Raw genomic sequence first — 144,179 nt, 5'->3', positions numbered from 1 at the left:
CGGTGATGAGATGCATTGATTGTGTGGACAGTCAGAGGCTTTTTTAGGAATGAAATAGTTGTCATAAGAGAACATAGGGTTAAGGTGCTGGGGAGTAGGACAGCTTACTCAGAGAGTGTTGAGTGTGTGAAATGGGCTGCCGGCAACGGTGGTGGAGGGTTATACGATAGGGTCTTTTAAGAGACTTTTGGATAGGTATATGGAGCTTAGAAAAATAGAGGGCTATGTGCAAGTTTAGTACTTTCTAAGTTGGAGACATGTTTGGCACAATTTTATGGGCCGAAGGGCCTGTATTGTGCTGTAGGTTATCTATGTTTCTACTCAGTTAACTATTCACAGTAACAGAAATTTTGACGAGGGTTGCCCAAAGTTTTGCATGCCACTGTATTCCAAAAAGAGGCTGATCCCACATTGTATTACACTTTCGCACCAGTCATCCCGTCGCATCAGATGGTAACACCACCATTCTCACAATAGTTGATCGTTTCTCCAAGTCTGTACACATCATTCCTTTACATAAACTCCCTTCTACCAAAGAATCAGAGAAATTACGAGTACTGCATTTTTTAAAATTCCATAGTTTATCTGTAGTTGTTGTGTCAGATATGGAATCTCAATTCGCATTCAATTTTTTGAGGTGATTCTGTAATCTTCCGGGTGCCAATGGGAGTCTGTCTTCAGGATTCCACCCAGAGACAAATGGCCATACCGAGCTGGCCAACCAACAGCTAGAGGCAGTAGTACGAAGTCTGGTCTCCCAGAACCCGTCTGTGTGGAGTCAACAGCTACCCTGGACCACGTACGCCATGAACTCTCATTCGTCATGATTCACCGGTCTGTCCCCTTTCGAGTGCTGCCTTGGTTACCAATCTCCAGTGTTCCCTGCCCAGGAGGAGAAGGTCGGCTTTCCATCTGCCGAGGCATTCATCCGCCGTTGTCAGCGTACGTGGAGGAGAGCTCGCTCCGCCCTTCTCCGTGCCTCTACTAACATCAAGCGTCAAGCTGAGAACCATCGTTTCCAAGCCCCACGTTTTCACCACGGACAGCGTATGTGGCTTTCAATGCGAGACGTCTCACTCAAGGTAGCTTCCCGCAAGCACAGCTTCCGCTTCGTCGGCCCCTTTCTCACTGCAAAAGTCATCGGTCCTGCTGCTGTCCGAGAGGGGGGGAGAGTGAGCGAGGGAGAGAGATTGAGAGAGGAGCAGAAGAGGGAGAGAGAGAGACGTAGAGAGAGGGACAGAGAGAGAGACGGAGAGACAGCAAGAGGGAGATGGAGAGAGGGAGAGAAACAGGGAAAGACTCTTATGCCTGGCCATCGCAAATGAAATTCAGATCTGATAAATTCACAAGGAAAATGTCAGTCTACATCATACCTTTCTGAAAAAGAGGCAGTGTGACGGATATATTTTTCTCCTGATTGCATTGTTCCCCATATTGACATTACATAACATAAATTAACATACATCACAATCCAAGTTCGTGACAAAGAAAAAAAATAAACGAGTTGCTGGCGAAGCCCAATGGGTCAGACAATATTTGCAGAGAGAAGCACAGATTCGATATTTTGTGCAACAGTGTGCAATAGACAAAGCGGTAAGGTAACTCAGCATCGCTGGAGGGAATTGCAGTCAACGTTTCGAATCCCAGGTACTGGAGTAAAAAAGAATCATATAGTTATTGATCAGAAAAGACAAAGGGTTGTGCAGGGCTGGTCAGCGATGGGCGTATCCAGTTGCAGGACAGGAGGTGATGGGAAAATCGACTCTGGCAGGAAAAAAACGCTGAAGTTAGCCACAAATGTTTGGCGGTATAAATAGTGGTAGAAACGTGGTAGAATATGGTGTGGAAGTAAGATGAAAAATAATGAATAAAGACGGATCCAGTAGGAATGAGAGCAGAGCGGGAAAAGCACTATTTTTAAAATCTTGTAAGTAATGGGCAGGTGTAGTATGCGTCAGCGCGTGTGGTCGGGGGATGGAGATTATTCGCTGGAGAGACTGGAAAGCAGGACATATCTGACAGGGCCGATGTAGGTCAGATGGATAGAACTGAGGATGGAATGGAGAAGGTGTGAAGTTACAAGGTAATTGAGAAGTCAAAATCCGGACAATCGTTTTTTTTTATTTGTATTGTTATCGATTTATATTGTTGAATGTAAAAGGTACAAAGAAAAAGGTTGTCTTGCATTCTCTTGGTAGAGATTGATTGATTGCATTGTGCTCCGAGCTAGAATAAGTTAAATATAATAACAACATTGAATGAAGTATAAAAGCTACAGAGAAAATGCAGTACAGATAAATAATAAAGTGGAAGATCATAATGATGTAGTTTGTGAGGTCAACTGACTATTTTACATGTCAAGTGATCCCATCAAGCATCTGATAATAGCGGAATACATGCCGCACTTGATCCTAGTCGTACGTGCTTCTACGAAAATGGAGAGGGGAGACGATAGTACTTACACAGATGCTTGTGTCTTTGATTATGCTTGTTGCTTCACCGATGAAACAATAAGATTGGGTACAGCCAATAGAGGGAAGGATGGCTTCGCTAATAGATCGAACTTTGCCTAAATCATTCCTGTTTCTTGCGGTCACTTGGAGATAATTTCTATATGAACAGATAAATATAGTGGTACATATTGGTATCAATGACAGAGGTAGGAAAAGAGAAAAGGTCCTGAATACAGACTACAGGGAGTTAGAAAGAAAGTTGAGAAGCAGGACGTCAAAGTTAGTAACCTCCAGACTACTGCATGTGACGGACGACAGGGATTATAGGAATAGGGTGAGGTGGAGGATAAATGAGTGGCTCAGGGATTTGAGAGGGGGGGATATTCAGATTTCTGGATCATTGGAAAAACGTTTGGGGCAGGTATGACCTGTACAAAAAGGACGGGTTGAATATCCTGGTGGGGAGGTTTGCTAAGGCTATTGGGGAGAGCTTAATCTAGAACTACTGGGGGGGGGAGGTGGAGGGTGGAAACCGAACTGAAGAGAAGGAGGAAGATGAATTTGGCTCACAAGTAGAGAAAGCTTGGAGACAGTGCGAGATGGAGGATGGGCAATAGATAGAAAAGAGAAACGCACCGAACGATGGATTGAGATGTGTTTACTTTAATGCTAGGAGTATAATGAACAAAGTGGATCAGCTTCGAGCGTGGATCAGTACTTGGAGCTATGATGTTGTGGACATTACAGAGACTTGGATGGCTCAGGGGCAGGAATCGTGACTGAGCGTGCCAGGCTTTAGATATTTCAGAAAGGAGAGGAAGGGAGGCAAATGACTTGGGTGGGTGAGACTGTTGATCAGAGATAGCGTCACGGCTGCATAAAAGGAGGAAGTCATGAAGAGATCGTCTACTGGACTCTGTGGGTGCAAGTTCGAAACAGGAATGTGTCAATAACTCTACTGGGTGTTTTTATTTACCATCCAATAGTTAAAGGAGAAAATAAGGGGGCAGCTTCTGGAAAGTTGCAACAATGACAGTGTTATAATGGTGGGAGATTTTAATTTCCCAAATATTGATTGGCATCTCTACAGATCAAGCGGTTTAGATGGTGTCGAGGTAGTTAGGAGTCTTCAGGGAGGTATTCCTGACACAGTATTTAGATGAGCTTACAAGAGTAGAGGTTGTACTTGTTCTCGTATTGTGAAATTAACCTGGTCAGGTCTCAGGTTTCTCAATGGGAGAGCAGTTAAGAGATAGTGATAACAATTCTGTTTCTTTCACCAGAGAATTGGAGGGGAAAAGATACAGACAAGTTAGGAGAATTTTTAATTGGAGTAAGGGAAAATATGATGCTATCAGGCAGGAACTTGGCAGCATAAATTCGGAACAGATGTTCTCAGGGAAATATACGGAAGAAGTGTTGCAAATGTTCACAGGATATTTCAGTGGCGTTTTGCAGAGGTACTTTGCAATGAGTCAGGGGAAGGATGGTAGGGTTCAGGAACAGTGGTGGACAAAGGGTGTTGAAAATCTGTCAAGCAGAAAAGAGAAGCTTACGAAAGATTTAAAAAAAAACTAAGTAAAGATAGGGATCTAGAATTATAAGGCTAGCGGAAAGGAGCTTAAGAATGAAATTACGATAGCCAGAATGGGTCAGGAGAAGGCTTTGGCGAGCAGGATTAAAGAGAATCCGAAGGCATTCGAAAAGTATGTGAAGAATAAAGCGATAACCATATAACATATAACCATATAACAATCACAGCACGGAAACAGGCCATCTCGGCCCTCCTAGTCCGTGCCGAACTCTTAATCTCAGCTAGTCCCACCTACCCGCACTCAGCCCATAACCCTCCACTCCTTTCCTGTCCATATACCTATCCAATTTTACCTTAAATAACACAACTGAACTGGCCTCTGCTACTTCTACAGGAAGCTCATTCCACACAGCTATCACTCTCTGAGTAAAGAAATACCCCCTAGTGTTTCCCTTAAACTTATGCCCCCTAACTCTCAAATCATGTCCTCTCGATGTTGTTATAAGACATAGGAAAATAGGACCAAACAAGTGTGGCATTGGAAATGTGTGTGAGGAACCGGAGGAGATAGCAGAGGTAATTAATCAAAACTTTGCTTCAGTATTCACGATGGAAAAGGATTTCGGCGATTGTAGCTATGTCTTACAGCGGATTAAAAAACTTAAACATATAGATATTGAAAAAGAGGAATTGCTGGAGCTTTTGCAAAGCATCAAGTTGGAAAAATCTCCGCGACCGGAGGAGATGTGCCCCAGGCTGCTATGGTAGGCGAGGGAGGAGATTGCTGAGGGTCTTCTGATGATCTTTGCATTATCAATGGAGACGGGAGAGGTTCCGATGGATTGTAGGGCTTCAGATGTTGTTCCCTTATTCAAGACAATAACTTGAGATATCCCAGGAATTTACATACCTGCGAGTCTGACTTCAGCGTTTAGTATATTGATGGAAAGGAACTTGAGAGGCTGGATTTATAATCACTTTAAAAGCATAATATGAATAGAAATAGTCAGCATGGCTTTGTCAAAGGCCTTACGAGCCTGTATGTTGTTTTTTTTTTGAGAATGTGACTAAACGGGTTAATGAAGTTAGAGCAGTAGATGTAGTCTATATGTATTTCAGCACGGCATTTGGTACCATACAAATTGTATTGAGAAAGTCAGGAGGCATAGGATCCGGAGGCAAATTTCTTTGTAGATCCAGAATTGTCTTGCCCACAGCAGGTAAAGTGTGGTTGCAGACGGGTTACATTCTGCCTGGAAGTCGGTATACCAGTGGTACGCCTCAGGGATCTGTTCTGGGACCCCTTCTTTTGGTGATTCTTATATATGACCTGAATGACGAAGTCGAGAGATGTGTTAGTAAACATGCCAATGACATAAAGGTTGAGGGTGTTGTGAATAGTGTGGGGGACTGTCCGAGGTTACAGAGGGACAACGATAGGATACAAAACTGTGTTGAGAATTGACAAATGGATTTCAACCCAGAGTAGTGTGAGGTGGTTCATTTCGGTAGGTTATATATGATGTCAGAATATAGTATTAATGGTCAGACCCTTGAGAATGTGGAGGAGCCGAGAGATCTTGGGTTCTGAGTCCATAGGACACTCAAAGCTGCTGCGCAGTTTGTCTCTGTTGTTAAGGAGCCATACGGTGCATTGGCCTTCATCAACCATGGGATTGAGTTTAAGAGCCAAGAGGTAATGTTATAGCTATGTAGGAGCCTACTCAGACCCCACTTGGACTATTGTGCTCGATTCTCGGCACCTCACTACAGGAAGGATGTGGAGACCATAGAAAGGGTGCAGAGGAGATTTACAAGGATGTTGCCTGGATTGGAGAACATGCCTTATGAGAATAGGTTCAGGAAACTCGGTCTTTTCCCCTTAGAGCGACGGAGGATGAGAGGTGACCTGATAGAATGTAGAAGATGATGAGAGACATTGATCGTGTGGATAGTCAGAGGTTTTTATTTTAACAAGGCTGTAACGGCTATCACGAGTGGGCACAGTTTTAAGGTGCATGGAAGTAGGTACAGAGGAGATGTCAGGAATAAGTTTTTTTTACGCAGAGAATGCTGAGTGCGTGAAATAGGCTGCCAGGGATGGTGGAGACAGCGGATGTGATAGGCTCTTTTGAGACTGCTGGATGGATCGACGGAACTTATGAAAATGAGGAACAATGGGTAACCCGAGATAATACCTAGGGCCTGTATTCCGCTGTAGATTTTCTATGTTTCTATATCAAGCTGTGATACATCCATATAGAACGCTTTCTATCGGGGAATAATTAAAACAAAAACACGATGTTTATTCTGTCGTTAAATTGGTAAGCATCCGACTCGTAAAAGTTTGACCTGGGCCCAGGAAAGATGCTGAGACATGTTGACAAACAGGAGCATCTAACTGCTTACCACTACTGACACATCGATGAGAACCGGTGTGTTTGTTTTCTCATCTACATTTCAACGTCTTGGTCTTGCCGACGTATAAAAAAAACAGATGGTTGCGTTATCAGTCAACCAGGAAATGTACAGTATCCTATTGATTAAATCCGATGTTAGTAGAACTGACAAATTGCTGAATTTCCATCATACACCAACAACCTATTTCCAATAACATGATTAATCATTTTCCGTCAATATTCTCCAGGTCCAAAGCCGAGATTGTCGTTGACTCCAGACTATGACGTTTTTGAAAAAGGGGAGTCCGTCACATTCAAATGTACAATACAGAAACATAATACAAGCAAAAGATTGGAATTTTTAAGGAACAGCGTTTACCTATCCCACGTGCAACTGACTCCCGAGGAAGTCTCTGCGACGTTTCATATCGAAGAGATTGGAGAGGATAATGAAGGATTCTATTCGTGTCGATATACATACTTAACGGGAGACCAGTGGATAGTGTCATCAGCAAGTGACCCATTGAAACTAACATTATCAGGTGAGATTGGCAGTTCTGCTGAAAAAAACATCTTGACGATATCTCCGTACGTGACTATGATATCACGTCTACCGTGACTTTAACTCTTTCCTTCCTATCACTTGAAAAGTCGCATTCCTTTTTCCCTCCAGAATATTCTCAAGGGAAAACTTTATTAAATACCTGTCCTCTCTACCCCTTCTTGATCGCACTGTGGACATGCTTGGTAACATACTGTCTACTTACATACTTTATAAACCTACTGATTCTCACTGCTATCTTGACCACAATTCTTCCCAACTTATTAATTGTAAAAATGTCATTCACTTTTTCAGTTTCTCCGTCTCCGCCTCACCTGTTCCCAGAGTTAGTTTTTCCTTTTCTGAACTTCTGAGATATCCTCGTTCATCAAATAACTTGTTTTCCCTTCCTTAACCATTAACTCTGCAATTATTAGGATCTCCTTCTTTCCTCTGAAATCGGCCCTCATCCAAACGTCCCGCCGCCTTAGCGATAAAGCTCCTCTTGACGTTCACTACCACCACATGAGCGCCAGGCTGTATAGAAGTCATAATTCTTAGTAACTTCCGCCACCTTCGGGGGATTCCATCACCGAACGCATCGTTACTCCAAACGCCGCCACCACTCCTCGCATTCTGCATGTATTGCACTCTCTGTGATCTCCTTGTAATCCGTTACTCTTCACTGATATCCCTCCTGGCTCTTAACTCTGCAAGCGGTACGTTCACGTTCACTTCCTCCCTAACTATCTAGAAGTGGCAATATTTTATGGCTGCTCACGCCCACACTTTTTTCCTCTTGGACGTGCAATATTGCCTGTAGACTATTTAGTCATCTTTGTGGTAGCGGGTTCACTTGTGTTAATCTGGTTTTTGAACCACAACTAACTAAGACCATTGGTCTTAAATGAACTAATCGTTGTTTTGTTTTCTAAATGCAACACATGACTAAACACACCTGACAATAATTTTTCTCCCAGTTAACGATATGTTTTACTGACGATTAATAAACAAGAATCAAAAGGATTCACGACATAGTTTCAAACAAGGCACTCATTACCTGTTTTGTTGAACAACTGCTATATCATACGACTTGCAATTACTTCATCCAGCGAGTTCAAACAGTGAATCATTTTGTTCCGTTGTGCTTACATATTGCCTGCTCTGTATAAACCTGGGTCAAAGGATCTTCAGTCCCTAACTCGCGGTCCTCTATATTAGTTGCTATCCAGAGATATTGCTCTTCGTCATCCTATGATTGGGATTTTAATCCATGTTTTCTTTTCGTCTCTCTATTCCCCAATTGCTTGCCACACAAGACCAAAGTCATAGTTAAAACATATAAGACCTGAAACATTGTTCTTCCAGTCAAGTCTTCCTCTCAAACAAATTCCTCGTTACATTGGAATTGATACACATCAGACACAGTCTATACCTTCCCACCAGTTCATCCAACTGCTCGCATTTTCTGGGCCTACAGCATACAATGCCAATTTAGCGTTCCCGGCTGGCACAACCTAATTGGAATAATGCAGTGGACAATTTCCACCTCTCTGCAGCCACAACGTAGGACTATGTGACCATCATCAGAATGGTCTGGATAACAGGTTGTAGAAGCACTGCCCCCCAGCGTCAGAGGGCAAGTATAAATCTTGGTCTCTCTCTGCTACTGACGATGTAGTTTACACATTTTCTCGATGTCATTGTGGAGTTCCTCCGGTAGCTCCAGGTACTAACTAGGAACATAGGCCGAATAATAAAAAAAAAGACTATCGTGAATGATTAGTGATAGGCGGCTCGAACTCAATGAGTTGAGAAAACCGCATCTGCGACAAATTTCCCTTAGACAGTCGACATTTGAAATCGAACCCCTTCATCTCCAGAGTGAAGTACACGATCAGCTTTAATAAAACAGTGCATGAATCCTACTATGCCACGTATCTGAATGGCATGGAGAAATGCCAGAATAACCAGTCCCAGCCAATCATTAACACTGTGAAAATGTGAACATGACTTAAATTTCCACGCACGTAATGTCATCCAAGATGTTGTTTGCAGAACTACAAACAGTCAACTCACCACGTCTCTCTTCTTTCTCCAGATACACCTTTACCCAGAAGACGAAATTCGGCAGGTACTCATTCAATTTTTAAATATAAGGCCAGTTATTCAATTTCGTATTATTTTGTATACTAGTACTCTGTTAGGATGTCTGTTTGATAGGTTCTGAATAAAAAAAAAGGCATGTACCTCACAAATATAAATTGTCCATTCCACTGTGGCTTCACAACGTTAATTTCAAATTATACGAAACCAAATCTTCCATCTGGAATTTTCGAAAGGGATGCTCTTTGCATACGTTGCTTTTATCATAGATTTGAGTTGGTTTTAAATGGTTCATTGATCTTCTGCAATGCCAGTATTTATTCTCGATCCTTGAGTACTTATGCGAAGGTGTTCTTCAGCTGCCTAGTTGAATGCTGTTGAGTGGTTGTACGGTAGAATATTCTGCTCAGTGCTGTTGTGGAGGGAATACCAGCAATTAAATGCAGCGAGGGAAAAGGACTGGCAATACAGTTTCAAGTCAAGCTCAGTTGTCTCTTATGTGGTCTCTTATGGTTCGACGTCAGAGCTTCATGAGGTGTTGGATGAATCTTGGCAATGAATTGCAGTACATTTTGTGAAAGGCGCATAATGACCTCTAGTGGAGGGAAACACACATTTGTTTTTTAAGCGCAGTACAGAGGGATAACTAAAGTGTGCTGCCATATTCTAAGTGAAGTCAAGTTTACAGACTCTTCTGGGTCCGCGATGTTCAGTCGTTTGGAGAGTGTACCCATTGCATGGAAAGGCGGAGTTCATTGTCGCAAGAACAAGTGCACTGTTGCCATTAATAACTAACTTGCAGCAGCAACATCGGCACGCACCATATGATACACAACGTTCACAGAATATAAGGTTTAAATTATATACATTTTATATAGAAAATAAATTAATTATGAGAAAAAGAAAAAGAAGTTCGTGGAACATGATCAGAACAGTCAGATTGTTGTTATCCAGGAGTAATAAATTGGGTTGTGCATATTAGTTTAAGTACCGAATTGTTGATGGAAGTAATTGTTCCTAAACCTAATAGTTTGCGATCAGGCTTATGAATCTACTGGCCAATGGTAGAAGTGAGAAGATAACATGTCCAAGATGGTGGGGATATTTGACCATAGGGTGTTGTCTTTTTAATGCAGCAACTCTTGACGTTGGGGAGGGATGCTCTGGGAAGAACCTATTTTTCTCCCCGGTTTATTAAGTTCCTGCACAATTGGATCGCCGTGGCAGAGGAGAATACGTCCAGAATTGAAGGCCGGATACAGAAATACAGCTGTTAAACAATCGTCGCTGCGAGCACCGGGGAAACATCTTACGAGCCGCGATCCAGAGAAAGCAACCAGAATGTGGGCAGTGGGCGTGGCCAAAAACAGGATTTTGACTATGGATAGCATACAGTTATTGATTACCATTTGAACTGTAGGGGCCGTGACACTCACTGAGGGACATATTTCTTTTTATTACAAACCACTTTATTAAGTTGTTCTGTTAAGAAATGTCAAATGTAAACACCAAGACGTCAATGTTCAGATAGCTGTGAGATAGTCATGTTATTCACCAGATAGTAATGGTGATCCGACACCTTCGTGCGAAAAATTACCAACGCTCAGCATTGATGGGGCTCGGATGTTACTTGTCACTGATCAGACAGTATTTTGAATATTGCTTGGTGTTCTTGATATTTCATTCTGCATTGAGTGTGCATATGGTTCCCCATATTCATCGAACGACAAGCATCCATGATTCTGTTCAATCATCTACACATCCATTAATCGATGCATCTATCCGTTAATTCGTGTTGCATCCTTCCAAAATCAATCCTTTCATCCGGAAGTTCACGTGTTCGTAGCTCAATTCCCCATCCATCCCATCCATCCACCATCATCCATCTCTCCACCCATCCATGCAACACACTGGTACGAGCATTTACAGACACTTCCATTCACTCGTCCATCCTTCCACCTGTTCATTTATGCACCCGTCCAAACGTCCACGTACTTCCATATCGACTGTTTTATATATCAATTCATTGTCACTATCCATCCACTAATGCAATTTCCCAACCATCCACACAACCACGCATTAATGCATCGATCTATTTTTCCTTCATTGTGTACGATTATATACTGCAAACCTTGCTTACCCTTTCAGTCCTGATAGAATATCTTGAACCGAAACGAGACTCAACACTTTTTTCCTCCAGATGTGCTTAAGTGAGAATGCAGCGGGTAGAGAGTGGGAGGCAGACAAATGTAGAAGTTAGCCTATACGAATCTCACAAATATAGCATCCAATATTCAATATTCATTGGAAGTTTTTATTGGTTTTTTAATCGTAAATTTTCATTGTTTTTTTATAGGTTCCTCTGGTCGGAAAGGAATCATTGGTTTCTCTGTAGCCGTGATAATTTCAATTGTGATTGGAGTATTTGTAGTAAATCGTTATAGAAGAGCTGGATATATATGGGATAGAAAAGGTAAGAATTGCGAATTTCCTGAATACATAATGTTCAAATGAGAGGTGTCTTTTTCTCCTTAAATTCAAACGGAAGATTCAAGATTGTTTAATATCACTTCCAGCACACAAGTTTGAAAAGGGAACAAAGTGTTGGCATGGTGACGACGTACGATCCTATTACAAATCGGGGCGTCGGAATACTGAGTCAATTCCGACGTTACCTGTAAGGGTTCTGTACGTGATCCCCGTGGAATGCGAGTGTTCTTCCTGTGTGCTCCCAATGTTCAAATACGGAGCTCTTAGTAGGTCAATCGGTTATTGCAATTTGTCCCGTGATTAGGTCAGAGTTAAATCAGCGATCGGGGTTGTCAGGGCCTTTTCCGAGCAGTATCTATAAATGAATCAAAATAAAAGTAACTTTACAGGATCCTTTGCAGCAGAATAAAATAGCACAATAATATAAAGAACGCTTGGATATAAACACACACAACAAAATATAAATGCACACGAGAGCTCATATCGCTTGCATGGTCTTATTGAAAAAAGATTATTCTGACATGAAATGATAAAGTAGTGGTGGGGTGGGTAAAAGTGTTAATCAAACATTGTGCAGTCAATAAAGTAAAAGACAGGTTACATTCCCAGATAACAAGGAGCAATGCGTTTAGTTTATCCTTTAAATAAAAAAAAACAATCAGAAAACAAGACTTTAAGTAGAAGGTCACGCGCTATTATTGAGTTACGTATCGTATTACTGTAGAATTATTTCAGGACAACAGGGTTTAACTCTGCTCGAGAGATCAGGTTACTGTGATTTAGGATAGAAACATAGAGATACAGAAAACCTACAGCACAATACAAACCATTCGACCCACAAAGCTGTGCCGAACGTGTCATTACCTGTTAAATTACACAGAGTTACCCATAGCCCTCTACCTTTCGAATCCCCATGTACCAATCCAGCAATCTCATAAAATACCCTATCGTTTCCGCGTTTACCACTGTCGCCGGCAGTCCATTCCATGCACGCACCACTCTCACCGTAAAAAACAAAAAAAAAATAACTACCCCTAACATCTCTTGTGTACCTACTTCCAAGCACATTTAACCTGTGCGCTCTCGTGGTAGCTATTTCAGCTCTGGGAAAAAAAGATTCTAACTATCCACACGATCAATGCCTCTCAAACACCTCTATCAAGTCATGTCTCATCCTGCCTTACTCCAAGAACAAAAGGCCGAATTCACTCAAACTATTCTCATAAGGCAATCCCCTCAATACAGGCAACATTCTTATAAATCTCCTCTGCACTTTTTTTTGTGGTTTACAAATCCTTTCTGTCGTGAGTCGATCACAGCTGAGCATAGTACTCCAAGTCGGGTCTGACCTATATAGCTGCAACATTACCTCTCGGCTCTTAAACTCAATACCATGACTGATGAATGCCATTGAAGGTGATGAAGGCACCGTATGCCTTCTCAACTATAGAGCCAACCTGCGTAGCAGCTTTGAGTGTCCTATGGACTCGGACCACAATGTCCCTCTGATCCTTCACACTGCCAAGAATCTTACTAATAACACTACATTCTGCCATAATATTTGACCTACCAAAATGAAACATCTCTCAGTAATCTGTATGGAACTCCATCTGCCCCTTCTCAGCCCAGTTTTGCATCCTATCAATGCCCCGCTGTAACCTCTGACAGTAAATTTATTAACCCATCCATGTTCTTCCTCATCCAGGCCATTCGTAAAAATTACGAAGAGTAGGGTTCCCAGAACAGTTCCCTAAGGCACACGGCTGGTCACTGACCACCATGCAGAATGTGACCACTCTACAAACACTCTTTACCTTCTGTGGGTAAGCCCATTTTCGAACCACAAAGCAATGTCCCCATGGATCCTATGCCTCTTTACTTTCGCAAAAAGCCTTGCCAGGGATACCTTAACCAATGCCTTCCTGAAATCCATTTACACCATATTTACTGCACTACCTCCATCAATGTGTTTAGTAACATCTGCAGAAAATTCTGCATTTGACAAATCCATGCTGACTATTGCTAATCATATCATGCCTGTCCAAGTGTTCATAAAGCCTGTCTCTCAGGAACTTTTCCATCAACATACCAACCAATGTGAGTAAGACTCACGGGTCTATCATTTCTCGGGCTATCTCTACAGACTATCCTGAACAAGCGAACAACATCTGCAACCCTTCAAACCTCCGGAACTTCTTCCGTCCCCATTGGTGATGCAAAGATCATCTCCGGAGGCTCAGCAATTTCCTTCTTCGCTGCCCACAGTAGCTTGCGGTATATCTCGTCCGGTCCTGGAGCCTTATCTAGCTTGATGCTTTCCATAGCTTACTATCTATATATTACTATATATATGTCCCCTCTAAGTAATACCTACAATCGCCAAGATTGTTTTCCATAGTGAAAACAAAGTACTCGTTAAGTACCCCGGTTCCATGCACATTTTCCCACTGTTATATTTGATTGGTCCTATGTTCTCACGTTTTACCCTCTTGCTCTTCACATACTTGTAGAATGGGTTGGGACTGTCCTTAATTCTGTCCATCCAGGCCTTCTCATGACCCCTTTTGGCTCTCCTAATTTCCTTCTAAGCTCCTTCCTTCTAGACTTATAACCTTCTGGATCTCTATCATTACCACGTTTTTTGAACCTTTCGTAAATTTTTCTTTTCTTTCCATCCATTCTTTGTCTGATTGCAACGTACCTATGCAGAACTCATGCAAATATCCCTGAACATTTGTCATATTTCTTCCGTATATTCCCTTGAGAACCTCTGTTCCCAGTTGATGTATCCAAATTCCTGCCTGATAGCCTCATATTTCCCCTTACTCCTGTTAAACATTTCCCTAGCTTCTGTTCCTATCCCTCTTCAATGCAAAGGAGATAGAATTGCGATCACTATCTCCAAAATGCTCTTCTACTGAGAGTCCTGACACATGACCAGGTTCATTTCCTAATTCTAGATCGAGTGCAGCCGCTCCTCAAATCGGCTTGTCTAAATATTTTGTCAAGAAGCCTTCCTGACCACACTTAACAAAATCCACCCCATCTAACCCCTTGCTCTAGACAGATGCCAATCAGTATCTGGGAATTTATAATCTCCCACCACGACAACCCTGTTATTATTACACCTTTCCATAATCTGACTCCGGATCCGCTCCTCGAGTCGCTGCTACTACTGGGACGTCTATAAAAAGCACCCAGTAGAGATAGTGACCCCGCCCTGTTCCTAATTTCCACCGATAGAGACTCCGTGGACAGCCCCTCCATGACTGCCTCCTTTTCTGCGGCCGTGACGCTATATCTGATCAATAGTGCCATTACCCCACTCCTTTTGCTGAATCCCGGTTCTGAAACATCTAAAGCCCGGCAATCAATGTAACCATTTGGACCCCTGAGCCATCTAATTCTCTGTAATGGCCATAACACCATAACTCCAACTACTGATCCACCCTGGTAGCACATCACCTTGTTCATAATATGCCTTGCTTTAAAATAGACACATCTCAAACCATTAGTTTGATTGCGTCCATTCTCTATCACCTGCCTATCCTCCATCTTGCACTGTCTCCAAGGATGTTAATTCTTTTGCATTTTGCCTTTCGGTTATGTCATCTCATTGAATAAGTGAATACTAGTGCTTTTAAAATGTTATGCTAAAATCGGTCACCCTTCTCATCGATCATGTGAAAGCTAAAGGATCATCATTGGCCATTGCACGTCTTTTTTTTCCTCACTGGCTTTCTAACGAGGAGCTCCCTCTTCTACACCTTGTTACTCGATAACTTAACATGCCATGGCTCTTTCAGCAAACAAAGTTCCAACATGCCGAGATGTTCATCTACCTATGCCTGTTTTCGGAACTGTTTTTATTACTTCATATTGCAAAAGGAAGAACAGTTGATAGACAATCTGTCTGCCGCTAAAACAGGAAAAGAAAGGGAAATTGACTCACGCGTACAGATAATGCAGGTGCATGTTTCTAGAGTATAATCAAATGTGAAAACAAATATATCGAAATGTATATTTATAAATATATAGCATCTCATTCTTCCGCACAACAGAGTAACAGTTTGTATTCTCTTGAATTCTATGGTATTTCACATCTCAGTGCATCACGCTGGCAATTTTGGATCGTTCGCGAGATGACACCATGTAAAACAGGCGGAACGCAGAAACCTCACACAAAATGTTGAGACAGAATGCGTTCTGGTGATACTGAAAGACAACAGAATATCAAGTGCTCCGATTACCCAAAGTTAAACCTGAGTCGTCCAGTTTCTATGTATTTATTTTGACATAATCTGACAAGGTTGCTCAGTCAGAAATACAGTGGCATGCAAACATTTGGATACCCCGGTGAACATTTCTGTTACTGTGAATAGTTAAGTGAGTAGAAGATGAACTGATCTCCAAAAGTCATAAAGTTAAAGATGAAACATTCTTTCAAACATTTTAAGCAAGAATAGTGTATTATTTTGTTCTGTAAAATTTTAAAGTGAAAGAAAAAGAAAGGAGCACCATGCAAAAGTTTGAGACCCTCAAGAAATAACCCTCAGATAACTTTTACCAAGATCTCAGACCTTAATTAGCTTATTAGGGCTATGGCTTGTTCATAGTCATCGTTAGGAAAGGCCAAGTGATGTAAATTTAAAGCTTCATAAATACCCTGACTCCTCAAACCTTGTCCCAACAATCAGCAGCAATGGGTGCCTCCAAGCAGCTACCTAGCACTCTGAAAATTAAAATAAATAATGCCCACAATGTAGGAGAAGTCTAACAGAAGATAGTAAAAAAGTTTTGAAGTAGCCGTTTCCTCAGTTCGCAATGTAATTACGAAATGGCAGTTTACAGGAATGGTGGAGGTCAAGTTCAGGTCTGGAAGACCAAGAAAACTTTTCGAGAGAAATGCTCATAGGATTGCTAGAAATGAAAATCAAAACCCCTGTTTCACTTCAAAAACGCCTTCAGGAAGATTTAGCCAGCTCTGGAGCGGTGGTGCAACACCTGCATAAATATGACCTTCATAGAAGAGTCATCCGAAGAAAACCTTTCCTACGTCCTCCCCACAAAACTGAGCGTCAGAAGTTTGCAAAGGAACATCTAAATAAGCCTGATGAATTTTGGAGATTAGTCTTGTGGACTGATTAAGTTAAAATAGAAGTTTCTGACCGCAATGAGCAAGGTATGTTTGGAGGGAAAAAAGGTGCAGAGCTAGGAGCCTTTTGCAAGGAAGAATTTACGAAAATCCCACAAACAAAAATTCGTAGACTTTTAGCTGGCTACTGAAAGCGTTTACAAGCTCCTATACTTGCCAAAGGGGATGTTACTAAGTACTGACCATGCAGGATGCCCAAACGTTTGCTTCGGGCCGTTTTCCTTTTTTTTTTGCTATTTTGAAACTGTAAAAGATGGAAATACAAACGTAACCTTGCTTAGGCTATTAAGGAAACTTGTCATCTTTAACTTTATGCCTTTTGGAAATCTTTTACTGGCTTAGCTATTCACGCTAACAGAATTTTTGACCAGGGGTGCCCAAACTTTTGCATAACACTGTATATACTTTAAAATATAAAATGAAAGCATTGAGTTTCGCAATACTATGAAATGCACATTATAAAGTAATACTGCAAAATGCAGGTGTGCAATGAAACTAGGTATTTATATTCTTAACGAGGAGTTTTAGTATCTTAAAGATACGGGGATAAAGTGTTCAGTGGTGCACTGCAATAGAATCAGTTTGTTAATAAGGGTGCTTCTCTGCTTGTCTACTATGTTATGAAGGGGGTGATGGGGTTGCTCATAATGCTCCGTACGTTCTGCAGCATCTTCCTCTCTAATGCTACTCCACGAATCCAGTTCCACCCCCAGAACAGAACCTGCGTTCCTGGAGAGCTTATCCATTTTCTTAGCGTAGCTGCTCACACTCTGCTGCGGCAGAAAACTATAGTGTAGTAGAGAATGTTGGCCACCACGGAGTTGTAGAACATTGTAGTGCAGACGTTGAATGAACGGAGCTTCCTCAGGTAGTACAGTCGGCTCTGTCATTCATTCATTTCCATTCAGTTACATATTCTACGTTTATGTTTGGGTTCATCTTCTGTTCATTTCTGTTCATAGAGAGACAAATTATTTGTCAATAGTTCTTGCTTTTGCAGAAAGTAAGGTTTCGTTAACAAAGCGAGCGTATTGTCGCCAATGTTTGATATGTCCGGTGTCGTTTTAAAATCATATTGATCGTAAGGATGTGTTCTACAACGACTTTGCTTTTGTTTTCTTACATCGAATGTGTCCATTTTCCGCCTCCGTCTAATCCGTCGAATCGTAGATAAAAGATGCTCTAGATGTCCAGAGGCGTGTTGTAAGAAAATGATTGTCTATATGTTTAACTCCATTACAACTAATAGAACAACTTGTACAATTTGTACTTCCTCATTGTACAAATTATATACCCAGTGGCCATGCCTCGGTACCCTGCCGTCCATTGTGAAAGTCCGTAACTTACTAGACAACAGTGTGCACGTAATGCTTTTACTGAAAATAAAAAAAGTACCAATGTTTGTTAGATAGGGCATTGAAGATAAAATATCAGAAATTTCTACGCAGAAGTCACACGAACTACTGAGTCAATGCCAGCCAGCAAAGTTCTATATCGCTATCGACTGCCTGTTTCCTTTTCCGCTATTCTCCTTTTTCCTCAGCCATTCACCTTATTCTGCTTAGTACTGAACTAATTTACTAGTCGACAGAAGAACATCGCAAATGTCGTACTAGGCAGCTGCATACCCGCAAATGTTGTTCTGTAATCTGAAATGTTACTTCACACGCGGGATTTAATTTAAAATACAAACCTAATTTTCGGAAAGTTATAAAAGACATGAAAGATTACATAAAAGCCCATTAAATTATTCACGAATATTAAAATATAAGAAGTAAACATTCGTGTCAATTTTCAGTAGGTTGCAATGCTAGTTAAAATAAAAATTCGATAAAAATTCTACTTTACCATCTAACTGTATTGTATTTCCATTTGACAGAAAGCCGGGTACATAACTTACAGCCATTACTTACCAACCAAGAGGAACAAGACCGTGGGGACGACGTAGATGAAGATAGTTCCATATGAGTAATCTGGAAAATATTTGCATCACACAAGGGTGGATTCACTATCCAGATGCTCAGATATATTTGTATAGTATTTCATTTTAAATAAACCAATTTGCCTTTCCAGTACGAAACATGGTGGTACTCCTGAAAACTGTTTCTATAGGTCGTAAAATATTTCAGATAATCACCGAATTTACTATCTGTTAGTTATAAATGAGGATAAGATAAAGGAGTTACTTGTTCAGGGCCTCCTCGAATCACCACTGTTTTATTACCGAAATACCTACTATAACTTGAGAGTTGTTTTCTTACATGCATTTACCAAAGAAGAGCTATACAAAGGAATTTTAGGAAAGATCGCACACACACAAAGTCCGACATCAACCAATGTGCAAAAAAAAAAAAAAAAATAAAAAAAAAGAAATATATATATATACAGTTGGTAGGGACTAGAATGCTTTCAGAGTTTTGTTAAATAAAATTGACCATGTTGGTTCAAGAATCTGTTTATTATAGGGCAATAACTTTGTCTAAATCTTGCTTATTTCGGTCGTAATGTTTGTGCCTGATAGTAGTAGCGAGAAAAGTGCATGCCCTGAATGGTAGGAGTATTTGACGATTGATGCTGCTTTCTTTTGACGACGATCCATCTAAACGTACTCAATATTGTGCCGGGCTTTGCTTGTAATGGATTGGGCTGTATCTACAAATTTCTGTGGAAAGACACAGACACAGATAGACAGACAGACAGACACACACACACACACTTGGGATTTTTTCCCAAGTGCATTTGACAAACTCTATCCTATCAAGTCATTTTACAGTATGGGTGTCCCAGTCAATATACTGAAAGTTAAATTACGTACTATAACGATTATATGTTTCTTGCAACAATCTGCGATATCTCTACTAATTTGTTTCTCTAAATCTGTCGGATTGTTGGGTGTTCTGCAATATATCCTATTTAACGCCTCACAAGACAGGTTCTCCAGTCTGTCCTGACCGAGATCCGTCGTGATATTTTCCCCGATTAGTACCATCACATCTCCTCCTTTAATCCCGCCCACCGAGTCCCGACTGAGTTAATGAAACCCCGGAATACTGAACTGCAAGTCCCATCACTGCTATAGCCAAGTCTCACTAATGGCTACAATATCATGATTCTATGTTGATCCATGGACTGACCTCATCTGCCTTTCCTACGAGAACTCTGGCATTGAAATCCTTCTAGTAGAACACATTAGAGGATCAGCTATTCTGGATTTGGTTTTGTGCAATGAATGGGAATGGATCAGAGAAATACTTGTCAATGAAGCCTTAGAAGTCAGTAATCATATTATGACAGAAGACACACTGCAATCTGAGATGGGAAACTAAAGTCAGATGAATCAGTATTACAGTGGAGCAAATGGAAGTACAGAAGCCTGAGAGAGGAGTTGGCCAGAATTGGAAAGGTACACTTGTATAGGAGTCCTAGTTTGTATTTCTTGAATGATTCCAACATTAAGCAAGGAAGCGAACACTATCTGATAGAAATATAAGTTTCATTTCAAGAACATCCTGGCAATTTCGGTGACATCAGTTGGAAACAAAATGATAGGGAAAAACCAAAGAGGTGGGTTGGTGTTTGGAAGACAGTAATGATAGGATTTTTCTCATAACCTGACATATTTTCTACTGCCAAGTGTATTAAAACTGATATACTCGAGTCTACAGAGGTTTGATACTTCCATACTGACTAGAGAATAGTCGCCAGTATCTACAGATTTTCTTTTTAAAAACACAGCCTCCAGTGTACATATTCCCTGGGTTTTCCTACTTTATTTTTTCATACTTTAGTTCGACATACATATATCCTACAGTCTAATCAAATTCCTCTTGAATTCTAACATTCCCGTCCTCATGTATTGCTGAATATTTTGAAATTATTTCCAGATACCAAATGCAATCTCATAGATATATGTTAAGAAAAATATTCTACACTACTGTTTAAGTATATGGTGTATGTTCCTATACCGAGAAAGGAGCACATTCTCCACTGGACGTTGTTGCATATGTATAAAAACATTCATGTCTTAAAAAACGCCGCTGGATTTCGTTCAAGTATAGTGACATCTGCTCTTTGATTTGCATTCCAATTCGCATTGGCAGAAGGAAGATCCATTTGTTGTAGTCCTCGTAGGCACTAATGATGAACGAAGACTGTATTCCTGCTGAGTGATCGTGAGTGAATAGGGCTAAACATTGAAAGGCAGAACCATAGTAGTTTTAATGTTTGGTCTATTTTCTGAGTTTCAATCAAATTGGCGAAAGGTAATAGGGTTTGTGAAGTGTAGGCGGGGACTCTGAACATCATGAGACAACAACAGGCAAAAGTGCATGCAATGGAGTGAATTGCGTCTCTGGGTTGGGTTGGCAATCACCCAGATCATTCTGGGACCAATGCTCGAAGATTCATTTTTCCCCGGTGTGACCAGTTGTACGGAAGGTGAGTGGCAACAAACTTGTCTGGAATAATTTTGAATCATTACATTCAGCCGTGAAGTATTGATGCAGGCTGATGCGTTTTTAGCTTAAAACTGGTCACCACTACGTTATCGAAATAGACAATAGACGATAGACAATAGGTGCAGAATAGACCATTCGGCCCCTCGAGTCTGCACCGCCATTCTGAGATCATGGCTGATCATTCACTATCAATACCCAGTCCCTGCCTTGTCCCCATATCCCTTGATTCCCCTATCCATCAGATATCTATCCAGCTCCTTCTTGAAAGCATCCAGAGAATTGGCCTCCACCGTCTTCCGAGGCAGTGCATTCCACACCTCCACAACTCTCTGGGAGAAGAAGCTCTTCCTCAACTCTGTTTTAAATAACTGACCTCTTATTCTCAATCCATGCCCTCTGGTACTGGACTCTCCCAACATCTGGAACATATTACCTGCCTCAATCCTATCAAATCCTTTAATTATCTTAAACGTTTCAATCAGATCCCCTCTCAATCTCCTCAATTCCAGCGTGTACAAGCCCAATCTCTCCAATCTCTCTGCGTAAGACAGCCCTGCCATCCCAGGAATCAACCTAGTGAATCTACGCTGCACTTCCTCAATTGCCAGAATGTCCTTCCTTAAACCTGGAGACCAAAACTGTACACAATATTCCAGGTGTGGTCTCACCTGGGCCCTGTACAAATACAAAAGAACATCCTTGCTCTTGTATTCAATTCCCCTTGTAACAAAGGCCAACATTCCATTTGCCCTCTTCACTGCCTGTTGCACTTGCTCATTCACCTTCATTGACTGGTGAACTAGGACTCCTCGGTCTCTTTGCATTTCTCCCTTACCTAACTCGACACCGTTCAGACAATACTCTGCCCTCTTGTTCCTGCTTCCAAAGTGGATAACTTCACATTTATTCACATTGAATGACATCTGCCAAGTATCTGCCCAATCACTCAGCCTATCCAAGTCTCCCTGTATTCTCCTAACGTCCTCTTCGCATGTCACACTGCCACCCAGTTTAGTATCGTCAGCAAACTTGCTGATATAGTTTTCAATGCCCTCATCTAAATCATTGACATAAATCGTAAAGAGCTGTGGTCCCAATACAGAGCCCTGTCAGACCCCACTAGTCACCTCCAGCCAGTCTGAGAAACACCCATTCACTGCTACCCTTTGTTTTCTATCTGCCAACCAGTATTCTATCCATGTTGAAACCCTGCCCCCAATGCCATGAGCTCTGATTTTACTCACCAATCTCCTATGTGGCACCTTATCGACTGCCTTCTGAAAATCTAGGTACACAACATCTACTGGCTTACCCTCATCTAACATCCTTGTTACACCCTCAAAAAACTCCAACAGATTAGTCAAGCATGATTTGCCCTTGGTAAATCCATGCTGGCTCGGCCTAATCCTATTTCTGCCATCTAGATGTGCCACTATTTCGTCCTTAATAATGGACTCAAGCATCTTCCCCACGACTGACGTTAGGCTAACAGGGCGATAGCTCTCCGTTTTCTGCTTCCCTCCCTTCTTGAAAAGTGGGACAACATTAGCCGCTCTCCAATCTTCAGGAACTGATCCTGAATCTAAGGAACATTGGAAAATGATTACCAATGCATCCACAATTTCCTGAGCCACCTCTTTTAGAACCCTCGGATGCAGACCATCTGGACCCGGGGATTTATTAGCCTTCAGTCCTACCAGTCTACTCATCACAGTTTCTTTCCTAATGTCAATCTGTCTCAATTCCTCTGATATCTTATGACCCTGGCCCATCCATGCATCTGGGAGATGTCCTCCCTGGTGAAGACAGATCTAAAGTATGCATTAAATTCTGTTGCCATTTCCCTGTTTCCCATAACAATTTCTCCAAATTCATTCTTCAAGTGGCCAACATTGTTCTTAACTATCTTCTTTCTCTTCACATAGCTAAAAAAAAGCTTTTGCTATCCACTTTTATATTCCTGGCTAGACTGAGCTCATACCTGATTTTTTTCTCTCCGTATTGCTTTTTTAGTTAAGATCTGCTGTTCCTTAAAACTTTCCCAATCATCTGTATTCCCACTCATCTTAGCCCTGTCATACTTCTTTTTCTTTAATGCTATACAATCTCTGACTTCCTTTGTCAACCACTTTGGCCCCTTCCCCCTCTTTGAATCCTTCCTTCTCATTGGAATGAACTGCATTTGCATCTTTTGTATTATGCCCAAGAATATCTGCCACTGCTGATCCACTGTCTTTCCTGCCAGGGCATCCGCCCATTTAACTTTGGCCAGCTAATCCCTCATGGCTCCGTAGTCTCCTTTATTTAATTGCAACACTGACACCTCTGATCTGCCCCTATCCCTCACAAATTGTAGACAAAACTTATCATGTTTTGATCACTACTTCCTAATGGCTCCTTTACTTCAAGATCACTTATCAATTCCTGTTCATTACACATCACCAAGTCCAAAATAGCCTCGTTCCTGGTTGGCTCAAGCACAAGCTGTTCCAAAAATACATCCCTTAGACACTCCACAAACTCCCTATCCTGGGGTCCAGCACCTACCTGATTCTCCCAGTCCACCTGCATGTTGAAATCTCCCATAACGACTGCATTACCTTTAGCACATGCCAATGTTAACTCCCTAATCAACTTGTACCCAATATCCACGCTACTGTTTGGGGGCCTGTACACAACACCCATTAGGGTCTTTTTACCCTTACTGTTCCTCAGCTCAATCCTCACAGACTCTACTTCCCTGTTCCCAAGTCACCTCTTGCTAAGGACTGAATCTCATTCCTCACCAACAGGGCCACCCCACCCCCTCTTCCCATATTTCTGTCTCTACGAAAGCACGTATACCCTGGTACACTCAATTCCCAGGCCTGATCCCCTTGCAGCCATGTCTCCGTTATCCCAACAATATCGTAGTTCCCCATTTTCATCTGAGCTTCAAGCTCATCTGTCTTATTTCTGACACTACGCGCATTCAAGTATAGAATTCTTAGCCCATTCCTCCTCTCTTTGCTTAAAACACTGTCTACTGTACCTAATCCAGCTCCTTGAACTTCCATCGGGCAAATTGCACCCTGAATTTTGATGACCTTCTCAAGATCAGCCAAACCTTGTACACATTTAACCCCATGCACCTTCTGACCAACCCTCTGGATCCGGATCCCTGCCCCCTGCACATCTAGTTTAAACCCCCCCAAGCAGCACTGGCAAATACTCCTGCAAGAATGTTAGTACCCCTCCGGTTCAGATGTAGACCATCCTTTCGAAACAGATCCCAATGTCCCTGGAACAAAGACCAATTATCCAAAAACCTGAACCCTTCCTTCCTGCACCATGCTCTCAGCCTCGTATTAATGTGCATAATCATTCTATTCTTCGCCTCACTCGCACGTGGCACAGGTAGCAATCCCGAGATTGTCCCACTGGAGGTCCTGCCTTTCAGCTTCACTCCTCACTCCCTGAACTCTCTAAGCAGGACCCCCTCACTCACCTTACCTACATCATTGGTCCCTACATGGACCACTACATCTGGGTTCATGCCCTCACTCTCAAGAATAGCCTGCACCCGATCTGAGATGTCCCGGACCCTGACATCAGGGAGGCAACACACCATCCGAGACTCCCGATCTGCCCCACAAAATCTCCTATCTGCCCCACTAACTATAGAGTCCCCTAAAACTATCGCTCTCTTCTCTTCCCTCCTCCACTTTCTAGTTGAGGGTTCAACCTCTGTGCCAGAGGCAGGACCACTACAACTCATTCCTGGTAGGTCATCCCCATCAACAGTATCCAGTACGGTATACTTATTGTTAATGGGAACGGCCGCAGGGGTGCTCTGCTCTCTCTGCCTGCTCCCCCTGCCTCTCTGGACCGTCACCCATCTGCCTACTTCTTGGTTTTTTGGTGTGACTACCTCCTGCTAACTCCTATCTATCTCTGCCTCCACCTCCCGTATGATCCGTAGTTCATCCAGCTCCTGCTCCAACTCCCTAACTCGGTCTGATAGGAGCTGCAGCTGGACGCACCTTTTGCAGGTGTGGTCATCAGGGACAACTGTGTTGACCCTGACCTCCCACATACTGCATACGGAGCACACCACTGCTCTGACTGTCTCCCCCATACCTGAACTGGATTAATAGAATGTCTAAAAAGCACCTAGCGACCTTACCTTCTTCCCCTCAGCGAGCAATCACACAAGCTTACCGAAGTCCCCTTACACCGAAGCCCACTTAGCCAAAGCCCAGGACTCTGCTTCCACGGACTCCGCTGCCCGCTCTGAAAAGAAGTCCTGCCTTTTAAAGTGCGCGCTCGACGCTGACGGCACTCGCGCTGCGCAGTTCCCCCTCCTCCACAGATATTGACCAGGTAGGCTTAAATCCTACCTACACGGTCGAATTCTCTGAGCTCCCAGCTGAATCACAAGCTGTAACTTGCTCCCGATTCAAAATGCGTGGACAATTTACATTTCTCGGATTTAGAGTTTCCCACAAATGATTTGCTATTCCTGCGTTGCAAAATTTCCGACCTTTCCTCTAAGTCTCACAAAAAATATTTATCACTGGTGCTTGACCACTTAACATTTTCGAAACCAAAATTTAGATTTGGTTAAATAATTCATGCACTTTCTTGTAAGTAATCCTTCGATAATGCAATTTGCTCTTTTTTTACACGGGATCTCTTCCGATACTCCAGATGTGAAGGGTGTAATTTAATTTCATGTTGTCGTTTATTTTAAAGTTCTCTGATATTTGTCTGTGCCTTTTGTAGTTCTTTTAGCTTCTCCTTCACCAAAAGCAGATGCTGATTCCATTGTTTACCAATGCTCTTACATAGCATCCTACACCTTAATTTAACATCAGCTATTTAGCTGCTTAAGCTGAAAAAGAAGTTTCAGGAAATGGCATGATTTTCTTATCATAACATCACATGCTCTCCGAATATGTGGGATTTTCTGTCTGGGTTGACTTCAAAATACTAGGGCTGGTATCAAGATTCCAGTATAACAAATAACAGGCCCAAATGCTCGTTTTGTCATCCTTCTCTCTCTTCTGTCCCCTCAGCCTCACGCCAGTGTGAACAGTTTTCAGTGGTGAGACTCCAGCACATTCAACAAAGTACCAGCTTGTTTCAAACATTTCAGAAATTTTCTGTTTTTCTTTTAGCGTGCAACATCTCAATATTTCAAAACTGGTTTTCCTTCTTTATGAGAAGTGTTGCCGCACCTCTTGCGATCTTTCAAAGCTTGCGGCTTGAACACCAGGTCCACTGTTTTGCGGGATAACTGTCCATAAATTATTCAGTCAACCTTTAGAGATTAACTGCAAAACATAGCATAACAGCAGTCATAAATGAGATTCAGGGCAAAGTAATTGGAAATGCTTCACGGCTATACTGATACGTTAGCTTTGATGGGTGAATATCCGACGAATACAGAAGTAGTCTATTGCAATAATTGCATCACTAGTTGAAAATATTATGCATTCGTGTTGCAAACTGGAGGACAATTTATCTTTTATAAGTTCGTCACACTCACGTCGGTTTTACTTTCCAGCTGAGTTCATATATACTGGTTCATATTAAAACCTTCAGTTAAATTTGTAGTACCACAATTGGTATGAAAACAATTAGTGGTGTTCTCATGAGACATATATTTTAATCATTCAACGGATGTTGACTTCTGAATCTGAAGTAGCACAAATGCCGGTCCATAATTGTATCTGCGAAGATGATGACGATGATGACCTGTCTTCCAGCAGAAAGGTGGAATACTACGGTAATACTTAACACATGATTCCTTTCTTCTGGATATCCAAGTCTCTCACATATAATTATTAACCATGTATCTTTTATTGCATTGACAATCCGGTTTCTCAAATGAACAAAAAAGCGTAAACGCCTTCCACTGAACTAATAGATTCATTTATCTTGCCTTCTGCTCAATTCCAGCGAAGGTCTCCAGTCTGTAACTTTGACCATGTTTACCATGCCATAGCTACGCCTCTGCTGATGAATGTTCCACCATTTTCATTATTCATAGATTGCTTTTGTTTTGAGTATTCACTGCTTTACTTTCCATTCAAGTTGATCAACATTGGCTTTGAGTTCCTCCAGCACCCCGCGTCTTGCTCCACATTCCAGCATCTCAATGTCTAAAGCCTACCTTGCTTCCAATGATTTAGTACTTGCGGACAGAAATCACTTGCCTGCAGTGTTTGGCGTAGAGCCAATGAAACGAAAGTTATTAATATGTCCCTCACACTATTCTTTTTATATCAGGATAATTTCCTCCAGAATTTCTTTCAGAGCTATGAAGCAAAAGAAGAAGACAAATGAAAGCTGCACATACAGAACACAAGTCATGACCAACTCTGTTTCCAGTAATTTTCATCACGGGCTATGGTTTGCGGGAGCAGTCGCTTCTCCAAAGAGTGCAAGCTCCTTTCACAAAAGAATGGACAACGATTTGCCGAGATGTTTTGGAAAGTGCGGATGTTTCAGTTGTTTGCCGAAAACGATATTACAGTTCTGATGCGACTGCCAAGAATAAAAGGAAAAGTGCTGGCAGAATGTACTTCAAGCCCGTAAGACGATAATATACTGGGGCAGAAGTAGGCTACTGGCCTACCGAGTCGGCTGCTATTGAATCATGGGCTAATCCAAGTCTTCCAGTCATCCCCATTCCGTTTATTGCCCTGGGTAATCAAGAACCTACCTACCTCTGCCTTAAATGCAGTCAATGACTTGGCCTGCACAGCCGCTCGTGACAAGAAATTCCACAAATTTACCACACCCTTACTAAAGTAATTTCTCCGCATCTCTGTTCTAAATGGACGTCTTTCAATCCTGAAGTCGTGTCCTTTAGTCCTAGACTCTCCTAAGGGAAATAGCATTGCCATGTCTAATCTGTTCAGAACTTTTAACATTCGGAATGTTTCTATGACATCCTCCTCATTCTCTTGAGCTCCAGGGAATACAGCCCAAGTGCTGCCCGGCGTTCCTCATACGATAACACTTTCATTCCCGGAATCATTCTCCTGAATTTTCTCTGAGCCTTCTCCAATATCAGAATATCCTTTCTAAAATAGGAGCGCAAGATTGCACACGATACGTGGCCTCACGAGTGCCTCATAGAGCCTCAACATCGCATCCCTGCTCATATATTCTATACGTCTCGAAATGAAAGCCAGCATTGCCTGCGCCTTCACCAACGAGTCAACCTGGATGGTAACCCTTATGGTATCCTGCTCAAGGACTCCCAAGTCCCTTTGCATGTCTGCATTTTGTATTCTCTTCCCATCTAAATAATAATATTCTCGATTATCCCTTCGACCAAAGTGCATGACCATACACTTTCCAACATTGTATTTTAATTGCCACTTTTTTGTCCATTCTCAACTATCCATGTCTCACTGCAGGCTCTCTTTTTCCACAACACTATCCGCTTCTCCAACTATCTTTGTATCATCGGCAAATTTAGCCACAAATCTATTCATTCCATTGTCCAAATCATTGACATGCATCGTAAAAATCAGTGGTCCCAACACCGACTCCTATGGAACTGCACTGGTAAAAGGTAACCAGCCAGAATAGGATCCCTTTATTCCCACTCTCTGTCTTCTGCCGAGCACCCAAGGCTTCAACGTCCCTCTGATTCCATGGTCTCTTAACTTGGAAAGGGTAGAGAGGGGATTTACCAGGATGCTGTCTGATTTAGAGACTATGCATTATGATCAGAGATTAAGGTAGCTAGGGCTTTACTCTCTGGAGAGAAGGAGGATGAGAGGAGACATGATAGGGGTATAAAAGATAATAAGAGTAATGAATAGAGTGCACAGCCAGCGCCTCTTACCCAGAGCACCACTGCTCAATACAAGAAGACATGGCTTTAAGGTAATGGGTGGAAAGTTCAAGGGGGATATTAGCCGAAGGTTTTTTATTCAGAGTGTGGTTGGTGCGCGGAATACACTGTCAGAGTTAGTGGTGGAGACAGATACACTACTAATAATTAAGTGGCTACTAGACAGATATATGGAAGAATTTAAGTTGGTGGATTATATGGGAGGCAGGGTATAATGGTCGGCACAACATTGTGGGCCGACGGGCCTGTACTGTGCTGTATTGTTTTATGTTTCTATTAATAAACATGACTTATTTACCTTTATACACAAAATTAGACGCTTGAGGGGAAGTATACCACTCAACCTCTTTACCAAGCTATCTAGTCGTCTGCACTCTTTCAAGGAGCTATGCTCTTGGACCCCAGATACGTTTAAGGGTAACCGCACGGGAGTATCTCACATATATCCGGATTCAACTCATTCAGCATGCTTCTGTGGTGGATTGCAGATTAACCAATGCAACTACAGGAAACACAGAACAGCTACTTTTTTTTTTAGGTTAGGAAACATGTAAACTCCAACATGTAAATTTCATTAATATTTCTTACTTGACATTAACGTAGGCTTCCATTAATCTCGATAGACCATAGATTTGAGCCTTGGAAAGTTTCCAGGGAGCAAGCCTGGGCAAGGTATTATTTTTAATGGAAGACCGGCAGCTGCTCAAGCTGCTCACTCTCCCCTGGATATTGTCCAAGGGAAGGACAAACTTGACATTGATAGGGCATGCTTAGATCATTATATTTTGTTTCTCCTCAGTATTTTCTGGGACACAATTGGCAAATCTGTAGTTATTGGTATAGCTTTACAAATATTGGTATTACTTCTACAGAACATGGGCGACTTAAATATTTCAAGCAAAATTGATGGACAAGTTAACATTTTTAAACATTTCAGTTACACTGTTGATTCGAAATATATTATATTCACTGATCAAATACACCAGATTTATTGAGATAGCACTGTGCTGGACAGCTAATACAACCTAGATAGAAAAAATCAGGATATTTAATCGTGCCATGTCAATGTGTAGAGCGATATTATAAAGAGTAAGTTTAAAAATGTTAGGCCCAGTGTTTGCAACAAGATAAAACACGCAGCACGGCGCCTTATTGGCACTATCCTATGCACTAGGAGAGGCAAGAAGGGACTTTACAAGGATTTCGACAGAGATCTTTCATTCCTGTTTCTCCACGAGGAACCACGAGCTACCACGAGGCAGGAAAATAACCAATGGGCTTAAACAGATAATTATAGGCTTGTGAGCCTTATGTCAGTGGTAAGAACATTCTTTGAGATAATGTCTAATGATAGAGACTAATCAAATCAGCAAATTAATTGCCTTTGGTGAAACCAGAAGGCCATGCGTCACAAACTTGTTTCAGTTTTTTTTTTAAGGTGGTGAAGAACAGCATGTTGTATAGATGTACTTCGGCACAGCTTTCGCCATGTCCTTCATGGGAGAAGGAATCAGAATATTTTGGTAAATCGGATCCATATAGCTTTGGCAAATAGTGTTGAAACATAGCTCATCAAGATAGCAGAAAACAATGCTGTCCGTGTATATTCTGATTGGAAGTGCATTTCTGGTGGTACTTCGCATTGATCAGTTCATGGACTATATATATATATATATATATATATATAAACGCGAGGAAATCTTCAGATGATGGAAATTCAAGCAACACACACAAAATGCTAGTGGAACGCAGCAGGCCAGGGAACATCTATGGGGAGAAGCACTGTCGACGTTTCGGCCGGAGACCCTTCGTCAGGACCAACCAAAAGGAAAGATAGTAAAAAATTTGAAAGTAGGAGGAGGAGGGGAAATGCGAAATGATTGGAGAAGACCGGAGGGGGTCGAATCAAGCTAAGAACCGGGAAGGTGATTAGCAAAAGGGATACAGAGCTGGAGAAGGGAAAGGATCATGGGACGGGAGGCCTAGGGAGATATGAAGGGGGAGGACAGCACCAGAGGGAGATGGAGAACAGGCAGAGTGATGGGGAGAAAGAAATAAAAAAAGGAGGTGATAACAACTAAATATATCAGGTATGGAGTAAGAAGGAGAGGAGGGACATTAACGGAAGTTAGAGAAGTCAATGTTCATGCCATCAGGTTGGAGGCTAACCAGCACTCTGGTGTTGTTCTTCCAACCTGAATGTGGCTTCATCTTGACAGTACAGGAGGCCATGGATTGAAATATTAGTATGGGAATAGAACATGGAATTACAATGTGTCGCCACTGCAAGATCCTGCTTTCTCTGGCGGACAGAGCGTAGGTGATCAGTCTCCAGTCTGCATTCGGGTCTCACCAATATATAAACAACCACACCTGGAGCAGCGGACGCAGTATACCACACCAGTCGACTCACAGGTGAAGTGTCGCCTCACCTGGAAGGACTATCTCGGGCCCTGAATGGTGGTGAGGGAGTAAGTGTAAGGGCAGGTCTAGCACTTGTTCCACTTACAAGGATAAGTGCCAGGAGGGAGATCAGTGGGAACGGATGGGGGGGGGATCGAATGGACAAGGGAGTCGCGTAGGGAGCGACCCCTGCGAAAAGCAGAAAGAGGGGTGGGGAAGGGAAAGATGTGTTTGGTAGGGGGTTCCGGTTGGAGGTGGCGGAAGTTACTGAGAATTATACGTTGGACCCGGAGGCTGGTGGGGTGGTAGGTGAGGACAAGTGGAACCCTATCCCGAGTGGGGTGGTGGGCGGATGGTTTGAGGGTAGATGTGCGGGAAAAGGAAGGGATGCATCTGAGAGCACAGAGTTGATGTTGGAAGAAGGAAAGCCACTTGTTTAAAAAAGGAAGACATCTCCTTCGTCCTGGAATGAGAAGCCTCATCCTGAGAGCAGATGCGGCGGAGATGGAGGAATTGGGAAAAATGGATAGCATTTTTGCAAGAGACAGTGTGGGAAGAGGAATAGTCCAGGTAGCTGTGAGAGTCTGTAGGCTTATAATAGATATCAGTAGATAAGCCGTTTCCAGAGATGGAGAAGGAAAGATCAAGAAACGGGAGGGAGGAGTCGGAAATGGACCCAGCAGATCTGAGGGCAGGGTGAAAATTGGAGGCAAACTTAATGAAGTCAACGAGCTCAGCATGCGAGCAGGAGGCAGCGCCAAAGCAGTCGTCGATGTAGCGAAAGAAAAGAGGGGGACGGATACCCGTATAGGCTTGGAATATGGACTTTTCCAGAAAGTCAATAGAAAGGCAGGCATAACTGGGACCCATGTTGGTGCTGTTACGTATTCAGTCAACAATAAATATATAAGTTCGGCAAGGGATTTTTTTATAACAAACAACACGTTTATTAAACACAGAAAACAAACCCCCCAAAAGTAAACAAACACTAACTTAACCGGTAAAAGCTGCTGTGCGGCAGCCCAAACAGTTCTTAAAGCGATATTGCAAAAACAGTTCTTTAAAGTGGTATTGCCAAATGTTCGATATGCTCACAGTCCATTTAAAAGGAGAGACTTCATAAGACGATTTAAATTCTCTTTCACGTCGCTTGGCATCGATCCCCCGGCGTCGAACTTCCCACGAAGAATTTACGAAACGAAACGGCTTAAAGGCACTGACCTTTCCTTCCTCACTATCCTCAATCCTTTCTGGTAAACCCAGGCAATAACGCGAAGATAGTCAACGAAATCCTTCCAAATAAGGATCAAACAAAGGTCGAAACCCGTTACACCGTAGAAAGCGATTCTCCTCGATCTTTAACTCTCGAACTTCGATCTTCACTCTCCACTGATTTCTCGAACTAGCAGAATCGTAAAGAACCTGCTGGCAATGACCTTTTAAACTTTAGGCATTAGCTAAAACTTCATCTTTCAACTAAACTGCGTCATCAGTTAAATCACGCAGTGGCATGAAGTCAACTTGGCAAATCCAGCCACGAACTGCCCCTCCTCACAGGGTGGGGTCTACCTTTTATAACCTGTAAAAAAAACTGTCACATGATCTCTACTGGCGGGAAAATGACGTCACTCCACCATCACAAGACCATTACCTCAAGTCCAGTAAAGCTTCAACCCCAGTCACGTGACAAGGGCACCACTGTCATGTGTCACGAGTACATAACAGTGCCCATGGCTATACCTTTGTTTTGGAGGAAGTGGGAGGAACCAATGGAGAAATTATTGCGAGTAAGAGCTAATTCCGCTAGACGGAGGAGAATGATGGTAGAGGGGAATTGGTTAGGTCTGGAATCGAAAAAGAAGCGGAGAGGTTTGAGACCTTCCTGATGGGGGGGGTGGAGGTATATAGGGACTGGACGTCCATGGTGAAAATAAGGTGGTGGGGGCCAGGAAACTTAAAGTCATTGAAAAAATTCAAAGGTCGAGAAGTGTGACCAACATAGGTGGGAAGGAATTGAACAAGGGGGGATTAAACAGTGTCAAGGTATGCAGAAATAAGTTCGGAGGGGCAGGAGCGTGCTGAGACAATAGATCTACCTTCTGTGGCGCAAGGGCAAGCTGAGACGATGGGTCTACCTTCGGTGGAGCAGGAGCAAGCTGAGACAATGGGTCTAATATCTTCTTACATACATACGTTGATGGATTTTACTCCGGGCAAGTGCAAGGTTTTTCCCTCACAAGAGGAAATTTTACAGAAAATGGCAGGAACCTTAGGAGAGTTGAAATCTGCAGCTCATTCAAAGTGGTATTGCTATGAGTGCTGAACAGACCTGATGGAAGTGAGGTGCAGAGTTTAACCATCCCCGCCTTTGAGAACTATGAACTATTGCTATTGCTATGCTGCTAATGAGAGAGAGAGATTAAGCTCAGAGGCAGCAACATCTGCTACAGTTAAGAGAGAGAGACACAGAGTTGGTTTATGTATTATGGCTTCTTCCTGGATTGTTTACTTTTCGCTACAAGGACGTTACTTGTTAACAATCCTAAGGAGACAGCAGGAGTGGCTTGATTTGATGGACATGGTCATTTTGAGTTGCTGGATGGCTGATACCCCGTCAATGGGGATAAAAGACAGGTATGGGGAGACACCCCTCCGACACACCAGTGGACACTGACCGAGTGTTGTGCACCCACTGGAAGGTGGGGACTTCGAGGACCGAATCAGGAAATCGGTCAACAATGCTCACAGTGTGACGGCAGGACTGGTGGGGGCTTGTGTGTGTCCACTCATGCCAGAGTGAGGAGTCCACCACAGAAGAATGGACTAGCCGAGAACGGAGGGGTCATAACCGAATGACCACAACGGCACGACGGAATAAAAAGACAACGGAAGGTTTGCCTGCTGCAGCTGTTACATCTCGCTCGCTCTCTCTCCCCAACAAATTACAATACAACAACAACAACGACCTCAGCACACATGAACTGAACTGAACAGTATATTCTCTTATGACAATTCATTTACCTCTAGACATTGATCGAGCTTGTTAATTATTGTTGATTATCCTTCCTACACTTCTATGTTTAGTATTGCTAACCTGTTTTATTTGTATATTTGCATTTTTGATATTGCATTATGTAGTTTACTAATAAACAACTTTAGTTTTCGGTACCACCAGACTCCAACGGATTTTCTATTTCTGCTGTTCTATAAACCAAGTTAGGTGGTACGTAACAGTATCGTAAGCAGATATTATGTTAAAGAACACGTACGCTATAGATGCGTTCATCGGCCGGGACAATGAGTATAAAAAAAATAGTCAATCGCATAGTAGTTCAGTTCAATTGAATTCAAGATTGCTTGATATCAGTTCCAGTACAAAAGTGGAAAGGAGAACGAAATACCTGTCTGTTCGGTTACTATGGGAGAAAAATAAACAAGAAAATGTAGAACAGAATAATAAAAGAAATATAACAATTATAAATACATTAGCTTTATAGATCCTTTGCATGTCGATAAACGACGCGAGACACAGAACTGACTGGTGAAATTTGGAAAGTTGTCTGCAGTTGTAGAACATATATGAATGCGTTCGATAGAGCTGAAAAATATGATGTTGCTTAGATTGGCGAGCTTTCGCTATTCGGACAAACTTGAATTATGGTAATTAGGAACACGTTTTTCTTCCTTCCTTGTGCTCTATTGTGGTCTGAATTGCAATCGGGAATATTACCAATTGTTTCAATTACAGTTCTTACTGTTCGGAGAGTTTGGTACAGGTGGGGTTCAATCTTACGTGCTCCTTTTGTGACAAAAATGTTTCTCGTAATAGGTTATGTGTTATATCCGGGAATGCTGACTCAAGTGTTTTCCAGTAGGTTTCTGTTAGGAACGCAGGGTTTGTTTTGTTAAATGCAAACCAGTGTTCGTCTGACATCAGGAACTGAGCCAAATGGCAATTCAAAAGTTGTAGGGACTATATTTATCAAATCTTATTATATCTAAACACTTGAAATCATTTTTAGAACTGTCAATAAAATGTTTATAAATTTTCTTTGAAAAATATACAGCAAATCTTTGAATTGTTATGAACTAATACCGATTACTAACAGTTGGTCAAAATCATTTTCTGGTGTGACTTTTGATGTGCCACATCTAATTATTAAAAATGTAAATACAAAACACAAAGAAATGATCTGGTTATTGCCATTGATGACATGTTGGAAGTGTGTGGTGATTGATCTAATTTTACTCGTTTATAACAGCGCAGCAAATCCATGAGACATTGGAGAAGAGCTAGACCATTCAGCCCACCGAGTTCGTTCACCCATTTCAACATGGCTGATTCCGGATCCCATTCAAACCCATACATCTGCCCTTTCACCACATCTCTTGATTCCCCGACCAATCGGGAATCTATCAACTTCCTTCTTGAACATACCCACGGTCTTGGCCTCTATCGCAGCCTGTGGTCCAGCATTTCTCATATTCACCACAGTTTGGTTAAGAATAATTTTTCCTTATTTTGTGCTAAAAGGTAACACCTCAGTTCTGGGACTCTGCCGTCCAGTTCTGAGTAGAAGCACAAGAGGAGGAAACATCCTTTTCACATCTGCCTTATCCAGTCCTTTCAATATTTCGTAGGTTTCAAAGAGATCCTCAGGCATTCTTCTAAATTCCTGTGAGTACCGCCCCGAAGCTGTCAAGACTTCCTTATCCGTTAACCCCTTCATTCCTCGAATCATCCTCGTGAACTTCCTCTGGACTCTCTCAAAGGACAATACATCTTTTCTGAGGTAAGTGCCCCAAAACTGTTGACAGTGCTTCAGGTGCGGCCTGGTCAGTGTCTTATAAAGCTTCAGCATTACCTCCCTGTTTTTCTGTTCAATTCCTCTTAAGATAAATGACAACATCGCATCTGCCTTCTTTACCACAGTCTCAACCTGTGAATTAATCTTCTGGGATTCTTTCACGAGGGCTCATATGTCCCTGTACACCATTGATGTTTGAACTTTCTTCCTATTTAGATAATAGTTTACATTATCGCTCCTTTTACCAAAATGCATTGTCATATATTTCCCAACATTGTATTCCATCTGCCATAATATTGCTCAGACTTCCAAGTTGTCGAAGTCTTTCTGCATTATCACTGCTTCCTCAGCACTACCTACAACTCCAACTGTCCTAATATCATCTGCAAACTTTGCCACAAAACCATCAATTACACAGTCTAACTCAGTGACAAAAAATGTTCAAAGCAGCGATACCAATATGACCCCTGATGAACCCTACTAGCAACTAACAGCCAACCAGAAAATGCACCGCCTTTACTCTCACACGCTTCCGTCTGCCTCCGTCATTCCTCTATCCTTGGCCCTATTTTTCATATAAGATATGGGAATTTATCTTGATAAGCAGCCTTGTGTGAGACTCCTTTTCAAATGCTTTCTGAATATCTAAACAAACGACGTCTACTACCTTTCCTTTGTTCACTGCCTGTTACTTGTTCGAAGAATTCTAACAGATTTCTCAGTCAATATTTTCTTTTACAGAATCCATGCTGACTTTTACTTGTTTTATCATTAGTCTCCAAACACCCCAAAACCTCTTAAATAATAATGGTCTCCAAAACGTTCGCAGCCACTGAGGTTAGTCTAGCTGGCCTAAAATTTCCCCTCCTGTCCAGGAGCATGTCGGAATTAAGTGCTTCTTGAAAGACCAGGATCTCAGTATCCATTATTTCTTCAGCAAACTCATCAGAGTACGACGAAGTACTATATCTGGTCTTTCTCAAGACATTTCGGTTTGCCCAGCCATTTTTCTACTCCCTCCTGTTCCCTGTTACTGTTCTGCAGCCAGTGCCTTCCACAATAAGGAATGAAGCAAAATCTTATTAAATTCATCTACGATTTCTTTTACCTCACCAGCGTAATTTTCGAATGCCAATTCTCACCGCCCTATTGTTCTTGATACAACTGAATAATTTTTTTGAATCTTTATATTTCTGAGGGTTTGTCCCGATAGCTCATCTTTGACAGTCTTATAACATTTGAAGTTGTTTTCTGTTTAATTTTAATAGTTTTCCTATCGTCCAGCTTCCTACTCCCGGTTGCTATCTTATCCGCTCTTCTCTGGTGTTTATGCAGTCCTTAGCTTTCTTAACATTTTAGCCGTGCCATTTGAAAATTTCTGCTGTGGGACACATCTATCAGGCATCTTAGAAAATATTTCCAGCAACTTCAGCCAGCTTTGTTCTTTAGTCATACCCGCCAGTAACACCCTCCGATCGATCTGTGCAAGCTCGTTTCTCATGGCTTTGTAATTTTCTTTATTGCATTGAGATACTGATACATCTGACTTAGCTTTCTCCCTCTAAAGTTGCAGTATGAATTCAAGCATGTTAAGATTCCTGATTCATTTACGTTAAGCTCTCTAATAAGATCTTGGTTATTATGCAACACCCAATCTATGATAACCTTTCCCCGAGTAAGCTTGAGCGCAAGCTCTTCAAAAAAAAATAGCCTTCTCGTAGGCATTCAGCAAATGCCCTCTCATATTCTCCGACCCCAAATTGATTTTCCCATTCCCCTTGTATATTGAAGTCCCGCATGACAATTGTGACTTCACTTTTATTACATGCCCTTTCCAGCTATCTTGTCAATCTGAAACGCACATCTTGGCTACAATTTATGGATCAAAATATGATTCTATAACGTTTATTTTTAACTTTGCAATTTCTCAAATCCACGCATAAGTATTTCAAAATTTCTCACCGCTGTCACCGCTTTCTAAAGATATAAGTTCTTCATATAAAGATGTAGTTGTTATCAGCAGAGCCACATCACCGCTGTGTTTTCTTATCTGACCTTCTAATACGAAGTATATCCTTTCATGGTATTCTTCGGACTCTGGCGTTCTTTCAGCCCTGAGTGATGCGCACAGCATCAAACCGGCCAGACCCTAATTGCGCCATAAGGTGGTCCACCTTATTTGACATGCAATGCACACTTAAATCCAGCACCTTCAGTCCTGCACCATTCACTCTATTGAATTCTGCCACTGTGATAAAACTTATGTCTTCTCTCTGTCTGCAATTGTGCGTAATCATTTGCTTGTTTTTCCTTACCTTCATACTCCATATTACATAATTTAGTTGTAAGCTTGATGAACACATTCTCAGCTCTATCATACGAGTCCCTATGTCATCGCTTTGTCAGTTTAAACCATTCTGAACAGCTCTAGCAAACCTGCTGTAGGACCTTGGCTTCTCCTCGAATTCAAGTGCAACCCGCCCCTTTTCTATAAATCATATCTGCTTGGGGAGAAGTCTCCTGCCCCTGCTCCAATTCTCTAGCCACTCACTTATCAGTGACCTCATTCTGTTCCAATCTTTACTGTCGCATGGCAAGACAACAATCGCGAGATCATAAAAGAGAAACAGTGATAGATTTGTCTGTACTTCATCTCATTGACAAAGATTGCTACTATTTAATTACAGGTTTCCTTGTATTTCTTTTTCCATAATTGGAGATATACTTGTGCATGTACATCAGTCAACTGGTCCTCAAGAAACTATCATGGACATTTAAATAGGGGCATAAGCATGAGACACAGTTATAATTCAGAATACAACAAATTAAGCAAATAACATGTAATTGCTGTACATTAGTATAGTGTGTGTGCATCTGTTAATTGGCTATCGGGGGTTTAGAATTCGTGGGCATGTTTTGTTGGCACCAGAACTGCGGAGAGTCTTCCGAGCTACCCAGCTAAAAGCTCATTGATTTGATTTTATACAAACGATGCGTTTCACTGTACATTATGTTGATTCAACATACATGCGAGGACGATCATGTTTATCTCCATGTCCCTTTGTTACTTTCTCTTCTTTAATGGTCCATAACCTGGTGTGTTGTTACATACAATTTGTATATCTTTAGCTGTCCAGATGTGGACTTCCCTGAACGTGGTTCTCTTTCTTCACGTGATTGTGTGATCCTATCACTTCATCTCGCTTCATAATCATAGTCAGTATTTGTACTGTCTGCTTTAGTCAGTGAGTTTCACATGTTACTCGCCGATTCACATATACTTATAAAACTACGAAGTGGTGAACCATTGCTAATGTGACATCAACAGAACAGAACGTATCACCGAGTTACCTCCTATTGTAACTTGTTGAGTTGGTTCTTAGGACAAATGATATTTTCTGTCCTTAAAACTTGCTAAGATTTGAAATGTGTTATGTATTGTATGTGTTGCATGATTTGAATGATGAAGCAATATGTCTAATTATATAAAGAATAAACGGTATAAAATAATAATTAAATGATAGTTTTAAATATCTTTAAAAACAATTTTATTGTTAAGGCAAACGTATATGAGTATTACACAGGTAAATTTAAGAAAGTTACTCGTGCTATTTAGTTTATCAAATATTCGACATTGAAATAAGCGCTTAACCAATCTCCCTTTGTATTTGTAAACGTGGCGGTAGGCAGAAGCTATTGAAGAACACAGGACTGAATATTGGAATATTGCCAGATTTAGGATGTCCTCGGAAAGACATGTAACTGTTCAAATTGCTTTCTCAAGAGAACCTTCAAGGTTTCAGAAAGTTGTCTCCGCCATGGAAGTAGATTCGCATTTGCTTAGGTCAGTGAGTTTGTATCCAGCAGCTGTACAAGATAAAACAAAGAAGCCTACAATTAGCCAGAATTCATTCAAATATTCAACCTGTAATTAGTTGCGGTTTTTATTCTTATGTGCTATCAGCTATAGAAGAAGCATATTTAGTAAGTACAGTATATAAAACTAAATGTAAGATAATGCTGTTGGGTGTTTGGCAACGTGTTAGCATTTCGCCGTAGATTTTAGTGAGGCAAAGCAAATGTCCAAATACACCAGGTGGAAAATGCTGGAGCATGTGGTCTCTGGCTCCAGCATGCATACATTCATATGATGTCCGCCGGTCAGTAAGAACTGTGAAAGAACTTCCACATTCAAACTTTTGATTGTATTCCCACCGGTTGCATTATGGTCTTGTACGGCACTTCGAATGCGGTACAGTATAAGAAGCTGTAGAGAGGAGTGCACTGTCCCCAACGCCTACACGGTAGGCGCTGTTTCAAGAAGGAATTAACCATTATCGAATTCCCACCAGCCAGCCAGACCATGTTCGGGTACATACGATCAGACAGAAGGTACGGAAGCCCAACGTCTCATAGGATAGATACCTTCCCCAGTGACTTAATTTCTCTCCCTCTCTCTGTATATATATATCAATGTGTGTGTGTGTGTGTGCGTATTTCGAAGCTCTAGACTAACTATTTCACTCTTCAGTACGGCAACCCTCCCAAGGATTTCACAAACCCCTACTTCTACATGATCATTTCAACAATCATATCTAGAACGCTTAAGCAGCGAATCCTGGCACTCACCTACCTCGGTCTCCATTTTAACGTCGAAAAGGAAACAAAATGATGTTCTTACAAGGTACATACTCAGTGACCACTTTATTCGATAAACCTATCGATAATGCACATATGTAATCTATCAGGTGGTAGCAACGCAACGACGGAAAATATTCAAACCTGGACAAGAAATTCAATTATTTTTCTGATCTAACATCAGATTGTAGAAAAATATGTTGAAAATGGCTTTGATCGTGGAATATTTGTGGGAGCCCGGCGGTATTGTTTGAGTATCTGAGGAACTATTGATGTCCCTTCTTTTCTTTTTATTACACAAAACAGTCTCTAGAATTTACAGAAAATGGCTAGAGAAAGGTGTGAAGAGAATTATGCAGTGAAAGGCAGTTTTGTGGGTGAAAAAACCTTGTTAATGAGTTAGGTCGGAGAAAAATGGTCACGCTATTTCAAGGCGACAGGAAGTATCTAATGCCTCATACAACCATAGGTAATAGCAATGAAGTGTATAATAGCAACCTGAACGCACAACACTAAGATTCTTGAAGTTGTTGGGTACAGCAACCGAATAACGAGCATAAACTCAGTGACCACATTATGAAGACAGGAGATATGTAAAATATGGGGAATAACAAAGGAAATACAGGATGTACCTAATAACCTGGCCACCAAGTGTAGTTCCATTTACGTTTTCTATATAACGTTGATGGTTATTTCTATACTGATGCATATACTCCAATTACACAGTATATCTGCACATTATATATTCATTATTTTAAGCATATCTTCCAATTCAGTATTGCATGGGTTATCCTTGATATTCAGAAGTTCTGTACATCATCTTACATTTCCTCTTGTTCTTCGTAATTATTACTATGGCTGTTGCAACTGCGATCATTACCAGCACCGCCACGGCGATCACATATATATGTTGGTGTATTAACTTGATCCAGGATTTGACTGTGAAGAGACCAGGAACTGAGTTAGAGCAATTGTAATAAGTCCACTTTGGCTGAGAGTCTATTTAAAACAGAACCCGGGTTTGTTTGTTTGTTTGTTTTTTTTTCTACTAAGAGCTTTACTTAGAGGCCACGCTCTTAGATCAAACACATCATTCAGAGAAGAGGCTAACAAATGCCCTGATCCCGGTTTTGTAACCTCTGGACGTTCAAAGTTCCAGTATGTATATCTTCCGACATTACATCGATGTACAGCACATTTTAAAATAAATATTATGTCTGGAAAGTTTTAATCTAACAAATTAAGTTGGGTCTGACAGCATAAATTCATGACCGGATGAATCGAAATACTTATAAAATGTATCCATATATTTATATTTTAACAACAGAAATGCCCCACTTCACTATTCATAGCAATACAGGCATCTACTTGACCAGATGTCAAGTAGACCAGATGACCAGATGTTTCCCGATAACTTTATTACTGCTAAGATCATCATCATCGAGGGTAATGATGGTCTCTGTGGCCATAGCTTTTCTTGATAAACTTTTATCTACAAGTGGTTTACCACTGCCTTTTTAGTGGCCAGTGTCTTTATAAAACGAGGGACCGCATCGTTATCAATACTCTTCAGCGATTATCTGCCTGGTGTACGTTGTTTCATAAACAGCATTGTGATATGCCCCAGGTGCTCAAACGAACATCCATCACCTGTTCCCATGACTTCACCTGATACTGATCCGGGGGGGGGGGGGGGGGCTGGGGAGCGAAGCAGGTGAATTCGCGGCCATGAATTTACCTGAAATACCTGACTGCTATTATAGGTTGCTGTTAGATAAGCGTAATAGTAACACTCCAGAATCGCTTCAAATGATTGTATTTTCCGCTGTACGTGAAAGATACAAGTACACTGTATATACATTGAGCGCGGCTGATATAAATGAAAATAAGAAGAAAAGATTATATAAACCTTAGGACTATTCTGATCGCTGTCACTTGGTTAAAACCTGTAACTTCTTTGCCATTAATTCCCATCGGCTTCCTGTCACTGCGTTGACCACACTTACCATTTACAGTTACCAAGAGAGGAGAGCTAGAGGTTGAAGACAACACAGTCCCATTTAAAATGACTTGATATCGGCAGAAATACTCTCCTTCATCAGAAAGAGTCACGTTGCGAATATCGAAGGTGACAGAGTGATTTCTGGCTGAAATAACCCGTGACTTAGAATTATCTTCGTTGGCTTTCTGCAAGATAAATGTGATTTCCGGGTAGCCACCCGGGCATGTGCAGGTAAATCTGATGAATCCGCCAATTTCCAGATCTGTTGAGTGCACTGATATAGTTGGTGCCAACAGTTCTGCAGTGGAGAAAAGTGAATGAAATGAATAGTTTTCAAACGTCGAAATATTTTCTGATACTTCTTGCGCCATGATTGTACGTTTTCAACCATTTCAATGGAAACAATTGATCAGGGCGTAACTGAAGCTAGACGATTCTAAAATCAGGGTAGAAGTTGAAATGTACTTAATGAATTGCCGAAAATAAATGTGCTCAGGTATTAGATGAAAAGAATTTAAATGTCACAGACAACCACGATTTTTCGTCACAATTTGGTCCGAATGATCAATAAACAAAATTAATTCCGAATCAATTTTGAGTTTATAAGTACGGACCAATGGCATGGAATTAATTGTTTTGTAGTGGCAGCGCAGTGCAGTACGTAAAACCACTACAAATTACAATAGGTAATATATTACGAAATTCGCTTTAATAGGAAGTGCAAAATAGAAAAATATTAGAGGAAATAATCATTTGTGCGTCCTTTGCACGGTATGATATCTGGTGACGGACATTATGAAACTGTTGTGAAGTCGTTGAATACTTGTTTTCATGCTCCTGTCACTCTTCCTTGCTGCAATGAGTTAGCAGAGTGACTGGGTGTGGGTGTGTCCCTAATAATGATGCAACCTTTTTGAAACATCGCCTTTTGAAGGTGTTCTCAATGCTGGAAAGAATAGTGCCCATGAAAGCTCGGTAAGTTTGCAACCCTTTACAGCTATTTCCAATCCTCTTTAGTGACCCCTTCATACAAGATGGTGATATAAACGCTTAAAATGTTCTCCATAGTACTCAAAGTCATTAATCATTAGTATTATTGTATGCAATTGAGTAACAAGCAACCTACAGGCCTCGTTTACTCATCGACTAGTTCGATCGGCATTGGGTTGAGAAACGTCTGTGATTTCTAATTGGGCTACTTTTTTCTACTTTTCCATAAATTGGTATATCTGATAAAATTGTTTTCTCTGTCTAATCCTCTGTAAGTGATATACAAATCATTGTTTTTCTTTTTATTAGAACAAGAACATATTTATCAAAGCGTGCCTGTACTACGTATGCTGAAGTCAGAAGGCTGCTTGTGATTCCCACCTGAACATCACAGAACCATAGAACCATAGAATATTACAGCACAGAAACAGGCCTTTGGCTGTGCCGAACCACTTTTCTGCCTAGTCCCACTGAACTGCACATGGCCCATATCTCTCCATACACCACTCATCCATGTACCTGTCCAAGTTTTTCTTAAATGTTAAAAGTGAGCCTGCATTTATCACTTTACCTGGCAGCTCATTTCACGTTCCTACCACTCTCTGTGTGAAGACGCCCCCCCAATGTTCCATTTCAACTTTCCCCTTAACTCTTAACCCATGTCCTCTGTTTCTTTTCTCCCTTCGCCTCAATGGAAAAAGACTGCTTGCAGACATTCTATCTATACCCATATATACCTCTATTAATTCTCCGCTGACTCTTCTACGCTCCAGGGAATAAAGTCCTAACCTATTCAACCTTTCTCTGTAACTCAGTTTCTCATGTCCTGGCAACATCCTTGTAAACCTTCTCTGCCCACTTTCAAACTTATTAATATCCTTCCTGTAAGTCGGTGACCAAAACTGCAAACAATACTCCAAATTCGGCCTCACCAATGACTTCTACAATCTCAGCATAACATTTATACTCAATATTTTGATTTATAAAGTCCAATGTACCAAAAGCTCTCTTTACTACCCTATCTACAAACGTTTGTACCTGTCATGCCACTCTCAGGGAATCTTGTATCTGTATTCATAGATCTCTCTGTTCTACTGCACTCCTCAGTGCCCTACCATTTACCTTGTATGTTCTACCTTTGGTTTTCTTTCCAAATTGCAATACCTCAAACTTGTCTGTATTGGGCTCCATCTGCCATTTTTCAGCCCATTTTTCCACCTGGTCCAGATCCCTCTGCAAGCTTTGAAAACCTTCCTTACTGTCTACTACACCTCCAATCTTTGTATCATCAGTCATTGTTGCTGATAGCGGAGCACAGGTCACTGCTTTTCTCAATGGTGTTAAGGAGATGATGGTTGAGATCTACATGATCCTATGTGTCTATATCACTCGCAATTTATCCTGGTCCTGTCAGTAGACGTTGCGGCTGGGAAAGGGCACAAATTTCTCTTTTGCATCAAAAGACTAAGGTAAATTCGTACGTATCCTTAATTATCCATCCGCCCAATTCTTTACAGGTGTTTTACACCATAGAAAACATTCCTCAGTACTCACAACATAGTATAGGAATTCATCTGCACAAGACCGCAGAGAAATGCAGCGTCTTCTGAAATTATACCAGTCTATCGGAGAAAACAGTTTCCATTAAATGGACTCTCTTCAAAATTCCCACTACCTAAGAAAAACTACCAACATAATCATTGGCCACTGAGAGCCGTTTATTCTGTATTTTCACATATTCCATCCAACCGATGATATAAATGCTAGAGAAACCGTATCACAGTCTAAGGTAAGCTGATATCGTAGTTGTATATGATTGTTAATCGGAGATCTAATATCCTAAAGATGAACGCTTGCTCGCCCAAATTAGCAATACATGGCCTTGCACTTTATTTGTCAGTCCTCACTTCATTTACTTTGGATCTATAACACTGTATTATGTATTTCTTTTCTGATTTTCCTTCTTTTCTACAATGGTATACTTGTGCATGGAATGACCTGTGCAATCAACACCTCCATAGTATTTACCAGTTATAAATTATTCTAGCATCATTTCCCCTGTCCGTTAACAGAAATAAATATGCGAGAATATTACCTTCCACGGCTAATAAGCATGTGTTACTTTCGTCTGATTGCAACAGCCGTCCAGAAATGATAACTTCATACATGCAGGTGTAAGAGCCTCTCTCTGCTTCAGAAACATTGCTTAAGACAATCGAGGTCATATGATCAGAGGATCCAACATCTACTGATCGCAACAATGCATTTCCTTTGTAGAAAAAGAAACTGTGGGCGCTGTTTTTGCTAGTGACGAAACACGTAATAGCAGCGGTTTCTCCTTTCATATACACACCCGAATGGCGCTCGAAATACAGACCAGCCTTTAGCTTTGTCCCTGAAACAAATTAATGTAATTAGCACAAATATTTGCACCAATATCTAAGTGCACTTCATCACATCTCAGAGGCCATCTCCGCATCTGCGCTCACCAATCGTTACCAGAAATTAAATTATTAAGCACAACCTCCAACATGTCTGTAACATTAGCCAAGTACCAGAGGAACATGGGCTGCATTTATTCGGCCCCAAGTTCATTCTCATAACTGATACTTCCCTTTCAACGGCATTGTATAAATTTCTCTAGCATACAGAACTACTGCCTAACTTACATGAAGTACCAATTGAAGTATCGAGTAGCATATCTTCGGAGCGTAAGTGGGAAGAGAAGTAACTGGGAGAAACCCACGAGATGAAAGCAAGAACGAGGAAAAGCTAACAATTAGCACTCGAAAATTGTAAAGAGGATGGGCGGTTGAATTTGCATCTGCGGTTCAAGTCACTGTTATACATGCAACGCATCGTAACAATTACTAACCTACGCAGATCATAGAATGGAGAGGCGTTGGTAATTGTTTGCATCATGCAGCCGTCACGTCATTTTGAATATGTGTGTTACAAGCGGGGCATTAGGAGCGGACCGGAGTGCAAGACACAGACGTTGAGATAGCATAAGGTGAACAGTGTGTATTGAAAATTACTTGGAAGGCCAGAAATGAGGAGAAATTGTCAACATGGACGTCAATGCTGGAAAACAAACCAGTAAAACCTGGACCTGACTTGGACTCGGGACATGGATCTTGACTCGGACTCCGGACTTGGATCTCGACTTGACTTGGAACACGGACTTGACTTGACTTGAATTAAAGCTCGGACTTGACTTGATTCGAATAGAAACTCGAACTTGACATAAATTGACTTGGAAGTCGGACTTCACTTGATTTGGAACTCGGACTACACTTGACTTGGAACTCCGACTTCATTTGACTTTGGACTCGGACTTGACTTGGAACTCGGACTTGACTGGACTGGAACACAGTCCTGGACAATGAAGAAACAGAATACCCAACTCAGAGCAGCGGCACGCAGCCGGCCGCTCAGCTGGACACGAAAACCGCTGAATTCACTAAGCAACCACAGGCACCGAAGCAGCTTTTGTCCACGATTCTCAGCGGCTCGGATGATAGTCCAGACTTCTCGGCAGCCCGGAGCCTGAATCCGCCAGCCTTGCTTCCGGTAACAGCTTTCTGCTGACTGACATCTGGTGACGACTTCTTGTTGTGAGTTTCTGATGACGGTCAATCAAAGGAATAGCTGAAACCCAGAGCTAATTATGTTGCAGGCTCGAAATGACGATCAGGTCCCTCCGAGCCTCTACCACGGATTGGATCAAAAGCTTTCTAACTAAACAGCACCAGAAGGTATTAATCGAAAGGCACTGTCGTCGGCCCGCTACTTTTTGAACCTATATAAATGACCTTCCAACTTGTGTAACATCTGAGGTCAGACCAGACTTTCCCAAACAGATTCCTAATTTCTCCAAATGTGTGCAATACGCTTCCACACGACAATAACTCGTTGTGCAAGTGGGAGTCCTCCTGACAGATGAAATTGAACATCTCAAACTGCTGCATGATAGAATGACCCACAAGAAAAGTATGTACCATCATCAGTTCTCCATGGGAAACGCTGCACTCCAGGAAGTAAAACATCATTCCTACTTGGGTATTGAACTCTCAGATAACTTTTGCTGCGCAAAACACATTAACCAAACTATTTCACGTTCCCACAATATCCATGGCCTTCTACGGCGTAACTTTTGGAATTGCTCAAAAACTACAAAAGAAATCGCTTCTAATACTCTCGTCCGTCCAGTACTTGAATACTGTAGTGCCATTTGGGATCCCTACCAAGCCATTCACATCAATAACCTTGAGAATGTCCAGAGAAGAGCAGCCAGGTTTGAAACCAGTGATTATGGAAAGACCAGTAGTGTTACAGATATGCTTCTCAACATCAAATTGGTCTTCCAAAGTCGCCGCACAACAGCCATCCATTAACTCCATTCAATATTTTTCTCCTTGTGTGCAACCAGAATAATAGACCAGCAACCCGACAAAACCAATCGCTGAACTACTAGACCATCCAGACCAACAAGGACAGCTACCGCTTGTCACTGTACCCTAGGACCATTCCAGTTTGGAACCTCCTGCCGTCACACATTAAATCTTCGGCTGATAGTGAAACTTTCAAGTCGCTGCTCGCAAACATCACAATTTAAATTACAACTGCATGCATGAGGGATTGCACGTTTATAGCCCAAAGGCGCAGAATGGACAAGACAAGACAAGACAATCAAGGCGCCTAACAGAACACGGGGAAAAAGAAATAACCGGAATACGGAGTCCATGGACCGGACCGTGAACTGGAATGCGGTATTTACGGACTGTACCGTGACAACGTGTCCTCTATGTGAAGGGAAAGCAACTCATTACATAGGTGCAGAAACAGTGAATGGAAAGTGCATGTGGACAGCTGTCAATTCACTTCAGTCCGTGTAAATTGCAAAACAGAAACCACCAATATAATGAATTAATATTGTTGTATATATTTTTTTCAGCTCAAGCTAGTAAAACCTGAGGCAAGGGCATAGTCAAACTCATTCATTTCTCAATCGCTAAAATATCACTGTTTAGGCCTAAATGTTTAACGGTGTTATGTAGTGACAGGGATGATACCTGTTATCTATATTAATATTGGGACCATGCATATCTTGTTCATAGTCCATGGTCTTTCAATTTCTTCTCCTACTCCATAATATTTCACGTGTTTTTAACGTATTAATTATTATATGTTACGTGACTCTGCTGTGCTAACTGCAGTGAATCTAGGAGTTTCTCGTGCCTGGATTTTACGTACCTTGAGTTACACCTTGGCATTAGTTTTAACTGTTGTGTTAGGACGAGCGCAGAATAAACAAAATTAATAATGTCTCTGCACACCTGCAGAATGTTGTATATACAGCTAAGCACATCATGCAAACCAACCTTCGGCCCATGGACTCTGCCTGAAATTTTTGCTGCCTTGGTAAAGCAACAACCAGTATGAAAGACCGCATTCTCTTTTGACCCCTCCTATCTAGCACAAAATGCAATATCCCAAGTCACCTAAAACAAGGCTGAAAGGCTGTCCAGATCCCGCAGATACAAGACTATCGAACTCTTCTTTAGTACATAACATGTGGACTTCTTTCCTCACAGAATACAACATTGAAGACTTACAACTTAATGCCTGTCTTTATTGCATTAGTGATGGAACAATATCGTGAATATTGTTACTATTTTCACTAGTACTACCTTGATGAACTGCTACATTGAAATGAACTCTATAGACCAAGAACGTATTCAAAACATTTTTTAACTGCACGTCGGTGTATGTGACAAAAGGCAACCAGTTCACAAATTTACCAAATTTAGCAACTTATTGTTTTCTATCATTAGTGTTGTATTGTATTCGTTAAGCAGCACGGCGTATTCAAAAGTCCTTTCCAAAAGAAAGACTTACTATGGATTTTCGCGGCGTCACTAGGGAAAGATGTTATCCAACGTCCCGATAATTGCTGATCGTATAAACACGAATAAAATCCTTCAGTTCTGTTATTTACCACCGTAAATGAATTACTAAAATGTTGTTGTGTCATGTTTCTAGTTGTTTCTTCAAATTTCCACGTTAAGAGCCATTGAAGATGGTCATAGCCGTGAAGGCTCGGAGCATGGCAGGTAATGCTGACTTCCTCTCTTTCCAGATATATCGGATAATTAGGGTTGAGCGAAACTGTGGGAAGTGGTGGGCGATCTGAAATAATAAAAAACACCAACGATGAAATTTGTATAGACATAATAGGCCCTAAGTGCGCACAATTAAAAGGAACAGTGTCTTCATTTGCATATTTCCTTGATAGATGCATTGCTATACTAGGTTGACAAAATGAAACATGAGATGATAAGTGGCCAGTAACAACAGCCCGAAAGATGTCACAAACAGTGACTCGTAAGTACAAAATATGAGCTCACAAACTTATTTTAATGTTATGGATTTATCATTGCAGAGTTGCATGCGATAGATATGTTGGCAATTGTAATATACAGGACCCAAGACCTGACTGTGGTCTCTAAAGAAGGCGAGGTGCTGAGTAACCTGAGACGCACTGCTGGGTATCTGCTCACTACGTCAAAGGTACAAAAGAGGAGCATGTAACTTTCCAACCATCTGAAAGATCGCTGCCCCATCACCAGATATCAGATCGACATCATGCAATTCGAAACAGCTCGAATGAATGCTGGACAGCATCCACCTTACGCCTTCATCACATCTGCGGCGATGGTGTTTGCTGTGTGCACTTCTGCACAAGCGAATAAGCTGGTCGATCAAAAATTATCAGGTCGCAGAATTATTCCTGCAATCTCAGCTAGAAGAACAATGGCCAGAACTGCCTAGTCCCTGTGAACATCACTTCCCTTGCAAGCGCATCCTGTAATATCATTCATGTTATTTGCATTCGTTGCATCCGATCTTCCGAACCCAGCGTTAAGACGCCGCTGCAGTTGATCAGATGGATAACAGCCGCTCAAGATTGCGCCTAATCACTCCTTTTAGAAGTGTAACGTGAATATTACAATAAACGTTTGCTTTAACCGCAAACCCTGTCCAATGCACGAAATTTAATAAATTTAAAGTGGAATGATTTGTCCAAAAATTTTGACAACATTATGACTTAAGCTGTGAATATTGAAAATTATTTTGTAATCACATCAGGTGGAACCGCACTAAGATTCAACAATGTTATCCCACTGGATATCTACAAACAAGAGAACATCTGCAGATGCTGGAAGTTCAGGCGACATACACAAAATGATGGAGGGTCTCGGGAAAAATCGTCGACTGTGCATTTTTCGCTAGATTCCGCTGGCCTGCTGAGTTCCTCCAGCATTTTGTGTGTGTTGTCCACCGTACATTGAGTTTTCCATAACAAGTTCTAAAACGTAATCACGAAACATCCAGCAAAAAGTCGTTAGAGGGGAAAATTAAAATCATATTATAAATAATGAGTTGCCCAGTTCCTTAACATCCCTACCTTCACGTCGAGAGGACTCATGGAATTTTTTGCATAAAAATAAATTCGTCTCCCACATTCCAATTATAAAAATCCTTTCATTTAAACCCAATGCCCTTATCAATTGACAGTTTTGTCGTGGCTAACAGACTGACGAACTACAATGCCTATGCTTCTCACAACTGTACATTGTTCTCTAAATACTCACCTGACTCTGAAGCTGTATGGAAAAACAAGACAATTATCCAATCCTTCCCGACAGCTAAAAATATGTGTGTAAAATAATCCCATGAAAATCCGCAAATCAGGCAGTGTCCGCGAAGGATAGAGAAATTAAGGTTTGCCTCCATATAGGGCCTTTACCAATGCATGGGAAAAATGACAATGAGGTGAAGTGGGAACGATCGGTGTGCCAAAACGTTTTAGCAAGACAGAAGTTTTAACCCTACATCTAGACTGAGGTTTCATTGTCTTTCCCAGGAAAGGAAACTGCCTGAATAATGGTTGTGCATTGAAAACTTTTCACATGCAATAACTTGTCCGATGTTTCTCGAACAATAGGTGTACATTTCTGCAAAATTTCTGGGATTGTGGAAATATTCGACTTACTTGTTGCTCTTATCTGCAAAGTATCTCTGTATGACATCAAACGCTCTAATATTTCTGTTTCATACAAACAAATGAAGCTCATTTCATCCTCCAGTGTCACAATCCTACAGGAATAGTTCAGCATTTGTCCGTCTTGCTCAATCTGCTGATCTGCAATTGATTTCTCGCCTTTCAATATTTGTAAGTGGCCACCTGAATTTCCGCGTGGAGCTATACAACTTATCGTGACGGACTCACCAATTACATAAACTGGGTAATTGGGAGATATCAGGATTTCCGGTAGTGTTGACGCTGATGAAACAATAACAGATACATGTAATCAACAAAATGATAGCATCGGAGTTGAATAAATGAAACAAAAAATAGGTACAGTGTCTTCTTTTTGTTCTATTGCACATTTGTCTGGAAGTATATGCATTTCACTTTTCGTTTTTCATTTCATTTTTCAATCTTTTTAATTGAATTCCAAATAAGGAATATACAAATCGGAGGAGGAGTTTAACAGGTAGATAATGTAAAAGACATATAAACAACGATAGTAAAAACAGAAAGTATATACTGTCAAAATCAAATAGATAAAATAGTATGCTGCTATATATATATATTATGCTGCTATATATACAATGGTCAAAAACACTACAACTCCTCATAGCAATCATAAAAAAAAAGATTAGGAATTTTATAGATAAGGAAAAGTTCCCAGTAACGAAACTGAAACAAAAAAAAAGAGAAAGAGAAAAAAAAGAAAAGAAAAAGAAAGATTGGGCAGTCCAATTGAGGACTTTTGTTTTCTAATTTTATCCTCAATTGGTCAGACACTTCATATTTAATCTGGTATCAAAGAAAATGAGAAACAATCGTTCTGGGTTTTCCAAATTAAATTAATTTATGCTTCAGTCAGTTCGGCATAGTTGCATAGTGGTTAGCAATACATAGTGGTTAGAACAATACACAACTCAGAGTTGCTTCAACATTCCAAACACGTACGGGAATATGGGAGGGAAATTATTAACTAAGGTTTTACGATTTGCCTCTGCAGCGATTTACGTTCGATTCCCACCACTGTCTGTAAGATATTGGTACATTCTCACCATGACCTTCTGCAGTTCTTCCGGTCCACCGGCTGTACTCTGCACGCATCAAATGGTCGTTTTTGCTTTTAATTCTAAAGACTACAAGAACATAAGATATTGGGACAGAATAGGGCGTTTCGCCCATTTAATTTGCTCCGCCATTCTATCATGGCCGGTTATTTATTCCCCTCAATCTCAGCTCCTACCGCCTCTCCAAGAAGACCATAAGACATAAGAACCACATTAGGTTATTCAGTACATCGAATATGCTCTACTATATACAAAATACTGCAAGATTAGAAAACAAAACAATACTATCTTAATTTACTTCTCATGTTTGTGTTAAATGCCCTATTAAAGATGATCATATACTGATGACATTCGGTTAAATCTACTGACCGGTTACAATTATTTTGGTGGACTCAGATGGAACGGAGTGAAGCCATCTTCCTGAAACCTGTTTCTTAAAGAGGCATGAATAGATTCCGCCATTTCTGTCGCTAACACTTGGAATTAAATATTTGAAGCTCGCCTGGTTTTCTTGCACCCTTACGGGGATTGAGTTCTGTCGAAGCTCAAGCTGACCATTGATAGCCCCATCTTCAACTGCACATCCGATTGTGAGCGATTCACCAACCATATAAATAGAATGCTTGGGTTCTAGTGAGAGATGGGGGAGAGGAAGTCCTTCTGAAATGAGAAATAATGACATTATATATACGGTATTAAGTTAATTGAAAGGAAATCCCTGCAAAAAAATGAAAAGAAAATTAACTCAGCCGAGTAATGACGTCGAATTTACTGTTGGTGGAATTAACAAACAGTGAATGAAGCTGCTATTTTTACTTTTCGGCAATGGAAGTATTTTATTATATATATGTTCGAAGATTAAGAATAGAAAAAAGTTAAGGCTCCAATACAATTTGATATGTTTGCTCAGTAATTAGATAGTGATCCGGGTTCTGATTTCACTTTAACTCTTAGTTATGGATTCACAAGAGTTGATGATAACCTGCTGCAGTTCCACAAGAGGCCACAGAGGGATATTTGCATCGTTCCGAACTGACAGAGTTGAAGGACGTTAATTTTCTGTTACCTATCGCTGAGTTTCTCATTAGCATGATGTAGTCGTCTTTTGATATTAGGGTATTGTAATGTCACGTGATGGCATGTTCCTGCTGGTATAAATGGGAGACAATAATTTTTTGTGGGGTTGTATTTTCCCTCTGTGGGGAGTCCCAGTAAGTGGTTATGTAACCGTAGAAAGAGACTGAGAGTGAAGAGATACCAGCTTCGTGCGAACCCAAAGATTTGGGTAGGAATCAACTGCATTCTGTGTGTATCAAAGTGATTGACGTGAAGTGCAGCACGCACTTTTGGTTACCCTCTGCAAGGTCTCCGGTGTGTGTTGACCACCGCTGGCGAAAAGTCAGTTACGTTCAGAAATCTTATTCTTCGGGAGTTTCGGAAAAGGCAGTAAGCGGATGGGATCTGCATCAGCAGCATCATCTTTCTAAAAGAATTGATTGAAAGCTGGTTCGGAAAGTCTCTCCTCTCGATTGTTTCATAAGCATTTGGACTCTGTAAGCTAACACTTTAAGACTGTGCTTGAATAAGTTCCGTTAATATTTATCTCCAAGTTCGACGATAGAACTATAGACGCTTAACACTGTTAACTTCCGTTTAAGTTAGTCGAGTGTTTACTTTTCGATGTTTTGAGTAGAAATTAATAAATATCGTTGTTTAATTAAAACAAACATTGACTCAATTTCATATATATTGCTGCTGTTCGCGTAGCAGTTTTCAAAGTCATAGTTTTCAAGTCAGTAACCCTCATGGTTCTGCCTTCTTCTACGTGGTTCCATACATGGTTCTTCATGGTTCCATAATGTTTTCCCCTAACGTTTTTCTTTAGCTTTCCTGTATATCCCCCCCTGATTCCCTTTCCTCACCCTTTGATCATTCCTCTTACTGGTTTTTTATCTGGCAGCTACCCGCCTTATCCTTCCCACTCTCCCCCTCACCTTATTTATAGGGCCACTGCCCAACCCTCTTCATTCCTGTCGATGGGTCTCGGCCCGAAATGTTGACTGCTCGTTTGCACGGATGCTGCCCAACCTGCTGAGTTGCTCCAGCGTGTTGTGCGTCTTGCTTTGACCCTAGCTTCTGCAGAGCATTTTGTGTATCTAATAAAGGCTGCCTTCTTAACCTCGTTCTTGTCCATACTGTTCTTGTCGTGAGCTATTGAGTCAGGATAACCGACAGCAGTAATAATGGAGCATATTACTACGCCATATTCTGCAATACATCACTGCGGATGCTCAGGAATTATATCACGCATTAGATACAATGCGAATCCAAGGTGAAGACAGGAAAATATATGTTACAACGATAAGAATTCATAATGCTACACTGAAAATAGAAGTTTCTGTGTAGAGTATACTTAAATTAAATTTACAATTTAACAATAGGTACTGATCATCGGTACATAATTGAAGGTTCATCATCGCAATGTACTTTACCGTGCATGACAGTTTCAATCGTCATCATTCAGACATCAGAAAATTGTTATTGTTAAGTGAAGTCATTTTTGGTATTTTGAGCAGCGGCCAATCAGCGATCACGATTTATTGGCAAGAGCAAATTAAAATGAAGAATAGGCAAGTGGAGGCAGCCAGTTTTAGAGTGGTCATTTTGAAGCTTTACTCTGAAAGGCTTCATCATGGTTAGGAAACTGAACCAAAAATCGGTAGGTAGGTTTATTCTTCTCCCATTGTATACTTATTGCTGTTCCTTCTTTCTGTTTGCTCACTTGGAACAGTAGAGGTGCCAGGAAGTGTGGCAGCATACTTCTCTTCCTGGATGAAGGAAGGTGGGAAGACATTCTTTGTCCTTAAAGACTATACCTGCGAGAAGTACATCCAGCTGAGCTTCAATCGCTTCACTAGAATTGGATAAAGTCGTGATCATTCAAGCAGCTCTGTGTGTGACTGAAATAGGGAGGGAGATACACTTAACCTACGACCCAGGAGGTTAGGTGAGTGTTAAGAATCAGAAAATGGTTACACGTCCAGTGGAGATTACCATTGTGATAATCCTCCTCAAAAACTGATATGACACCTTGGATACTGATGGCTTGGGGCATGACTAAGCAAAACAAGGTCACAGCAGTCAAGTGTCTAGCACTCCGTCTGCCGCTGTGATTCAGAATGGAAGGAGGAAAAATAATCGAGCCTTATTAAAAGCGCATTCCCAAGTTACGGAAACTGAAAGTAGGTCCGATGGACTAGTGGAAATTGCCGGATAATATATTACCTCCCGCTTGACTGGTTCTGGCAATCTGGGATCGATTACTCAGCATTCTTCAGCGTGAACGGTCTGAGGTCGTGATCCACGAAGGTACAGATGATATTGGTCGAAAGAATGACACGGGTCTGCAAAATGTGTTCAGGAACTTAGGAACACAATTAATGGGCAGGATCGCAAGGATTTCCAAAATTGTGGTCTCATGAGTGCTGCCCATATCACATGCTAGTTAGGCAGAAATAGGAAGATAATACAGCACAACATGAGGCTCAGGAATTAGTGATAGAGGGAGGCATCCTACATCCTAGTTTCAAATAATTGTGCTTCCTTCAGTGAAGGTGGGACCAACAGAGAAAAGACAGCTTGCACTTGAACTGAATGAAGATTAATACCAAAACGGGAACACTTGTGCTACAGGAATGTGGTGCATTAAACTAGAGTTGCAATGGGATGGGAACCAGATATCTGAACAATTGGCGGAGAGGTTACACTGGCTGGTGTTGTTAAGATCACAGACAAAGTCAGGAATCAAAAAGTTGAGTAATGTGCAAATAATCTCCGGTGTGGCGTATAGTTTAATGCAAGAATTAGGGATATGAACTCAGGGCATGGAATAATGATATTGTAAGCGCTGATGAGACTTGGTAACGGGAGAAATAGGGGTGAAAACTTAGTATTCCGGGGTTCCCTTGTTGTAAAATGTTACAGCTCTGCCCTGCCAGGCCAAATGAGTTAACTCGTCTATTGAGGCCTTAAGAGTGGAACGAGGAATGCGAGTGTTGTGACCACCTTAATAGGACTATATCATCAACCACCGAACAGTACGCAGGTTTTAGAGAAACAGTTATGTAGATAGGCTGCTGCAGGAAACATAAGGTTGTTATAGAAGATGATTTTAACTTTCCATACATTAACTCGGACTCCCAAACTTTAAAAAGACTAGGTGGGATAGAGTTTGCTCAATGTGTTCAAGGAAGTCTCCTTACTGGGTATGCATCTCCATCTTGTGTTGGAGTAGCAGAGTATCAGAACAGACGTCTGTACAAAGGACTATGAGAACGGCTGACAGAATCATAAGCGTCTCCACAGTTATCAAAGATCTTAACCGTCCACTCAACGGCCTCTAGTATTAAGCAGGAGACTCCAACGTATAAAGGAAGGAATGGTTAGGATGATAAATATCTCCCTCCGTCAGGCCATTAGGCTTCTGAACGCCCTGCCGGATCTCATTCCAAGTGTCACTGGATAATTTGTACGTTAACATGCAATATTTAATTTATGCACTTTACCTTGTTTATTTATGTTTTATTCAATTGTGGAGTTATATCTTAATTTGCTTACTTGCTCTGTAGAGATTTCTACGCAGTACTTGAGAATGTACTTCGTATGTCAGGGGGTTAAATTAACGGCGGATGTTCCTCCATTCCCTACATCCTGACTGAGATAGACAGAAACTTGGTTCCACTGAGTTTACGCCAGCCTAGTTAACAATGTCAGCGATATTAAACCTCATTGTGATTCTGGTTCTGACTGGTGAACTGCAAATGACCGCTATTATTATTCGAAATACTTGGCTAGCTGACGAACGCATCCATCAACTTGACACCTGGGCCAAAAGGGAATAAAATAGTTTCTTTTTCTGTTAGAATTTATATTTATATTTGCTAAATGTACTGTTGTTAACCACTGGTGTTGTTCATGTTTGCTATTGAGAACTATAATAATTGGATTCGTCAAAAGGAATCACAACATTTAACCGTGAAGGTAATAGTGACCGATATTCCATTAATGTCTGTCGAATAGGCGGAACTCTTAACAATGTATGGCTAAGGAGAAGCAGATATTTACCAGGAATCTGCTTAGATTTAAGAACAGGTATTTTAAGTGAGAGTGGAGAAACCTGCGTTGTTTTCTCTCGAGCTGCAGAGACTGTGGTGAGATCTGGTAGCTATTTATAAAAGTATGCGATTCGGAAAGTGAACAGATATCCAGTGACTTTTTTATCTAGGGATGAGATTTCTTATATCAGCGGGCTTGCATTTTAGGCGATAATACGAAATTATAAGCAGTTGTGTCAGCATTTTAGGCGGAGAGTGTTGTCTGCCTGAAATATACTGCCTGATGGTGGAGAATAGGGATTGAGCTAAATACGATAATGAAGTTCTAGAGTACTTAATAATGCAGGATATAAAACTATATGTAGATTCTGTCGACAAAGAGTATTAATTTAATTGGACATTTGATACGTAACTTAACTAGCACGTTGGAACACTGTGGATCAAATTCCCGTTTCCCCTGTTGTATTAGATTACGTTCAATGATCAAATACGACCGAACAATTACAGAAATAAAACGTGTCACTGACCTGTGACTATAACGTGAACAGGTTGGCTAAAAGGGGAAGTTATCCGTCGACCGGATATTTGTGTGTGCAGTGCGCAGGCGTACACGCCGGCCATATTTTTGCTCACATTTTTTATGATATAAGTGAAATCTCGTTGGTGATCTTGGTGATCACTGCTGTTCATGAGAGGAGCGGAGTCTTTCGTTAACTGAAGCAGCCCATTTTCAATGGGATGTCCGGCAACGCATGTTATGTTGATTGTTTCCCCTGGAACATAGACCGAATGATCAGGACTCTTGTAGATTTTGGGTCGAGAGGGAGTATCTGAAACGAGAGACGTGCAGAAGAATTGCTATGATTGCGCGTTCAAGTCAACGAAGTGAGTATTCTCCCTCATCTATTGCTGTATTGATTAATTGGTGGAAATACAGCATAAGGTGACATATTGGACTAACTACTTAACAAACACCTGAAACCGAATTCAACCTTCGGTTATGAAGGAGCAGGAACTAGCGAAAAATTGCTTTCCCTTTGCTTTTATGCATGTAGTGTATGGAGCTTCTTAACTTTCTATGTAGAGCACTTCGTAAATTTCTTCTCTGACAGATATGCCCAAACTTAAAGAAAACGTATTTTAAAATAACGAACATATTATTGTATTAATCCCTGTGATCAAGTTTATTTGCAGCAAAGGGAAGGACTATAATAGGGTAAAAGAAAGATACTACGCACAAAAGAGGATGAACTACGCAGAAAAGACATACTGAGAGAATGAGTTGTAAAGAAGGTGGATCGTGAGTCTGCAGCTTTTAAAATCCGTTCAGAGATCTGGAGATCTGTTTTACCTACACCAGTAAGAACTCATACGGTATTTGTGTAATAACAATCCTGAATCTGATGGTATATGATCCATTCATCAATAGTTGTAAACAAATAGTACTGAAGTCGACGGAAACACCGCGACATTTACCAGCCCACTGTCAGAGGTTCAAAGATTTGAATCCGTTTTCCATGGAATTCAGAACAGGTGATCTGCATTTCATCGTTCAATATTTTAAGGTGGTGATACATGATTGAAAACACGGAGATCTGAGCCCTTTATGATCTGAATGTGGAAGCAGAGTTAAGATAAACGTTCAAGAAGCATGATCGTATTCAATTCTGAGAAGTTTATCAAGACCATATGCCCTGCGTCTGCTGGTAATTACTTTAATTTCTGTGTGTTTCTCAAGTTTTTTATTTTCTAATTATGTTGCAATTTTTTAAAACTAAGGCGGACGGGGATTATCAATTTTAGGTATTGGTTTGGCAATATTGTTCTCTCCCCTGTCTCCACTAAGCTCAGAAGGCAGTAAATTCCAGCATTAAGCTTAATGCTTTCTCTCTCACACTCGTATTTTTCCTCAACCGGTTATTGGCACATTTTACTTGGCTTCGGTGCATCAGCAAATTGCCAGTGGGCAATGGTGCTGATTATGGTTGCTTCATAAAGTCTGGAAAATCTAATGATCACGCACCACAACAGTCCCTGTTAGTGCGGGAGTCCTGCTATCCCAGGTATATGAAATCAAAATACATGAAAAGGTACGATAATAAAGCTATTAAAGAGTTCTCAATGTGAGAGTGTGCACGGGGAAGTTTTGTGCAAAAAAAAACATTTTGCAACCGAAGGAGAACTGGGCTATATTATCCGCTATCATATTGCCTACATTTTCTTCTGAGTACCAATTAGAGAACTGTAATACGCAGCTGACCTGTGGTTATTAATTGAACAGATTGGCTAGCGGATGAACGCAGCCATCGACCTGAGACCTGAGTCAGAAGGGCACATGTGTAGTTTCCTTCGTTGTTAGAATTCAGGTTGCTAATTCGATAGGCGAATCTTTGTTGGTCACTGGTACTGTTCATAAATGGAATAGAGTTCTTCAGTAACTGACGCAGTCCAGTAGAGCCATGGCCTGCAGTTGCGCAGGTAATGGTGACGGATTCTCTATTAATATAAACAGGGTAATCAGGAATCTTTAAAACGTATGGCCTAGGTGAAGGGTCTGTGAATAAGAAACACTGTTAACATTTAAGTAAATGACCTTTGAAAATTTCAGTTAACTAAAATTGATCCTTTTTTAGTCGTATAAACAATAAATAGTATTCTGAGGTTTCTTTGGTTAATGCTACTCTAATGCCATCGACAAGTGCATATGCATTAATTTTCTTACACACCAGTGACATTTACATGAATAGGCCGTCAGAGGAACGTATCCATCAACCGGATAATTGCAACAGCAAGACATGTGCATAGTCTCCTGCTATGTTATAATTCTGCTCTCTCGTGAAATAGGTGACGACTGATTGGTTTCAGTGCTCTTGAGGATAGGGACGATATCTTTCGTTACTTGAAGTAGCCCAAATTCTCCGTGTCGTCCAACTATGCACGTAATGTTGATTGCTTCACGAAGTACATAGGTCGGATAATTAGGACTCCGAGTGATTTTAGTAGGAGAGCGAATAACCGAAAAGATAGGATATGTAGATGTATTTCCTTATGTCATCAGCGACTGTGTGAGGGTAACAGTTCATCTCACCGTCAGTTCTTGAGGAATTGGATACAACCCGTCTACATTAAGGCTGACTAAACTAGCAGGTACCTTAATGCAATGGTAAGTTTGGAATACGTTTGATTTCAAGAAGAAATTGTTTATCAATATAGGGTGGAAATGATGAATATACACGTGGAATATTATGCAGAGTTTGTCCATTACCTTACACTATGAATCTGTAGCTCCCCAAAGAAACCTCAACAGTATTATCGTTGGAATAAATCAGCTGTCATAAAAAAGCAAGTTGAAAGAATTATTATGTATTATTGGGAGCTGAAATGAATGAGCAGTGAGTTGAATCAAAGATGTGATGTCTCAATCTTGTTTGTTACTTCAGGGCGTCATTCATTCTTGAACAGACTCATTCTCTGCTCATTTTCCATCTCACGTTCCACGGGAAGGAGAAGAGACAAAGAGTTAAATGTCACCTTCACTTGTCAACGAAGTACAAGGATGCATACATTAAAATGCGTCGTTGGCGACAATTGTACTGGGGGCAGCCATGCGTCTCGCTACGATTCCAACAACAATATTGTATGCATGAAGTTACTAATCCTATCCGGTGCTTCTTTGGAATGTGCGTCGGAACCGGATCGCACAAAAAAAAACAAACACGGTCACGGAGAGAACTAAAGACATCCTCAGTCTAACCGGTACACTATTTGCAGCCCTTGTGTTTTTCTACTAGATATACTAGGGTCATGCTTTTCTTTATATTTTTATTCGTGAATCATTTTAAAGAATTAGAAATATAGTCGCCAAAAATATCTGAAGACTTTATCTGTTGAAAAGTAATACATGCTTATTCCATGAAACACAGTGCCCACAAATGTACAGTTGCCATAATATCAGGACAAAAGCAAGTACTAATAATTTTTCATGAACCGAATTAGTGCTGGGAGAACGCTAAATTCTGTACACGTAAATTAAACGGTATATATTGTTGAATATCTTCAGAGAAATATCACAAGATATCTACAGTTCAGCATACAGCTACGCATAATGCTCGATTTGAGAGAGATGAAGGAAGTTCTCAAAAATGCATTTTTGAGCAAGTACTTCTTAAAATGTCCATCTCGAAAGTAGAATGAAACTACGCTCCAAAACTGGATATTGTATTGGCTGATCGATGAATTAATGAAAGGCAAAGAAATGTCATCAGATTTCTAGGTGAGTTATAGTTGCCGTGGTAACAGATAATTAATTTCATATTTCCATCATAATAAATGCCCTAATTTGTTTACTTCAGAATAATCACTACATTTGCGATGTGTCTGACTGACCTGTGACATATATGCTAATAGCATGGCTGGCTGGTGTCTGGATCCATCGACCGGAGACATGCGTCGACATGACGCAGGTGTAATTGCCAGCTCTGGACTTGCTCACGTGTTGAATGTGATAAGTGAACTCCCTTTGTATTCCGGTGCTGTTCATGAGAGGAACACCGTCTTTTGTCAACTGGGACTGGCCAGCTGCATCAGCACGGGCAGCAGTGCAAGTGATAGTGATGGATTCCCCCAACACATACACAGGATATTCCGGAAATAAGGAAATTTGCGGTGGTGGCAGAAGGTCTGAAATAAAAATATCACTTTGTCATTTTCATAAATAGTGATTAAAATGGAAACTATAATATCAAAATAAAGCTCTAGAATTGTAAAATAATTCTTGTTAAACAATCTGTCGCGCCATAGTTCTATGAACCTAACTCAGAAACAGCATGTACGTAAACAATTTCAGTGATTTACTTGCGATAAAAAAAAACAATGTGGGCAAGTGCCATCTGGACTTTTCGTACCAGGAAGACACTGAATTCCATAACCATAATTAAAATACGAATCAGTGGTAAAGCTTCTCGAAGACGTTCTACAAATGCTTATATATGAATTTTCAAGTTCTGCAGATGAAAACGAGTTCGTCGTCTGGAATTTTCGACCAAGTGCCGCATAATTTATAGATCCCGAACAGAGAAGATTACAACCCAGGTGAAGACACTCGGTGCTCTTTGTTTATAACGATTTTTCTCCCATGTAAATGAGGATCAATGCTGCTATCTGCACATAGTGATGATTTATTGAGACGAAAAGAGAGGAACTTAATAAGGTCAATAAAATATCGCTAGCTTTCCATAAACCGGGCGGTGAATTGCGAATACTGCTGTACATTACGATTATTTTCCAGTTTCATCGTGTTAAATTTGCTAAGTTCTTTACCTCAAACGAAATGCAACAGTCCCGTTGTGTCTAACTGACCTGCGACAATTAGGCTAACAGGACGGCTGGGAGGTGAATGTATCCATCGACCGGAGATCTGCATCATCCTTACACACGTGTAATTGCCTCTTGTGGATTTGGATACGTGCTGAATGCGATAGGTCAAGTCCACTTGGTTTCCGGTGCTGTTGTAGAGAGTGACGGAGTCCTTCACCAAATGTAAATGCCCAAGTTTCTCAGAACGTGTAGCATTGCAGGTGATATTGATCGATTCCCCTGTCACATACACTGGGAGCTCCGGAGTCAGTGAGATATCGGCTGGAGGCGGAAGATCTGCAATGGTAAATTCAAAGCGAATATTTGCAGAGATTTTTATACTGAAGGCCAAGCATACAATAACATAATTGAACTCATTCAACTGTAAGTATTTTGTTAACTGAAGCAGCCCATTTTCAATAGGATGTCCGACAACGCATGTTAAATTGATTGTTTCCCCTGGGACATAGACGGAAAGATCAGGATTTTGGGTCGAGAGGGAGCATCTGAAACGAGAGACGTGCAGAAGAATTGCTTTGATTGCGTGTTCAAGGAAAGGAGTATTCTTCCTCATATACTGCTGCATTGATTTATTGGTGGAAACACAGCATGAGGTGACATGTTGGACTAACGACTTAACAAACACCACAGATTCAGATTCAGTTTATTGTCATTTAGAAACCACAAATGCGATGCAGTAAAAAAATGAGACCTCGTCCCTACAGAATGATATCACAAAAGCATATGACAAAACAGACTACACCAGAAAATTCATATAACCTGAAACCGAATTCAACGTTCAGTTATGAAGGAGCTGGAATTAACGAAAAATTACTTTCCCTTTGCTGTTATGCGTGGAGTAAATGGCACTTCGTAACTTTCTTCTCTGACAGATATGCCCAAACTAAAGTAAAAGTAATATAAAAGAACATGCATATTATTATATTAATCCCTGTGATTCAGTTGTTTTGCAGATATTTGCAGCAAAGAGAAGGACATCAAAAGGGTGGAAGGAAGATACTATGCACAAAAGAGAATGAACTACGCAAAAACGACATACAGAGATGATGAGTGGTAATGAGGGCGGGTCGTGAGTCTGCAGCTTTTAAAATCCTTTCAGAGTAATGGAGATCGGTTTTACCTACGCCAGTAAGAACTCATACCGTACTTGTCTAATAATAATCCTGAATATGATTGTATGTGATCCATTCATAAATAGTTGTAAATAAATAGTACTGAATTCGACGCAAACACTACGACAGTTACCAAGCCAATGAGAGATGTTCAAAGATTTGAATCCGTTTTCAATGGAATTCAGAAAAAAGGTGTGATTTGCATTTCATTGTTCAATATTTTAAGATGCTGATACATGATTGAAATCTTTGAGATCTGAGCCCGTTAGGATCTGAACTTGGAAACAGATTTAAGATATGTGTACAAGAAACATGATCGTATTCAATTCTGAGAAGTTTATCCGGACCTTATATCCTGCGCCTGCTGGTATTGTCTTCAATTTCTGTATGTTTCACCAGTTTTTGTTATTTTCTAATTATGTTGCAACTTATAAAAACTAAGACGGACGGGGTCAATCGATATAAATTATATTACGTATTGGTTTGGCAGTACTTTTCTCTCCCCTGTCGTCGCTAAGCTCAGAAGGCAGACATTTCCAGATTTAAACTCAATGTTTTCTGTCTCACACACGTATTGTTTCCTCAACGGGTTATTGGCAGATTTTATTTCGCTTCGGTGCATCAGCAAATTGCCAGTGGGCAATGGCGCTGATTATGGTTGCTTTATAAACACTGTAAAATCTAAAGATCAGGCACCACAACAGTCCCTGTAGTGCGGGAGTCCTGCTATACCAGGGATATGCAATCAAAATACATGAAAAGGTACAATAATAAAGTTAATGAATTGTTCTCAATGTCAGAGGGTACACGAGGAAGTTGCGTGCAAAACAAATGAATGAGCTGAAATGAATGAGCAGTGATTTTAATCAAAGATATAATGTCTCAATCTTGTTTGTTACTTTAATGCATCATTCATTCTTGAAATGTCTTATTCCTGGCGCAATTTCCATCTCACGTATCATGGGAAGGAGAAGAGACAAAGGGATCAATGTCACCTTCACTTGTCAACGAAGTACAAGGAAGCATACAGTAAAAATGCGTCGTTGGCGACGATTGTACTGGGGGCAGCTGCAAGTCTCGCTACGATGCCAACGACAATATTCTATGCAGAACGTTACTAATCCTATCCAGTACTTTTTTGGAATGTGCGTGGAACAGGATCGCACAAAACAAAAAACACACGGTCTCGGAGAGAAGTAAGGACATCTTCATGCTAACCGCTACACTACCTTGCCGCCCTTGTGTTTTCTACTAGATATTCTAAGGTAGTGCTTTTCTTTATATTTTTATTTCTGAATTATTTTAAAGATTTAGAAATATAGTCGCCAAAAATATCTGAAGCCTTTCTCTGCTGAAAAGCTATACATGCTTATTCCATGAAACACAGTACCCACAAATGTACAGATGCCATAATATGTGGACAAACGCAAGAACTAATATTTTTTTCATGAACAGTTAGTGCTGGGAGAACGCTAAATTCTGTACACGTAAATTAAACGCTATATATTGTTGAATATCCTCAAATAAATATCACAAGATATCTACAGTTCAGTAAACAGCTACACATAATGATCGATTTGGAGAGATGAAGGAAGTTGGCAAAAATGCATAAAATGCCCATCTCGAACGTAGAATGAAACCACGCTCAAAAATGGATATTGCGGTGGTTGATCGATGAATTAATGAACGACAAAGAAATATCATCAGCTTTCAAGGTGAGTTATAGTTATCGTTGTAACAGATAATTAATTTCATATCTCCATCATAATAAATGCCCTAATTGGTTTATCTCAGACTAATCACTACATTCGCGATGTGTCTGACTGACCTGTGACATATATGCTAATAGGATGGCTGGCTGGTGTCTGGATCCATCGACCGGAGACATGCGTCGACATGACGCACGTGTAATTGCCAGCTCTGGACTTGCTCACGTGTTGAATGTGATAAGTGAACTCCCTTTGTATTCCGGTGCTGTTCATGAGAGGAACACCGTCTTTTGTCAACTGAAACTGGCCAGCTGCATCAGCACGGGCAGCAGTGCAAGTGATAGTGATAGATTCCCCCAAAACATACACAGGATATACCGGAAATAAGGAAATTTGCGGTGGTGGCGGAAGGTCTGAAATAAAAATATCACATTGTCATTTTCATAAATAGTGATTAAAATGGAAATTATAATATCAAAATAAAACTCTAGAATTGTAAAATAATTCTTGTTAAACAATCTGTCGTGCCATAGTTCTATGAACCTAACTCAGAAACAGCATGTACGTAAACAATTTCAGTGATTTACTTGCGATAAAAAAAAACAATGTGGGCAAGTGCCATCTGCGCTTTTCGTACCAGGAGGACACTGAACTCCATAACCATAATTAAAATACGAATAAGTGGTGTAGCTTCTCGAAGACGTTCTACAAATGCTTATATATGACTTTTCAAGTTCTACAGTTGAAAACGAGTTCGTCGTCTGGAATTTTCGACCAAGTGCCGCATAATTTATATATTCAGAACAGAGAAGATTACAACCCAGGTGAAGACACTCGGCGCTCTTTGTTTATAACGATTTTTCCTCCTTGTAAATGAGGATCAACGCTGCTATCTGCATATAGTGATGATTTATTGAGACGAAAAGACAGGAACTTAATAAGGTCAATAAAATATCACCAGCTTTCCATAAACTGGGCGGTGAATTGCGAATACTGCTGCACATTACGATTATTTTCATCTTCATTGTGTTAAATGTGCTAAGTTCTTTACCTCAAACGAAATGCAACAGGCCCGTCAGTCTAACTGACCCGTCACTCTAACAGTCCAGTCAGTCTAACTGACCTGCGACAATTAGGCTAACAGGACGGCTGGGAGGTGAATGTATCCATCGACCGGAGATCTGCGACATCCTTACACACGTGTAGTTGCCCCTTGTGGACTCGGATACGTGCTGAATGCGGTAGGTCAAGTCCCCTTGATTTCTGGTGCTGTTGTAGAGAGTGACGGAGTCCTTCATCAACTGGAAATGCCCAAGAATCTCAGAACGCGCAGCATTGCAGGTGATATTGATCGATTCTCCTGTCACATACACTGGGAGCTCCGGAGTCAGTGAGATATCGGCTGGAGGCGGAAGATCTGCAATGGTAAATTCAAAGCGAATATTTGCAGAAATTTTTATACTGAAGGCCAAGTATAAAATAACATAATTGAACTCTTTCAACTGTAAAGTATCTTGTTGCCACAATATATATCTGAAAGTCCTGAATGAACTGTACCAAAACCGGCTGCAACGAGAGGAGATTTGGAGATGAACATCCCGAAAATCCTCAGACCAAGAGCAAAACCCAATAGAAGCTACAAAGACCTGATCCCTGGGAATCGATAAATCTTCGAAGATGGACTACACATGCGGACATCTTGACAGACTGAATTGTAGCCATCGGTCTATGCGGCAACAGAGTTGAGGGTTATGGAGGAGAGTAAGAAACAGAGAGTTACATCACAATGTTATCCGACGTAACTGTAAAACTGCCACGTATCTAAGCAATTTCAATAGTTTACTTGCATGCAATAAAAGTAACGCACGCAAGTGTTCGTCGTCCAATATACACAGAAACTCTCTGGGGAATATAGCGCCAAAAGGAGATTGACTTGCATGCCCACATTTGAAATAAAACTACAACTCCAGAGGCGGCAAATCCACAGTTTTGTAAATTTGCAGCATAGGTTTAGAACCTTTGAACTGAAATCATTGACTAATAAGGGCAGGGATGTCATATGCTTTATTTACAATCATATTATGTCATACATCAGGCATCGAGTTAAGGCTTTTTGTTATTTCGAACATTGGTCGATCAGCGATCGTGACTGATTGGCAAGAACAAATTGTAATAAAGAATTAGCACGTAGAGGACGTCATCGTTGAATTAGGCAGTTGTAGACTGGGGATTTTGAGTATTTACTCTTAGTGGCTTTATTACGGTTAAGAAACTGAAAAGAAAATCTGCAGGTACATTATATTTCTCCAACTGTATACGTATTGCTATTCCTTCTTTATATTTGCTCATTTGGAGCAGCAGATGCGCCAGAAAAGGCAGCAGAATTCTTCTGCTGATGGATGCCGGAAGGCTGGAGACCCCCTGTGTCCTAGAATACTACACGCGCAGGACGTGAATCCAGCTGCGGCTTGCAGCGCTTCGCTGGAGCTGGATGAACACGCTATCATTCAAGGTACTGAATGTGTGATAACACTGACATAGAGTGGTAGATACCCCTACGATGCAAAGCTAGGTGACAGCCAGGAAGGGGAAATCTAATTGTTGAGGTGGTAGATCTGGTAGTTATTTATAAGTTATGCGATTCATAAAGTGAACATATATCCAGTGATTTCGTTTTTCTAGGATTGAGGTCTCTCATATTAGAGGGCTTGTATTTAAGGCGAGAATAGGAAATTATAAACAGTGGTGTCCACATTTTAGGCATAGAGTTTCGTTTATGTTGCCTAATGCTGGAGAATAAGGATTGAGCTAAATATGATAATGACATTCTAGAGTCTTTTGAGCATTTAATCAGGCAGGATATCAAACGATATGTACATTCTAACGAGAAAGAGGGTTAATTTAGCTGGACATTCGATAAGTAACGTAACTATTTCGCTGGAACACTGTGGATCAAATTCCAGTTTCTTCCGTTGTATTAGATTACGTTCAATGAGCAAATACCACCGGACAATTACAAAAATAAATCGTGTCACTAACCTGTGACTATAACATGAACAGGTTGGCTATAAGGCGAAATTAGCTGTCGACCAGATATTTGAGTCTGCAGCACGCAGGCGTAGACGCCGGCTATACTTTTGCTCACATATTCTATGATATAACTGACACCTCGTTGTTGATCTTGGTGTTCACTGCTGTTCATGAGTGGAGCTGAGTCTTTCGTTAACTGAAGCAGCCCATTTTCAATTGGATGTCCGGCAACACATGTTATGTTAATTGTTTCCCCTGGCACATAGACGGAAAGATCAGGGCTCTTGTAGATTTTGGGTCGAGAGGGAGCATCTGAAACGAGAGACGTGCAGAAGAATTGCTATGATTGCGTGTCCAACGAAAGGAGTATTCTTCCTCATCTACGGCTGCATTGATTTATTGGTGGAAACACAGCATGAGGTGGCATGTTGGACTAACTACTTAACAAACACCACATATTCAGATTCAGATTTAGTTTACTGTCATTTAGAAACCACAAATGCAATGCAGTAAAAAAACTGAGACAACGTTCCTCCAGAATGATATCACAAAAGCATATGACAAAACAGACTACACCAGAAAATCCACGTAACCTGAAACCGAATTCAACGTTCTGTTATGAAGGAGCAGGAATTAACGAAAAATAACTTTCCCTTTGCTCTTATGCTTGGAGTAAATGGCACTTCGTAACTTTCTTCTCTGACAGATATGCCCATATTTAAAATAAAAGTTTTGTAAAAGAACGAGCATATTATTATATTAATCCCTGTTGTTCAGTTTTTTTGCAGATATTTGCAGCAAAGAGAAGGACTACAAAATGGTGGAAGAAAGATACTATGCACAAAAGAGGATGAACTACGCAGGAAAGACATACAGTGAAGATGAGTTTTAATGAAGTCGGGTCGTGAGACTGCAGCTTTTAAAATCCGTTCAGAGTAATGGAGATCGGTTTTACCCACGCCAGTAAGAACTCAAACGGTGCTTGTCTAATAATAAACCTGAATCTGATTGTATGTGATCCATTCATAAATATTTGTAAATAAATAGTACTGAATTCGACGGAAACACCGCGGCAGTTACCAGGCCAATGACAGAGGTTCAAAGATTTGAATCCGTTTTCAATGGAATTCAGAAGAAAAGGGGTGATTTGCATTTCATCGTTCAATATTTTAAGGTGATGATAAATGATTGAAAACGTTGAGATCTGAGTCCGTTAGGATCTGAACGTGGAAACAGAGTTAAGATAAGTGTACAAGAAGCATGATCGTATTCAATTCTGAGAAGTTTATCCTTATATCTTGCGCCTGCTGGTACTTTCTTCAATTCTGTGTGCTTCACTAGTTTTTTTTTAATTTTCTAATTATGTTGCAACTTTTTAAAACTAAGACGGACGGGGTCAATCGATATAAATTATATTACGTATTGGTTTGGCAGTACTTTTCTCTCCCCTGTCGTCGCTAAGCTCAGTAGGCAGACATTTCCCGATTTAAACTCAAAGTTTTCTGTCTCACACACGTATTGTTTCCTCAACGGGTTATTGGCAGATTTTATTTCGCTTCGGTGCATCAGCAAATTGCCAGTGGGCAATGGTGCTGATTATGGATGCTTGATAAAGACTGGAAAATCTAAAGATCAGGCACCACAACAGTCCCTGTAGTGCGGGAGTCCTGCTATCCCAGGGATATGAAATCAAAATACATGAAAAGGTACGATAATAAAGTTAATGGGTTGTTCTCAAAACCAGAGGGTACACGGGGAAGTTGCGTGCAAAACAAATGAATGAGCTGAAACGAATGAGTAGTGATTTTAATCAAAGATATAATGTCTAAATCTTGTTTGTTACTTTAGGGCATCATTCATTCTTGAAATGACTCATCACTTGCGCAATTCCCATCTCACATACCATGGGAAGGAGAAGAGACAAAGGGATCAATGTCACCTTCACTTGTCAACCAAGTACAAGGAAGCATACAGTAAAATGAGTCGTTGGAGACGATTGTACTGGGGGCAGCCACAAGTCTCGCTGCGGTGCCAACGACAATATTGCATGCAGAACGTTACTAATCCTGTCCGGCACTTCTTTGGAATGTGCGTGGAACCGGATCGCACAGAGCAAAAAATACGCTGTCACGGAGAGAAGTAAGGACATCTTCATGCTCACCGCTACACTACCTTACCGCCCTTGTGTTTTCTACTAGATATTCTAAGGTAGTGCTTTTCTTTATATTTATATTTGTGAATTATTTTAAAGAGTTAGAAATATAGTCGCCAAAAATATCTGAAGCCTTTGTCTGCTGAAAAGCTTTACATGCTTATTCCATGAAACACAGTAACCACAAATGTACAGATGCCATAATATCGGGACAAAAGCAAGTACTATTATTTTTTCATGAACAGAGTTAGTGCAGGGAGAACGCTAAATTCTGTACACGTAAATTAAACGCCATATATTGTTGAATATCCTCAGAGACATATTACAAGATATCTTCACTTCAGCATACAGCTAAGCATAATGATCGATTTGGAGAGATGAAGGGAGTTGGCAAAAATGCATTTTTGACGAAGTACTTCTTAAAATGTCCATCTCGAACGTAAAATGAAACCACGCTCAAACATAGATAATGTATTGGCTGATCGATGAATTAATGAACGGCAAAGAAATATTATCAGCTTTTGCAGGTGAGTTTTAGTTACCGTGGTAACAGATAATTAATTTCATATCTCCATCATAATAAATGCCCTAATTTGTTTACTTCAGACTTAACACTATATTCGCCATGTGTCTGACTGACCTGTGACATGTATGCTAATAGGATGGCTGGCTGGTGTCTCGATCCATCGACCGGAGACATGCGTCGACATTACGCAGGTGTAATTGCCAGCTCTGGACGTGCTCACGTGTTGAATGTGATACGTGAACTTCCTTTGTATCCCGGTGCTGTTGATGAGAGGAACACCGTCCTTTGTTAACTGAAACTGGCCTGCTTTATCGGCACGGGCAGCAGTGCAAGTGATAGTGATAGATTCCCCTGGCACATACACAGGGTATTCCGGAAATAAGGACATTTGCGGTGGTGGCGGAAGATCTGAAATAAAAATATGGCATTATCATTTTCATGGATAGTGATTAAGAAAGGAAATTATAATATCAAAATAAAACTCTACAACTCTACAATTCTTTGTAAACAATCTGTCACGCCATATTTCTATGCACCTAATTCACAAACAACACTTACGCAAATAAATTCAGTGATATACTTGCGATAAAGTAAAATGTAGGCAAGTATCATCTGGGCTTTTCGTACCAGGGAGACCCTGAATTCCATAACCATAATTGAAATGTGAATATGTGGTGAATACCTGAGTTCATCGTCTCGAATTTTTGACCAAGTGCCGCATAATTTATCCCTTCTGAACAGAGAAGATTACAACCCAGGTGAAGACACTCGGCGCTCTTTGTTTATGATGTTTTTTTCCCCTGTAAATGAAGAGCTACGCTGCTATCTGCATATAGTGATGACTTACCGAGACGAAAAAAAGAGAGGAACTTAATAAGGGCAATAAAATATCGCTAGCTTTCCAGTAAACAGGGCGGTGTATTGCTGATACTGCTTTATATTAGGAATCATTTTCATCTTCATCGTGTTAAATGCGTTAAGTTCTTTACCTCAAACGAAATGCAACAGTCCCGTTGTGTCTAACTGACCTGCGACAAGTACGCTAACAGGACAGCTGGGAGGCGAATGTATCGGGGGCGGATGCGAAGGGACACTCAATAGGCAGCTGTATCGAAAATAAAATTCTGTTGATCTTAAAGGGACACGCGGGTTTTTATTTCTCTTGCAGGTGCAAGTTCAATGGACAATTCCTGTCGTGACTACAGTATTTCGTAGAGTGTGCGGGAGCAGGCAGATGTGTTGGTGCAAAGAATTTCCGCAGAATGGATTTAAAGTGCTAGAGATTGCACTGTTTACTACCATGTTTGTGGAGAGTTTAACCGAATGTTGCAGAGGAGTACATTCCGAATACAACGGGCTCAGGATAGGGCAGAGGACGAATAATTAAATATAGCGAGCAGTCAGACTATTAGGACGGCAACGGATGATCGAAACAAACTTCTGCCAACAGAGCGTATATCAATGCATTAGGGACGCAGTATCAAAAAGTGTCAGAATACTGCTCTGAAAGTCCTGTAAAATATGAAACTGTGAACTCACACATTATCACACCAATAGAGACAGATGTAAGTGAACACTACTGTTCTCCTCTCCATACACAGGAATGTTACGATTGACATGATAACAGTAGTCCATATACCAGTCAAGAGTATCGTAACTCAACTCGCATGCGGTGCATTAGAATCAACTACGATATTTACTGCGATATTGTCAGCGAGAAAATTTAGTCTTTATGAAGGGTTATTGTGCTCTAACAGGTCGATGAAATTTGCCCCTGTCCGCTATAATGCGTGGATCAGTGCATAGGTAGACATCTTTTTACTCACACAATTGCAAGTTGATGGCCTAATAATTGAAAAATAAAACCTTCGTTATTCCCAATAGTGAGTTTGACGAAATCTAAAGGACTATTCCTTTAACGAGAGAGGGAGAGAGAGAGAGAGGGTGCAAGGAGCTTTTATGCTATTTCAGGGAGAGAAAGCAACAAAAATACTGTGAGTTGCCTTAGAAACTGAAAAGCGCAGCTATATGATGGACAGCACGTTTTCTGCACTTGGAGAAATATGCACATCAGTTGACTCGGTAATCAGACAGACAAGACACACAGGAGACACACGACATCAGAGGCAAGGAGGAAATTGGTGAGCTTTCTGTACCCACGACAAGACTCACAGCATGGAAAAAAGATGACCGGTCGAAGATAAACCAACATTCTAATGCGCTCTCTCTCTCTCTCTCTCTCTCTCTCTCTCTCTCTCTCTCTCTCTCTCTCTCTCTCTCTCTCTCTCTCTCCTCTCTCTCTCTCTCTCTCTCTCTCTCTCTCGCTCTCTCTCCTCTCTCTCTAACTCTCTCTCCTCTCTCTCTAACTCTACTCAAACCAAATTCTTGAACTTAACAGATTAATTACCATACCACCGTAATAAAGCTTCACCTAAACCGATGAGATAGCGAGGCTTGGGAACTTCAGTTAGTCACCTATATAGATGCATATAGTTTACTAACCCGTTTTCCGTCTCTTGAGTTATTTTACTTTATTCATGTAGTTACTAATAAAATAGAGTTTTATAGAACACAGAGTCCAGCTGTGTCTATTTCTGTCTTTTGTATTTTACCCGTTATGGGTAGGTAAAAGTGAGAAAATGGAACCAAGATGATTTTAGTTCATTGCTTACCGTCTGTACAATTCACTCCCGCATCCTCTCTGTGATTGCAGTTATGACTATCCCACCCTGGGAAGGAACATTCCCAAAGGGCGGATTCATTTCCATTGCATGCAACATCATCCATCCAGATCTTCCCGGTGCCTTGCCCGAAGCGTGAACTCGATATTGCTGTTGCGACAGAGGGGCAACCCAACTGTCTGCAGACAACGTTGGCGTCATCTGTTCCCCATCCATCGTCGCATACGGTTCCCCATTGTGAATTGTACCGCACCTCCACTCTCCCTGAACAACGATCGCTGCCGCCTACCAGCCTTATCCCGAGATCTGGAATGATATTCAAAGGATAAATCAGTCTGAGACGGAGAGATACTTGTATTTTTCAGAGTGTCGCTTACAGCCGAGTTCTATACCAGGTTCCTGAAAGGACTCTTCGACACGAAAGAGGACCTGGCTCAGGGTAATTTGAAAGGACTATTTACTGTAGTTTAAAGGCTCTTTGTGTGTTATTGAAGTCGATGTTACAGTCATGGAGCCACACATTCAATTATGTGAGCGTGAGGTGCTTTCAGGCGATTTGGTGACGACCAGCTGTTAGGGAGGATTTATGCAAATATCGCAGGGGATTGGAAACCGAATAGAATGGGCTCAGGATAGGGCAGAGGACGAACGAGTGAAGATAGCGTGCAGTTAGACTGATAGGAGGCCAGCAGATTATCGAAGCATACTGCTGACAGCAGTGCATTAGGGACACGGAATCAAGAAGTGTCTGAATTCTTTTCTCAAATTCCTATAATGTATAAGAATAGAGTGTACTCAAACATTATCACCCCTTCAGAGACAGATGTCAGTGGATACTACAGTTCTCCTCTCCTAACACAGGAATCTTACAAGGTGACACGCTAACAACAGTCCATATGCCAGTCAATACTATCGTAACTCAAATAGCATGTGGTGCATTAAATTCACCTGCACTATTTATTGCACACGCGTCTTTCGTCAGCGAGAGAATGTTGTCGTATGAAGGGTTATTGTGCTCTAACACGTCGATGAAATTTGCCTGTGTAATTTTGAGTAATAACTGTATCTGTTTGGACACTGTTTTCGAGAGAGAACTTCTCAGGGGAATGACAGGGAGTACACGTGTGTCGCACTGAGTATGGGGCCGTTTGCGGAAAGGATAGAGTCGGGTGCGCATGAGAAGGGACACACAATAGTCAGTCGGAACGAAAATAATTACAAAAAACTGTTGTTGTGGAAGGGACACACGGGTGGTCTTTTCCCTCCCAGGTGCCAGGGTAATGGACAATTCCGATCGCGTCAATAGCAATTTAGGAGAGCTTTCGGGAGAAGGCAGGTGTGTTGCGGCAAAACATTTCCGCATAATAGATTTAAGGAGCTAGAGAGCAGGCTGGCATGCAGGCAATTGAGCTTTACTTGCAGCGGCATGCGTCAGTCTTGGTAGAAATAGAATGATTTAGCAGATAACTGTGTGGATGAGAATGTGTAGAAGAGTGGCAGTGCATCAGCTTCTTGGATCATTGGGATCTCCTCTGGGGTCATTTTGACCAATACAAGAGCGAAGAGGTGCTGCTGAAGCCGACCATGACCAATATTCAGGCTCTCTGGTTACAACCAGCTTTATGGGGAAGCTTAACAGGATGTTGTAGGGGATTAGAAACCGAATAGAATCGGCTCAGGATAGGGCAGATGACGAACGAGTGAATATAACGTGCAGTCAGACTGATAGGGGGCCAGCAGATGATCGAAACGAACTGCTGCCAACAGAGTGTATATCAGTGCATTAAGGACGCCGAATCAAAATGTGTGAATACTGTTCTCAAAGACCTAAAAATTATAAGAATAGAGTGGGCTCACACATTATCACCCTTAAAGAAACAGTTGTCAGTGAATACTACAGTTCTCCTCTCCCTCCACGGGAATGTTACAAGGTGACACGCTAACCGCAGTCCATATACCAGTCAATAGTATGGTAACTCAATTCGCATGTGGTGCATTAGAATCAACAACAATATTTACTGCACACGCATCTTATGTCAGCGAGAAAATTTAGTCTTTATGAAGGGTTATTGTGCTCTAACAGGTCGATGAAATTTGCCCCTGTCCGCTATAATGCGTGGATCAGTGCATAGGTAGACATCTTTTTACTCACACAATTGCAAGTTGATGGCCTAATAATTGAAAAATAAAACCTTCGTTATTCCCAATAGTGAGTTTGACGAAATCTAAAGGACTATTCCTTTAACGAGAGAGGGAGAGAGAGAGAGAGGGTGCAAGGAGCTTTTATGCTATTTCAGGGAGAGAAAGCAACAAAAATACTGTGAGTTGCCTTAGAAACTGAAAAGCGCAGCTATATGATGGACAGCACGTTTTCTGCACTTGGAGAAATATGCACATCAGTTGACTCGGTAATCAGACAGACAAGACACACAGGAGACACACGACATCAGAGGCAAGGAGGAAATTGGTGAGCTTTCTGTACCCACCACAAGACTCACAGCATGGAAAAAAGATGACCGGTCGAAGATAAACCAACATTCTAATGCGCTCTCTCTCTCTCTCTCTCTCTCTCTCTCTCTCTCTCTCTCTCTCTCTCTCTCTCTCTCTCTCTCTCTCTCTCTCTCTCTCTCTCTCTCTCTCTCTCTCTCTCTCTCGCTCTCTCTCCTCTCTCTCTAACTCTCTCTCCTCTCTCTCTAACTCTACTCAAACCAAATTCTTGAACTTAACAGATTAATTACCATACCACCGTAATAAAGCTTCACCTAAACCGATGAGATAGCGAGGCTTGGGAACTTCAGTTAGTCACCTATATAGATGCATATAGTTTACTAACCCGTTTTCCGTCTCTTGAGTTATTTTACTTTATTCATGTAGTTACTAATAAAATAGAGTTTTATAGAACACAGAGTCCAGCTGTGTCTATTTCTGTCTTTTGTATTTTACCCGTTATGGGTAGGTAAAAGTGAGAAAATGGAACCAAGATGATTTTAGTTCATTGCTTACCGTCTGTACAATTCACTCCCGCATCCTCTCTGTGATTGCAGTTATGACTATCCCACCCTGGGAAGGAACATTCCCAAAGGGCGGATTCATTTCCATTGCATGCAACATCATCCATCCAGATCTTCCCGGTGCCTTGCCCGAAGCGTGAACTCGATATTGCTGTTGCGACAGAGGGGCAACCCAACTGTCTGCAGACAACGTTGGCGTCATCTGTTCCCCATCCATCGTCGCATACGGTTCCCCATTGTGAATTGTACCGCACCTCCACTCTCCCTGAACAACGATCGCTGCCGCCTACCAGCCTTATCCCGAGATCTGGAATGATATTCAAAGGATAAATCAGTCTGAGACGGAGAGATACTTGTATTTTTCAGAGTGTCGCTTACAGCCGAGTTCTATACCAGGTTCCTGAAAGGACTCTTCGACACGAAAGAGGACCTGGCTCAGGGTAATTTGAAAGGACTATTTACTGTAGTTTAAAGGCTCTTTGTGTGTTATTGAAGTCGATGTTACAGTCATGGAGCCACACATTCAATTATGTGAGCGTGAGGTGCTTTCAGGCGATTTGGTGACGACCAGCTGTTAGGGAGGATTTATGCAAATATCGCAGGGGATTGGAAACCGAATAGAATGGGCTCAGGATAGGGCAGAGGACGAACGAGTGAAGATAGCGTGCAGTTAGACTGATAGGAGGCCAGCAGATTATCGAAGCATACTGCTGACAGCAGTGCATTAGGGACACGGAATCAAGAAGTGTCTGAATTCTTTTCTCAAATTCCTATAATGTATAAGAATAGAGTGTACTCAAACATTATCACCCCTTCAGAGACAGATGTCAGTGGATACTACAGTTCTCCTCTCCTAACACAGGAATCTTACAAGGTGACACGCTAACAACAGTCCATATGCCAGTCAATACTGTCGTAACTCAAATAGCATGTGGTGCATTAAATTCACCTGCACTATTTATTGCACACGCGTCTTTCGTCAGCGAGAGAATGTTGTCGTATGAAGGGTTATTGTGCTCTAACACGTCGATGAAATTTGCCTGTGTAATTTTGAGTAATAACTGTATCTGTTTGGACACTGTTTTCGAGAGAGAACTTCTCAGGGGAATGACAGGGAGTACACGTGTGTCGCACTGAGTATGGGGCCGTTTGCGGAAAGGATAGAGTCGGGTGCGCATGAGAAGGGACACACAATAGTCAGTCGGAACGAAAATAATTACAAAAAACTGTTGTTGTGGAAGGGACACACGGGTGGTCTTTTCCCTCCCAGGTGCCAGGGTAATGGACAATTCCGATCGCGTCAATAGCAATTTAGGAGAGCTTTCGGGAGAAGGCAGGTGTGTTGCGGCAAAACATTTCCGCATAATAGATTTAAGGAGCTAGAGAGCAGGCTGGCATGCAGGCAATTGAGCTTTACTTGCAGCGGCATGCGTCAGTCTTGGTAGAAATAGAATGATTTAGCAGATAACTGTGTGGATGAGAATGTGTAGAAGAGTGGCAGTGCATCAGCTTCTTGGATCATTGGGATCTCCTCTGGGGTCATTTTGACCAATACAAGAGCGAAGAGGTGCTGCTGAAGCCGACCATGACCAATATTCAGGCTCTCTGGTTACAACCAGCTTTATGGGGAAGCTTAACAGGATGTTGTAGGGGATTAGAAACCGAATAGAATCGGCTCAGGATAGGGCAGATGACGAACGAGTGAATATAACGTGCAGTCAGACTGATAGGGGGCCAGCAGATGATCGAAACGAACTGCTGCCAACAGAGTGTATATCAGTGCATTAAGGACGCCGAATCAAAATGTGTGAATACTGTTCTCAAAGACCTAAAAATTATAAGAATAGAGTGGGCTCACACATTATCACCCTTAAAGAAACAGTTGTCAGTGAATACTACAGTTCTCCTCTCCCTCCACGGGAATGTTACAAGGTGACACGCTAACCGCAGTCCATATACCAGTCAATAGTATGGTAACTCAATTCGCATGTGGTGCATTAGAATCAACAACAATATTTACTGCACACGCATCTTATGTCAGCGAGAAAATTTAGTCTTTATGAAGGGTTATTGTGCTCTAACAGGTCGATGAAATTTGCCCCTGTCCGCTATAATGCGTGGATCAGTGCATAGGTAGACATCTTTTTACTCACACAATTGCAAGTTGATGGCCTAATAATTGAAAAATAAAACCTTCGTTATTCCCAATAGTGAGTTTGACGAAATCTAAAGGACTATTCCTTTAACGAGAGAGGGAGAGAGAGAGAGAGAGGGTGCAAGGAGCTTTTATGCTATTTCAGGGAGAGAAAGCAACAAAAATACTGTGAGTTGCCTTAGAAACTGAAAAGCGCAGCTATATGATGGACAGCACGTTTTCTGCACTTGGAGAAATATGCACATCAGTTGACTCGGTAATCAGACAGACAAGACACACAGGAGACACACGACATCAGAGGCAAGGAGGAAATTGGTGAGCTTTCTGTACCCACGACAAGACTCACAGCATGGAAAAAAGATGACCGGTCGAAGATAAACCAACATTCTAATGCGCTCTCTCTCTCTCTCTCTCTCTCTCTCTCTCTCTCTCTCTCTCTCTCTCTCTCTCTCTCTCTCTCTCTCTCTCTCTCTCTCTCTCTCTCTCTCTCTCTCTCTCTCGCTCTCTCTCCTCTCTCTCTAACTCTCTCTCCTCTCTCTCTAACTCTACTCAAACCAAATTCTTGAACTTAACAGATTAATTACCATACCACCGTAATAAAGCTTCACCTAAACCGATGAGATAGCGAGGCTTGGGAACTTCAGTTAGTCACCTATATAGATGCATATAGTTTACTAACCCGTTTTCCGTCTCTTGAGTTATTTTACTTTATTCATGTAGTTACTAATAAAATAGAGTTTTATAGAACACAGAGTCCAGCTGTGTCTATTTCTGTCTTTTGTATTTTACCCGTTATGGGTAGGTAAAAGTGAGAAAATGGAACCAAGATGATTTTAGTTCATTGCTTACCGTCTGTACAATTCACTCCCGCATCCCCTCTGTGATTGCAGTTATGACTATCCCACCCTGGGAAGGAACATTCCCAAAGGGCGGATTCATTTCCATTGCATGCAACATCATCCATCCAGATCTTCCCGGTGCCTTGCCCGAAGCGTGAACTCGATATTGCTGTTGCGACAGAGGGGCAACCCAACTGTCTGCAGACAACGTTGGCGTCATCTGTTCCCCATCCATCGTCGCATACGGTTCCCCATTGTGAATTGTACCGCACCTCCACTCTCCCTGAACAACGATCGCTGCCGCCTACCAGCCTTATCCCGAGATCTGGAATGATATTCAAAGGATAAATCAGTCTGAGACGGAGAGATACTTGTATTTTTCAGAGTGTCGCTTACAGCCGAGTTCTATACCAGGTTCCTGAAAGGACTCTTCGACACGAAAGAGGACCTGGCTCAGGGTAATTTGAAAGGACTATTTACTGTAGTTTAAAGGCTCTTTGTGTGTTATTGAAGTCGATGTTACAGTCATGGAGCCACACATTCAATTATGTGAGCGTGAGGTGCTTTCAGGCGATTTGGTGACGACCAGCTGTTAGGGAGGATTTATGCAAATATCGCAGGGGATTGGAAACCGAATAGAATGGGCTCAGGATAGGGCAGAGGACGAACGAGTGAAGATAGCGTGCAGTTAGACTGATAGGAGGCCAGCAGATTATCGAAGCATACTGCTGACAGCAGTGCATTAGGGACACGGAATCAAGAAGTGTCTGAATTCTTTTCTCAAATTCCTATAATGTATAAGAATAGAGTGTACTCAAACATTATCACCCCTTCAGAGACAGATGTCAGTGGATACTACAGTTCTCCTCTCCTAACACAGGAATCTTACAAGGTGACACGCTAACAACAGTCCATATGCCAGTCAATACTATCGTAACTCAAATAGCATGTGGTGCATTAAATTCACCTGCACTATTTATTGCACACGCGTCTTTCGTCAGCGAGAGAATGTTGTCGTATGAAGGGTTATTGTGCTCTAACACGTCGATGAAATTTGCCTGTGTAATTTTGAGTAATAACTGTATCTGTTTGGACACTGTTTTCGAGAGAGAACTTCTCAGGGGAATGACAGGGAGTACACGTGTGTCGCACTGAGTATGGGGCCGTTTGCGGAAAGGATAGAGTCGGGTGCGCATGAGAAGGGACACACAATAGTCAGTCGGAACGAAAATAATTACAAAAAACTGTTGTTGTGGAAGGGACACACGGGTGGTCTTTTCCCTCCCAGGTGCCAGGGTAATGGACAATTCCGATCGCGTCAATAGCAATTTAGGAGAGCTTTCGGGAGAAGGCAGGTGTGTTGCGGCAAAACATTTCCGCATAATAGATTTAAGGAGCTAGAGAGCAGGCTGGCATGCAGGCAATTGAGCTTTACTTGCAGCGGCATGCGTCAGTCTTGGTAGAAATAGAATGATTTAGCAGATAACTGTGTGGATGAGAATGTGTAGAAGAGTGGCAGTGCATCAGCTTCTTGGATCATTGGGATCTCCTCTGGGGTCATTTTGACCAATACAAGAGCGAAGAGGTGCTGCTGAAGCCGACCATGACCAATATTCAGGCTCTCTGGTTACAACCAGCTTTATGGGGAAGCTTAACAGGATGTTGTAGGGGATTAGAAACCGAATAGAATCGGCTCAGGATAGGGCAGATGACGAACGAGTGAATATAACGTGCAGTCAGACTGATAGGGGGCCAGCAGATGATCGAAACGAACTGCTGCCAACAGAGTGTATATCAGTGCATTAAGGACGCCGAATCAAAATGTGTGAATACTGTTCTCAAAGACCTAAAAATTATAAGAATAGAGTGGGCTCACACATTATCACCCTTAAAGAAACAGTTGTCAGTGAATACTACAGTTCTCCTCTCCCTCCACGGGAATGTTACAAGGTGACACGCTAACCGCAGTCCATATACCAGTCAATAGTATGGTAACTCAATTCGCATGTGGTGCATTAGAATCAACAACAATATTTACTGCACACGCATCTTATGTCAGCGAGAGAATGTAGTCGTATGAAGGGTTATTGCGCTCTAACAGATCGATGAAATTTGCCTATGTATGCTATCATGTGGAGATGATGACATAAATTCACATCGGTTTGCTCACAACAACTGCAATTGGCTGGCGTAATTGTTAAGAGATAAAATCAACGTTATTTCCGATAGTGAGAAAGAAGGAACCAAGTTGTATTTAGTTCTATGCCTACCTTCTGTACAATTCCCTTCCGCATCCTCTCCGTGACCGCAGTTAGGACTACCCAACCCTGGGAAGGAACATTCCCAAAGGGCGGATTCATTTGCATTGCATGCAATATCGTCCATCCAGATATTACCGCTGCCTTGCCCGAAATGTGCACTCGCTGTAGCTGCTGCGCCAGAGGGGCAGCCCAACTGCCTGCAGAAAACCTTGACGTCATCGGTTCCCCATACATCGTGCATAGCGTTCCCCATTGTGAATTGTCCGGCACCTCCACTCTCCCTGAACAACGATCGCTGCCGCCTACCAGCCTTATCTCGGGCAGTGGAATGACATTCAAAGAGGAAATTACTCTGTGACACAGACGGACCGGTGTTTCTCAGAGTGTCGCTTACAGTTGAGTACAATTCCACCTTCCTGACCATAAGACAGCATGTGAATGTTTGCTAACTGGAAATCACCATTGCTCGAGCGATGACTGTTGGCACAGGCCAGCAGTGAGAGTGACATTGTTATCCGTTGACTGATAGGAGTCGTCGACAGGACAGAGGACCTGGCTCTGGGTAACTTGACAGGACTATTTGCAGTAGTTTAAAGGTCCTTTAAAGTACTCTACGTGTTCTTAACGTCGATGTTATGGTCATGGACACACGCTGGCAATTATCTGAGCGTAAAGTGCATCCTGCTGCACCTACCAGAGGACTGTATCACGGAGAGAGTGCAGCAGCTGAAAGACCTTCGCCATGTAGGCGACAGTGAGGAGCTTCTGGGAAGTAGACTCAACTAAATTTCAGGAGCATGAGTATTAGACCGTTTGCAGAAAGTACAGAGTCGGGGCGGATGAGAAGGGGCACTCAACAGTCAGACGGAAAGAAAATAAAAATCTCTTGTTCTGAAAGTGACACACGGCTGTTTTCTCCCTCCCAGGTGCCAGGGTAAAGGACAATGTCGATCGCGTCCATAGCAATTTTGGACAGCGTGCGGGAGCAGGCAGGTGTGTTGCTGCAAAATAAAATCCGCAGAATGGATTTAAAGTGTTGCAGGGAAGTAGAAATCGAAGGGAAAAGGGCACAGGATAGGGCAGATGTTGAAAGAGCAAATATAGCGTGGAGTCAGACTGATAGGAGGGCAGGCAGATGATCGAACCAAACTGCTGCCAACAGAGTGCATGTCAGTGCATTAGGGACGCAGAATGAAAAAGCGCCTCAATACTATTTTCAAAGTCCTACAAAGTATATGAATCGCGTGTGCGCACACACTATCACTCCTAAAGAGTCTGATGTCAGTGAATACCAAAGTTCTGCTCTCCCTCCACAGGAACTGTACAAGTTGACAAGTTAACAGCTGTCAAAATACCAGTCAATAGTATAGTAGCCCACATTGCATGCGGTGCAGTAGATTGCACACACGTCAGCGAGAGAATGTAGTCAGATGAAGGGATATTTTGCTGTAATAGGTCGATGATTTGCCCCTTTATTCCTTCATGTGTGGATCAGTAAATAAATTCACATCGTTTTACTCACAGTAACTGCAAGTGCCTGGCCAAATTATTAAAAGATAAAATATTCGTTATTCCTGATAGAGAGAAAGAGGAACAAATATGTTTTAGTTCTCTGCCTACCTTCTGTACAGTTTACTCCTGCATCCTCTCCATGAACGCAGTTATGAATACCCCACCCTCGGTTGGAGCAATCCCAAAGGGCGGATTCCTTTCCATTGCATGCAACATCATCCATCCAGATATTCCCGGTGCCTTGCCCGAAGCGTGCACTCGATATTGCTGCGGCGCCAGAGGGGCAGCCCAACTGTCTGCAGACAACGTTGGCGTCATCTGTTCCCCATCCATCGTCGCATACGGTTCCCCATTGTGAATTGTACCGCACCTCCACTCTCCCTGAACAACGATCGCTGCCGCCTACCAGCCTTATCCCGAGATCTGGAATGATATTCAAAGGATAAATCAGTCTGAGACGGAGAGATACTTGTATTTTTCAGAGTGTCGCTTACAGCCGAGTTCTATACCAGGTTCCTGAAAGGACTCTTCGACACGAAAGAGGACCTGGCTCAGGGTAATTTGAAAGGACTATTTACTGTAGTTTAAAGGCTCTTTGTGTGTTATTGAAGTCGATGTTACAGTCATGGAGCCACACATTCAATTATGTGAGCGTGAGGTGCTTTCAGGCGATTTGGTGACGACCAGCTGTTAGGGAGGATTTATGCAAATATCGCAGGGGATTGGAAACCGAATAGAATGGGCTCAGGATAGGGCAGAGGACGAACGAGTGAAGATAGCGTGCAGTTAGACTGATAGGAGGCCAGCAGATTATCGAAGCATACTGCTGACAGCAGTGCATTAGGGACACGGAATCAAGAAGTGCCTGAATTCTTTTCTCAAATTCCTATAATGTATAAGAATAGAGTGTACTCAAACATTATCACCCCTTCAGAGACAGATGTCAGTGGATACTACAGTTCTCCTCTCCTAACACAGGAATCTTACAAGGTGACACGCTAACAACAGTCCATATGCCAGTCAATACTATCGTAACTCAAATAGCATGTGGTGCATTAAATTCACCTGCACTATTTATTGCACACGCGTCTTTCGTCAGCGAGAGAATGTTGTCGTATGAAGGGTTATTGTGCTCTAACACGTCGATGAAATTTGCCTGTGTAATTTTGAGTAATAACTGTATCTGTTTGGACACTGTTTTCGAGAGAGAACTTCTCAGGGGAATGACAGGGAGTACACGTGTGTCGCACTGAGTATGGGGCCGTTTGCGGAAAGGATAGAGTCGGGTGCGCATGAGAAGGGACACACAATAGACAGTCGGAACGAAAATAATTACAAAAAACTGTTGTTGTGGAAGGGACACATGGGTGGTCTTTTCCCTCCCAGGTGCCAGGGTAATGGACAATTCCGATCGCGTCAATAGCAATTTAGGAGAGCTTTCGGGAGAAGGCAGGTGTGTTGCGGCAAAACATTTCCACATAATAGATTTAAGGAGCTAGAGAGCAGGCTGGCATGCAGGCAATTGAGCTTTACTTGCAGCGGCATGCGTCAGTCTTGGTAGAAATAGAATGATTTAGCAAATAACTGTGTGGATGAGAATGTGTAGAAGAGTGGCAGTGCATCAGCTTCTTGGATCATTGGGATCTCCTCTGGGGTCATTTTGACCAATACAAGAGCGAAGAGGTGCTGCTGAAGCCGACCATGACCAATATTCAGGCTCTCTGGTTACAACCAGCTTTATGGGGAAGCTTAACAGGATGTTGTAGGGGATTAGAAACCGAATAGAATCGGCTCAGGATAGGGCAGATGACGAACGAGTGAATATAACGTGCAGTCAGACTGATAGGGGGCCAGCAGATGATCGAAACGAACTGCTGCCAACAGAGTGTATATCAGTGCATTAAGGACGCCGAATCAAAATGTGTGAATACTGTTCTCAAAGACCTAAAAATTATAAGAATAGAGTGGGCTCACACATTATCACCCTTAAAGAAACAGTTGTCAGTGAATACTACAGTTCTCCTCTCCCTCCACGGGAATGTTACAAGGTGACACGCTAACCGCAGTCCATATACCAGTCAATAGTATGGTAACTCAATTCGCATGTGGTGCATTAGAATCAACAACAATATTTACTGCACACGCATCTTATGTCAGCGAGAGAATGTAGTCGTATGAAGGGTTATTGCGCTCTAACAGATCGATGAAATTTGCCTATGTATGCTATCATGTGGAGATGATGACATAAATTCACATCGGTTTGCTCACAACAACTGCAATTGGCTGGCGTAATTGTTAAGAGATAAAATCAACGTTATTTCCGATAGTGAGAAAGAAGGAACCAAGTTGTATTTAGTTCTATGCCTACCTTCTGTACAATTCCCTTCCGCATCCTCTCCGTGACCGCAGTTAGGACTACCCAACCCTGGGAAGGAACATTCCCAAAGGGCGGATTCATTTGCATTGCATGCAATATCGTCCATCCAGATATTACCGCTGCCTTGCCCGAAATGTGCACTCGCTGTAGCTGCTGCGCCAGAGGGGCAGCCCAACTGCCTGCAGAAAACCTTGACGTCATCGGTTCCCCATACATCGTGCATAGCGTTCCCCATTGTGAATTGTCCGGCACCTCCACTCTCCCTGAACAACGATCGCTGCCGCCTACCAGCCTTATCTCGGGCAGTGGAATGACATTCAAAGAGGAAATTACTCTGTGACACAGACGGACCGGTGTTTCTCAGAGTGTCGCTTACAGTTGAGTACAATTCCACCTTCCTGACCATAAGACAGCATGTGAATGTTTGCTAACTGGAAATCACCATTGCTCGAGCGATGACTGTTGGCACAGGCCAGCAGTGAGAGTGACATTGTTATCCGTTGACTGATAGGAGTCGTCGACAGGACAGAGGACCTGGCTCTGGGTAACTTGACAGGACTATTTGCAGTAGTTTAAAGGTCCTTTAAAGTACTCTACGTGTTCTTAACGTCGATGTTATGGTCATGGAGACACGCTGGCAATTATCTGAGCGTAAAGTGCATCCCGCTGCACCTACCAGAGGACTGTATCACGGAGAGAGTGCAGCAGCTGAAAGACCTTCGCCATGTAGGCGACAGTGAGGAGCTTCTGGGAAGTAGACTCAACTAAATTTCAGGAGCCTGAGTATTAGACCGTTTGCAGAAAGTACAGAGTCGGGGCGGATGAGAAGGGGCACTCAACAGTCAGACGGAAAGAAAATAAAAATCTCTTGTTCTGAAAGTGACACACGGCTGTTTTTTCCCTCCCAGGTGCCAGGGTAAAGGACAATGTCGATCGCGTCCATAGCAATTTTGGACAGCGTGCGGGAGCAGGCAGGTGTGTTGCTGCAAAATAAAATCCGCAGAATGGATTTAAAGTGTTGCAGGGAAGTAGAAATCGAAGGGAAAAGGGCACAGGATAGGGCAGATGTTGAAAGAGCAAATATAGCGTGGAGTCAGACTGATAGGAGGGCAGGCAGATGATCGAACCAAACTGCTGCCAACAGAGTGCATGTCAGTGCATTAGGGACGCAGAATGAAAAAGCGCCTCAATACTATTTTCAAAGTCCTACAAAGTATATGAATCGCGTGTGCGCACACACTATCACTCCTAAAGAGTCTGATGTCAGTGAATACCAAAGTTCTGCTCTCCCTCCACAGGAACTGTACAAGTTGACACGTTAACAGCTGTCAAAATACCAGTCAATAGTATAGTAGCCCACATTGCATGCGGTGCAGTAGATTGCACACACGTCAGCGAGAGAATGTAGTCAGATGAAGGGATATTTTGCTGTAATAGGTCGATGATTTGCCCCTTTATTCCTTCATGTGTGGATCAGTAAATAAATTCACATCGTTTTACTCACAGTAACTGCAAGTGCCTGGCCAAATTATTAAAAGATAAAATATTCGTTATTCCTGATAGAGAGAAAGAGGAACAAATATGTTTTAGTTCTCTGCCTACCTTCTGTACAGTTTACTCCTGCATCCTCTCCATGAACGCAGTTATGAATACCCCACCCTCGGTTGGAGCAATCCCAAAGGGCGGATTCATTTCCATTGCATGCAACATCATCCATCCAGATATTCCCGGTGCCTTGCCCGAAGCGTGCACTCGATATTGCTGCGGCGCCAGAGGGGCAGCCCAACTGTCTGCAGACAACTTTAGCGTCGTCAGTTCCCCATTCATCGTCGCATACCGTTCCCCATTGTGAATTGTGCCGCACCTCCACTCTCCCTGAACAACGATCGCTGCCGCCTACCAGCCTTATCTCGGGCTCCAGAGTGATATTCAAAGAAGAAGTTAAGTTGTCTCGCAGAGTTAGCTGTATTTTTCAGTGTGTTGCTTACAGCTGAGCTCATCTGCACGATCCTGGCCATAACAAAGCATGTGGATGTTTGCTCAACGCTGATTGTTGGCATTGGCCAGTTGTTATGCCTTGGCTGAAAGGAGACTTCGACACGAAAGAGGACCTGGCTCTGTCTAACTTGACAGGGCTACTTACCGTAGTTTAAAGGGTCTTTTGTGTTATTCACGTCGGTTGATGGAGTCATTCAGTCCCACAGGCAACTACATGAGCGTGTGGTGCACTCAGCTGCAGCTACTCACAGACTGTCTTACTGATCAAGAGCAACAGCTGCAGGACCTTCGCAATGTAGGAGACAGTGAGGAGATCGTACACTGAAGGTTCTATTAAGGAGTTCTAGGAAGATGTAGCCTCAAAGAAGGTGCAGGAGCCTGAAAACTGCCTGACTGTCTCTGGAAGGAAATGAACAATGAATAGGCATTCAGCTCAGAGCAGCTCTTCGGTAAGTCTCCAAAATAATAACCACATCATTTTGGTCACTGTTTTCCAGAGAACCTCTTAGGAATATGCCACAGAGACCACACGTGTCGCATTGAGCAAAGGTCATTGGTGCAGCAAGGAAGGAAATTGCAGAAAATGGGGGTGCAGGCAGACGTGTTTCAAAAGAATGAATTTAAAGAGCTAGACAGAAGGCTGAGGCGCAGCAAATTGAGCATTGCTGTTAGTGGCACGCGTCAGTGTGCGTAGAAAAAGAATTATTCGGCAGATAAAATTGTGGCTGAGAATTTTGAAAGGGGGGGGGGGCAGTGCTGCTGCTTCTTAGATCATTGGGATCTCTTCTAGGGACAGTTTGAGCTATACCAGAGCGAAGGTTTGCAGCTGAAACCGATTAGGACCAATATTCTCGTGCAATGTTTTCTTTAAGCAATTGGGGAGAGTTTTAGCAATTGTTGGCGGGGGGGGGGGGTAGAAAACTGAAAAGAATGCGCTCTGTATAGGGTAGAGCAAATGAGAGAACGAGCAAAGATAGCTAGCAGTCAGACTTTTAGAAGGGCAGCACATGATCTAAACGAACTGCTGCCAGCAGAGTTCATATCAGTGCATTAGGGAGGCAGAATCAAAAAGCGTTTCGATACTGTTCTCAAATTCATATAAAGTAGAAGAATAGAGTCTGCTTACACATGATCACTTCTACAGAGACAGATGTCAGTTAATACTAGAGTACTGCTCTCCCTCCACAGGAACGTTACAAGTTGTCACTCGAAAAGCGATCCATATACCAGTCAATAATATCATAACTCAAATCTCATGCGGTGCAGTAGAACTGCAATATAGACTGCACATGTGACTTAAGCCAGGTAGAGAATGTAGTCACATAAAGGGTTATTGTGCTCTAACATGTCGGTGAAATTTGCCTCTGTATGCTATCATGTGAGGAACATTACATAAATTCACATCGTTTTACTCAGTAAATCGCAAGTGATTGGACAAATTATTAAAACATAAAATCTTCGTTATTCCCAATAGAGAGAGAGAAGGAACAAAGATGTTTTTGATCTGTGTCTACCTTCTGTACAATTCACTCCCGCATCCTCTCCGTGACCGCAGTCATGAGTACCCCACCCTGGGAAGGAACATTCCCCAAGGGCGGATTCATTTCCTTTGCATGCAACGTTATCCATCCAAATATTCCCGCTGCCATGCCCGAAGCGTGCACTCGATATTGCTGCTGCTTCAGCGGGGCAACCCAACTGTCTGCAGACAACCTTGGCGTCTTCAATTCCCCATCCATCGTCGCATACCGTTCCCCATTGTGAATTGTGCCGCACCTCCACTCTCCCTGAACAACGATCGCTGTCATCTACCAGCCTTATCTAGTGCTCTAGAATGACAGTCAAAGAAGAATTTATTCTGTGACGCAGTGGAGCCTGTATTTTTCAGAGTGTCACCTATAGCTGAGTACAGTTCCCCGTTCCTGTACATAACACAGCATGCGAATGGTTGCTCAAGCGGAACAACCACTGCTGGAGCGGTGATTAGGCCTGCAGTGAGAGTGGCCTGTAGTGAGAGTGAAAGTGTAGTTTGGAATGCGTTGTTTGGATTGGAAGAACTCTATGTGACAGAGGGCACAAATTTGATAGAATTAGTGAGCATTCACACGAGAGACAACCACCAAGTTTAGAGCACACATTTCAACCGCAAATTATCATCTCTCACTGCCCCCATTTTCTGTTGAAGTCCACTTCAAGTCCTCATTATTACTATTCATCGATCTCAGATAGATGTAAATATTATTCCCAGTCCAGGTTTAAGAAGATAGGGCTTAATGCGAGGGTTTAGAGTACAATTTGATAATTGACCCATCGAGTCTGTTCCATCATTGCGTCATGGCCGAATTATTATCCCTCTCAACACCATTCATCTGACTTTGCACCGTAACCGTTTGAAATAAGAGTTTATCAACCTCCACTTTAAAGGAATCCAATGATTTGCCCGCCAATGCCGCCTGTGGCAATTAGTTCCTGAAATTCATTGCCTTCAGCCTAAAGAAATTCATCCTCTTCTCTGTTCAAAATGAAAAGCCCTCTGGTCCTAGACTGCTCCACTATAGGGAATATCCGCTACAAAATACTTTATCTGGGTTTGTGAATATTAGACTGGTTTCAACGAGATCATTCCTCATTCTACTAACCTCCAGCGAGTAGAACGACCATATCTATCAATCCCTTCTCATATGGTAATCTTTTCATTTTTTGGAATCAGACTGCTGAATACTCTGTTGACCCTTTTGAATTAACAACCTGTTTTTTTTCGGTAATGTTTCTTAATTCATCTGATAATACTATAGCAGAATTAGTTATCTGAGATTAGAAAGCAACGTTGCAGAAATATTTGGCAATTAACCCTGATTACTCTCTGCCAAAATTCTATTGCAATATGTCCTCTATGTGAAAATAAATGAAACTGCAAATCTGGGAAATCTTAAACGGAAACAGATAATGCTGCTAATTTTCAGGAATTCGGGCAGCTTCACATTGGACGGTGTTAACATTTCTAATCTGTGACCCTTTAGAACCTGTGACTTACAATGACATGTGTGTGTATTTTGTGTATTTTTGTAAATGCAAAACACTTAATTCAGCTATGACATGCCCGAGATTGCAAAAGTATTCCTCTGGGTACATTTATTTTAAATTGTAGTAGTAGCAATTTATCTTAAAATATTCCCAATAAACAACTTGTCTATTATCCAGGCAATTTTGATACTCAGTTATAATGCAAGTGAATTTGTTTCAAATAGAGTGTCTGAGACTTCCCTCCATCTCCTGGAGTTGACTCTCGTAGTACTTTCCATGTTGCCTTACTACTCTCTGCGCTCCCCTTGCACTCTCCCTCCCTCTCTCTCTTACTCCCTGTCTCTCTGTTTCTTTGTTTTCTTTCGTAAACAGCGGAAGTACATTGTATCTAGTTCTCCGGTAACACACACTTCGCTAAAGATGATTTAAGTATCTTTGCTAGGGCCACGACAATATCCATAGGATCCGAGTGAACGGAACAGGCTCTAGGGATTTATGCAACCGATTTGACTCAAGACAACAGACGCCTCCTTCTTCGGAAGTCTGTAAAGGTCCATTGACACGCTGCTGATTTGTCTCACTTCGATAGACTCTGTGTTCATCTCTCGAGTAAATATAGCTGTAAAAGTCAATTTCAGATCACCTCATCTCATTTGGCTGCAAGCATGGATTACCATTCTGTTCCTCCCGTGGACTAATACTGTACCTTCATATCAGTTTAATCTTAATATGTTTGTTGAATGCCTTTGGATTCTCATCTCCTTGTCTGCTAGTACAAACTCATTCCTTCTTTTATCCTTCCAGGCCTTAAGCGCTGCCTGATTAGTATACTATGAAGCGTCAGCATTATCTCCTTGCTTTTTTATTCTATTTCCCTTGAAATAATTTTAAATTTTGCAGTTGTCTTCTTTGCCACAGACTTGGTCTGTAAATTCACCTTCTGGGAATCTTGCACATGAACTCCCAAGTCCCTCTGCACTTCTAATGTTTGAGCCATCTCCACAATTAGATAATCTCCATGATTAGATTAAATGATAGTCCACACTATTGTTATTTTCACCAAAATGCATTATTTTACATTCCCCAACATTGTGTTCCCCCAGTCACATATTTGCACGTTCTTCCAATTAGTCAAAGTCCTGTTGCGATCGCATTGCTTCCTCAGCACTATCCTCCCCTCTATTATCTTCGTATTATCCGTAAACTTGCCACAAACGAACAATTACATTATCCAATTCTTTGGCAAACAACATGAAGAATAGCTGTTCCAATAGTGACCACTAAGGAACACCACTATTCACAGGCAGCAAACCAGAAAATGCTCCCTTTTTTCCCATTGGCTTGCAGCCATTACTCTATTCTAGGACCTTTCCTGTAACGCCACAAAATCTGAAGGAGAAAAGCAGCCTCATTTTTGGCTCCATAACAAATTCTTCCGAAAACCCAAGTAAATTGCATCCCCTGCCTCTGCTGTGCCTCTCCTGCTTGTTTCTTCCGCGAGAAACTCTAACAGATTTGTCAGACAAGATTTCCCTTCACAGAAGCCCTGCTCACTTTCACTTATTTTATCATTAATCTCCAAGTACCCCGAAGCCTCATCCAACACTTTCCCAACTAGTGAGGTTAGGCTAATTGGCCCATAGTTTTTTTTTTTCTTTTGCTTGTATCTCTTCTTAAAGACTGGAGTACCATTTGCAATCGTCCTGTCCTACGGGATCCTGCTGGAATCAATTAATCTTGGCAGCTCATGATCAATACATCAGTAATCTCTTTCAAAAATAGAAAAACGAGTTTCATAAACCTGCTATCTTTACCTATTATCTTGAAAGTCCCATAGAATATTTTGGCACTCAAAGTCTCACATTAAAGAAATCGCACTACTATTTGCCAGCAAACATTTTCCACTCCACACCTGCCTTTCTCATACTATGATAATCGGTCTTTCTTCTAGTTAGAACCCGTGGACCAGAACTATTTTTCTTGTATCTTTACTTTTAAAATTACGGCATTAAACGTCCCTAAATGCAAAGTGACCCACCACACAATCCTTTGACACCTGTCATGTCTTATTCATGTATCACACAACCTGTCATTATCACTTCTACGTAGTGATTCAGGACATTTTCGTCAACACTGTTGTCAACCTCTATCCCAGCCAGATTTAAACTAGGAAGATAGATTTAACGCGAACCGGCAAAGATTTATGTGAACGGGATGATTTAAATGGAATCCAAATGAAATGTCCTAAAAGAGAGAGGGGTTCGGGTGCATATAGGGAACGATCTGCAGCAGATCTGCAGAAACGGTGAGGCAGGTACAATCATAAAGGTGTCTAAATGTCATGTAAATAGCCATTAGGCCACGTTCTTTAATAGTGCAGTTTCAGAAGAGAATGCAGTAAACCCGAACAGAAAGGACGAGCCTAGGTCGGCCAGCATTCATGAGTTGCGCTGAAGAAACTCTTTGCATGTGGATTTCGTCAATTAGTGTGACCGTACGCAATTTATCGACCGGATATAGCTCTATTGTCTATCACAGCTTGAAAAGTTCTGCAAACAGCAGAGGTATAGTCAATGTGAGAAACGTGAAAGCACACAGATACAAAAATATTGAAAAACATATTATTGCCATAATTGGATCGAAAACTAACCCGGGAGCATCTACACCATGAACCGGCAACTCAATTAAACTCATTTGGAAAGCAATATACATTTTCCTTTGAAAATGAAAGTCATTTATCTTGCGAATGAACAGAAGTGAACGAGCAGAACGGCTCTTCACATTGCACATCCTATCTCGTTCCAATATGCTCCTAATGGCTAAGATAATCTTTGCCATCCTTTCCTATGGTCCTCCCCCTTCCTTCCCAAGGGACGGTAACATAGCTGATTTAAAGGGTAACTGACTTTAGATTAATCCTTCAAGAAACTCCGCTAGGACCCACTGAAGGCAAGGAACGAGCGCAGGGCGCTCACAGTCTGGTATATTGGTCATGTGGTCATCGCATCGACCTTAGCCAAATCCGGAGCCACTCGATCCCATGAGTCTATGTGCCCAACATACCTGAAAGACGTCTTGCTGAGCTGGCACTTGTCCGGGGTAAGAATTAACACTTCAGTTTTCAGGCGGACAGCACCTTCAGCAGCCTCGCTTCATAATCCTGCAAAGTGGACCTGAACTCTATGACATCTTCCAGGTAAACCAATACCTCAAGCAAGTTCATATACCCATTTCGCCACGACATGCTGGAAAGTCACTGGGGCTCCCGGTATGCATTTTCTCATAATGGAGAAATCCCAAAGGAAATATGAATGCCGTATTTTCATTGTCAACCATGGGGATATGATAATACGCAATCGTCAATTCTGCACCACTTATTCATTGCAGTGTGTCCTGACTCTTGGGACCATATACTGCTCGTGGACTCTATGGCTCTTCGAGCCCTAGTCCATATACATCCTTATCTTATCATTCATCTTCCTGGACACCACTATTGGAGACGGGTAAGGGTTTCTGGATTCAGAGTTGATCAGAATTATCTTCAGCTTCCGCAGATGCTGCTGAACATCTTTTACCTTCGCAGGTGCCAGTTGCAGTGACCTTTATCAGAACGGGGTGCCCTCCGTCACCCGTATCGTGTAGAGAGTACTCTTGGAACAACCCATATCAATTTCGTCAGTAAAAAAAAGTCATCTTCCAGATTCAAATTCTTCTCTATCAATCTCTTATTCCAAAGCTGAACGACACGGCAGTCAACGTTCCCTTTTTCGGAGGTAGTTTCTCCCCGGCAAGTCTCACAGGGAAACAAGAAAATGCCTTCACCGGAAAGAGGTACACCATTGGCATCTCCCTCCTCCCTTTCCAAATTATTCATGTGAATCACTGTGATTCTATTCATCCGTACATCAGAAGGCTTCTGCAGTTCGGACCTCACCAGTACTCTAACAAGCAAATATGCCTCCTCTTCGTCGTCTTCTGGAGTATCCACAAGGAGGGCCACGGCATCAGACATTTCGGGAGATTTGGGGTTTCCCTTCACTCTAGCTACTTCCCCAGGGCGTATCACGACAGGTTGGAACTGATGATGCCAGACAGTCCCTCCTTTATGCTCATCATCCAGCCTAGTGCCGCCAAGCACTTCCTCAGAATGGTTCATCAGCATCAGAAAGGTTTATCCAACTTTATCCTCGAGTGCTTCAACAAGCCTCCTCACAATATAAGTATTTGTCCCCACAAGAAATAAGTTTCGCCCTTCTCGACCGGGTCCAGACAAATGAACACTAATGTAACAAGAACCTCAGCGACTCCCACATCTGCCACTATATACTCCAGCTACAACGACAAGTAACCATCATACCGATGGTCATCCGTACTAAGACCACAGATCTCTAGCGTATTGAGTGGCGTTAATGGAAAATGCGTTAAACACCGGTCGTAAAAGGAAGCAGAGTAACCCTGGGTCTGGTGTCAAGTATGGCTCTAGCATAAAAACTGGAGCTAGGCCCCATTAAAACTTCGATAAAAGGGTTTTTATTTTGCTTTAAGAAATTTCTTAAAGTATCAGAAAGAATTTATAAAAATTGCACTGGCAGTAGCCAAAAAAGCTATTGCAGTTACTTGGAAATCGGATACACATTTAAGTATAGATTCTTGGAAGAAAGAAATTTATGGTTGTATTCCATTAGAAAAAATTACCTATAATTTAAGAGATAAATATGAAACATTTTTGAAAATTTGGAGCCCTTATTTACAAAAGACAGGATTAAATATATAGATGCTTTGAAGATGAAACAATTGGTTATTAGGGGAAAGAAATAAATATACATATCAAAATTATTACGAATTCCATGGAGCATGTGGAGATCTTCCAACCACCAGGCATTCATTCATTCTTTCTTTCTTTCTTTCTTTCTTCTTTTTTTTTTCTATGGGGCAGTTAGGGGAGAGGGGTTAAGGGGAGGGGGTATGGGTTATATACATTGTTTTTTTCATACTTTGTAATCATTTAAAAATGCAATAAAAAATTATTAAAAAAAAAAAAAAAAGATATTTCTTGATATTGCTGGAAACGTGTTCACGTTTGGAACGTGCTGGAGACAGGCCAGGCCGTTCCATCACTGGGCCTGCCCACTTAGGTAACCGGAAGCTCACTCTTTGAATGTGTTCCCGTCCTTCAGACTCCCGACTGAAGTGTCCCTTTTCAGCACAGTTGTATCATACAATACCGGTCGCTCCCCAGCTCAAGAGGCTTCGTTCATTAGCAACCTCTAATTCTCTCTTTTCTCATCTGAGTATTGGCGATATTTCCCATGAGGTTCACAAGAAAAATTCTGGGAATGAAACTGCTATCATATGAGGTACATCTGATGGCTCTGTGTCTGTACTTGCTGGAATGCAGAAGAATGAGGGGAATCTGACTGGAACCTTTCCAACGTTTGAAAGGCCCAGACAGAGTAGGTCTGCAAAGGGTATTTCTCATGGTTGGGCAATCTAGGACGAGTGTACGCAGCCTCAGATGGAGGAGCGTTTATTTAAAACAGAGATGCAGAGAACCTTCCTTTTCCAGTGGGCGCCGAATCTGTGGAATTGTGGATGCCAGTTCGTTGACTATACTTTTTGCAGAGATTGATAGATTTGGCCAAGGCATCGAAGGTAACGGGGAGAAGGCCGGTGAGAGAAGATGTCGAGTCGGAATTGAAGGATCAGCCAGGACTGAAATACTGAGCTGCCTCATGGGCTGATGGCCTAACTTTGATATTATGCCTTATGGTCTTCTGACCCTACGGTTGATGGAGATAGGTGTCATGGAAAATGTCAGTTTCGGTTTTCCTGCACTTGAATATGATAGGGCTTCACGCTAACAGCAGTAGATACACCAGACAATAACGTCTCAAACCACATTATATGCGTTGCAGTAGAAACAGCTATCAACATTTGCTGCACACGTATTGGATGTAGCTGTATGAAGCGATACAGTGCTGGAACCTGTCGACGAGGTTTGTCTTTCTATGATATCATGTCAAAAAAGACAAAACAGATGAATGGCAAGCACATTCGTAATTGTGTCTCCAAATTCCCAATGTAAAATTTCATCCAGTTCATTGGAACCCTTGAATCATTAAATTCATATCGTTCGGACAGTGAGAAATTTGTTGATTTTATTTGGACATTGTTTGAAAAGATACAGGAGCAGAATTAGTCCAGTGGGGCCATCGAGTCTGCTGCGTAATCCCATGAAGGCTAACATATTCTCCCTCTGTGCTACATTCCGTTGCGCTATTCCTGTAATCTTTGATGTCAAAATTTGATTGACTGAAGCAGTTATAAGTCCAGATGTCTGATGACTGATTTCGATCGAGGACGTCAACTGTGATGTTGTTATTTGGAAAAAGAATATCAATCAGTTCTGAAGACAGTATTAGTGCCTGGACAATGAACCCAAATTGATCAGTCTCAACTGCCATTCTCGGACTGCAGGTTTCTCGACTTATCAAGGCCATAAACGTAGAAGGGAACGGAAGAGCAAACATGGCTGACAAAAATCAGTACGGGTGCCCGGCCATGTTACAGCATAGTAAGTGTTCAGCAATCGTTGTTCTGGAATAATGAATTTCAACACAAATTATACACTCACTTTCATGGATGCTTCAACTCGTGTTCTCAAGATATCTGTTTATTTATATATCTATCTATCAATCATCGATTTATTTAAATCGATTTATCGATTTACTTAACCATCCAGCTATCCATGCGTCCATCTGTTCATCTTTCTACCAGATATTATTATTATTATTATTATTATTATTATTATTATTATTATTATTATTATTATTATTATTATTATTATTATTATTATTATTATTATTATTATTATTATTATTATTATTATTTCCTTGAACTAGTGACTCAACTCATGCTGTTAAAATCTGAGGTTCGGGCACAGATAATTGCACATATTTTTCAGCTTCTGATCACTTTCGCACTATTCTAGTTGCGTTTATTCTTTAGGTTTTTTGGGGATTTATATTATTTTACTATCTAAGCCTAAGTCCTTAACACAGGGATGGAAGCAGTTGTATTAATTAATATTAGGACAATATATACCTTGTTGGTGTTCTATAATCTTTCAATTTGCAATCTTACTTCAGCAAATTTCTGGTGCTTTCACTATTTGATTTCAACATGTTATGTATGTGTTGGAATTGCGACATATATTAAGTAAGTTCTTCTTGCTATTTCGTCCTATAATGTTTTATCCGGGCAGCTTTTATGCAGTCAAAGAAGCACAGAAGAGTCTAGCACTAAAACAGGTTTTTCCGCCCATCCAGTTCGTTATGAGCCATTTAAGCTGATAATTCCTATCGGGCTACACTGGAAAGATAGCCCCAAAACAACGAGCGTTCTTCTATTTATACAATCTGCTCATAAACTTCGCTTACACCGCTTCAGTTACAAGCTCCTTCCGTCCTCTATAATGCTCTGCCTAAAGGCATTTCCCCTCAAGTTCCCCTTAAACCTTTCATCTTTCACTCTCAACACTTTACCTCTCGTTGTATTCCCACCCAACTGAGGAATTAGCCTGCTTGCTTGAAACCTCTCTGAAACACATAAGTTACTATACATCTATCAGATCTCCCCTCATTGTACCTCCTTCCAATAATAAAGATGAATGCCTATTAAAGCATCCCTTATACTACGTCGTTGAGACCCGGCGACAACACTGTAATATTCCTCGGTTCCTTTTTCAAAATAATTCACATCTTCCGTGATGGTAAGTAACCAAAACAGCACACAATACTCCAAATTAGCCTCACCATCTTCTTATCAATTTCAAAATAACTTCTTCTATACTCAATACTTTGATTTATAAAGTCGTGTGTCTGAAAAAGAAGTCTCTTTGCGACCTATAAAACTGTGACGACAATGAGTAATATACCTGTACTCCCAGATATATTTGACGTAAGGTACTCCACAGGGCTCACTGTGTAAGACCATCCCTAGATTATCCTACAGAGGTGCAACGTTTCATAACTGTGTACATTAAACCCAAGCTGTAATTTTCAGCCGATTTTTCCAGTAGGTCCAGATCCTACTGCAGACTAGAACCGTAAACAACACTCCAAATTTGGCCTCACCAATGCCTTGTACAATTTTTACATTACATCCCAACTCCTATACTCAACGCTCTGCTTTATAAAAGACAGCATTCCAAAAGCTTTCTTCACCACCCTATCCAGATGAGATTCCACCTTCAGGGAAGTATGCACCATTATTCCTAGATCACTCTGTTCTACTGCATTCTTCAGTGCCTTACTATTTACCATGTATGTCCTATTTTGATTAGTACTACTAAAATGTAGCACCTCCCACAAATCAACATTAAACTCCATTTGCCATCTTTCAGCCCGTTTTTCTAACTGGCCTAAATGTCTCTGCAAGCTTTGAAAAACTACTTTATTATCCTCAACGCAACCTATCTTCGTAACACCTGTATACTTATTGATTCAATTTACCACCCCATCATCCAGATCATTAATGCATATGACAAACAAAATTGGACCCAGTACAGATCCCTGAGGTCCACCAGTAGTTACCGGCCTCCAACCTGACAGTTATCCACCACTACTCTCTGGCATCTCCCATCCAGCCACTGTTGAATCGATTTTACTACTTCAGTATTAATACCTAACAATTGAAACTTCCTAACGAACCTTCCGTGATTAACCTTGTCAAAGGCGTTACTGAAGTCCATATAGACAACAACCCACTGCTTTACCTTCGTCAAATTTCCTAGCAACCAAAAAAAAAATCAATACGATTGATCAAACACGATCTTCCACGCACCGATCTATGTCGACTGCTCTTAATCAGACCCTGTCTATCCAGATAATTATATACACCATCTCTAAGAATACCTTCCATTAATTAACCCACCACTGACGTCAAACTTACAGGCAGATAATTGACAGGTTTACTCTTAGAACTCTTTTTATACAATGTAGCCACATGAGCAATATGCCAGTCCTCCGGTACCATCCCCGTTTCTAATGACATTTGGAATAATAATTCCAGAGCCACTGCTATTTCTACACTACCTTCTCTCAAGGTCCTAGGGAAAATCCTATCAGGACCCGGAGACTTAACCGCTTGTATATTCTTTAAAAGCGCCAGTACTTCTTCTTCTTTAATCATCATAATTTCCATAACTAACCTACTTGTTTCCCTTACTTTACACAATTCAATATCCTTCCCGTTAGTGAATACCGAAGAAAATAAATTGTTCAAAATCTCCCCCGTCGTTTTTGGCTCCACACATAATTATCCACTCTGATTCTGTAAGGGGCCAGTATTATTCTTCGCTATACTTTTGTTATGACTATAACTGTAGAAACCCTTTGGATTTATTTGCACCTGATTTGCCAAAGCAACCTCATATCTTCTTATAGCTTTTCTCATTTCTATCTTAAGGTTCTTTTTACATTATTTATATTCCTCCAGTAACTCATTTATTCCATGGTGCCTATATTTATTGAAGATCTATCTCTTTTTCGGAACTAAGTTTCCAATATCCCTCGAAAACCATGGCTCTCTCAAACTTTTAACCTTTCCTTTCAACCTAACAGGAACACATAGATTCGGTACCCTCAAAATTTCACCTTTAAATGACCTCCATTTCCCTATTACATCCTTCCCATAAAACAAATTGTCGCAATGCACTTGTTCTAAATCTTTTCACATCGCCTCAAAGTTAGCCTTTCTCCAATCAATACTCTCAACCATGGGTCCAGACTTATCTTTCTCCTTGATTATATTGAAACTAATTGCATTGTGATCACTGGATCCGAAGTGCTTCCCAACATATACCTCCGTCACCTGACCTATCTCATTCCCAAACAAGAGATCCAACACTGCCCCTTCTTGTGTTGGTACCTCTCTGTATTGCTGCAAAAAACTATCCTGCACACATTTTACAAACTCCAAATCATCCAGCCCTTTTACAGATTGGGCTTCCCTAGTCTATATGTGGAAAATTAAAACACCCCAACATCACAAATTTTTGCTTACTACAAATATCTGCTCCTCCAATTTTGCTCCAAGTTTGCTCCTCCAATTCTCGCCCCCCATTAGGTAGCTAATAATGTACCACTAGATGTGTTACTACACCTTTCCCATTCCTCAGATCCACCCATATAGTCTCCTTAGGCGAGCCCTCTAATCTATCCAGCCAAAGAACCGCTGAAATAACTTCTCTGACAAGCATTGCAACACCCCCCCCCCCTCTTGCCCCTCCGATTCTATCACACCTGAAGCAACGAAATCCCGGAATACTTAGTTGTCAATCACAACTCTCCTGCAACCATGCTTCACTTATAGCTACAACATCATATTTCCAGGTATCAATCCATGCTCTAAGCTCATTCCTAAATCCATACAAAATAGATGTATTTAAGAAATGTTCCATCTCTTCCTCTCTGTTTATCCAAAACGGTGCTAACAACTTTGCCATATTCTTTTTATTCCTTCTCCGCTGCATTTTTTGTCCGAGCGCTCCCCTTCACTATCACCTGCCCATCCTCCCTCACACACTGTCTAAAAGCTTTCTCTACTTGTGAACTAACCTCATCTCTCCTAGTCTCTTCAATTTGATTCCCACCCCACCAACCATTCTAGTTTAAACTCTCCCCAGTAGCCTTAGCAAATCTCCCCGCCAGGATATTGGTCTCCCTAGGATTCAGGTGCAAATCGTCCTTTTTGTACAGGTCACAGCTGCCCCAAACGAGGTTCCAATGATCCAGAAACTTGAATCACGGCCCCTTGCTCCAATCCGTCAGCCACGCATTTATCCCCCACCTCATTCCATTCCAACTGTCACTGTCGCCTGGCACAGGCGGTAATCCCGAGATTACTACATTTGTGGTCCTTCTTCTCAATCCCCTTCCTAACTCCCTTTATTCTACTTTCAGGACTTCTTCCCTTTTCCTACCTATATGAACAACGACCTCTGGTTCCTCACCCTCCCACTTCAGGATATCTTGGACGCAAGCAGAAACATCCTGGACCATGGCAGCTGGGGGGGCAAACTGGCATCTGGGTCTCCTGACTGCGTCCACAGAAACGCCTAACTGACCCCCGAACCATCGAGTTCCCTATTACTACTACTTTCCTGTTGCTTTCCCTACCATTCTGAACTACAGGTCCGGAATCTATACCGGAGGCACGGCCACTGTTGCTTCCTCCAGTTAGGCTGTCCCCCCCCCCATCAATAGTCAAACATGAGTACTTATTGTCAAGGGGTTCAGCCACTGAGTTGCTCTCTATTACTTCACTGTTACCTTACCCCCTCCTAACCGTGACAAACTTCTCTGCCTCCCCTGGTCCCGGTGTGACCAATTGCCTGTAACTCTTCTCTATCTACTCTTCACTCTCCCTGACCAGGCGAAGGTCAACGAGCTGCAGCTCCAGTTCCCAACACGGTCCCTTAGTAGCTGCAGCTCCACTTCCCAACACGGTCCCTTAGTAGCTGCAGCTCGGCGCACCTGGCGCAGATATGGACGTCCGGAAGGCTAGAAGACTCCAGGACCTCCCACATCCGACACCGAGAACAACAAGCTGCCCTCACAGTCATAATTCCCCCTTTCCTCAAATAACAGGAAAAATTGAAAACTAATCCTACCCTGCCTCGCCCATTTCAGCCTAAGTCAAAGACCTTAAACATTCACTCTGCTACTGGCTCCTGCCCGCTGTATTATGCTGTGTTCCTTTTAATTCTTCAGCGCTTCACTGAGCGACGTCACACGCCTGCGCATTCCCGCCTCTCGTAACCCCGATGAGTAGAAGAAAATAATCAAAATGTCTCCCGCCGCACTCCTGTTCTGATTCTCAGACTTGTTTCTCCAAATTAAACCCGAAACAGGATATCTGTCTATTTAAATCCTTTTATTTATTTCCGGTCATTCCTTATATTTTCTGATACAATCAGGCCAGCCCTATATTATTCTGAGGTCTGTACTTATATGCTAGACCAAATGGAATGTAAAACTTTGCCGAAATAAACACACCAGCTCTTTGAGCGACACGATAAAAAACATTAATTAAGTGCCGCACACCTCAGCGACGTCAACGATTAGCACATAAATTATTCCCGACATGACCACATCAACAGGAAGTAGCTGGTTGAGTTATTAACATATAGGGACTTTGTTATTCCCGATAGGCATAAAGAACGAGCAACGATGTTTTTAGTTGTATACCTACCTTCCGTACAACTCACGCCCGCATCTTCTCCGTGACCGCAGTTATTATTCCCCCATCCTCCGAAGGAACATTCCCAAAGTGTGGATTCCTTTCCATTGCACGCAACGTCATCCATCCAGATATGCCCGCTGCCTTGCCCAAAGAGTGCCCCAACTATTGCTGCTGCGACAGGGGGACAGCCCAATTGATTGCAGACAACCTTGGCGTCGTTAGTTCCCCATCCATCGTCGCATACCGTTCCCCATTGTGAATTGTACCGCACCTCCACTCTCCCTGAACAGGAATTGTCGCCGCCTACCAGCCTTATATCACGTTCTGGAATGACATTCAAAGCAAAAATTACTGTGGGACAAGGCGATATATTTACTTTTCAATTTTCTACCTTCCTGGCCATAACACAGTGTATGAATGTTTGTTGATACGGAGCGGCCATTGTTGAGGCAGTCATGTTCGTTAGCAGCCCAGTGATTTTTCAGGTTTTGGCTCAAAGTAGGATTCGGCTCGGCAGAGTTGTTGCCTCTGGGTAAGATGTCTGGGTAAATTTCTGTTACGTTACTCTTTTTTTCTTATTATTACCTTCTTACTTTATTATATTGGTGACCTCGGAGAGTCCCATGAACTACAGATGTGTGAACGCATCCACCTACAACGCCTTCAAGACAGTGTTTGGATTTGAGGTAGCATATAGATGCACTCACTAGAGCTTCTACGGATGAGTCAACGACACCAAAACGGATTAGCATCAAACACGTCCATAACTGTGACTCCTTGTTCCAGATATAAAATTGAATCCGGGTCATTGGAAAGCACAGAACTCTCAAATCTAATCACTCCGACAGCGAGAGACTTGTGAATTTCAACGTTGAGCAAACGACGATAAGGAAATAGGAATATAATTATGCTAAAATGGCCATCCAATCTGCTGTGCAATCTACCATCGATCGTATATTATCCCACTGAAATACAATCTGTGGCCTTCTCACTGGGATCTTTTACCCAAAGCTAACGTGAATTGGTTATAAGCCCTGATATCTGATGACTAAACTATATGTAGGTTTTGGACTGCGATGTTGTTCGTTGGTATCGAAATTTTGAGGAGATTGTCGGTGTCCAACGAAGGACAGTAACCTGCCATTGTCAGCTGTGTTAGACTACTGGTAGTTAGAACGGAAATTTCTCTTTATATCATCGTCTGAAACGGAAGGGCACAACGGTTCACAAAAAACATTTAGGGGCATTCCTGATCGTCGTTCAGGAATTGGAAATCTCAACCCAAACTACGGAATCACTTTAAAGCATGCTACAACTCACGTTCATAAAATATGTATTTATTTGTTTATCAATCAGGTAGTTATTGGTTTAATTATTTAGTTCTTCTTTTATTTCCCACTTATTTATTTAGTTTACCCATTTTCCAAACAGACATCTGTCTATCTATTTGTATGTATGACGATTATTGTTCTTGTTGTTGTTATTATTATTGTTGTTGTTGTTGTTTTTATAAAGTAATATCTCAGTACAAGATGGTAAAACTTCGGGCTTTCTGCAGACTTACATTTATATCGTTGTTAAGTCTAAGTGCCTGATCCCGCTACATGATGACTTAGGGATGATACTAGTTGTAAATGTTTCTTTCGCTACAATTAATACCTAGCTCCTGTTCCATCGACTCTGAATTTCTTCTTTTAATTCTGCATAGTTCTGGTCTTTTTTACTTGTTTATTTCTAAATGTTACGTGTCTGTGGAATGACTATATCTATAAAGTAAGCTGTTCATGGGGATTTATTCAGTAATGTTCCAACTGCATGGTTATTCCGTCAGAGAGTCATCAATTTCTGTAGCACAACAGCATGTCATTACGCACATCTAATCCCTGCCGATCCATGGAAACCACCTACACTCATAGAACACAACATCTGGAACATTGTCCTCCATACGCCTTATCCATGCACTTGTCTTAACTTCCGATGAACGTTGAAATTGAGTTTGCTTGCTCAACATCAGTTTGCATGTAATTCCACCATTTCATGACCCTCAGAATGAACCTCCCTCAAGTTTCCCCTCAAGTTCCCCTTAAACGTTTCACGTTTCACTCGAAACTCAAGGCCTCTATTTGTAATCCCACTCAACCTGCGAAAAGATCTTGCTTGCAATTAACCAACCTATACCTCCCTTAACTCAGGCAACCTTTTTATATTCTGTGCCTTCACAGTATGGTGCGTGTGAATTTTGACCCGGCCCAAAAATCCCCTCGTAACAAGTTTCTATGCCAATTTTGAACAACAGATATATTTAGAATGTATAAATAGCCTATCTGACATTAATAAATGGATGATTAATCCTTAATTAATGTTCCAGAGATCTAAGTGCATTTCCATAGATTCGGGTCGATTTATCCGAAATGGCCTCAATGTACAAAAATTCATAGCACCTGTACAAAAGTATAATTTTTTTAATATTTTATTTTCCGCATTTTGGGTCACTTTAGAAAAGTCGGCAAATTTCGGCTAGAAAAAAAATGGCATTGGGATGTTTTTACTGCTGTCAAATGTCAAAAATGTCAAATTTGAAACGAGCAGTATTTAAGGGATAATTGTGTATACTTGCATCAAATCTTGCCTGAATCTTCTACCTCCACGGAATGAAGTACCAATCGATACAATCTTTGCCAGAAACCTAAAACTTTTACAAATTTCAGCCGTTGTGGGGTGCAGCATAAATTGACCGTATGCATTACAGTATGGCAAGCAGCATCAAGACGTTAAAGGTAATTTTCTACAAAAGCTGGTATGTACGGACCAATCCCTCAATATTGAAGCTCTTCCCCATTATTCAGCACATCTGCATGCCGTGCTGTCGTAATAGAGCAACATCCATCGCAGGGACCAATGACCGAGGTCATGCTCGGTTCTCACTGCTGAATCAGGAAGAAATTCTAAGAGCTTCATTTCTCACCCCGTCCGATTTAGCACGGTTATTACCCCTCAACGATCAGGCTTTTGAACCAAAGGGGAGTACCTCTCAACTTCAATTGCCCCTTCGATGAATTGTTCCCACAACCTGCGGACTCAATTTTAAGGACTCTTCACCCACTCTCCTTGTGTATTCGATATTTATTACTTAATTGTCATTATTGCACAGTTCTTGGATTTTCCTCAGCACAAACTGTCAAAACCTATGGTATGGCCATAGCCAAACACGTTTCTTTCACCAACAGGGCAACATGTGTAGATTCTGGAAATCCAAAGCAACACACTCGAATTGCTTGCGGCAGATCTATTGAAATGAGAAAACATTCGACTGTTGGGTAGCGACTCTTAATCACACTCATTGCTCAATTGCTGAGAAAGTTTGAGTGTATTCTAGTAATGTTTATGAGGGTAGATTTCCCGGAGAATGACTTAAATATCGCTAGGTAGGGCAAATTGTTTTAATGCTATTGTGTAGTGCCTTTGGGATAATCCTAGCTGATTTATGTTTCTTATTTCTTTTTTTTTTTTTGCTCAGCTCAAGTTCACTGACAATGAGTCCCAGCTAATTTTAGCATGTATGTCAGCAGAAGATGGCAGGGATAATAACTGCTTTACTCTCAGCCAAATGGTTTGCGTCAAAGGTTACAGCTAGATGACGAGTTGCTGATCAGAGGGTTAATAAATCAGCTATAACGAATTGATGGAGAGTCTCGATTGTCCCACTGATGAAACTCCGCTGTTATGTCTTATGGACTAATGGTCTAAGACAGGGGTACCAAAACGCAGGTCCAGGACCCCCGGTAATGATAAGGCTCCACGGTATGAATAAAATGTCAGAAACCCTTTGTCTAAGATAATATTCACATATCTCCTGCTAAGTGAGTGATAGAGAATTTAGCTGTTTGTGCCTTCTTTTCACTACGAGCTAATTTTAACACCGGGACTTGGAATCACAATTCTGCACGTGATTTTTCTGGACGTTATCAATCTTTTGTTGATTAAATATTTGCATTAACGAGCAGGTGAGCATGTATGGGTTACAAAGTCGCCATGAAGCGAGCATTTTTATTGTGGTTGTCTGCAGGTGACTAGTCGTGTTTCACAGGGGCCAGTCTATGGGGTTAGACTGTGGTGAGGAAGGCAAAAATAATGTTATTGTTTCTTTCAACAGGACTGGAATATTAAAGCAGAGATCTAATGTTGAGACTTAGAAGCCTTGGGAAAGACCTATCTTGGAGCATTTTAAGCAGTTTACTGCCTGTTATCTTAGAAGGGCTCTGCTGAATCTAGAGAGGTTTCAAAGGGGTTTTATGTAAACTGCTATTTGCGAACAAACTTTTCAGTCTTTCAAGGCCGAAACCCAATTCATCATCGCTTACCGTTCCCCACTAGCCGCTGTGATTCTCCTACACTTTTCCCGAGAAACGGCTGTTGCCACATAGTAATCTTATATTCAGACCTGATATGAAATGAAATGATTGGATTTTATCTTTTGCACACAAAGATTTCGTGTATGTTTTTCATGCCGTATCGATCTGTTACATATTATGGCCATGATATTTCCTTTGAAGAAGTGCTTCAAACGTCTTTAGTCAACCCAGTGATATCTGACAGTGATCACTTCAGTTCTGCTGTCCCTATGCTGTGGCACATACGGAGAGACACAATTCTAGCGAATTGATTGCAATTATCCTCAAATGAGCTTCGTTCGTTCAAGAAATGGCATGCATTAATATTACTTTTACGTGAGCCACAGTATTATATCCAAACGTCCCATTGAGTGATAGCCCTAATTGAAGATCGGTGTCACCATTCTATACTCGGAAAGATTCTCATGTAAGCTAATCACATTTGCCCACCTTGGGCGGATATCCCTCCAAAGCTTGCCTATTCATGTAACCGTCCAACTGTGTCTTACTGTAGATAATGTGCCTATTTGAGTCGAGTCATTTGGAGGCTCATTGCATGAACTGATCAATCTCTGGGAGAAAATATTCGTCATATTACTGTTAAGATTGTTTTACCAATTGTTGAAAATGCCATTAACGGTAGATAAGGTCATAGAGGCAGCTTTTGGCACAAAAGTATTCATAAATCAATGAATTGAGTACAGGAAACATACTATTATGTGAAGTTGCATAATCCGTTGGTGAGACATCATTTGGCGTTTGTGTGCAGTCATAGTCACCAATCGACTTGAAAGACGTAAGTAAGATTGGAGTAAAGAGAAAATTTGCAAGGATAATTCATGTCTGGAGGACGTGAATTATAAGGAAATGTTGAATAGGTTAGGACTGTAGAAAACTGAGAGGATTTTTGACAGAGCTAATATTACGCGGGGTATGTGGATAGCAGCTGCGCGGTAGGCAATAACCCTGGGGCATGGCGAAGGAGATAGGATGCTTAAATGTACTTGACATGGACTAGATGGGCCAAAAGGCCTGCTTATGTCTCGTTAATTTTCCATGACTCTATGCCCTAATGCTCCGCTGTTCTAGAATCTCAATACAGGACAGAGTCTGCGCAATTTCGCGCTGTCATAGAGCTACAGATTATTCTAAAAATGTAACCTCCATCTGTCCTTCACCTCAAAATAATAACCATATAACCATATAACAATTACAGCACGGAAACAGGCTATCTCGGCCCTTCTAGTCGGTGCCGTACGCTTACTCTCACCTAGTACCATCTACCTACACTCAGTCCATAACCCTCCGTTCCTTTTTCTCAACATAATCTAAAAAATCTGAACATTAACTTCGTTTACCATTTCTAGGTCCACACATAGAGCAGATCAAGATTCTATTCCATGTTCTATGTTTAAGATCCTTTTGTGAATTTTGTAAGCATTCGTTTTGCTGTATCTGGAAAGGGTCTTCTACAATCAATCTTAGATAATTGATCTTGATTATATGGTATATGCATTGGTAATATTTCCAATTTCCATAATATTTTAGCGAATTTGCTCCTTAAAGTGGCACAATACTTTCTTATACATGCCCCAATGATCTGTATACTTTCAGTTATAACCGAATGGATACATTGCTGTGGTAGTAATTTATTTTATTCATTCACTGTTATGAATTGCAGCAATAGACAGTGTCGGTACCCGTAGGGGAAATATACACCGTGCCGACCTTGAGGGCCTGTAATCTTTGAAGCGTTCTGAAGTATAGAAGAGTGGTGGAAATATATATTACTTATCAGGGAATATCTGAGATACCTCAGATTTAAAGAAACATTTAATAAATGTTTATCATTGAGTTTCTCCCGAAGATTGCTCATTGCGATTGCACTTTGGAAGCACGTATTACGTATAAGTAATGCTGTGCTTTGCGGGTTAGAGGTGCAACATTGGCCATACCGATTGATAACACTTGGGACAAATGTTCTATTTTTCATTTGATGTTTTCGATGGTGCAATTATTCGATGCTCGATCCATCTACACGAAAGCATTGCATTAGACAATAAGGGTACAAAATGGTTTTGGAGGTGTAAATTGGAGTAGCTCAAATAACTGCAAAAATGGTTCATAGAATCAACATATTCAGTGTGAGCAAGGAACTGAAGGACATTAATCAGGGGAGGTCTTCATTGTAGAAAAAAACTCATTTTGACCCATCGAGACTTGACTGCTTTTTCAGCATGGCTGATCCATTTATCCACTTAGTCTCGATCTCCTGCCTTTACGCCGTATTTCATCATGTCCTGACTAATTCAGAATCTATAAAACTCTGTCTTAAATATATTTAATGAACTGGCCTTCACAGCTGCCTTTGGCAAAGAGTCCCACATGTGTTCCACAAACTTGGATCTAATTCTCTCTATTTAATTTACCCTCCTAATTAAGAAGCTATGAAATTATTAGCGTGGTTCACCGCTCCCCATATACATTACTGATGGCATCGCGCATCTGAAAAAAGAGGTGACCATTCTTTGACGAAGCTTTAAGTATAAAAGTGAAATTGTAAGGAACGCTTAATAGATGATTTGGTAGAATTGTTGAAAATGTACTCATGTCATGTTCCGATAGTGTAGACAGGAGGGCTCAATTCTCCCAGAAACCAATATGTTATTTTTTTCTATTCGTTTTGTTCCTTGGGTTTGCTGGTTCCGTAGCGCGACTCACTCTTCCAGAGCAAAAGCCGAATTTGAAATGTCAAGAGCCATCGAGGTGCAGCACAGAAACAGGCTCTTCGGTCCATATAGTCCATGACGAAACATTTCATCCATCGGCCTGCGCCGGAACCATAGCCCTCATCAAAGATATCATTCATGGACCAGCACTATTTTATCTTAAAAGCTGAACTCGAGATCGCATGCACCACGTGTCTGGCGGCTCATTTCACACTCATGCCCCACTGAGTGAAGAAATTGCCTATCATGTTTCCATTATATTTTCACCTTTTTCCATTTACCAATTACCTCTGGTTGCTCTCCCAACCAACCTCGGTTTGCATTTACCCTCTGTAAACCCCTCATATTTGTGTATACATCTATCAAATCTCCTCATAAACTTCTACGTTCTAAGGAATGTAGGCCCACCCAATAAATATTTCATTATACCTTAGGTCCACCAGATGGGGCAATATCCTATTAAAGTTTATCCATACTCCTTCAGCCTTATTTACATCTTTCCTGTTCGGAGGTAACCGATACCGCGCCAGTACTCCAAATTAGGCTTCTCCAAGACATATATAACTTTATAATATCATCCAATCTCCTGTGCTGAATACAGTGATGTTTAAAGGCGAATGTGCCAATCCTTTTCTTTACCATCCGACCAAGCTGTGTCGCCACTTGCAACGAATTATGTAACTGTATTCGTATATCCCTTTCTTCTACCACAGTCATTATTGCTCTATGCAATTTTCAGCTCATATTTGCAGTTTATTCAGATTTTCTGCAAGCCATACAGCCCTCCCCCCGTCCACGACAGCCCAAACCTTGTTGTCATTCGCAAGTTTACGTATCCAGTTTATCACCTTATCAACCACATAGTTGGCATAGGTGACAACAACGGACCCAGCTCAGATACCTGCGGCACAGTACTAGTCACAGGACTCTACTCAGAGAGGAAAAATCTAATGCTAGTCTCTTGCTTCTCTCACAAAGCCAATACCTTATCTTATTTACCGCGTCATCTTGACTGCCAAGCGACTGAATCGTTTTGACCAATCTCCCATGCATGACCTTGTCAAACGCCTTGCTAAAGTCCATGTAGACACCATCTACTGCCTTAACTTCATCCACTTTTCTGGTGAACTCCCTTTGAAAACGATATATGCTTAGGCCACGCTGCCTATCCATAATAAGTCTATGTCTTTCCAAATACTTATGAATCTGGCCACTTGGAATAGCTTCAATAACTTTACGCAAATGTTGCACGCATCCGGAACATCCAAAAATAAAACTCCTATCCTCATGAAATGCGAAACAAAAGTCCATCCAAAGCAACTTCCAGCTGAACTGAAAGGGGACAAGTGTTGGAGTACGGGGCTTTAAACTAGAGCTGAACAGGGTGGAAACCGAAGGAGCAGAACAATTACTGAGGTGGCTGTTGGGGCAGATGTTGCTGAGACCTCAATCGATGTCAGGTATGAAAAAGTTAAGCATGGTGCGATAATTCCTTTAGCTGAGTATATTTCAATGCGAAATCCTATAAAAGGCAGATGACCACATGACATGGATCAACAAATGGAAGTATGATATTATAGCCATTATGTCGATTTGTATGCTGAAAAGGGCAGGACTGGCGCCCCAATATTCCTGGGATCCTTTGTTTTAGAGGTACAAATCTTTAGGGGTTAAAGAAAGGGGGGTGTCGTTACAGATGGTCGAAGATATTCACGACAGTGCTCAGTTATGACAGACCATAGAACTCGTCTACTGAGGCATTATGGGTGGCACTGAGTAATAAAAAAATTATGACGACGTGAATGGGACTGCATTGCCATGTGCTATGGTACACTTTGTATCCAGTGATCAAAATGTTATTATCTTCAAAGTAACTGCGTAAAAGATAGTTCTGGTTTGAGGGTTGAGATTCTAAATTAAAGAAAAAACAATTTTAATGCTATCCCTATCGGTCTGGGAAGTGTAGTTTGGGACAGGCTGTTTTCTGAAAATGGTGTACTTTAGGTGGGAGGCCTTCAGAATCTACAGTCTGAGAGTACCAAGCTTGTATCTCTCTTTCAGAATAAAGGGTAAAGATAACCTGAGTAGGAAACCGTGATTTTCAAGAGATATTTAGGTCCTGGCTAAGGCAGCAAAGCAGGTGCATTGCGGGTAAAAATAAAAACAACTCAGATGTTTATAAATGATATGAAATGAAAGAGAACACTTTCTAAAGCACTTTCTGGAGGGCTAAAAGAAGACAGGGCGGAGCAGAATCCTAAGCGATTTTACAAATAGGTCAATAGCAAAAGAATTGCAAAAGAAAAACGTGTTCGTCTGGATGATCAGAATTGGTATCCACGCATGGAATCAAAAGGGACAGGGAGATCTTAAATTGTGTTTTTCATCGTTATTTACTTAGGAGATGGATTTCGAGTATTTAGAAATGAAGCAAAAGTGCATCAATCTCACGGCCTCTATACAAATTATACAGATTACAGAGGAGGAGGTGTTTGTTTGATGTCCTGAGACAAATTAGGTTGGATAACTCCCCAGAACGTGACACAAGGCAAATGTAGAAAATGTCGGGGCTCTAACAGGATATTTAAGTCATGTGACGTAGCGGACCATTGGAAGAAACACATTTTTCCGTTGTTTATGAAACGCGCTTAACATTAACCAGGAAATTAAAGGCCGATGATGCTGGCTTCAGTAGTTGGAATGTTATTTGAAGGCATTCTGTAGGATGAGATACATGCGTAATTCGATAGATATGGAATGATCAGCTACTCGGACTTCTCATCTTTTTTGCCAGTCCTAAGGAAACGTCTCAATCACAGTAAGTCTTACACAGTGAACGGTAGAGAGTTAGGAATTAGGGAATTCATTAAAGATAGTGGCACAGGTTGATGGCGTCGTAACGAAAGCTTTCAGCAGATTGTCGTTCATAAATCAAAGTACTGAGAGCAGTAGATAAGATGTTACGTTCAAGTTGCACAAGGCACTGCTGAGGCCTAATTTGCACAATCGGTTACCTTCCTGCAGAAAAACTGTGAATGATATTAAAAGACATCAGAGAAAATTCACAGGTATGCCGCCGGAAATGGTGGACCTGTGACATAAGGAAAGATGAAATAGATGTGGAGGGTTCTTTTAAAATTTGACTCTTAGAAAATTGGGTGGAGATTTATTAGAGGTATTCAAAATTCTGAAGGGTATAATTAGGATAAATGCTAGCAGAGTATTTGTCATTGTAGTTTGGGTGGACGACAACAAGAGGTCATGAGTTAAATGCAAAAAGTGAAATATTTATATCCTCTTCATTCAGATGGCTGTCAGAGTGTGAAACGAGCTGCCAGCGCAAGTCGTGAATTTATGCTTGACTGCAACGTTTAAGAGAAGTTTGGAGATTACATAGATAGTAGATGTATAGAAGGTGAACGACACTGTGCATGTCAATGGGAATAGGGAGTTTAACACGCTCTGCGCGCACTAGTTGGACCGAACGGCCTGTTCACGTGCTGTACTTTTTTGTGACTCTTGGACTCTATGCCCACAGGCACGCATTGCTGGACGTCTGGTCGGCAGGTGAACAACTTGGGCTGATATAGGAGCGCGAGCTGAGGAATGTTAATTAGACAGATATCAAAGATTAAGTGAAATGCTTCCATTTCAGGATGTTTCAGTATCCGAGATAATCCCCGTCCACATCGCTAAGGCGTCTCAGACTGCTCATGAAGCAAATATCAGTGTCAGCGTGAGCTATAAATTGTATGATAAGATTCTGCCAGAGGATTTTAAAGATTGCTAAGTGTCTGAACATAAAGGAACAGAGCCAGAATGTGTGAGTGCATTAAATATCGTTGGCACAGGCAGGTAGAAGATAAAAGTAGATACGAATGGCGGGATTGTGAAATATTCTGATTTTCGGAGGATCTAGCTGTCCGAATCAGCAATATGTGCTGAAAAGAAATCTCTTTCTCTCTCTCTCTCTCTCTCTCTCTCTCTCTCTCTCTCTCTCCTCTCTCTCTCTCTCTCTCTCTCTCTCTCTCTCTCTCTCTCTCTCTCTCTCTCTCTCTCTCTCTCTCTCTCTCTCTCTCTCGTCCTCTGTTTCTTTCCCGCTCTCTTTCGCTCTCGCTCGCTGTCTCTTTCTGCTTACACGAGAGAACATAGAGAGAGCCCGATCCAAACTCCGTGGAAAATGCCTGCTTCTATTTACCGCAACAATACCCCCTATATTTTTGTAAACCTCTTTCAAATCTGCCTTTAATCTTTTACTGTCGGAGGAATAAAATCCTTACCTATTCAGTCTTTCCTGAACACTCAAGCCCTCCAGACCTGCCAAACATCGCTATTCCTTGTCAGGCTTATCCATACTTATCTCCCACACGATCCGGGAAAACACGTTGTCAGACTCTTTGGATTTATCCACCAGAATATGACTCAAGACAGCAAACATCTTTCCTCCAGGTAAGTAACCAACGCCCACTACTTCAACATAACATCCCATTTCCTGCACTCAGTAGTTCGATTTCCAAAGGCGAATCTGCCAAAGCTCCTTTCCAAACCTGTCAACTTGTGACGTCACTCTCAATGAATTCTGGACCTGTATTCGCAGATACATCTGTTCCATAGAACTCTTCAGTGCCCCACTGGTCATTTTGTAAAGACTATCCTGGTTGGTCCAACCGAAGTACAAAACCTCGCACTTGTCTGCATTAAAATCCACCTGCCATTCACTTAGCACTTTTTTTGTTACAGCTGGTCCAGATGCATATGCAAATCTAAGAAGTCTTTCTCCAGTCAGAGAGACAACAACGTACTACCATTGTCGGGTTTCTCACACAATATTATTGTCCAATCGAGTTTACATCCTCTTTTTTAATGCAAAGCAACTGAACCTTCTTGACTAACCACCCATGCGGGACCTTGTCAACATTCTTACTAAAGTCCAAGTAGCCAACATCCAGTCTTATTTGCATCAATTTTCCAATGAACCTCATGAAAAAAACTCTATATGATTCGTTTGGTGGGAACTTCGAAGCATGAAGCGATGTTGACTATAATTAATTATTATTGTCTGTCAAAATACTCATGTATCTGGTCCTGTAGAATACCAGCCAATAACTCTCCTGATATCAGGTTCACCGGACAATAAATTCCCGATATCGTTTTTGTGTTTTTCGTAAACAGCGGAAAAACTTTGTTTCCAATCCTCTGGCGCCACACCTGTTGCTAAGAACGATTTCTGTATCTCTGCTAGAACCACTGTAATATCCATACTTATCTCCCACAGGTTCCGGGAAAACACGTTGTCAGACTCTTTGTATTTGTCCACCAGAATATGACTCAAGACAGCAAACATCTTTCCCAATATAACCTGTATAAATCCCATGATCTCGCTGCTAATTTGCTACCTTTCTATAGACACTGATTTCGTCTCCCAAGTAAAGTTGTAATAATCAATTTCAGAACACCCAATATCATTTGGCTCCATGCATGCAGTACCATTTTGGTCTTCTTACGGTCCAATTTTGTCCCTGGGTATTGGTTTGCTCTTAAGTTTGTTGAATGCCTATGGATTCCCTTCTCCTTCTCTGAAGGGGTAAACTCATTTCTTCCTTTAGCCTGCCTGAATACTTACTGAGATGTCCTCCTGCATATCTTACATTCGATAAGTTTCTCGTTTGTTCCTTTCTGCCTAGATCAGCTATGCAGAAGGTTGATATTCCTCAATATCTCTTTAAAATCGTAGACTGTAACACATGGGAGCGGAATTAAACCATTCAGACCATCGAGCCCGTCTATTACATCATGGATGATCACGGATGCCAGTCAACCTCATACACTTAGCCCCTCGCCATTTCCTTTGAAGCTCTGACCGATCAGGGAAATATCAGCTTCCGCCTGAAATTTACCAACTGACTTGCCCTCCAAGGCAGTCCGTGGTCGAGCACTCCATAAATACACTAAACTCTGGATGAAAAAAACGTCATTCTTACCTCTCTTCTATCAGGTCGCTGAACAAATTTGTAGTTGTGCCCTGTTGTTCAGGATCGCCCCACAACTAGAAACATCCTCTCTTCATCCACACTGTCCAGTGCTTTCAACATTGGCTATGTTTCAATGAGATCTGTTCGCTTTCTTCTATGTTCCAGCGAGTACAGGCCTAAATCTACTAAACGCTCCTGATATGTTAAGCTCTTCAGTTCTGGAATCATTCTCGCGAACCTCATCTGGAATTTCTCCAAAAACAGCACGTTATTTCTTAGACAGGGAGCCTCTTCAAGTGCGGCCTGAGTAGTGTCTTATGAAACCTCAGCATTATCTCGTTGCTTTTCTATCCTATCCCCCTCGAAATAAATGTCAACTTGACATGTGCCTTTTTTTTTACCACAGACTCAACCTGTAAATTAATTTCCGGGAGTTTTGTACAAGAACTCCTAGGTCCATCTGCACCTCTGATATTTGAACATTCTCCACGATTAAATAATAGTTCACAGTATTGTTCCTTTCAACAAAATGTAGTATTGTATAATTCCCAACACTGTATTTCACCAACCACATTTTTGCACAACCATCTTGTCTATGTCTAAGTCTAGGGCGTAGGACTTAGGACCAAGGACTAAGTGTTAGGATTTCTCTAAATCCAGCTGCAATCAATTTGATTCCTCAGCAGTACCTGCCCTTCTACTTCGTATCGTCTTCAAGCTTTGCCACAAAGCGATCAAATGCATTATCAAATTCATCGAAAAAGGATGTGTAATGTTGCTATCCCCTTACAGAGGAATACCGTGGGTCACTGGCAGCAGACCAGAAATGTTCCCTTAAAATCCATTTGCTGCCTCCTGGCTGTCAGCCATTACTCCATTCTTGCTAGTATATTTCAGGTAACGTTGTAAACTTTTAATTAGTTAAACAGCCTCATATGTCTCCTTATCAAATGTACTCTGAAAATCTAAGTAAATGACATCCACTGCCTCTCCTCTGTCCATTCTGCTTGCTACTTCCTCAAATAACTCTAACTGATTTGTCAACGAAAAATTTCCTTCACAGAAGCCATGTCGACTTTGAATTCTTTTTTCTTTTTCACTGGTCTCCAAGAACCCTGAAACCTGAACCTTAAAAACAGCTTCCAATACGTCCCCAGCATTGAGATTAATATAACTGGTCAATAATTTCCTTTCTGCTGCCTTGCAGAAAGAAAGCAGAGAGGAGGGAAATTATTAATTTTCTCCTCCTCTGGGACCATACCAGTATCAAGTGATTCTTGAAAGCGCATGACCAGGCCATCCGTAATATCTTAAAATAACATATTTCATAGACCTGCTATCTTTACCTATTATCTTGAAAGGCTAACATCTATCGTTGTTGACTCTCAAAAACTCATAGTTGAAGAACTTCCACTTAACAAGTACACATTTGCAAGAAAACCGCTTTCCAAATGCACATCTGTCATTCTATCCTTGCTGATAGCATGAAAATGTACCTTTCTTGAACTTAGAATCTCAACGCCTGGAGCAGAAATATCTTTCTTGCAGATTTACATTATAGTCGCTATATGCAAAGTGTTCCACCACCCAAGCTTCTGGCACCTGTCCTGTCTTATACCCACACAGAAGGTCAAGTATCGCACATTCTCTCTTTTAGACTTCTACGTGATGATTAAGGAAATGTTCGTGAACACAGCTGACAAACTCTAACCAAGCTAGATTTAAATTAGAAAGGCATAAATTTAACGTGCAGGTGAATTTAAGCTGATGGGAGTGGATTCAAGGAATCTGTCTTAAGAAAGAGGGAGAGAGAGAATATGTATATGTATATATATATATATATATATATATATACATATATATGTTAAAAAAAGTTTGGACATGTTCTTCTATAGGGCACTTTCAGATCAATATGGATCAGTTCCTGTTCAGGAACAGTTCCTGCTGATTGGAGGGTGGCTAATGTTGTCCCACTTTTCAAATAAGGAGGGAGAGAGAAAACAGGGAATTATAGACCGGTTAACCTGACGTCAGTGGTGGGAGAGATGCTGGAGTCAATTATAAAAGAGGAAATTACAACACATTTGGATAACAGTAGAAGGATCAACCCGAGTCAGCATGGATTTATGAAAGGAAAATCATGCTTGACTAATGTTCTGGAGTTTTGTGAGGATGTAACTATGAAAATGGACATGGAGAGCCAGTGGATGTAGTGTACCTTTTACTTACAGAAAGCTTTTGATAAAGTCCCACATAGGAGATTAGTGGGCAAAATGAGGGCAAATGGTATTGGGGGCAGAGTACTGACATGGATTGAAATTTGGCTGGCTGACAGGAAACAAAGAGATTAACGGGTCCCTTTCTGAATGGCAGGCTGTGACCAGTGGGGTACCGCAAGGTTCGGTGATGGGACCGCAGCTGTTTACAATATACATTAATGATTTAGATGAAGGGATTATAAGTAACATTAACAAATTTGCCCATTACACAAAGCTGGGTGGCGGTGTGAAATGTCAGCAGGATGTTATGAAAATGCAGGGTGACTTGGACAGGTTGGGTGAGTGGACAAATGTATGGCAGATGCTGTTTAATGTGGATAAATGTGAGGTTATCCATTTTGGTGGCAAGAACAGGAAGGAATATTACTATCCAAATGGAGTCAAGTTAGGAAAAGGGTATCTAGGTGTTGTTGTACATCAGTCAATGAAAGTAAGCCTGCAGGTACAGCAGGCAGTGAAGAAAGCTAATGGCATGTTGGCCTTTATAACAAGAGGAATTGAGTATAGGAGTAAAGAGGTCCTTCTGCAGCCGTACAGGGACCTGGTGAGACCCCACCTGGAGTATTGTGTGCAGTTTTGGTTTCCAAATTTGGGGAAGGACATTCTTGCTATTGAGGGAGTGAAGTGTAGGTTCACAAGGTTAATTCCCAGAATGGCGGGACTGTCATACGTTGAAAGATTCCGCGACTGGGCTTGTATACACTGGAATTTAGAAGGATGAGAGGGGATCTGATTGAAACATATAAGATTATTAAGGGATTGGACACGCTGGAGGCAGGAAGCATGTGTCCGTTGTTGGGTGAGTCCAGAACTCGAGGCCACAGTTTACGAATAAGGGGTAGGCCATTTAGAGCAGCGATGCGGGAAAACTTTTTCAGCCAGAGAATGGTGCATATATGGAATGCTCTGCCCCAGAAGACAGTGGAGGCCAAGTCTCTGGATGCACTCAAGAGAGAGTTAGATAGAGCTCTTATAGATAGCCGGGTCAAATGATATGAGGAGAGGGCAGGAACGGGATACTGAATGTGTATGATCAGCTATGATCACAGTGAATGGCGGTGCTAGCTAGAGGGAGCAAATGGCGTACGCCTGCACCTACAGTCTATTGATCACACCCGAGCAGAAGGGACGAACCCAGCCCGGCCGGCATTAACGAGTAGGGCCAAGGGAAATGTTTGATGGTTGTTTTCCACGTTTCGTATGACTGCAGGCAACTTACCGACCGAAAATAGCTCTATTAGTAGAAATAAAAATACTGGAAAAAGTTTAATCTTTGACTTCATCAAGTCGAATATTCACACCATAAATGAACAATACAATTAACCGCATTTATATATATATATATATGTATAATTTTCGAAAAAATGTCACTCACCTTGCGAACGAACAATCTCTTGAACCTTTAGAAGCACTGAAACAAAAAGTAGAAAATAAGTTTTTTTTTGTAAAAGGAACAGCTGAAATGCATTCTTAATTAATTTCGCTTTAGATGCAAGGAACGATTTTTTTTTCTTTCATATATTTGTATCCCAAATCATGCTTCAACTTATCGGCAGTTCAATCGCATCTGTTGGAGACGAAATACAGTTAACTGTTCACGTCTTAGATCTCACGGTAGAACTATCAGGAAACAGAAGAAGGATTTAAATTTGCTGCGAGGATTGGAGAGAATAAGTTGATAGCTGATCAGTATTCTCACAATAATGTCCATAAAAGGACTAGGGAACTGTATCTGAGTTTGCATCTGGGAACTCAAAAGCCTTTCAGACACCGTTCAATAACTTAATTTTTCGGTTATTGTCAACTGTCCAGCTGTAATACTCGCCCTGCTAAGTTAATTGTTCATCGTAATTTGACCTGTGGTGATGTTAGTGATAATTTGGTTTGTGAGACATTGCTGACGCAGTTTTCCGAAGATTTGGAAGGGCCTACTTCGCGTTGTAACGCTAAATAAACAAATACCATCTCAAGCTTGTTTTTTTTTTCTCGTGGTGGATTTACTGTCAGTCTGATATATTGATATTGTGCAACCGCTCTGCAATGCGTAACTCCCAGCTAATTTAGCCAACGCCCTTCTTCGATGTCCTCACTCTCCAACTGCTGCCTCATTACTTTGGCTAAGCTTCGTTTTCATTGATGCCCTTCTGTTGCTCTATAAGAGCCATTTTCTTCATCAGTCCCCCTGTTGTCTCACTTTCTGTTCTTCCGAAGTGTCTCAGATGTGAGAACATGATTTCCAACCTCATGGCACGGAGATGAAATGTTGCTGATAATGATGGTGATGGTAATGATTATAATGATTACTATTATAGTATTAATTATTAAGTCCCGACTAACATCATGTATAATGTTTGTCGATTATTTTAAATCACTAATTCTCCAATTGGATATGGTATGATGAATTAATTTTGAAAACAGCCTCATTCAAGTGGAACGAAATCAATATCGGACAAATAGAGCAAATAAACAATACTATAATGTTAATTGAAGTTATTGGGGTGATTAGATGTTCAGTGAACTACTGTGTGAAGTAGACAGCAAAGTTGGTTGCCAATAATATAAATGGTCCGACTTGCGTGATGTAAGCCAATAAATGTTGAATACCCTACAGATTATTTCCATATTTATGTAGATCGGTTGGGCAAGGCTGATCCGTGATGTATATCGAATCTACTTAGATCAAAACGAGTTTAGTATAGAAGATGTCCGTGTATATGCACACTTGTCTATTTGTCTGCTTGTCTCTTTGTTTATTTAATTAATTATACATTTATTTATTATTTATTAACGTCTATCCATCCATTTATTTATGTATATATTGTTATTCATTCCACTGCTGGTTTATTTATTCATTCATTCACTTATTAATTTTGTTTCTGTGTTCATTCATTCAATTGTCTGTTTATGGGATTGTTTATTTTTTCTTTGTTTACTTATTTACCTCCTACCTTATTTGATTATTTATTTTATTCAAATAACTATTGAAGTCCAGATTGCGGCACATGTTCGGTACGCATTCCTGATGGTCACATAGCATATGTACGTTTGACCAGAACACGCACGCGGTATTTGCGAATAATAGACAAAGAGGGGATTCGAGTAACATTACAGGAGATCTGTGATAAGACATGGATTTCCTAAATTATACTTCATTATCAAGATGAAACACACTCACAGGAGAAGCACTGTCGACGTTTCGGGCCGAGACCCTTGGTCAGGACTAACTGAAAGGAAAGGTAGTAAGAGATTTGAAAGTAATGCGGGAAGAGGGAATGGGTAATGATAGGAGAAGACCCGAGGGGGTGGGATGTAACTAAGAGCTGGAAAGGTGTTTGGCGAAAGTGATACAGAGCTGGAGAAGGGAAAAAAATCATGGGACGGGAGGCCTCCGGAGAAAGAAAGGGGGCGGGGCGAACCTAAGAGGGAGATGGAGAACAGGCGGAATGATGGGCAGAGAGAGAGAGAGACAAAAACAAACAACTAATTATGTCAGGGATGGGGTAAGAAGGGGAGGAGGGGCATTAACGGAAGTTAGAGAAGTCACCGTTCTGAATGGCCCTGAATGGTGGTGAGGGAGGAAGTGGGATCCCAGGACCAAGCACATTTTCCCTCCCCCCACCTTTCTGCTTTCCACAGGAATCGTTCCCTACGTGACTCCCTCGTCCACTCATCGCCCCCATCCCTTCCACCGTTCTCCCTCCTGGCGCTTATACTTGTAAGTGGAACAAGTATTACAATTGCGCTAACACGTCCTTCCTCAATACCATTCAGGGCCCCAGACAGTCCTTCCAGGTGAGGCGACACTTCAACTGTGTATCGGCTGGTGTGGCATACTGTGTCCGGTGCATGCAGTGTGGTCTTTTATATATTGGTGAGACCCGACGCAGACTGGGAGACCGTTTCGCTGAACACCTCCGCTCTGTCTGCCAGAGAAAACAGGATCTCCCAGTGGCCACACATTTTAATTCCACGTCCCATTCCCATTCTGATATGTCTACCCATGGCCTCCTCTAATGTCAAGATGAAGCCACATTCACGTTGGAGGAACAGCACCTGATACACCGGCTGGGTAGCTTCCAACCTAATGGCATGAACATTGACTTCTCTAACTTCCGTTAACCTCCTCCACTTCTTACCCCATAACTGACATATTTAGTTGTTTTTTACTCTCTCTCTGCCCATCACTCTACCTGTTCTCCATCTCCTTCCGGTGCTCCCCCTCCCTTTCTTTCTCCCGAGGTCTTCTGTCCCAAGCCCCATTCCCTTCTCCAGCTCTGTATCACTTTCGCCAATCACCTTTCCAGCTCTTAGCTTCATCCTGCCCCCTCCGGTCTTCTCCTATTATTTCGCATTTCTCCCTTTCCCCACTACTTTCAAATCTCTTACTGTCTTTCCTTTAAGTTAGTCTTGACCAAGGGTCTCGGCCCGAAACGTCGACAGTGATTCTCCTGAAAGATGCTGCTGGACTGTTGTGTTCCACCAGCATTTTGTGTGTGTAGTTTGCAGGGAAGAAGTTTATTTTGTGCGTCTCGAAACACTGGAGATTCCGGAAATTTTAATTGCAGAGATTGAACCCTGCGAGTAAAAGGGGGACGATGATGAAAACTCCTGAGTAAATTTGTAGCATTAGTCGCAACCTAGTCATTGAATGGATGTAATCAGCCGATCATATTATGCTGCATTTATCAAAGGATGTTTTATGAAGATAAATGCATTCAGCAAGTCGGAATGAGAATCATAAAATTCATAAGTTCTGAAGAATCAACCAGAAAACAGTGTGCAACTTCCTTCGTTTTCACTTAACTATATGCTCTACCTCTACCTACACAATGCTGGCAAGATTAAAGAGGTGTGTTTAAAAGACTTCTAGATCTGTGCACGGAAGTGAACACATCCATTAATAAAAACCACACTCTTCACAAAGAATTGGTTTTGGTAGTCAGCAACTAAGGAATTATGCTGACAGCGTATGGTTAATTTTGGAATTAGGTTTTACTTAAGTTCAGCGTGGGGTTATGTTGCAACGGCCTTCTAAGCAATCAGTTGATGTCAGTTTCAAACTTCTGCAACGCTCCATGAGAACTCGGTCCTAGAATCAGAATTCCAGTTAACGTGAATATACAAAGTGTTTTGACATTACTGTTTTTAAGAAAGCTATTTACTCTGTGTGTTGAGTCTGCAAAAATACTTCCCAGTATCATGAATGCATCTGGTGCTCCTTCCACATATTTCTTCTTGTTTCAAAATGGGGAACATATATGTCCAATGTTTTAATTCAATTTGGAAATGTGCTTTACCAACTACAGTACGAACATAGAAATAGACCTTTCAGTTGTTCAAATAACTTCGAATAATAATAATAATAATAGCAACAACAACAACAACAACAACAACAACAACAACAATAATAATAATAATAATAATAATAATAATAATAATAATAATAATAATAATAATAATAATAATAATAATAATAATAATAATAATAATAATAATAACAACAATGTGAACGCCCGCAAGAAAAGGACTCGCGGGGAATATATGGCAGCATATACGTTCTTTGTTAAAAAAACTTGCATTGAACGTTGAATTTTTTGTGTGAACTTAATCAGTTTGTAACCTATCCAGCTAACCCAGACATAATTGTGTTCCTAATTGTTGAAATCCCAATCCTCACTTGTCCATCCTACAATGAGAGGATCCCAGGTATGACAGGCGACACAGTACCTACATGCCTTGCATGTTTTAAGAATGATTTCGATGGACGAAGACAAACCAAATGAGAGTTTTCAATTATGAAAATATCATAAAGTAAGATCACACTTCTGAAAGTAACCAAACCAAGTCAACTCGACTTGAAGAGTCAGTTCGCAGGGAGAATAGGGAAAAAAATGAATATTAAAAAAAATAAATAAACAAATAAAAATATATATGTAAAACAGTTGTTTTAAAGGGCTGGCAGATGAAGAATGCCTAGAAAATGCTCCATTGAAAGAAGAAGACATAAATTCCAGGGCTTGAAGACATTGAAATTAATTAAAAGTTATATCCGGATTTTGGCTACATAATAAGGTACAATCGAAATATAGAATATAAATGTGTGAATTTTTGTCGGAGCTTCAGTTCAGGCAAACAGATTTTTTTGCAATCCCTTGCCATAAAACACTGAAATCTGCATCTGACTTCTGTTAATAAGGCAGCCTGCCACGATTCATTGTGTGGATTGTTTGACAGAGAATAATTCCACTTACCTAACGTGACTGTCGCTAACAAGTAATTCATGTTTTGCGGTCCACAAGATTCGCAACACAGGAACTTGCTTCCCTCTTCTTTATCTACTGTCAGCAGATCAGAAAGAGGAACCTAGAGAAACAAATGAAGTACATTTCAAAAAGAGTAGAAGTATTGCTTAAGATCTGAACAGCTGGCAGTGAGTCATATTATTTTCGCCCCAAAATTATTACTTTTTTTCTTTTTAACTGCACTAAAGGTGCAGTTGGGTCTGTTGCTATTTCTACAATTTCCTTCTCCCCGATCTCCACATTCAAATACACCGCACCTGAACAGGATCAACGTACCTCTTTCCAATTTTTCATTCAAAACACACCTTTCACTTATTTGCACAGGTTATGTCTCCTCAATATTTTCATTTAACATGAACGACTCTACTCGAAACCATAATCTTTCGTTTTCCCCTACAAATGTTGCTTGACACATAAATTTCCCCAAGCGTTACCTGTAATCCAGTACTCTAGGTTTCACATCCGCAATCGCATGGGTCTGCCATTTCTTTAATATTGACATTTCTATTGAACATTAAATATTGTCTGACCGGATTCTCCATAACGGCTATCCCATTAATAACAATTTCCTAACTTCTTTCACTCACTGAATCTCTCTGCGAGCACGATCAAGCCCTTTCAGTGGTCAAGCCTGCGCTTGTAGATTCACAGAGTTAGAGTATCGAAACAATTCCTTCAGCCTAACTTCTCCATGCTGAGGAACATGCACGGAAAACAAATAGAAGATGCGAACCCCAGGGCTTGAAGAGATTGACATTAATTAAACTTTATATCCGGATTTTGTCTACATAATAAGGTACAATCGAAATATAGAATATAACTGTGTGAATTTTATTCGGAGCTTCAGTTCAGGCAAACAGATTTTTTTCCACTCGCTTGCCATAAACCACTGAAACCTGCACCTGACTGCTGTTAATAAGGCAGCCTGCCACGATTCATTGAAGGGATAGTTTGACAGAGAATAATTCCACTTTCCTACCGTGACTATCGTTAACAAAAAATTCATGTTTTGTGGTCCACAAGATTCTGAACACAGAAAATTGCTTCCATCTTCTTTATCTACAGTCAGCAGATCAGAAAGAGGAAACTAGAGAAACAAATGAAGTACATTTCAAAAAGAGTAGAAGTTTTGCTTAAGATCTGAACAGCTGGCAGTGAGTCATATTACTGTAAGTGTTTAATTTTCTGCCTAAAATTATTATTTCTTTTCTTTTTAACTGCACCAAAAGTGCACTTGGGTCTGTTGCTATTTCTACAATTCCCTTCTCCCCGATCTCCACATTCAAATACACCGCACCTGAACAGGATCAACGTACCTCTTTCCAATTTTTCATTCAAAACACACCTTTCACTTATTTGCACAGGCTATGTCTCCTCAATATTTTCATTTAACATGAACGACTCTACTCGAAACCATAATCTTTCGTTTTCCCCTACAAATGTTGCTTGACACATAAATTTCCCCAAGCGTTACCTGTAATCCAGTACTCTAGGTTTCACATCCGCAATCGCATGGGTCTGCCATTTCTTTAATATTGACATTTCTATTGAACATTAAATATTGTCTGACCGGATTCTCCATAACGGCTATCCCATTAATAACAATTTCCTAACTTCTTTCACTCACTGAATCTCTCTGCGAGCACGATCAAGCCCTATCAGTGGTCAAGCCTGCGCTTGTAGATTCAGCCTAACTTCTCCATGCTGAGGAACATGCACGGAAAACAGATAGAAGATACGAACCCCAGGGCTTGAAGACATTGATATTACTTAAAAGTTATATTCGGATTTGAGCTAAGACTTAAGGTACAAACGAAATGAAATAGAACATAAATGTCGGGGCTTTATTTGAAATTTAGTCGGGGCTTCCGTACATGCAAAAAGATTTTTTTCCATCCCTCTGCCATAAAATACTGAAACCTGCTTCTTCCTGCTGTTAATGCGGCAGCCTTCCACCATTCATTGAATGGATTGTTTGACAGAGAATCATTTCACTTACCTAACGTGAGTATCCTTAACATGTCAGTCATGTTTTGCTGTCCACAATATTCTGAACTCAGGAAATTGCTTTCCTCTCCTTTATGAACAGTCAGCAGATCAGAAAGAGGAACCTAGAGAAGCAAATGAAGTATCATTTCAAAAAGAGTAGGAAGCGTGGGTTTGAGGTCCTATTCATCTTCCTCACTCTTTGTGTAAAGTTAATCTGTGAGAAAGCACGTGGATGATAAATTGATGAGAATAATAGGAGAAGAAGGGAGTGTTAGAGACAGAAAGAAACGAATATCCTAATTTAATAACACAACTCGATCTAAGTAGGGCCACTGTGTAATACAGCACGGAACCAAGCCGCTCCACAGTGTGTGTCACTTATCCCTCACAACCTTTCCTATTCCATTGATCTATCTAATTTTAACTTAACTGCACTCATTGCATCTTCATCTGTTCTTTTCAAATCTCGGAAAAAGTTGCAGGTGAATTTCTTAACAAATATTTCCCTTTTTTATTAACATAACGCCCTCGGATTTTGTTTTTTTCTTTTTGATTTGATACGATGGGAAGAAAGCCATACGTATTGATAGTATCTATAATCCTGATGATTTCATACGCATCCACAGTAAAAGGAACTGAACCCCTTGATCATGTCTGCATTCTTTTAGGTATTGAGATAGTCTCACATGACGCTCTAGTTAGATGTCTGCATTAAGACCATAAGGCAAAGAAGCCCAATTTGGCCCTTTGGCCCATCGAGTCTGCTTCACGATTTCGTCATGTCTAATCCATATTTTTTCTCATGTTCAATCTTCATCATTCTCTCTCTATCTCTTCATGCCCTGACAAATCAAGAATCTATCAACCACTGCCATAAATATCTGTATATACTTGGTCTCCACAGCCGGCTGTGGAAAAGACTTCTACAAATTTACCACTCTCTGTCTAAAGAGATTCTTCATCATCTCCATTCTAAAAGGAGACAGCTCTATTCTGAAACTGTATCCTCTGATCCTAAACTTTCCCACTATTGAAAAAAAAAATCTTCTCTAAATCCACAACTATTACGGCCTTTTCAAAATTCGACACGTTTCAATTATTCTGAAGTATGATTAAAGCAGATCAAAGCTATCAAACTCTTCTCATCAACCTGCCCTTTAAACCTGGAGTATTATCGTGAACATTCTTTGATTCCTTTCCACTGGAATCGCATCCTTTCTAAGATAAGGGTCCCATAATGCTGAGGTAATCCAAGAGTTTGATAACGTCTGAACATTGTATCGTTGCTTTTGTATTCTCGCCATCTTGTAATCAATGATAACATTGAATTTGCCTTCCTGCAAATCAACCTTCAAGGAATCCTGTCCATGAGGAGGCCCAAGTCACTGTATTCCTCAATTTTTTGAATTGTCTCTCCATTTAGAAAAGTCTTGTCTTTTATATTTTTCTAATTAATTCCATGTCCTTGCAAGTCCTGACATGTAATTCCATCTGCCACTCCCTTTCCAGCCTCCTAATATTTTTAAGTCATTTTTGCAGCCTTTCTACTTCCCCATAAGTACATGCACCACCATTAATCTTCGCAATACCGCGAACCCTGCAACGAAACCATGAGACCTGACATCCAAATAATTAACATATAATCTTAAAAAAGGGTCCCAGCACTAGTCACTGTTATCTAACCAGGAAAAAAAGCTGCCCTTTGTTCCCAATCCTTGCCTGGTGACATTCAGCCAGTGTTCTAAGCAGACTAGCATCTTTACTGTAATACCATAGGCTCTTAAACTGTTAACCAGAAACCTGTGTGGAAAAATCGATCGATACTTCTTCCCATATCCTTCTTGTTATTTATTCAAAGAATTCCAACGGATTGGTCAGGCAATATTTTCCTTTGAGGAAACAGTGCTGACTATGCCCTATTTTTATCAAAACACGAAAATACAACTGCCGATGCTTTGGATCAAATAATACGAACAGAACGCTGGAAGAACTCAACAGGTCAGGCAGCATCCGGGAAAAAAAGAGTAGCCAATGTTTCGGGCCGAGACCCTTCATCATCATGATTCCTGATGAAGGGTCTCGGCCCGAAACGTTGGCTCCTCTTTTTTCACGGATGCTGCTTGACTTGTTGAGTTCTTCCAGCGTTGTGTACGTATTCCCTGTTTTATCATATTCCTCTACGTACCCCGAAATAATATCAATAAAACGCGACCCCAGCACCTTCTCAACCACTGAGGACAGTCTAGCTAATTTGCAATTTCCCTTATTCAGTTTCTCATTCTTCTTCAACAGTGAGGTGACATTTGCAATTTGCCAGTCCTCGGATCCATGCTAGAAACCTCTGAAAGATCATTGTATTGCCTTTCTAATCTGTTCATTTGCTTCTTTCAGAAATCTGGGTTGAGCCCACCTGGTACAGGTGACTTATCCGTCGTCATACCATTCAGTTTCTCATGAACGTTCTCCGAAATAATGGCATCTTCACAGACTCCGCTCGATTCCTCTCCACCCCCTACCTCCCAATTTCTCGATATTCTAGAACTTCTGGTAAACAAAATCTTCCGCATGGAAGACTTATATAGTTCGTCCGTCATTTGCTTCTCCCCAATGACTTCCTTTCCAGCATCATTTTCTTTTGCTTTACACTGTATATATTTGAATAAATATATGGTATACGCTTTAATATCATTAGCTAGATTACTTTTGTTTACCATCTTTTCTTTCTTTATGACTTTTTTTTAGTTGTCTTCTGTTCGTGTTTGAAAGCTTCCGAATCCTCTAAAATTTACTAATTTGAGATCTATTGTATCCCCTCTCTCTGGCTTTCATTTTTCTCTCCCCTCTTCACGCCACCAATGCCGTCCAAGGGAAGAGCATTAGGGCCCATACAACTTGGGACCGGTTACATTGCAGAGCAATGTGTGATTAAGTGACTTGCTCAAGGACACAACACGCTGCATCAGCTGAGGCTCGAACTAGCGAACTTCAGATCATTAGACCATTGGGCAGTACTGAAAATAAAAATCAGGCGATGCATGTACTTTTAGGGAAATAGAAAGGCTGCAGAGAAGACTTAAGAGAGATTAGGAGACTGGAAAATGAGTGGGAGATGGAATTACGTTCCAGACGCGTATACCAGTCGCGAGGTCCTATTTTTTGAGATTTTACCTTACTCCGTAAAATCTCAAATCAAAACATGACAGTATGTCTAATAAAGTGGCTGCTGAGTGTAGATGTATACAACGTATATTATTATACACGTATATTATTGAATGCAAATTAGTATAGCAAGCAATCGGTCCCTCTGCCCACGATCTGTATGCCGAACATGATGTCAAATTAAACATATATCTATAGTCTGCTTAAGCTGCGGAATTCGATGGCGGAGTAGATTGGTTTGCGAACGACACGGAGCTATTTGGAGAGGAAGGTTATGTTTAGGAAGTAGAGAGGCTACAGAAGTACAGACAGATTTGGAAACTGGGCAAAAATATGGCAGATGGAATCGTGTGCCAGCAAATACATGGGCATGCACATTGACAGAACAAGAAGTGGGGCTATTTTCTAAATGGAGAGAAAATTCAACAATCTGTGGAGCAAAGAACGGGGGAGTCCTCCTGCAGGATTCCTGGAAAGGTAGTTCACAGTTAGCATTCAAAAGGACCAGAACATGAAAGTAAACATTTACGTTAACGATACGTAAAGTACAGATGAGGCCTCACTCGAAGTATTGAAAGCAGTTTTGGGCGCCTTATCACAGAAAGGCAATTCTGACTCACATCATTTCAAATGAGGTTCACGAAAATAATTCCGGGATTGAAACGATTGTTCAGTGAAGTGTGTTTGGTGACTGGAATTTGAAGAACAAAGGGTGTCGCCACTTAAATCTATCTATCATTGAAAAGCATCGACGTAGAGTGGATGTAGAGAGTATGTTTCATAGGTTAGTGTAATCTAAGACCAGTGGACACAGCCTCAGAACAGATGGACATCCTTTTCGTACGGTGATGGGGAAGAATTTCTTGCATCAGAGAGTAGTGACCCGTGGAAGCCAAGTCATTGGGTATATTTAAGGCAACATTTGATAGACTCTTTATTAATCAGATCATGAAGTGACTGGAGGAGAAGGTAGGGGAGAAGCTGAGCGGGAACGGATGTGCAATGAGGAAATGGCAGTGGTTTCTCGATGGCGGTGTAGCCACGATGGGCCAAATGGCCTAATTCTGCTCCTATCTCTCATGGTCTTATGGACTTATATTCTTCCGTTCTCTGGGTATTTAACTTCATGTTTAAATTCCTCTGTGTAATGGGATGACTAAAAGTACACATAAAGCTACACACAATAATCGAAGTGAAGCCCAGCAAACACAGCCCAGATTCGTAGTAAGTAAATGAATATATGTTAGATATACACGTATGCCTGGTAGAATAACCACTGAGTACAGATTATGTACAATTCCTCCTCAAATTATTAAGTCAGCAAAATATGACGAGGAAGAGCAATTATTCAAATTTTCGTGTCCTGTTTGTCAGTCAGTGACTCAAAATAACACGGGCGTTGCATTTCTTTTAAACAAGTAGGGAAGTGAAACAACTAAACATATGAACCAGCAGTTCCTTGCTCTGTACTGCTGACTCCATCAAAAGTAGGTTGATCTACTTCCCCGTACAATAGTGCCATTATCGGTTCAGGATGAAATACATGTACTCCTCTTTGATTGTGCCATGTGCTTCCTCCTTTAAGAAAGTTTAACCTCGTAATCATCTGCCGAGCAGAATTTGACATTAAAATTATTTCAAAGTCTATTCTCCTAATACACAGGTTTATATAAAATTACAAGAACAACGGAAAGAAAGAAATAGAAACTTATTTAGACCAGCTCCCTTCCATCTATGTATCTTTTTTTTTGCCCGGAAGTAAAGTAGAAATACGATTTTTCTCCTGTTTTTCTAAGTTCTGCCGAATGGCATCTGGGTTGGAAAATTCGTATTTTTGCGCAGTTCTCAAATAATTGTTAATTTAGTTACATCTCCCTGAATTAAAGATATAAAGTATAAAGTAAGTTTTTCTCAGTCTCCACTTATTCTCACAGCATGGAATCAGTGGCCACTTTATTAGGTATACGATTTGCCTCATGAAGTGGCTAAGCAGTCTGTGGGTTCGTGGCCTTCTGCTACTGTAGCCCATTCACGTCAATATGTGACGTGGCGTGCGGTCAGAAAATCCCAGCGCAACAGTGCCTGTGCATTTCTCTCCTTTCGGAATATATACAGCATTAGGTGCATAAAGTAGACCTGGAATATTATCATGAACACCAATTATCAATCCATAAACTGGTTCAGTTGCTTCCATCTGGCAAATGGAACGGCAGCATTAAAGCCAGGACTAGAAAGCTACGAGACAGCTACGTTCTACAAGCCATTAGACATATGAATTCACTTATCTGTACAAGGCAAGGGAAGCATAACGGGAAGATTTTTACTGCTTCACATTGTGGGACGGATATGACTTAAATAAGTTCATTTTAACTTAATTCAGCACACCACACTTGTTACTCTAGATTATTTGAGTTGATCGCCTTCAGATCAGCTTGAATCAGGCTGGCCATTCTTCTCGGCACTCTCTCATTAAGAAAGCGTTTTCACCTACGTAAGTTTTGTTTTATATAATTCTTACCGTGTTCTGTAAACTCTGAAGTCAGTTCTGAGTGCAGGTCACAGGAGATCTGCGATTTCTGAGTTACTCAACCCTCCCTGTTTAGAACCAATGATAATTTCTCAGGCAATGTCGGTTTCTTCTCCAGCCTGATGTTTGTTCTGAACAACAGCTGAACCTTTTCACCAATGATTTAATCATTGAGTTAGGAAAAACATTTTGGATAATGTGGATTGATGGCACCCCTCTACTTGGAGAAGAGTAATATGTCGAGAATTTGATTAAAATATACTAAGGAATAAGCGTTCTACACGGAGTGGATGGTAAGAAATCGCCTCCACAACACTCCACGTGAACTGTACAAGAGAACGCTATAGATTTGTAATAATTGGAAGAGGTTTCCGGAGGGTACTGAGGGAGCATTTTCACCTCGTGGCGAGATCGGAAGGGTTATTCTAAAGTGGACCTTTTCTTTGAGAGAGAGAGAGAGAGAGAGAGAGAGAGAGAGAGAGAGAGAGAGAGAGAGAGAGAGAGAGAGAGAGAGAGAGAGAGAGAGAGAGAGAGAGAGGTGGTGGGGTGGTGGGGTGGACAGACAGACAGAGAAGGAGTAACAGCTTGTTTGCTAATTTTGCAGCCGGGAGAGTGAAAGAGTCTGTGAGATACATTGGAGACTGAAAGGTGGAGTTCTATGATGGACAGCTCGTGATCAGCTCTTGGAGATATATGCACGGTCAGCGGACTTTTAAACAGACACATAAGACACAAAAGGGACACACGACGCCAGAGACAAGCAGGAAACTGGTGAGCTTTGCGTGCCCACGACAAGGGTGGGGTTTTTGCCCGCAGTGTGGACAAGCGATTGACCGGTGGGGAGCTATCGGTGTGTTTAAATCTGGCTTGGGTTGATAGCTCACTGTGGAATACCGGCATTCCACTCCCTGAGGTCACAAGTGGTGACTTTAAATAAGTTTCGGGAGCAAGGAGGACGACGTGGAGGATTGACATCAGCATCGGCATTTGGAACACAAACCAACTCTCTACCGCTGTCTCTCCAACTCTTCTCAAATCAAATTCCAGGACGGAACTGATTACTTACCATTCCACCATAACACTGTATCACCTAACACGTGAGCTGGAGAAGCTTGGGAACATTATTTACCCATATGTACATGCTCTACAAACCTATTTACCTTATTTTGTTTTATATTACTTTATTATCGTAGTTACTAATAAAATCGAGTTTATAACGGGAGGCTCAGACTTCAGGTGTGTCCATTTTTGCTGGTTCTTTTTGACCCGTTACGGGATACGTAACGAAATTGCTCACTCGTCCCGGAGATGAACGAAAATTGGTGGGAGCCATTCTAAAGTTTGTTGGGGTCTTGATTGACTAGTTGATTTGATTGGGGAAATTTCCTTTCGATTTGTGTGAGTGGAGTATCAGCATAAATAGTATTTGACTTTCGTAAGTTTGTGGCAGAACCAACCCCGGATGCCTTGGATGATGCTAAGAGAGATGCACTGTTGGGAATTGCTCGTAGGTTAAACGTTAAGGTGACCACTCGCAAGAAGAAGGCTCAGATACAGCTGTTAATAGCACAGCATTATGTAGCCAAGGGAAAATTTGAAGAGGAGTTGTTGGAAATGTTTGCTGAAGATAAAGAACTTACTGAGGCTGAGGTTCAGCTTCAGGTACCAAAGCTCAAGTATGAGTATGAATTGAAATTAAAACAACTGGAGGCCGAAGAAGCAGAAAAACGGAGGATACACGAGGCTAGGGAGGCAAAAAACCAAAGTCTGTTTAAGAGGGAGATGTGACAGCGACAGGATCAAGCGTCAGATAGGTGTAAGGAGCTAGTGGTACCGTTTAAACCAAGAAATTAAGTTTATACCACACATTGATGAAGCTGAAGTCGACCGGTATTACCCACACTTCGAAAAGGTGGCCCGGACTTGGAAATAGCCGACGGATGAGTGGGCTATCTTGTTACAAAGTGTGTTGAAGGGGAAGGCTCAGCAGGCTTTTTTCTGCCCTGACCCTTGAACAGTCAAAGAATTATGATACACTGAAGGATGCTGTGCTGATAGTCCATGAGTTGGTTCTGGAGGCGTATAGATAAAACTTCAGGGATTTAATTAAATTCAGGAGCCAAACTTGTGCAGAGTTTGCCCATGAAAATCACGTGTACTTCAATCGCTTGTGTACCTCGGAAGGGTTAACTGAAGGTTTGGACAGCTTGAAAGAAGTGGTTGTGATTGAAGGTTTTAAGAAGTGTGTTCCCGGTGATGTGAGGGCATACCGAGATGAAAAGGATGCCGGTACCTTGCGGAAGTCTACTAGGTTAGCAGACCAGGATGTTTTAACCCACAAGGTTGAGCTTATTCCGGATGAGGAATTCCCAGAGAGTAGATGGGAGGATCAGGGGAACCTGGAATTTGAAACTGGGACTGCTTATGAAAGCCTAGGAGAGACCGTTGTCCCAATTGCCTGTGTTCAGGTTGTTGAAGCACCTGTGAATTTCCAGGGTGTTGAACCTTGTTTTGTAACTCGGTTAATGTCTGAGGTGTCTGATTTGTTTGAAAAGGAATGCAGACTTTTTGTGTCAGATGGACACGGTTCAGTGAATAAATATTGAGAAAGGTGCTGTTTTCGGTTTCCTAAATAAAGATCGTGAAGTTTGGACAGGTTTCGTGACCTTTGACCCTGCTTGCTGGTCAATGGTCTGTAGAAGTATGTGCGAGCCTGTTAAATTTTGGAAGTAAGCGACTGGAAGATTCTGGAGCTGTTTTTTCGAATGCGATGTGAAGAGAAAGGATTGTTTTTGTTTTGAGAAGCCAGCTGTCTGCGTTACAATAGAGACGAGCCGAGCTAAAAGTTGTAGCAATACGATAGACGGGTTTTTTTGGAAATTTTCATAATGTAATCATTGTCTTCGTAAGCTTAGTGATGGTACTAAGTTTGATAAACATTAGTTTGGCAGCTATCCAAGGTGAGGTTTATTCGGAAGTATAGCTTACAGGTAAGCTTGTGGCTAATGACACCCACAGAGATGGATTTCAATCCCGACAAATGTGAGGCGATGCATTTTCAAAGGACAAACCGGAAGACTGAGTACAGGATTTAAAGTCAGTTACATCAGAGTGTGGATGAACAAAGGGACCATGTGGTTCAAATCCATACATCCCTCAAGGTCGCTGCATGGGTTGATAGAGTGGATAAGAAGGCCTATGGGACGCTCGGCTTCATTAACAGGGTGATTGAGTTCAAGAGCAGAAAGGTCATGTTGCAAATCTACAAATCTCTGGTGAGACCGCACTTAGAATACTGTGTTCAATTTTGGTCACCTCATTATAGGAAGGATGTGAAAGCTGTGAAGAGGGTGCAGAGGAGATTTACCAGGATGTTGCCTGCTTTGGTGAGCAAGTCATATGAATCAAGGTTAGCAGAGCTGGGTCTTTTTCTCTTTGTAGCGTAGAAGAATGTGAGGGCACTTGATAGAGGTCTACAAGATTATGAGAGGCATAGATATGGTGGGCAGTCAGTACCTGTTTCCCAGGGTACCAATAGCAAACACCAGAGTGCATATGTACAAAATTAAAGGCGAGACGTTTAGGGAAGACATCTGAGGTAAGTTTTTTTACAGAGAGGTCTGTGAGTGCCTGGAATGACTTGCCAGCGATGGTGGTGGAGGCTAAAAGTTTTAAGGGTATTTCAGAGCCTCTTGGACAGGCACATGGATGAAAAAAGAATGGAAGGTTATGGGGTAATGTGGATTTAGCATATTTTAACGATTAGATGAGTTGGCACAACATGGAGGCCTGAAGAGCCTATACTGTTCTGTAGTGTTCTATGGTTCTATGGTCCTAAAACATAGTGGAAACATTCCGAGCTGCAAAATCCCCGGTAATCCTACGGTTTCAGTCTCTGGACCCCATCTCAGAACAGCCTTCAGGAAGGTGAACCCACGAAAGCATCCGACCTAGATGTTGGATCTGGCCAAACGTTAAAGACCTCTGCCGATTAACAAGCTGGTGTGGTACCCACCTTCCTAACGCAGCCTTCAGAAAAAAGCGGTGTCCACGAACATCATTGTGTCCAACCTGAATGTCAAGCGCCCAGTAGAACTTATATAGAGAACCCCTCCAATATCTACACAGTAAAATACATATACCAGGATGTTTATTGTCGATTATAGCTAAGCATTGAATGTCATAGTCATCTAAAAACTAATGTATAAGTTCCAAAACCTTAAGCTCAAAACATCCCTCACTAACTGGATCCTGGATTGCTCACTTGCAGACCCAATTCAATTCACCTTTGCAACTAGGTACCTTCCCCGATTTCTAATTGCACAAGTGAACCATAAGGACGTGTGCTTATTACCCTGCTCTCTTTGGTTAACATTTAATAACTTTGTATATATATAGAGTTCCAAATCGCTTTGAACTTTTCTCATGGCACCACTGTCGTAAGACGAATAACACCTGGATGTGATATAGCATATAGGAGAAAACTAAAAATCTGGCAAAGTGTTGTCATAATGACAGCGTCTTACTATGTGTGATCAAGAGCAGGTACCTGACTATAGACTTCAGGAGAAAGAGACCAAAGATTTATGAGCCAGTCCACATCGAAGGATCAGAGGTAGAAAGGGCTAGAAACGTCCTGATCCAAGTAGGTATTATTTCGTAGGAGCTATCCTTGGCCCAGAAAGTAAGGACAATTACGAAGAAAGCACGGCAGCACCAAATTCCCGAGGAGATTGCGGAGATTCAGCATTACATCTAAAATTTTAACAAACTTTTATAGATGTATACTGAAGGATATATTAATTGCCTACATCACAACCAAGCACCAATACACATCAATGGAAAATCCTCCTAGAAGTACTTTAACAGTGCAATCTATCGCTTGTAAATTCCTCCCAAGAATTGAGGTCATCTATATAAAATGCTGCCGTAGGAAAGCAGCATTCATTATCAGGGACCTCCAACACTGAAGCCATGATCTCCTCTGGGTGCTGCCCTCCGGAAGAAGGAACATGAGCCTGGCGACTCACACAACCAATGCTCCATCATTGAAATGCTCCCATAACCAATATATACTCTTTCCAAGACTTCTCATCTCATCTTCTCGATATTTATTCATTATTATTATTATTATTATCATCATCATCATCATCTTTCCTTTTTTTTGTATGTGCACAGTTATTTCTCTTCTGAGCTCTGGTTGACGGCCTTTTTTGGGTGTCCGTTTATTGATTTGTCATGGTAACTATTCTATAGATTTAGTTAGTATGCTCGCAGGAAATTGAATCTCAAGGTTATGCATGCCGACTTATGTGTTCTTTGATAAAATCATTTAATTTCTGCTTTGAACTTTATAACGTATTAGCTAGGCCACACTTCCTGTAATGTGATCAGGTCTCGGTCCGGTATAGAAAATTAGAAAACGTACAGCAAAATACAGGCCTTTCTGCCCACAATGTTGTGCCGAACACGTCCCTTCCTTAGAAATTACTAGGCTTATCTATAGCCCTCTATTTTACTAAGCTCCATGTAGCTTTCTAAAAGTCTCTTAAAAGACCCCATCGAATGGGCCTCCACCATCGTTGCCGGCAGCCCATTCCACGCACTCACCACTTTGAGTAAAAAAAATTACCCCTGCCATCTCCTTTGTACCTAGGCCCTAGCACATTAAACACGAGTCCTGTTGTGGCAACCATTTTAGCCCTGGGAAAATTCCTCTGACTATCTACACGATCAATGCCTCTGATCATCTTATACACCTCTATCAAGTCAACTCTCATTCTCCTTCGCTCCAAGGAGAAATACCCGAGTTCACTCAACTTATCCTCAGAAGGCTTGCACCCCAATCCTTGCAATTTTCTTGGAAAATCTCCTCTGCACCCTTTATATGGCTTCCACATCCTTCCTGTAGTGAGGCGACCAGAGCTGAACACAGTCCTCCAAGTGGGATCTTACAAGGGTGCTACATAGCTGCAAAATTGCCTCTCAGCTGCTAAATTGAATTCCACGATTCATGAAGGCCAAAACACCATATGTCTTCTCAACCACAGAGTTAACCTGCGCAGCTGCTTTGATCGTACTATGGACTCAGATCCCAAGATCTCTCTGATCCTCCACACTGCCAAAAGTCTTATCATTTACACCATGTCCTGCAATCATATTTGACCTACCAAAATTAACCTCTTCACACTTATCTGTGTTGAACTCCATCTGCCACTTCTCAGCTAAGTTTTGTATTCTATCAATATCCCTCTGTAACCTCTGACAGCTTTCCACACTATCCACAACACCTCTAACCTTAGTGTCATTAGTAACTTACTAGCCCATCCCTCCTATTCCTCATCCAGGTCATTTATAAGGATCTCGAAGAGTACGGGTCCTAGAACAGATCTGGTGTCCGATCTCCATGCAGAATATAACCAGTCTACAACCACTTTTTGCCTTCTGTGGGCAAGCGAGTTCTGGATCCACACAGCAACTTCCCCTTGGATCCGGTGCCTCCTTACTTTCTCCATAAGCATGGAATGGGGTACGGTAACAAATATCTTGTTCAAATCCATATACTCTACATCTACTGCTCTTCCTTCATAAATGCGTTTAGTCACATCCTCAAAAAAAAAATCAATCTGGCTCGTAAAGCATGACCTGTCATTGCCAAAACCATGATGACTACACCTAAACATATTATATTTTTCCAAATGTGCAGAAATCTTGCCTCTCAGGGTCTTCTCAAGCAACTTATCATGCACTGAGGTAAGACTAACTGGTCTATAATTTCCTGGAATATCTCTACCAACTTTCTTGAATATTGGAAAAACCTCCACAACCCTCCAGTCCTCCGGAACCTCTTCTGTCCCCAATTGATGATGCAAAGATAATCGTCAGAGGCTCAGCAGTCTCCACTACCGCCTCCCATAGAAGCCTGGTGTACATTTTGCCCCATCCCCTCGACTTATCCAACTTGATGCTTTTCAAAAACTCCAGTGCATCCTCTTCCTTAATATCTACCTGCTCAAGCTTTTCAGTCTGCTGCAAGTCATCACTGCAATGACTAAGATCCTTTTTCATAGAGAATACTGAAGTAAAGTATTTATTAAGTTATCGCTGTTACTTTTTTCCGGTTCCCTACACACTTTCCCACTGTCACACTTGATAGGTCCTATTTTTTCACGTCTTATCCTCTTGTTCTTCACAATCGTGTAGAATGCGTTGGGGCTTTCCTTAATTCTGCTCGCCAAGGCCTTCTCACGGTCTCTTCTGGCTCTCCTAATTTCCTTCTTAAACTCCTTCCCAGTGGCCTTATAATCTTTTAGATCTCTAACATTATCTAGCTCTCTGAACATTCTGTAAGCTTTTTTTCCCTTCGTGACTAGATTTATTACTGCATTTGTTCACCACGATTCCTGTACCCTACCATAACTTCCATATTTCATTGATCGTACCTGTACAGAACTCCAGACAAATATCCCCTGAATATTTGCTACATTTCTTCCGTACATTTTCCTGAGAACATCTGTTTCCAATTTAAGCTACCAATTTCCTGCCTGATAGGCTCATAATTCCCCTTAAACCAATTAAACGTTTTACTGACTTGTCTGTTCCTATCTCTCTCCAATGCTATTGCGAAGCAGATAGAATTATGATTACTATCTGCAAAATGCTCGCCTACTGAGAGATCTGTCACCGGATCAGTTCCATTTCCCAATACCAAATCGAATACCGCCTCTCCTCTTGCAGGCTTATTTACATGTTGTGTCAAGAAACCGTCCTGAAAACTCCTATCAAACTCCACCCCATCTAAACGCCTTGCTCTGTGAAGATGCCAATTGATAATTGGGAAATTAGATTCTCCCAGCACGACAGCTCTATCAGTATTACATCTTTCCAGAATCTGTTTCCCTATCTGCTCCTCGATATCCCGGTTACTATTGAGCGAGCTATGAAAAAACACCCAGTAAAGTTTTTGACCCCTTCCTGATCCTAACCTCCACCCACAGTGACTCCGTAGACAATCGAGGTGGTCTTATCGAAACCTGTCGAATATTGAAAAGCCTAGATAGTATACATGTGGAGTGAATGATTCCCGTGTTGGAGGAAATCTAGGACCAGAAGACACAACAAGAAAATAGAAAGAAGTTCTTATCGAACCCAGATGAGGGAGAATTTCTTTCGCCAAACCGTTTGAATCTGTGGATTTCACTGATACACATGGCTGTGGAAGCAGGACATTGCGTATATTTAAAGTGGAGAGTGACAGGTTGTTGATTAGCAGAGGTGTCAAATGTAACGGTAAGAAGGCAGGAGAACGGCACTGCATAGATAACAAAGCAGCCATGGTGGAATGGCAGAGCAGTAACGATGGGCTGAAATATGCTCCTAGGTCTTATAGCATTGTGGCCTTCATGGACTGTTCCTTTGTTCTGTGAATCTCGGTCGAAGGACCTCAAACAATTGAAATTCTGGAGGAGAGAATTCACATTTAATTGCATAAACGTTATCTTTCTTGTTTCGTGCAGTCCAAATATTCGATGCACTGCCTGCATATATTGAAGTGGTATGCACCAGCGTAGCCGCTGAGAGACAAATAGCCGGTTATTTACTTTATTTCCCATAGCATAATGGAATAAGCTGTACCGGCTGGAATTGTGTTAAAGGAAACATACGTTAGGCTGATTTTTTTCAGTCGAGCTGCTGACTTCAGATAAATTTGCCGCTTTGTGATTCAATGCTTAGTCCCCATTTGAATGATGCATTCAATTTTTAGTCTTCTTACTGTATGGAGGGTGTGGATGCTATGTGGTCAGTGCAGGTTTTAGTACATTACCTGTTGTAAAAGCATGTGTTACAAGGTAATGTTTAACATGCACATTTTTGTTTTCTTTTGTTCTGGTGTGATGGTGTTACGTACCCCGTAAATGGGTGACAGACCAGCAGAGATAGAAGAATCCGTTGGAGTCTGGTGGTTCTATATTCAAAGGTGTTTATCAGTAAAATAAGCAAAATAATACCAATAATGCAAATATCCATATAACACAAGTTAGCAGTAATAAACCTAAAAGTGTAGGAATAATAATAAGCAATCATTAACAAGCTCTATCGGTGTTTAGGGGTAAATGAATTGTCATAGAAAAGTATAAAGTTCAGTTCAGTTCATGCGTACTGAGGTAGTTGAATTGAAATCTTTGGGGAGAGAGAGCGATCAAGAGTTTAAGCAGCTGCAGCAGGCAAACCTTCTGTTGCTTTCGTATTCCGGCGTGTCCTTGTGGTCATTCGGTTATGACCCCTCCGTCCTTCAGCTAGACCGTTCTTCTGTGGTGGACTCGTCACTCTGGCATGAGTGGACACACACACAAGCCCCCACCGGCCCTGCCGTCACAATGTGAGCTTTATTGACCGATATCCTGATTCGGTCCTCTACGCCCCCACCTTGCTGTAAGTTCACAGCACTCAATCAGTGTCCACTGGTGTGTCTGAGGGGAGTCTCCCCACACCTGTCTTTTATCCCTACTGACGGGGTCTCAACCATCCATCAACTCCAAATGACTGTGTCCATCAATCAGGCCACTCCTGCTGTCTCCTGAAGAATGTTAACGAGCAAAGTAACGTCTTTGTAGAGAAAGGTAAATAATCCATGAAGGGTCAAAATACAATAAATCAACAGTCCCTCTCTTTCTCTTATCTGCAACAGATGTTCCTGCCTCTGTGCTTCATCACTCTCTCTCTCTTATTAGCAGCATAACAAATTGTTCGTAGTTCTCGGGGGGGGGGTGTGAATGGTTAACTCTGCACCCCATTTCCATCAGGTCTGCTCATCACTCATAACAATGGATTTCAAGAGGAATATCTGGTAGTTGTTTGTGATATTATCAGAGATCGATGTGGAGAAGGCAGTCTGACTTATCTTCCCAAAAATAAGAGCAGAGAATATAACCGTGGGAAGTATAAAGAAGATGTGTGTACCAAGATTATTTTGTATGCAGAGAGTTTTGCCCAAGTAGAATACGCTGCCAAGGCTAATGGTGAAACCAGATACGATAGAGGGACATGAGTGCTTCTTATATTAACATGTTGCAATATATTCTAATTTATAGTATGTTTCAAATTTATTGTAAACATAATTACTATAAGTATATATTATGTTACATCTCTTGGATGTACAATATGTAGCTCAAAATTGTATTTTATATACTTCTCAAACAGGCACAGGGTTCTGAAATATATTGTGGCCTGTGGCCTATGAGCGGCCGAACGTATTTAGATAATTTAGTCTGCATTTTTCCGCAGGGGTCCGTGTTGGGACGGCTTCTTTTTACGTTGTATATCAACGATTTGGATTATGGAATAGATGGCTTTGTGGATAAATTTGCTGATGAATCAAAGATAGGTGGAGGGGCCAGTAATGCTGAGGAAACAGAGAGTCTGCAGATAGACTTTGATAGATCGAGGGAACGGGTAAAGAAGTGGCACATTAATGACAATGTCGGAAGTGCACGGTCATGCACTTTGGTAGAAGAAATAAACGGGCAGACTATTATCTAAATGCGGAGAGAATTCAAAGTTCTGAGATGCAACGGGACTTTGCAGTTCTCGTGCAGGATACCCTTGTGGTTAAACTGCAGGTTGAGTCGGTGGTGAAGAAGGCGAATGCAATGTTGGCATTCATTTCTAGAGGAATAGAGTATAGGAGCAGGGATGTGATGTTGAGGCTCGATAAG

At 41.4% G+C, this 144,179-nt stretch overlaps 1 protein-coding gene across 2 annotated transcripts; it reads right to left on the bottom strand.

Moving 5' to 3' along the window:
- Positions 1-39,732: 39,732 nt before the first annotated feature.
- Positions 39,733-127,826, bottom strand: LOC132380536 (uncharacterized). Of its 2 annotated transcripts, XM_059949414.1 has the most exons (21): positions 127,789-127,826; positions 125,739-125,850; positions 120,863-120,898; positions 84,580-84,894; positions 80,709-81,023; positions 77,697-78,011; positions 74,685-74,999; positions 72,127-72,420; positions 69,344-69,646; positions 67,428-67,721; positions 66,424-66,717; positions 63,466-63,759; positions 62,494-62,787; positions 58,635-58,937; positions 53,363-53,653; positions 51,891-52,181; positions 49,733-50,023; positions 45,927-46,226; positions 42,846-43,139; positions 41,665-41,778; positions 39,733-40,068 (listed from the first exon to the last, which is right to left on the bottom strand). In XM_059949414.1, the coding sequence occupies exons 2-21, from the start codon at positions 125,767-125,769 to the stop codon at positions 40,001-40,003; spliced, it is 5,052 nt and encodes a 1,683-aa protein (XP_059805397.1). In that variant the 5' UTR covers positions 125,770-125,850; positions 127,789-127,826; the 3' UTR covers positions 39,733-40,000. The 2 variants fall into 2 exon arrangements, with proteins under 2 accessions (XP_059805397.1, XP_059805398.1); XM_059949415.1 differs by lacking the exons at positions 120,863-120,898; positions 125,739-125,850; positions 127,789-127,826 and adding an exon at positions 88,451-88,492.
- Positions 127,827-144,179: the final 16,353 nt, after the last annotated feature.

The sequence above is a fragment of the Hypanus sabinus genome, chromosome 24 (assembly GCF_030144855.1).
Source record: "Hypanus sabinus isolate sHypSab1 chromosome 24, sHypSab1.hap1, whole genome shotgun sequence".
Taxonomy (NCBI): Eukaryota; Metazoa; Chordata; class Chondrichthyes; order Myliobatiformes; family Dasyatidae; genus Hypanus; species Hypanus sabinus.
This window is presented reverse-complemented; position numbering and strand designations above follow the sequence as displayed.

Coding starts and splice junctions, on each gene's coding strand:
- LOC132380536 (XM_059949414.1), bottom strand. CDS start 125,769: ATGAATTACTTGTTAGCGACAGTCACGTTAG. Junction 41,779..42,845: donor TCTCTTGGTAACTGTAAATG/GTAAGTGTGGTC, acceptor GTCTCTTCACAG/TCAAATCCTGGATCAAGTTA. Junction 40,069..41,664: donor TACGAAGAACAAGAGGAAAT/GTAAGATGATGT, acceptor TATCTTGTACAG/CTGCTGGATACAAACTCACT.